General features: G+C 32.3%; 1 long non-coding RNA gene across 1 annotated transcript; it reads right to left on the minus strand.

Annotated features, from left to right (window-relative positions):
* Positions 1 to 46,927: 46,927 nt before the first annotated feature.
* On the minus strand, positions 46,928 to 115,147 carry LOC145270502 (uncharacterized). The gene is made up of 3 exons (XR_013865402.1): positions 115,052 to 115,147; positions 50,225 to 50,311; positions 46,928 to 47,970 (listed from the first exon to the last, which is right to left on the minus strand). It is a non-coding gene; the product is annotated as an uncharacterized LOC145270502 (long non-coding RNA).
* Positions 115,148 to 144,179: the final 29,032 nt, after the last annotated feature.

A 144,179-nucleotide genomic window follows, 5' to 3' on the forward strand; every position in this document is an offset into this window, starting at 1 on the left:
TTTGTAGACTGTTTTAATTCTTATCAGACTTTTTGTTGTGTTTGTTTTTTTTGTTTTGTTTTGTTTGTCTTTATCTTCTGTTTTTATTATTGAGAAAAGGGAAGATGTTGCATGAGGGACTGAACAAGAGTTTTCACCGGCTGGAGTTACGCCCCCTTACCGGTGTACTCATGTTTGAGATATGTAAATAAAGACGCCATTTATATAGAAGCTGATCGGTTGTTATGTCTTATTCAATCTATTCACATCCTCGATAATGACACATAGGGGGCTACTATCAGGGTCAGCAACTACTGGGGCACTATGTAGGGATTTGGGCAGCAAGATGTCGGTTCACGTTGCACTTGAACTTCTGCATGTTAGTACAGTTAGGGAAGCAGGATCCTGGAATGGAATTCCAGAGTCTAGCGGTTCTGGGGAAGAAACTACTGGAGTAGAAAGATATTTTACATCTAGGGATCTCTACTGTGTGGGTGTGGGATTTAGCTGCCTGTCGGGTTTGTCGAGTGTGTCTGCGTCGTGGGGGCACAAGTGTCTGCAGTTCGTCAGAGCATTCACCATTAAAATACTTGTAGAACAAGCAGAGGGATGCGACATTTCGTCGATGGGACAGAGGCTGAAGCTTAGATGCCAGTACAGGGCCTATCAACTTGGCGACTCTCTTTTGAACCTTGTCTAGGAGCGAGAGACTAGTAGTAGACGCACCAGCCCAGATTTGACAACAATACTCCATACATGGGCGAATGGTGGCCTTATAGAGATACATGATACTTTCAGGTGTCAGTAGTTTTCTAGCACGGTAGAGAGAGCCTACCTTTTCTGCAGCGGTCCTGGCAATGTATTCAATATAATTGTTCCAGCTCATGTTTCCTGTGAACGTTAGGCCAAGCAGTTTGAAAGATGTACTCTCAGACAGGGAGTCATGGCCATTGCTATTGGTGGCAGAGAAGGTTTCTTGTAGTTATTGAAGGAAACCAGTTTGGTCTTGGCAGCATTGAATGTGACCATCCATTTATGTCCCCATTCCACTACAGATTGGAGGTCATCCTCTAGTGTTTTTGCCATTTCTTTAGATATGTGTTCATTTGTTTTCCTGTCATGCCTGTTATAGAGTGTAGTGTCATCAGCATATATACCCATCTCAGAGACAGTTTTGTCGGGGAGGTCATTAATAAATATCAGGAACAATAGAGGTCCAAGAATAGACCTCTGAGGCACTCCCACATTTATATCACACTGTTTAGATGTTCGATCATCAAGGACAACCTGGATTTTTCTCTTATCTAAGAAGGATTTTATTATGCTAAGTATTCTACCAGTGATACCGTATGATTTAATTTTCCTGAGGAGACCCTTGTGCCATACCCTGTCAAAAGCCTCTTTGTCCAGTGAATGGTATATACGTTCAGAGATTACAGTGAGGATGTCAGCTGTGGAACGGGCTTGTCTAAATTCATATTGTTTGTCAGTCAGAAGTTTAGCATCTGTAAGGTGCCGGACTAGAGCATGGTTAATTATGGTCTCAAATATTTTGGCGAAAAGTAGGAGGAGGCTAATGTGGCGATAATTTGATGGGTCAGTTCTTTCGCCTGAATTCTTGAATATTGGTACCACAGAAGCGGTTTTCCAACAGCCTGGAAAGGATGATTCATTAAGGAATTTGTTGTAGAGTTTGGAGAGAACTGGAGCAACTTCGGCTGAGCACTTTTTTAATAGCACAGCTGAGATGAGATCAGGTCCACATGCTTTTGAAGTGTCAAGATTTTTTATAACATGTACCTGAGCAGGGGTGATTTTTAGATCGTCTAGCGTGGCGTCTGTCCGCAAAAGAAAGTCAGGCAGGGGGTGATTGGAAGGGTCCAGTGTGGAGTTTGAGGCAAACCGACTGGCAAGCATATTAGCCTTGTCGGTTGCTGAGCAAACAACCTCGTGATTGTTGGTTAGTGGGGGAATTGTTGATTGCCCATTATTTACTACACTGTTGTGGATTTTCCAAAAGTCCCGATTTCCTAATTTTTGTGCTTCGATGCGTTTTTTAGTGGTTTCAGTAAATTCTCTCCTGGCTGTCGCTATTTCTTTCTTAAGGTTATTTCTAGCTTCTATGTACTTCTGTTTGTTTGAATTGGACTTATGTCGGTTAAATCTGCGGTATGCATGCTGCCTTTGAGCAATGGCAGTTGCGCAAGTAGAAATAAACCATTTGTTGTTGTTTGACCTTCCAACTTCACATGGTATCAAAAAAGACGACCGGCGACTGGCGACATTGTGGGGATATTTTGTAAAATGTATCTTATACACAGTTATACCAGTTGATCCCGAGGATATTCCCAAAACTGCGATCACTACTCCATTCAGACTTTTCGAGTTTTTGCGAATGCCCTTTGGATTGAGAAATGCTGGCCAACCTTCCAGCGGTTTATAGACGCAGTTGCTTGCGGTCTGCCATACGTCTATGTGAACATCGACGATTTACTAGTAGCCAGCTCATAAAAAACAAACACATCCAAAAAATGTTCCATAGACTATCGGAATACAGCGTCATAATCAACCCCAGCAAATGTGAGTTTAGAGTCTCCCCACTACCTTTCCTTGAGCATGTGATCGATTCGGATGGTATTCGTCCCCTACCGGATAAGGTTCAATCCATTGTCGGTTATCCCCCTCCCACTTCATTGCGTAAGCGCCAGGATTTCCTCAGGTTGATCTATTTCTACAGAAGTTTCATGCCTCACTGCGCTGAAATCGCACAACCCTTAACTGACTTACTCTGGAATAAGCCCTGTCAGCAGATGCATCTGATATAGGCATTGGAGGAGTCCTGCAGCAGTTCGTCGATAACTCGTGGCAACTGCTATCCTTTTTCTCTAGACTCCCTCCAGAACACGGAGACTAAATACAGCATCTTTGGCAGTGAACTTCTAGCTACTTATTGCACAGTCAAACATTTCCATTACATGTTGAAAGGCTCAAATTTCACTCTATATACGGACCATAAGCCACTGTCTCACGCTTTACTCACTAAGCCTGGCAAACATTCGCCTAGAGAAGCTCGCCATTTGGATTATATTTCACAATTCACTTCAGATATAAAGTTCATCAAAGACACCAAGAACGTGGTCGCCAACACATTATCGCACATGCACATTAATGCCATCCAAACTACCAAGAATATCGATCTACATCAAATCGCAGTCGACCAAAGGAATGACGAAGAATTAAATCGCTTGCTACATTCCAAGAGCCTAATGTTCAGAAAATTTCCACTACCTTTCTCCAACGAGATGATATGGTGCGACACTTCAACTGGTTACGAGCGCCCCTATGTGCCTTTCAAACATAGGCGAGGTGTGTTTTCAAAACTGGCATCCGTTCGACTCAAAAGCTGGTGATGTCACGTTTTATATGGACTGCCATCAACAGGGATATACTAGAATGGGCACGGGGTTGTATCATTTGCCAGAAGTCAATGATTCATATGAAGAGCCCTCTTGCGACGTTTTCAACCCCATAGCCTCATTTTTAACATGTCCACATAGACATAGTGGGCCCACTCCCACCCTTGAAGGACTATACTCATCTGCTAACCTGCATCGACAGATATTCGAGATGGCCTGAAGCCATCCCCATTAGAGATACTTCCACTGAAACTGTCGCCAAAACACTCGTTATGCATTGGATATTGCGTTTTGGCATGTCTAATACCGTTACAACCGAGAGAGGTAGACAGTTCGACTCATCTTTTTTCTGAAATCTACTGCCTGCTTGGTTGCAGACACATACGCACTACGTCTTACCACCCAGCAGCAAACGACATGATTGAGTGCCTGCACCGGCAGTTTTTTGTTTTTTTACATTTTCACCCCAAACAAGGCACATTGCCACTTTGATTTAGGGGGCTACTATCATGGACATAAGCTACAGGGGTACTATGTAGGGAGTTGGGCAGCAAGATGTCAGTTCACGTTACACTTGAACTTTTGCATGTCACTACAGTTAGGGAAGCAGGAACCCAGAAGGAAATTCTAAAGTCTTGCAGCTCTGGGGAAGAAACTACTGGAGTAGAAGGCTCTCTTACATCTAGGGATCTCAACTGTGAAGGGGTGGGATTTTGCTGCTTGTCGGGAGTATTTATATCAAGGGGACACAAGTGCTTGCAGTTCCTCGGATCATTCACCGTTAAAGTACTTGTAGAACAGCAGAGGGATGCTACATTTCGTTGATGGGACAGAGGCTGAAGCTTAGATGACAGTTCAGGACCTATCAGGTTGGCGACTCTCTTTTGAACCTTGTCTAGGAGCGAGAGACTAGTAGCAGATGCACCAGCCCAAATATGACAGCAATACTTCATACATAGGCGAATGGTGGCCTTGTAGAGGTACAGGATACTTTCGGGCATTAGTACCTTTTAGAATGGCAGAGAGAACCTACCTTTTTCGCAGTGGTCCTGCCAATGTCCTCAATGTAATTTTTCCAACTTATGTTTCCTGTGAACGTTAGGCCGAGGAGTTTAAAAGATGTACTTTAAGATAAAGAGTCTTTGACCATTGCTATTAGTGGTAGAGAAGGTTTCTTGTAGTAATTGAAGGAAACAAGTTTAGTCTTGGCAGCATTGAATGTGACCATCCTTTTTTGTCCCCATTCCAATACAAATTGAAGGTCATCGTTTAGTGTTTCTGCCATTTCTCTAGATATATGTTCATTTGTTTTCCTGTCGTGTCTGTTATAGAGCTTGGTGTCATCAGCATATATACCCATCTCACAGACAATTTTGTCAGGGAGGTAATTTATGAATATCACGAATAATAGAGGTCCAAGGATAGACCCCTGGGGCACTCCCGTATTTATATCATATTGTTTAGATGTACGACCATCGAGGACAACCTGGAGTTTTCTCTTATCTAAGAAGGATTTAATTGTGTTAATTATTTTTCCAGTGATGCCGTATGATCTGATTTTCATGAGAAGACCTTCATGCCATACCTTGTCAAAAGCCTTAGATATATCTAGAGCTACCGCTCTACCCTCCCCTGCTTTGTCAAGTGAATGGTATATACGTTCAGAGATTACAGTTAGGATGTCTGCCGTGGAACAGGCTTGCCTAAATCCATATTGTTGGTCGGTCAGAAGTTTAGCATCTGTAAGGTGATGGACTAGAGCTTGGTTAATTATGAACTCAAATATTTTGTCAAAAAGTTGGAGAAGGCTAATGGGGCAGTAATTTACTGTGTTAGTGCTTTCGCCAAAATTCTTGAAAACTCGTACCACAGAAGCAGTTTTCCAGCAGGCAGGAAAGCAAGATTCATTAAGGCATTTGTTTAAAGTTTGGAGAGAACCGGAGCTACTTCAACGGATCATGATTTTAATAGCACAGCCAGGATGAGATCAGATCTACATGCTTTTTAGGTGTCAAGGTTTTTTATGATAGCGTACACCTGAGGTTGGGTGATTTTCAGATCGTCTGGTGTGGTGTCTGTCCGCAATGGAACGTCAGGGAGGAGGTTGTTAGTAGGGTCCAGTATGGAGTTTGAGGCAAACAGACTGGCAAGCATGTTAGCCTTCTCAATTGCAGAGCAAACAACCTCATGATTGTTGGATAGTGGGGAATTGTTGATTGTCCATTATTTACTACACTGTTGTATTTTTCCAGAAGTCACGGGTTCCTAATTTTTGTGCTTTGATGTGTGTTTTGGTGGTTTCAATAAATTCTTTCTTAGCTGTCGCTATTTCTTTCTTACGGTTATTTCTGGCTTCTATATACTTCTGTCTGTTTGAACTGGACTTATGTCGGTTAAATCTGCAGTATGCCTGCTGCCTTTATGCGATGGCCGCTGCACAAGTAAACAATTGGGGAGCGTGGGGCTTGCTATAAAACTACTGTATGGCAACATGTGCTCCAATTGTTGTTTTGAACCATTCAGTGGTCTCATTTGCGCATTGCTGAGCAGGAAGTGAAAAGATATTTCGCCATGGGGTGTCTCTGATGAGATCTCTGAGCCTTTTTATAACATGTTGTTTTGAGCAATGGCTCTTCCGTTTTGGCTCTAGAGTGTAGGGCGATTTCACACAATCATCGGCATCTCTTAAAGCATAATCTGACTCCATTAGATGGACAGAATTCCTACCTTTGGTGCTCCTTGGTATTCGATCCACCGTTAAAACAGACATCGGTTCATCCCCCACTGAAATGGTTTTCAGTACCTCACTAACCCTACCAGGACAAATGATTGCACCAACCTGACTGCATCACATGCTGGACCCAATGAGCTACACCTCTCGTGTGAAAGAATATATGTGAAAACCTCTGAATGTTAAACCGAGACCACAAAAGGTAACCACTCATATTCCATATTAACACTTGAACTCACGTATTCATGTGGAATTATGGTTGCACCGCAATCTTCAGCCACCTTATTCTGGCCTTACAAGGTACTGAAGAAATTCTCAAAATTCTTTGTGGTCGAAATCAATGGCAGAGCGGATTCAGTTAGTATTGATCGTCTCAAGATTTTTGACGACAAAGTTCACAGCGATTCCCCAAAACAGGAACCATAGTATCCTACGCCTACAGTTCATTTTAGTAATGCTGAGTCACCCAGACCAACACTGTCCACCAGGTCGGGTAGGCACATCAGGCGGCCTCACCGATTCACTAACTATATACAGTAAACAGCTTCTATTTTCCTATCGACATTCTTTCTAGTAGGGGGGGCACTGTAGCGACCCGCTGCATTAAAGTGTTTGTACAAGCAAGATTTCTGTTTTACGTACATCCGTTGTCAACACACACGCAATTTCCACAAAAACAAAACTAAAACTTGTCTTGTATTGCCGACGTAGTTGAAGGCACTTTACGTCACAGAGATGTTGTGTTTTTCATCCAATCGGGTTGCAAGGAAAGCAATTCCAGAAGATTTTATCAACAACCTTTGCTGGGCTCCGGTCTGTTCACAATAAAATGGGCAAACGCGCCAAAAGCAGTCAGTCGAGTCAGATTTTTCATGTCCGGTAACCCAGCTCTTCGAACACCCACTCTGTCTCCTGACGTAAACCAAAAAATGATTGTTGCGCGCCTTACGCTTGAAGTTGTAAATTTCCTTGGACTGATTACCAAAAAGGTACATTTATATAAGTTTGCATTGTCTGAATTATATGCCTGAAACCATTGAAAACAAACAATTTTGTGGCCTCTTTCATAAAAACAGAAAACATTTTTCTAAAGAAAAGACATCTGCCTCAGTCAGAGCAAGACTTCGCTCTTTATTTGTCCTCACTTATTCAATCCAAAACTACATCAGACTGAATACAAACATATATATATCGTAACACCGGCGATTCGACGTGCCGACTTAAATGCTTATTGGAATAACCGTAATGATACTCTTCATTGATCTGGTCCCTAACAGCAACAGTGTGATGTGGTAGCAGTATCAGAATTTTCAGCCGAGTCGCCATAAGAAACAGTTGTTTGAATAGACACCTATCTGTCTATCAGATTATAACAATATGAAAACGTAATTTAAACCCGTAAATTTTATTTCAATAAAACGAGCAAAGACCAAATTTTAATATCATAAAAGCTTTAATAGAGAAATAAACAATTTTATTTATTTTTCCTTGGATTTCTTCACTTAACATTTCACGGAATGTCGAACAATAACATTAGTTGAATCTTACGATATATATTTTAAATGGCAAAATATATAACTTACCTGGTTAATGAGTAAGATATGCTTTCTTTTAATCTTCCTGTATGAGAATTTATTCCTATTTATGTATTATAATACATGTATTTTTTAAATGGAAGGATTTTTCCAATACATATCGCGACAACGCGTGTCTTTCAAGAAAGTTTAAAGAAACCGGATGTTAAGATTGTCATTTTATTATCTACGGAAGCCTATAAGTGTAAAAAAACACTAATTCAGAAACGTTAGTAATCTCGATATGGGATTATATTCCTTCAAATTTTCCACTTTTAAAGGTTTTCGGGGGCGCTGAAAACGGAAATAACCATTTATATATACGGCAAACGAAACTAGTAGTTTCGAAAATAAAAAATCTTTACAAATGGTAAAGTGGGGGGGGTCACTTTTCTATAATGATGTGACGTCAAATGGGCACCCACTTTATGGCCACATTGCAATGAACAGATTTGGCCGTAATTTTAAAGGAATTTTCGATACCAAAGGGAGATAACTTATCGTCCTTTTTTTAATGTTGGCGCGTTTGCGCTATCGTAAATGAAAACTGGGATCTTTTATTTTTGGATTTACACGGATTACGGAATGACGAGGATATGAAATGTAATTTTTTTTTAATATCTTAAAGAAATACCTGAATTTTTTATTTATTATACTATAAATCTGCATTATATGGTATCGTCTTTTTTTTATATCGAAAAAAAGGAAACCAGGAATTAAACATAAAAATATACACTGACAGAAAAATATTGACTGGAAAATTCTAAACAAAAATTAAGCTTCCACGTAAAAAAAACAAAACAAAAAAAAAACACGTGGTTATCGAAAAAAGAAGGATTTACATTTTGGACTTTACCGATAAATTTACAGATAAGTGATATTTTTTTGTTGTTTTAAATTTGAGTATTTTATTTATTGATGTTTTATCTTCAATTTGTGATATATAAAACGTGTCAACCAAAATTAATTATTAAAATTCTCATAGACATTTCAAAATGGGGGGGTTGAATTTATAAAACAACGTTTGTCTAAAATATTATATTCAGTTTATCGGAAAGAGCATAAACTTTTACATTTACCCTGAAAAAAAAACGTAACAATTGAACGAATAGGAAAATTTTGATAGATTTTTAAAGTTTAAAAATTGAAAAATATTCATCTCATAAAAATCAATTGATTTCACTACGTTACAAAATAGCTGCCTGAGCGCACGCACGCACTTTGTAAACACTGTTTTTTAAAAAATGAAAAATAATATTTCTATTATTTTTTAAACAACCTAAATAGTTTATTTTGGAAGTATATTCTATAAAGAAAATAAATAACCCACTTTAGAAAGAGAAATTACGAGTTTTCTATATTTTATTCGCAGTTTTCTGTTAGGGGTGTCAAAAATTCCCCCAAAATTCTGATACACCTAGTCATGGTTGCTGTTAAAGATGGACGGTGGAATGACACATAACTGTCAAGTTTTTTTCCCATTCAAGGATGAAATTTCAATGCACAATGGTCTTGTCCTTCAAGGAAACCGGCTTGTAATTCCCTCAAAATTAAGGAAGAGATCAGTCGATATTATCCATCAATCTCACCAGCGCATGGTCAAAACCAAGCAACTAATAAGGGAAAAGGTGTGGTTCCAGGAATCGATAGACTGGTGGAGGAAGCAATACATGGATGCATTCCCTGCCAAGCTTCAGACCCAAGGCACATGAGCTGCGAAACCATACACTCATCACCACTACCAGTTGCAGCAGTCGATTTTTCAGGTCCGTTCCCATCGGTTGATTATGTTAGTCATAATCAACGATTACAACCGATTCCCTGAAGTGGAGGTAATATCCTTAATATCTGCGTGTTGAAAACCCTGACTCCGATTCTGACTCTGAAGGTGAGTACAATATCCCCATCTAAGCATGATCTTTACTAGACAAGGATATTCGACCGTTATCTAGGTAGATAGAAGGGTAACGTATCTTGCTTTGTCACTTTTTTGGTTTATTGGTTTCTGTGATAATTAAATTGATTGACTTACCGAGGGTGGCTCCGTGGGAAGGGAAAGCCACTCATGGCTGTGAACAACGGGCCGGCCTGGTGTTTGTTAATGAAGAAAATAGGATGTCTATTCCTTATAGCTTAAATAGACATTCCAGTCTCGTTTCAATCTCGCTGAACGAGAGATTGAGACTATAAAAACAGTCACCTTTGTAGGCTTGTTGTTGTTGTAGTTTTTTTGTTCTTATCGTTGTTAGAGATCTATCAGACCGGTACGACAACTGTTAACAGCGCGTTATATTTACAAGAATACGTTTGCTTGTAAGCAACGAGGTAATTTTTCGTTGCAAGTTAAACGTCTTTTCTTCCCCCCCCCACTCGTCGGTAGGAAATATCGACATTTCTCTTAACAAAACTCCCCAAAACGGTGAATTATTATTTTTAATTATCTTGAATGCAACTAATTTTTTTTTTATTACAAAATATTTTTCTACTTTATTTTTTGTTGCGGTGAAAAGTGAAGATACAGTAGAAAATAATTAAAACTAATTATTGAAGTATTTAAAAAAAAAAAATTGATATTAAAAAGAAAAAAACGGAAGAAGTTTCGTTTCGTTTCTGTTCTTACATTAAGTTCCGCTTCTTGCTTGGCCTTCGGGACAAGATCAAAGTGTAGTATCTGTTCTTCAGATGCTGCACTTCTATTTCTTGTTCTCTTTCGTTGGAGGAGAAATCCTTCACGACTGAGACAATTTTTATTTTCTCCACGTTAAAAAACGACCGTGGGGAGGCATAGTAAATAGGTACAACTTTAAAACGAACTATTTTTCGTGGCGGAAACCGGTAAGAAACCTGTCAATTTACCTTTTATTTTATTAATTATCTTTGAAATAGGCTCAGAAAACTAGCATTTATTCTTAATGGGAATTTTTGGGTTTTGCAAGGAATTTATTTAACTTATAAACTTTGATGAATTTGTCAGTTTCTTCCAACGTGATAACAGTTTTCATTATAACTTTTTTTTCACCTGTAATGTTAAAACAAACATCGGTTCATCCCCCACTGAAATGGTTTTCAGTACCTCACTAACCCTACCAGAACAAATGATTGCACCAACCTGACTGCATCACATGCTGGACCCAATGAGCTACACCTCTCGTGTGAAAGAATATATGTGAAAACCTCTGAATGTTAAACCGAGACCACAAAAGGTAACCACTCATATTCCATATTAACACTTGGACTCACGTATTCATGTGGAATTATGGTTGCACCGCAATCTTCAGCCACCTTATTCTGGCCTTACAAGGTACTGAAGAAATTCTCAAAATTCTTTGTGGTCGAAATCAATGGCAGAGCGGATTCAGTTAGTATTGATCGTCTCAAGATTTTTGACGACAAAGTTCACAGCGATTCCCCAAAACAGGAACCATAGTATCCTACGCCTACAGTTCATTTTAGCAATGCTGAGTCACCCAGACCAACACTGTCCACTAGGTCGGGTAGGCACATCAGGCGGCCTCACCGATTCACTAACTATATACAGTAAACAGCTTCTATTTTCCTATCAACATTCTTTCTAGTAGGGGGGCACTGTAGCGACTCGCTGCATTAAAGTGTTTGTACAAGCAAGATTTCTGTTTTACGTACATCCGTTGTCAACACACACGCAATTTCCACAAAAACAAAACTAAAACTTGTCTTGTATTGCCGACATAGTTGAAGGCACTTTACGTCACAGAGATGTTGTGTTTTTCATCCAATCGGGTTGCAAGGAAAGCAATTCCAGAAGATTTTATCAACAACCTTTGCTGTGCTCTGGTCTGTTCACAATAAAATGGGCAAACGCGCCAAAAGCAGTCAGTCGAGTCAGATTTTTCATGTCCGGTAACCCAGCTCTTTGAACATCCATTCTGTCTCCTGACGTAAACCAAAAAATGATTGTTGCGCGCCTTACGCTTGAAGTTGTAAATTTCCTTGGACTGATTACCAAAAAGGTACATTTATATAAGTTTGCATTGCCTGAATTATATGCCTGAAACCATTGAAAACAAACAATTTTGTGGCCTCTTTCATAAAAACAGAAAACATTTTTCTAAAGAAAAGACATCTGCCTCAGTCAGAGCAAGACTTCGCTCTTTATTTGTCCTCACTTATTCAATCCAAAACTACATCAGACTGAATACAAACATATATATATCGTAACACCGGCGATTCGACGTGCCGACTTAAATGCTTATTGGAATAACCGTAATGATACTCTTCATTGATCTGGTCCCTAACAGCAACAGTGTGATGTGGTAGCAGTATCAGAATTTTCAGCCGAGTCGCCATAAGAAACAGTTGTTTGAATAGACACCTATCTGTCTATCAGATTATAACAATATGAAAACGTAATTTAAACCCGTAAATTTTATTTCAATAAAACGAGCAAAGACCAAATTTTAATATCATAAAAGCTTTAATAGAGAAATAAACAATTTTATTTATTTTTCCTTGGATTTCTTCACTTAACATTTCACGGAATGTCGAACAATAACATTAGTTGAATCTTACGATATATATTTTAAATGGCAAAATATATAACTTACCTGGTTAATGAGTAAGATATGCTTTCTTTTAATCTTCCTGTATGAGAATTTATTCCTATTTATGTATTATAATACATGTATTTTTTAAATGGAAGGATTTTTCCAATACATATCGCGACAACGCGTGTCTTTCAAGAAAGTTTAAAGAAACCGGATGTTAAGATTGTCATTTTATTATCTACGGAAGCCTATAAGTGTAAAAAAACACTAATTCAGAAACGTTAGTAATCTCGATATGGGATTATATTCCTTCAAATTTTCCACTTTTAAAGGTTTTCGGGGGCGCTGAAAACGGAAATAACCATTTATATATACGGCAAACGAAACTAGTAGTTTCCAAAATAAAAAATTTTACAAATGGTAAAGTGGGGGGTCGCTTTTCTATAATGATGTGACGTCAAATGGGCACCCACTTTATGGCCACATTGCAATGAACAGATTTGGCCGTAATTTTAAAGGAATTTTCGATACCAAAGGGAGATAACTTATCGTCCTTTTTTTTAATGTTGGCGCGTTTGCGCTATCGTACATGAAAACTGGGATCTTTTATTTTTGGATTTACACGGATTACGGAATGACGAGGATATGAAATGTAATTTTTTTTTAATATCTTAAAGAAATACCTGAATTTTTTATTTATTATACTATAAATCTGCATTATATGGTATCGTCTTTTTTTATATCGAAAAAAAGGAAACCAGGAATTAAATATAAAAATATACACTGACAGAAAAATATTGACTGGAAAATTCTAAACAAAAATTAAGCTTCCACGTAAAAAAAACAAAAAAAAACATGTGGTTATCGAAAAAAGAAGGATTTACATTTTGGACTTTACCGGTAAATTTACAGATAAGTGATATTTTTTTGTTGTTTTAAATTTGACTATTTTATTTATTGATGTTTTATCTTCAATTTGTGATATATAAAACGTGTCAACCAAAATTAATTATTAAAATTCTCATAGACATTTCAAAATGATGGGGTGAATTTATAAAACAACGTTTGTCTAAAATATTATATTCAGTTTATCGGAAAGAGCATAAAATTTTACATTTACCCTGAAAAAAAACGTAACAATTGAACGAATAGGAAAATTTTGATAGATTTTTAAAGTTTAAAAATTGAAAAATATTCATCTCATAAAAATCAATTGATTTCACTACGTTACAAAATGGCTGCCTGAGCGCACGCACGCACTTTGTAAACACTGTTTTTTAAAAAATGACAAATAATATTTCTATTATTTTTTAAACAACCTAAATAGTTTATTTTGGAAGTATATTCTATAAAGAAAAAAAATAACCCACTTTAGAAAGAGAAATTACGAGTTTTCTATATTTTATTCGCAGTTTTCTGTTAGGGGTGTCAAAAATTCCCCCAAAATTCTGATACACCTAGTCATGGTTGCTGTTAAAGATGGACGGTGGAATGACACATAACTGTCAAGTTTTTTTCCCATTCAAGGATGAAATTTCAATGCACAATGGTCTTGTCCTTCAAGGAAACCGGCTTGTAATTCCCTCAAAATTAAGGAAGAGATCAGTCGATATTATCCATCAATCTCACCAGCGCATGGTCAAAACCAAGCAACTAATAAGGGAAAAGGTGTGGTTCCAGGAATCGATAGACTGGTGGAGGAAGCAATACATGGATGCATTCCCTGCCAAGCCTCAGACCCAAGGCACATGAGCTGCGAAACCATACACTCATCACCACTACCAGTTGTGATAATTAAATTGATTGACTTACCGAGGGTGGCTCGGTGGGAAGGGAAAGCCACTCATGGCTGTGAACAACGGGCCGGCCTGGTGTTTGTTAATGAAGAAAATAGGATGTCTATTCCTTATAGCTTAAATAGACATTCCAGTCTCGTTTCAATCTCGCTGAACGAGAGATTGAGACTATAAAAACAGTCACCTTTGTAGGCTTGTTGTTGTTGTAGTTTTTTTTGTTCTTATCGTTGTTAGAGATCTATCAGACCGGTACGACAACTGTTAACAGCGCGTTATATTTACAAGAATACGTTTGCTTGTAAGCAACGAGGTAATTTTTCGTTACAAGTTAAACGTCTTTTCTTCCCCCCCCCCCCACTCGTCGGTAGGAAATATCGACATTTCTCTTAACAAAACTCCCCAAAACGGTGAATTATTATTTTTAATTATCTTGAATGCAACTAATTTTTTTTTTATTACAAAATATTTTTCTACTTTATTTTTTGTTGCTGTGAAAAGTGAAGATACAGTAGAAAATAATTAAAACTAATTATTGCAGTATTTAAAAAAAAAAATTGAATTTAAAAAGAAAAATACGTAAGAAGTTTCGTTTCGTTTCTGTTCTTACATTAAGTTGCGCTTCTTGCTTGGCCTTCGGGACAAGATCAAAGTGTAGTATCTGTTCTCTTTCGTTGAAGGAGAAATCCTTCACGACTGAGACAATTTTTATTTTCTCCACGTTAAAAAACGACCGTGGGGAAGCATAGTAAATAGGTACAACTTTAAAACGAACTATTTTTCGTGGCGGAAACCGGTAAGAAACCTGTCAATTTACCTTTTATTTTATTAATTATCTTTGAAATAGGCTCAGAAAACTAGCATTTATTCTTAATGGGAATTTTTGGGTTTTGCAAGGAATTTATTTAACTTATAAACTTTGATGAATTTGTCAGTTTCTTCCAACGTGATAACAGTTTTCATTATAACTTTTTTTTCACCTGTAATTTTTTACATTAAATCTCTTCAATTAATTTTTTCTCGTATAGATTAACTTTAGATTAATCGGGTTTGTATTACTGCATAATAGATAAATCTTTTAAACACAATCGGAAATCTATATAAAAATAAATAAATAAAAGTACGAAACGGCGGCTTAAAAATCTACCAGTTTCCGCCATTAAATTGCACGTGCAACGAATTAAACAATTAATAAAGATGAAACTTGTAATCTGTTCTCTCTCATGTAAATATTAAAATGTTAAATAAAATAATACTAATTTTATCCGTGATAGTCACCAAATAGATCGGCTCTATTTCGAAATGATTTATTTTTTTATTTTTCCTCTTCAATTTTGTTTTCTGCGAACTTGCTATTCCGTTCGTCATCTTGAATGTTAACTTGAGTTTGTAAAGTCAATCACATTTGAAAAATCGTTTCCTTTATAAAAGCAGATAAAGTTAATCGAAAGCAGATTATAAAACAAAAACGTAAGTATTACTACATGGCACACGTATGTGTATTTTTTTTTTCATCTTTTTTTCATCGGATTATTATCGAATGTTCACTAATCTATCAGATTTTGTTTTCAATACTGACTTAAACAGAAAAAAAAGGCCAATACGTAATTCTTTATGTTATCAGTGGTGGCCAATTCTGTATGTGTTTTCACGTACAGAATTGATAACCTTTTTCTTGATTTTTGTTTTTTAATGTCCTTATTGAAACAATGAAACATGGAATAAAAAAAAGCGAATAATCCTAACGAAAATGTTGATTTATTGTTGAAAACTTTTCGCTGTCGATTGTTTTTATTTTCAATATTGACTTTAAAAAAATAACTTCTTTATCGTTTACCAAAAATAAATAAATAAATAATTTTATAAATTTAATTTTATATGTTTTTAACTGTTTAACAAGTTTTTAAAAAGTCAAATATAAAAAAAGGTCAATGTCTAAAATATTTAAAAATTACAAATATTCTTTACAATGACGACTTGTATAGGTTTTCAAGGATGCTGAAAATGAATAAATACTTCAAAAGTGGTGCATAGAATTAGTTTTTATCACATGAGGAAATTATTTTTTCAAAAAGTCAGGATCACTTTTCTATATAAATTTAATGTGAAATGAGCACCCACTTTCTGGACACACGGTAATATCTGGGGGAGGGGCTGCCTTAAAACCGTTTTGATAACTTGTTACTTTCTTTCAACCTTAACATTCATCTTTACCATGACGAATTCTATAGGTTTTCGGGTATGCTAAAAACGAATATCACATTTAAAATTGTCGCAAACAAGGAGTTGTATGGATATTAAACTAAGTAATTCTTTATGTTATCAGTGGTGGCCACCAATCATAACATAAGGAATTACATTGCTTAATATTCGGAAAACTCGTTATTGTCTTGTTAACTCAATTTTTTCTTTCCAAGAATAAGTTTCTTTTTTTTTGTTGTTAAATGTCTTAATACGGGGAACACCCGATGCATGGTGAATATCATCTGATAATTTAAAATTAACATCGGTAGATGACACTTGATGCTTGAGTTTATAAACAAGAAAAACTTCATTTCTTTTGTCTTTCTCATAATCTTTTCTTTCATAACTCATTCCTAACGCTTCCCATTCTCTGTCTAAATGGTTAACCAAAATCATCTTCCAAAGTGGCACATATGTAACAAACCCCGAGAAAATAATATTTTTTTCAAAATAGAATATAGATCTTACCCAACCTAAACAATTCCCTCTCACTGGTTCCTCTTCCCCACTTCCAAACTCCAAGCCAACTCTAGATCTTTCCGAATGGATCGTATTATTTTGGTTGACAACACAATTGATGAAAATGGGAGATAACTTGTGTCCAAAATATTTGCAAGTTTCGCTGTCATGCTATGTGTCATGACTCTCTGTTCCATCAACAACCTTTCCCGTTGATGTTGACTTCTCCATATTGAGATATCAGTTTGTTCTGTGGCTCAATCATTATCCAACTCATTGAACTTTCCTTCATCAACGTTGCCAACAGATGTTCCACATGCGCCTTCTGGTGGTTCTTATAATAAACCAGATCTCCAATCTTAAAATCTACTGACTTTATTTTCTTATCCTTGTTATCTATCAGTTTTTTCCTAACTTCCTGAATGTTATTCCTTACCAAAGTAAAAGATCGATGAATCTATTTTAGAGCGATCTCGTGTTACTCATCACCATAGTATAATCTACAAGGCATTAATATATTATCTAATGGTAGGATCACGTCTCTATTGTAGAGTAAATAGTATGGTGATAATTTTGTCATTTGTTGTTTAGCTCACATGAGATCTGACAGCTGCCAACATTTCGTTTATATATATATATATATATATATATATATATATATATATATACATATTGCTTAACTGTCATGCATCATCCTATGAAATCTTTCTATTTATTTCTTTATATGATAATAAAATGTTGTCACATGATGTTGTTGAGGTCCTTCAATGCCTTCTTCATCACTTTGTTACCATTTTCCAGCCCATTATCTGTTAACAGCTGGGTTGGTGCCCAAATCTGGGGAGAATTTCATCCAACAACAGATGCACCACCATTTCTGGCTTCTTATTAGGAACCACAAAAGTCTCAAGCCAACCAATATACAATATCAATGAAAGTCACTATATACTGGTTACACGAAAATGTCTTTGGGCCTGAAAATATCCAATGCCAGTTTTATGAAAGGAAAATGAGGCTGATTGCACTTCTGCATTTGAGGTTGTTGCTTCCTCAGATCTCTGGTTTTGCACATTTGATATATTTCCTACGTATTCATTCACCTCCTTAAATAAACACAACCAGAAATATTTTTTGCTTAATTGTGTGAAAAGTCTATAACCTCATCAATAGTTTGTTGTCGAGTTGGGACAAGTAATACACTATCTTGTCCTTCGCTATGAACTTGTTTGTTCTGCATCTTTGAATCTAAACATTTAATTATCTTCCTTTTGTTCCCTAATTTAATAAAAACCCAACAACGTAGGATGGTCAGGCGATACTGATGAACCCTCAAGCTTCTTATATGTTGAAAACTATTTTGGCTCAAACAAAATGATACAATAATTTCTATCATCTATTTCCACCAGAATTCTCATTGTCTCAACTAGAGGTCCACACAAACAGCATCCTGCCTTTTCAAGTACCATCTCGTCTGTGTATCACTAAGTTTAGGTTTTTTGTTTTTAACATCTTTACCCTCACTCACCGACATGCTCAATCGCATCATTGAGGCATCTGTGTACAATCTTTCTCATGATCAGGGTAAGCCAGTATAACCATATCTGTGAGCTTCGGTTTTAGGCTATCAAAGGCAAAATGACATATGACGTCACATTAAAACCCCACATATTTCATCATTAGATGAACTAACGGCTCTGCAATCTCAGAAGACTATTTTATAAATAGTCAATAATATGATGTCATACCAATGAAATAATATGACGTTATACTAATGAAATAATTTGACGTCATACCAATCCAAGCTCTGACTTTTCTCACACGAGTTGGAGATGGGATTTTATCGATTTAACTTTGTCCAGTTCTGGCTATATACCCCATTCAAGTATTTGGCTGACCCAAGTGGGGCTTATATGTCATCATTGACTGGTAACACTCAGGCATACTTCTTCGTGAGTTTATTTAAAGCCCTAAAATCCATGCAAAATCTTTTATTACTGTTAAGTGTTGAGACATTATGTTGAACAAAGATGGCAGTAGTAAATCAAATCGCAAAGAATCAATGCAGTCATGATCTCAAGTGTTGCGTATTTCTTAATAACAAAGCTTGTTCCTTTTAGATAACGAAGGACTTGTTTTGCATGAGTTAAGTCATTAATTGTCAGTTTTGATAAGTTTTTGGATAGCTTTGTTACAGTGTAAAATATATCAGGCCTAGTGATGGTCATCAAATGAATTAGATTTCCAATAAGTTCTCGTATAATCGATTGCCTGTTAATTTAGTTTCGATCTCTATATTCTTGTTTATACCAATATCAATGGTGGTAGTTGGCAATCTCACATTCCAAACTTCATCAGGATTTTTTCAATGTACCATGATTGTTATAGTTTCATTTTCACAGGTAAACTTTATACCGAGGAACTATGACAATTGTTGAAGATTGGTCATTTTAAATTTTTTGTTTAACTTATTTTTTAACATCTTTTTAACTGTTGTCTCAAAATTGTTGTGAGTAATATATCGTCAATCTAAAAAAAACAAAATCAAATATTTATTACCTATATTTGTGGTATCTATGTGCAAGTTTATGGGACACTGCTTGAATTCTTGTTCTATTAAATAATTATGGAATGTAAAATTTTAATTGCGAGCGCTTTCTTTTAACCTGTACAGTGATTTATTCAGTTTCCATACAAAAATTTTATTTTTCATTTTAAATTCCTCTGGAGGGAATATATATCTCAAAGTCAATCAGAGCATTTAAATAAGCATTTTTTTACATCCATTTGATGGATTTTTAAATTGTATTGAGCGGCAAGTTTCAATAAAATTCTAATTCTCGTTAAAGCTTGTTTCTTTCAATAACTACAAGAAACCCTTTGTATCACCAATAGCAATGGCCAAGAACACATTGCCTAAAAGTACTTCTTTTAAACTCCTCGGCCTAACGTTTATGTGAACAAACATCTTTCTACTCATCTCGCTTCATAATGCCCCCGCAAATTATGTCCCTGATAGTAGCCCCCTACTTCAAAGTGGCACTGTGCCTTGTTCGGGGTGAAAATTGAATAAAAAAAATTGTCATTGGTGAGAATTTGGCAAAATATTTGATTTAAGAGGTTTAGTGCATTTGATGAGGTTTCCCATCATCCAAGGCATCTCTTATAACCAGAGACAGACTTCTGTCGCCTAAGCATAGAATCAGTTCTGCAAAAATAGTCACATATTTTTGATAAATTCAGTGTCATCAAAATTCTCTTCTGGAGATTTAATAAGTTTGTGTAGTTTTGGTATCTTAAATACACCAGGAATTTCACCTGCCACCGTCAAAGCAAAGTCGATGTTGCATTAAAAACACTGCTATTTATTACTGACAACTCTGATTCCCTATCCATCAGACTTCCATAATTCTTTCCCTCAATTCTAATCAAAACAGAATATGATGCGCCCATGTTATCAACTATCCCATCGGTGTACCCTTGCCCACCTCAACAAAATAGTAATTATCTGCCTCTTTCCTTCTCTCTAGTTTTAAATCCTAGTCCCCTACTCTGTACTTGGTTTCCTGTTTTACGTCTGTCTCCATATCTTCAGGAACTGGCTAGACCCATAGCCTCAACTAGTATCTGCTACAACCCTCCAGGGGATAGTTTTTATACTCGTTGTATGCATGAGGCCAGATCCTCCATTTAACTTCTTCTAAGGCTTTCTGATAAGCCACTTGAAGATCATGTGGCTTGTATCTCATCACAAGCATCTCCACCTTCCTATACTTGAGACCTTCTATACAGAATCACAGTACCTGTTATTTAACTAGTCTGCTTCTCTGGACTATCCCACTAAAAGCGGCTTATTCTCATCTAACTATCCTGTGCATATAGTCAGGTACCCCTTCTAACCTACCCTCTCACGTTTGCTAATTCGACTTTGTTTGTTAGGGTTTGCGACAATTCCATAGTAGTTCTCTAAAGACCTCTTCAAATCAACCCATGTTAAACTTTCATTGTCAAAGATGAGTCTGGTCATGAATTGTTCGACCAGGCCCCATGTGGTTAAGAGAGCTATCCGATATTCTTCCTCATCCAGTGCTCTGGTCACCCTAAAATACTGCTCTACATGGTCCACCCACCTCCTGTAGCCACCGTCGTATCTATCTGAAAATAGCTGCTACTCCATGATAACAATAGCAAATGCTACTGATGAAAGGATGAGATAACAATACAACTTACAATCAATTTTTGTTAAGATGGAGTGTAGACTGCGATGTTGATTTGTTTTTGTATAAAAATATAAATAATTTTATTTTCTCTTTCTCATACTGCATCGTATGTGTGTGCCTAGCTAGAAATGGAGAGTGTGAACCGGGAGGTTGGTAGAGTTAATAATGCTTATGCGATGCTCATTCCTGGCTGATTGTAGGCCTCTCATCCTATAGTGAGCCATGTTATTCAATAACAGTAAGTTAAAAAAAACATTGAAAAGCTGTTATATGTGGAGAAATTGAAAAATCAGTTATGGTGGAATATATATGGATGGAAAAGTGCAACCCTCTACCATCTATAATACAAGGGATAAAAATCTGTTTAAATGTGTGTATGTATATATGTATGTCTCACAAAAAAGTTCAAGAGCAACTGATTTTCTTTTCGATTGTCTAGCTTTAATTTATACCTATATCACTTTCGATGGGCACAACATCTAACACGTTACATTTTTTTCACTTTCTTTTCCTCCTTCGCGGTACAGGTTTGCCTGCCTGCCTACTACCACTTTTTTGTGTTCGCAATTTTCCTTTGTTTTTTTTTTGCTCAACCAACACTTTTACACACACCTCAACTTTCTTTTCCACCTTTGCATCACCAGTCTGAGCCTGCCTGCCTACTACAACTTCATTTGTTTTGCTCGACGCACACCTACAAACACCCGGGCAATGCTGGGTACCCAGGCTAGTTATGTAATAAAGAAGAAATTATAGATGGAGGTAAACAATGAAGCATTATCTGCTTAAGGGAACAGTGCATATTCCAATGATCAACTACTAAGCATATCTAGTATAATATTTAACACGATATAGAAACCATTTATTATAAATAATGTTAATATATATATATATATATATATATATATATATATATATATATATAATAAGTAATAAAAAGTGTCTAGAAAAAATAGTTCTGCAAATTCATACTAGGATTGTCTGCCAGGGCCATAGTGCAATTGTAAGAGTTCTAAGTAAATTCACTTGTAAGTTACATACTCGTGAATGTTGAAGTTTCAATCCTCAGTGAGATTTAAAATAGAATTTAAAATTACTTAGGAATTTTTACACAGTCATCACTAACAATCCAAGGGCATGCTAATCTCATATACTAAATAAAGGGTTCGATTCAGAATTATGTAAAGATTTCTGAGTTCAAGGGAAAAATTCGACAAAAAATAGAAACATTATGAAAAAGATGAGAACATTATTCTGAAGAATCCAAATAATAGGAATAATCTAACTTCACCCACAAAATGAAAAAAACGTGATTATTTTTAGTTTAATTAAAAAAAAATAATTTTGTTAAATAACCAGTATTTAAAAAAACTATACTCATTTTTAAAAAATTCATTACCAATAAATGTTTTGGATATTTTTATAAAAATCAACATAATACAATTTTACCACATGAAATGTATTTTTAAAAATTCATTTTATATTTCCAGAATTTACAACAATGAAAAGAAATCCAAAATGGATAAGAAGAACTTTTCTGCATTGATGATTTAAAAAGGATTAAAATAATTATAAATTTCTTCATTAAATGTTTCTATGTTGAAATTTATTAGCGTTCCTACCATCATAAACTTCATTGGATTTTTACTTTTTGTGTAATCAGATGCAAGCAAACATGAGAGACAAACCACATTCTTGTGAAGTATGTGGTTCTTCTTTTGCATGGAAGTCAAAGTTGTTGTGTCATATGAAAACACATACGGGAGCGAAACCACATTCTTGTGAAGTATGTGGTTCTTCTTTTGCAAGGAAGTCACATTTGTTGAGTCATATGAAAACACATACAGGAGAGAAACCACATTCGTGTGAAGTATGTGGTTCTTCTTTTGCATGGAAGTCAAATTTGTTGAATCATATGAAAACACATACGGGAGAGAAACCACATTCATGTGAAGTATGTGGTTCTTCTTTTGCATGGAAGTCAAATTTGTTGAGTCATATGAAAACACATACGGGAGAGAAACCACATTCTTGTGAAGTATGTGGCTTTTCTTTTGCACGGAAGTCAAGTTTGTTGAATCATATGAAAACACATACGGGAGAGAAACCACATTCTTGTGAAGTATGTGGTTTTTCTTTTGTACAGAGATCACATTTATTAAATCATATGAAAACACACACTGGAGAGAACGTACATTCTTGTGAAGTATGTAGTTCTTCTTTTGCAAGGAAGTCACATTTGTTGCGTCATATGAAAACACATACGGGATTCAAACCACATTCTTGTGAAGTATGTGGTTCTTCATTTGCAGAGAAGTCGGATTTGTTGCATCATATGAAAATACATACAGGTGACAAACCATATTCATGTGAAGTATGTGGTTCTTTTTTTGCACGGAAGTCATATTTGGTGAGTCATATGAAAACGCATACGGGAGAGAAACCACATTCTTGTGAAGTATGTGGTTATACTTTTGCACAGAAGTCAAATTTGTTGCGTCATATGAAAATACATACAGGAGATAAACCACATTGTTGTGAAGTATGTGATTATTCTTTTGCATGGAAGTCAAATTTGCTGAGTCATATGAAAACACATACGGGGGATAAACCATATTCTTGTGAAGAATGTGGTTCTTCTTTTGCACTGAAGGCAACTTTGTTGAGTCATATGAACACACATACGGGAGAGAAACCACATTCATGTGAAGTATGTGATTCTTCTTTTGCACAGAAGTCAAGTTTGTTGAGTCATATGAAAACACATACGGGAGAGAAACCACATTCTTGTGAAGTATGTGGTTCTTCTTTTGCACAGAAGTCAAGTTTGTTGAGTCATATGAAAACACATACGGGAGAGAAACCACATTCATGTGAAGTATGTGGTTTTGCTTTTTCATGGAAATCAAATTTGTTAAATCATATGAAAACACATACGGGAGAGAAACCACATTCTTGTGAAGTATGTGGTTCTTCTTTTGCACGTAAGTCAGATTTGTTGCATCATATGAAAACACATACAGGCGAGAAACCACATTTTTGTGAAATATGTGGTTCTACTTTTACATGGAAGTCAAGTTTGTTGCGTCATATGAAAACACATACTGGGGAGAAACCACATTCATGTGAAATATGTGGTTCTTCTTTTGCAAGGAAGTCACATTTGTTAAGTCATATGAAAACACATACGGGAGAGAAACCACATTCTTGTGAAGTATGTGGTTCTTCTTTTGCATGGAAGTCAAATTTGTTGCATCATATGAAAATACATACAGGGGATAAACCACATTCTTGTGAAGTATGTGGTTCTTATTTTGCACAGAAGGCACATATGTTGCGTCATATGAAAACACATACGGGAGAGAAACCACATTCATGTGAAGTATGTGGTTCTTCTTTTGCAATGAAGTCACATTTATTGAGTCATATAACCATGCATTCGGGGAGAGAAACCACATTCATGTGAAGTATGTTGTTCTTCTTTTGCATTGAAGTCCAATTTGTTGCATCATATGAAAATACATACAGGAGATAAACCACATTCTTGTGAAATATGTTGTTCTTTTGCACAGAAGGCACATTTGTTTAGTCATATGAAAACGCATATGGGACAGAAACCACATTCTTGTGAAGTATTTGGTTCTTTTGTATGAAAGTCCAGTTTGTCACATCATATGCTAATACATACAGGAGAAAAACCTATCAATCATTCCAGTCATTATAGGAGACACTGTGCTAATAAAAAAGAATTTCATAAACTATCTAGTGATTAGGCGTTGTGAACCAAGTACAAGAGAAATTCAATAAATTGTTTTTAAAGATCTATTCGTTGGGGTAACTCAATTAATGGGAGAATGTTTGACATATAGCAGAATCCCATCAAAAACATAAATGAAATTAAAACAGACAAACCCCATTATTCTGATATATATCGTTATTTTGCATGGAATTCTCCTTTATTTCGCCATAGGAAAACACATACAGGAGAGAAAAAATATTCTGATTTAATATTTGGTTCTTTTGTATAAAAGTCAGATTGGTTGCATTATCAGATTGCTTGCAACAAACATATACAGGAAACAGTCATACCAGTTATTATATGTGCCACAGGACTTATGAAGAAAAACTTGAAGTCCTACCTAACTAATATTCCTGGTGAGCCTAGTGCAAAAGAGATCCAGACAATTGCACTTAAGGGGAAAAGGAGGATACTAAAAAGAACTTTCGGTTGTTTTCAATAAGAAGCAACGAAATGTTGGCAGCTGGTTTAGCTGCCCCCTACTCAGCCTTACAATCTTCAAAGGAAAAAAATTAAAAAAAGAGAGAGAATGCAGATTCTGCCACAGGGAATTGGAAAGTGTGGGTCATCTGATATCGAGTTGGAAGTTTCTTTTAAAAGATGGCTACTACACAGCAAGACATGATGGAGTATGTAAGTACCTCCACTGGACCATCTGTAAAAAATAAACATGCAATGTAGTAGCAAGTTCTGGGAATATTAACATTAAAGAACAGTGGGAAATGATATATATACCATACATTACAACTATGTAATCCCTACAGCCACCTACCTTGAAAATGCTGCTGTCAAACCTTACATAGTTATATGGAATAAGTCAGAGTGACAACTTTGGTTGTAGTGAGTGTCATTAATGATGGACGTCTGAACAGCTCTGAAAGAGAGAAACAGACCAAATATCAATGTCTCATGTATGATATATAAAGAAACTGGAATCTTAGGGAGATATCAATCATACCGGTTATAGGTGCCACAAGGCTTATGAAGAAGAAGCTGAAGTCGTATCTAACTAATCTTCCTAGTGAACAAAGTGTAAAATAGACTCATTAAATTTCACTTAAGGGAAGAGCAAGGATACTAAAAAGAGCTCTTGGTTGGTTTTAATAGAAAGCGAGGCAATGTTGGTGGCTGGTTTGGCTGCCCCATACCCAGTGTTACGATCTTCAAAGGAAGAAAATTTTAAAAAATGAGACAAATCATATGCTTGCGAAGTGTGCGGTTCTTTTGCATGGAAGTCAAATTTGTTCAGTCATATTAAAACACATGCGAGAGACAAAGCACATTCACATGTTGTATGTGGTTGTGCTTTTGCACTGAAGTCAACTTTGATAAATCATATGAAAACGTACAGGAGAAAATTTCTTTACTAACTCAGTGTTTGAGAGATAAAGAATTTAAATGGAACATTCGAATATCTATGTATCTCATATAAAGTTCAAGTGTTAGCCGCAGGTTGTGGGCCCCATGATTTCTGAGAACTTTTATTTAAAAAAAAGAAACAAATCATGTTCTTGTAAAGTATGTGGCTGTTCTTTTGCAGATAAGTCATATTGGAGACTGACCAACCATTTTGCACATGGCTTTCTTAAAAACATTACAGAATCAGAAAACAAATTTGCTACAAAATCACACAAAATAGTAGTTTAAAATACTCCAACTTGCATTAAAGAAAATTGGAAAAAGTGCTCAAACAAAAGTGGGACAAGTCTTTTTTTGATGTATTATTATATGAAAAAAGGGATACTTTATAGATTGACTTCAAAGAGAATGTCTTCACTATGATAAGGACAGAGTTATAATGACTGCTCACAATTAAAGTTTGATTACCAATGCTTCTAAGTAGATAGAAAGGAAACTGGAATCGTTGGAAAATTTCTATTTCAGTAATTATAGGAGATAATAAAATTAGACAAACGAATTTTAAAAACTGGTGAACCAAGTGCAAAAGAGATTCAAACCAGACAGAAACCACATTCTTGTGAAGTATGTGGTTCTTCTTTTGAACAAATGTCAACCTCCTTGAGTCATATGAAATACATGTGAGAAAATTGGAAAAAGTCTTTTCTTGATTTTTTATAGATTTATTAATAAATAATTATAAGAATTATTATTATTATTATTATTATTATTATTATTATCATAAGTCTTTTCTGTATTGATAATAATAATAAAAATCATAATAATAATTATTATTATTATTATTATAAGGAATGTTTTGTAGACTGGATTAAAAGAGGATGTCTTCACTATGATCAGGATAGAATTCTAATGACTGCTCACTATCAAAATTTGATTATCAATGCTTCTAAGTAGATAGAAAAGAAGCTGGAATTTTAGGGAAATCTCTATTCCCGTAATCATAGGAGCAAGTAAAATTACTTAAAAGAATTTAACAAAGTACCTGATAAATATATCTGGTGAACCAAGTGCAAGATAGACGGTTTGAATCTTAGACCTTCTAACTCCCAAACTTGACACTTGTTGTCAAAATTCTCAACTCCCAAACTCACACTCTGTTGTCAAAACGTCCAAATCCAAAACACATTTCAAGTTTATTTGCACGTCTTCTTCTTACTCGTCTTCTTCTTACTCGTCTTCTTTTTACGTCTGTTTTTATTCACCTTTTTATCATTTGCATAGAAATGCAACAGTCTGCATCGCTCTAGTGATCGCCTATGATAAAACTAACTTGGTAACTTAGTGTTTTTTTCTGTTTTTGTTACAAGACCAAACTTTTCATACAAAGTAAAATAAGAAAAACTAATTTTTGTAATGTATGTGGCTGATCCTTTGATTATGTTGCTAATTTTCATTAAGAAAATAAGTTTTTATTCTCAGGTAAATATTTAAAAGGAAAGAACACAACTTTTATGCCAAAGTAACTATTTTAGTCTTTTTCTTTTTTGATACAAGACCTTTTGAAGCATTCACACATGCTAGCCAAGTAAGTTTCGATATTTCCTACAAAATAAAATAAGAAAAACTAAAAAGCCATATTTTTGTAATGTATGTGGCTCTTCTCTAAAAATAGAAAAGAATAGAATCCTTTGATTATGTTGATAATTTTCTTTAAATAAAAAAGTTTTTATTCTCAAGTAAATGTTTACAATGAAAGAACACAACTTTTATGCCAAGGACTTCAGGTTCTTCTTCATAAGCCTTGTGGAACCTATAAATGGTATGATTGATATCTCCCTAAGATTCCAGTTTCTTTTAATATCATACATCAGACATCTTAACAGGTTTTTACTTCTAAAATTTACTACATCTCAATAAAACATCTATTTTATATCGAGTATTCATGTTTAAATATCTACTTAAGCGTTGTAAGATTTTTTTAAGTACGTTCAATAGTGAACAGGAATGGAGATGAGAGATTTCCTGGCAATGTTTAACTCAATTACAGGAGATTATTGCACTTAATTTTATAGGAAATTAAATAAAGTTATCAGCATTAGGAGGCTTATTGTACTTCATTTAATAGAAAATTAAATAAATAAAAATCAACATTAAGAGGTGTGATCAGATCAGCAAATATGTCCCTGCAAAATATCACACTGATAATCTGATGATGCAGCTTGATTTTTGAATTTCTGCATCTTCTACAAAAACTTTCTCCAGAGATGCATTAAACGATGTGAGGAATGTGTAACTCTGTGATGTTCTTATCTAGAAAAAGAAACTAAAAACTGTGGCAATTTTTGTTCTAATTATATTTGAAATTAGACTGTGGCATTATTATTTACTTTTGCAGCATCATGATATCGAGAAAGTATAATTTTGTTTCCAAGAACACTAGGTATAAATTGCTTGGTTTACTTAATGTAATATTTTAATGTTCAACAGAATTCCGTACAGTCTTTTCACAAACACAGTTTTTCTCACTTGCGTTTTCGTTTTCAAGTGATCAAGGATTTTTGTTTAATGCTCGATTAAATTAGGGTAATTGACTTCTGATCTCGTGGTGGTTGAGGCCTGGCCCTCACTTTAGATAAATTTAACAGACAAAAAATACACGTGTAGTAAAACAATGAAGATTTTCTGGTTTTCAAAGGTTTTATTTAAAGAGAAATTTTTCAGAGAGGAGTGACCATTATCTTATTAACTAATTACTTCTTGATCAGTTTTTCTAAGTTAGTTTTAAGGATGAAAATTTAGAGATGCAGACAGCTAGACATGAAGGTTTTAATGGTTTAGATTTTCCTTCCATATTCAGACTGATTTTGCTTGTATAGAATCCAGATTCAGACTCCCTCAAAACTCTATTCCATCCTCAAATACGTGATATACCTTTTTGCTATATCATGTTACACTTGCATTTCTTACGTGTTAAATTATTGAACGAAACTTTCAATCACACCACCTGCAGCATGGCATATTTCTATTTGCTAAACAGATTATCCTGATATGTACGGCTCTAAAATTCAGACGTATAATCCCAATATTAAGAGTGTTATTTTTCTAGTTTAAAGGTTAGGAGGAGAGAACGAGGTTGGCGGGGAGAACGAGGAAAGGAAAAGTGGGGGAAGTGAATTAAAAAATAAAAAAGAATATAAAACGAAAAATACATATAAAAAGTAGTGTTAATGAAGAAATGTAGTATTGGGAATCCCAGCTTAATTGCTATCTAGGTAGTTTAGAAATAGAAAGTTATGTAAGCATATTTTGATTCCCCATCAGCGAGTTAGCAGGGTCAGAAGGTTAGGTTTGACAGGCATCAAACTCGCTTCCAGTTGACGACCACATGGGCTGGGAGTTGGTCCAGGCAGCAGATGAAGCAGACGGAAAATTGGGTCCCTCCCGATAATCAGGGTCCGAGATGATAGGCTTGCCTTGAATAAAAATTTGAAGCTTCAAATCCCATCTTGTTCATTAATGAATCTGTCTGCAGAAGTAAGTACCACTCCCCAGCAAGATGGCAGACCAGCGACCAGAAGATATCCGCTGGCCAAAGCAACCAGGTATGTTCACACTACATTGCGCATACACGTCTCAGAAACCTTCCAAGGCAAAAGAAACTGTAAGAATGAGAACACACACACATATAGCAGTGGACTTCATGTAAGATACGTAAGATCATACACGCACACACACGTATATGTAAGAACAGTGATAAACGTTAAAGTACTCATAACAAGAAAACGTAAAAGTAAACAGTAAAACCAAAAGTTTAATAATAATAAGAAATAAGAATAATAAGCACATAAACAGAAAGAAGAGAACAAATATCTATATATATATATATATATATATATATATATATATATATATATATATATATATATATATATATATTTGTTGCCTACATAACCCCAAAGTGAAACAATGATGAGGCTAGCCAATACCAGATGCATAACTATTCGGGAATGCTAGGCGTCGTATGTGTTGAAAACAATTCTTGCATCTAGTATCACGGTTAGGCCACTATAGGTGAATAAAGAAGATATTTCCAAAAGAAATCATCGTATTTTTAGCAAAATGCGCAGTTATTTATTAATTTCTTTTCTTTTATGGTATCGATTCTTAAAAGGATTTAAAAGTACTTAAAAGCATGGTATATTGAAAATGAAAGTTTCGGCTTATCGTTTTAAGCATATTTGGGCCCACAAATACAGAAGGGGTTGTAGACTATATATATATATATATATATATATATATATATATATATATATATATATATATATATTATAAAAATGTACATCATTATAAAATTCATTCTTCACTTCATAATCGGCGAAAATTACGTATTGATTGGATAATTACTTGATTTTGATAGATTTTAAAAGAAAGCCTCCGTCAAAAAATATACTTACTTTCTCTTTTAGTGTTGGCCGTACCGATTTTTTTGTGTCTGTTTTTTAGTTTGTTTGTTATTTTTACATATTAAAATATAAAAGTAACTGAAACAATCATGATTTAAGAGTTAATTCAATTTTCTTGTGCACGGCAGCTTTTACAATCTGTTAATATTGAATAAAAATGGCTTTCAATATTTATTTTAACAGTAGAAATTCATTTCTTTCAACATTTGTACAATTTAGATATCATGCTTATCCCCTTCACAATAAACTAAAAACGAAAATATCTTATTTTCTGATTAAGGGGGAAAAATAGATAATGTGCTTAGTCTGGCAATTTCCTTCGAATTATATTTTTACAATTCCAAAATCGACCTACAATATAAAGTTTTAAAAACTAAAGAAAAAAAATTACGCATGAATTTCTGGTTGCTTTTTTTATTGATGATAACACCTCCACAACTTTTTTTTTAAATTACGACTTTTAAATGTTTTCGACTATGCTGAATGAGAAAATATCATTTAAATTTTGCAGAGTATTTTTGCAGATATAAAGACTTTTATTATGCACTATAATTCACTGGCTTCCATTTATGCGTGTGATAAATGAGTCTACTTCTCTGCGACTGCCAACTCCCACTTTTTTTTTAAATATAGTATTTGCGGGTTGGTACGCTGACAACGAATATCACAGTTACATTTGGAGCAAATATCCCCCCTCCCCATCAAATGGAATGTTTATTGCAAAATCCATTTCTTTAAGAATTTCGAGGATTAACATGGGGAGGTTAAGGTTGTCTATTCTGAAAGCCGTTCTTTACATGGGGAGGTTGAGGATGTCTATTCTGAAAGCCGTTCTTAACATGAAATTACTCAAGGAAGTATAGTCGTAATTGTTTTGGCTTATACACATGCATATTACTAATTTCTCGGTTGTGAAAAAAAAGTGGATTTGTTTCCGCTAGGTGGCACTGTCGGTCACAGAGAAGTAGATTTGTTTATCGCGTGTGCATACAACATTAAGTGAATTTTAAAGTGAATTGTTGAGGTGAACCTAATGTTTAAAAAATACCTTAAACATATTTTTAATATTTCACAAACATTACGATAAGCATTAAGCAATGTTCATTCAATATTTTCATGAAAAAATAATATAATTATAAAAATATTTTTTAATATTTCACGAACATTACGATAAGCAATGTTCATTCAATATTTTCATGAAAAAATAATATAATTATGAAAATATTTTTAATATTTCACAAACAATACTATACGCAATGTTCATTCAATATTTTCACAAAAAATAATATAATTATAAAAATATGGTACTTGCACAGTTTAACCAAGACATTAAAAAAAGGAAAATATCGAAAAAAAAAGTTTAAATTGTATGTATCCGTTATGGAACGAAGTTCTCCGGAAAAAAAAAAGTTCTCTTAATTTCATTAAGTAGTTTGTTTTTTTTTATTCAGCGGAAAAACACGTTTTTATGAGAACGCGTTGAAGGCAGACATCTTGGATTTTTTAAAAAATGTTTGAATTTTAGAAACACCACGTGAGATAACTTCAGTTAAAGCGCCGACACTCCCTCCCATCTTTAATACTAGCTTTTCTTCCTAAAAGTCGAATCTTTTGCTCAGTATCATAACAAATAGATTTTTCGCTGTAAAGCAGAAACGGTAAAAGTAATAAAAAAGATAAAATCCATTGAGAGCGTATGGTGTTTATATGAGAAAATAAAGCTGTTTACGCATTATAAATGTTCCTTTCTGTGTATTATGTTATGTACACTTTAGTACATTATGGGTCATTTCGAGTTAAAAGTTTATTTACTGCACCCATCTGAACTAGAGAAAATCATGATTTAAAGGTTGTGTTTTTTTTTTTGCTTGAACTTTGCGCTTTTCGGATTATTTTGTTATGTTTTGTTTTCTTGGTGGATATTTCGGGGGTGGGGGCTTGTTAGAGATGATATAGGTATATGTTATAGGTAAAAACATTAGAAACAATTCAAACAGTCGGGAAGGCACTTAAACCATAAAAATAACGGTAACATAAGTGCATAAGCACCAAAATTGTTTTTGTTTTGTTTTGTCTGTTTGTTAAATCCGGTTAAAAAATAATAAGAAGAATCAAAAATAATCCGAAAACTGCAAATGAAATTTTTATTTGTTACGTTTGAATAAAAAAATATTATTAAATCAAAAACAGTCGTGTTCTCGTCGAGTATTTTTTTTAAATATTATTATTTATGAAAATAAAAGGTACTCGTTTTTGTTTACAAGTGCTAATCTGGACTTGCACCAATTTTGTTGTTAATAATTACCTATAACTATAATCTCTGCCCCCCCCAAAAAAAAACTGACAAAAAAACATCCACCAAGAAAATGAAACATAACAAAGTAATCCGAAAAGCTCAAAGTTCAAGCAAAAAAAGAAAGTTAAAAAAAAAAAGCCAATGGACAATTTGGTCATTTCGGTTTCCGGTACGCTCGATCTGATTTGGTGCGTGACTTTGTGGCCACCCTGTACAGGAAATCTGAACAAATAAAAACGTTATATTTAATCGTATGTTCTGAACGAGAAAAGCCTCCCCCCCCCCCGCTAGTAATAAAATAAAATGAACTTTTTGCCATTTTTTGGCTTCTGTAGAATTTATTCGCGACTTGTTGTCACTTGTTTTGATCTTTTGCTCAACTCTCGCTTTGGAGGTTGGGGGGGGGGGTAATTAAGCTTTTTTTTTGTATCAATATTTTAACACTTTACTTTATTAATTATCTTTGAAATTTATTTAACTTCTAAATTTAGCTGAATTTGTCAGTTTCTGAAGCCGCCGTAAAAACATTTTTCATTATAACTTTTTTTTCACGTGTATTTTTCATATTTTAATCTTTCAAACACAATTTAAAAAATCAGAAATCTATTTAAAAAATCACTAATAAATAAATCTGTTTCTATAAAACAAACAACAAAAAAAATACGATCAGGCAGCTTTCAAAACTATGTTCACCTATCAGTTTCCGCTATTAATTTGCACATGCAACGAATTAGAGAATTTGGGTTTGTATTACTGTACACATAGATTCGAAAAAGTTATCAAAAAACAAATATATAACAAATAAATGTTATCAAAAGCAAGATAAGTTACTTTTCTACCAGACTGGATATATTTTTCGTGTTTTTATTCAATGTAACATGTTTATTCAGCTCGAAAAACATACAGTGTTTACCGATATATTGGAAAATTAAAATGGCGTCTGATTCTCTCTTTAACACAGTAAGTTTGGAAAAAGGTGTTATAAATAAAAACCCAGATAAAATACTGTTAAAAACTCGCTCAATATATGTTACCGTGACATAGTTTGACATATATTCGGCGGGTTTTTAATAGTATTTTTTATAGTTTTTTAATAAATACATAAATATTCAATTATCAATTTTTCTAAATCAATATAATCTAAATGTAAATTTGAAAATCCGATAGTAAAATAACGTTACTGACAATAAATTTTATAGTGCTAATGCTGATAATGTTTTTCCATAGAAATTACAGTAAACACACAAAATGACGACGACGTGTTTTTGGTTTAGAATGATGACGTAGTACAGAATAGTTTGGGGGTCCTTAGTTGTCAGCGACCTCGAATACCCCTATAAAACCAAATTAGAGTGATCAGTATTCTGTTGTAGCGTAAGGTAACATTTGGGTGGTTAGTAAATTCAGCTAGGCGTAGCTGTAGGTGTAGTGTAGATGTATCAGAATTTTTGTAGGAATTTTTGACACCCCTAACACGAAACTGGCAAATAAAATATAAAAATCTCGTAATTTCTCTGTTAAAAGTGGGTTATTTATTTTCTTTATGGATTATACTTCCAAAATAAACTATTAAAGTTGTTTTAAAAGTAATAGAAATATTTAAAAAAACAAAAAAAACAGTAATGAATTTTACGAACTCAATATTTTTCAATTTTTAAACTTTAAAAATCTATCAAAATTTTTCTATTGATTCTATTTTTACGATATTTTCAGTGTCAGTGTGAATTTTTATGTTCTTTCCAATAAACCGAATATAATATTTTAGACAAACGTTTTTTTAAATTCATGCCCCCCCATTTTCAAGTTTCTATTAAAAAGTAAATAATTAATTTACTCACTGAAAAGTAAATAATTAATTTACTCACAAATTGAAGAGAAAAGGTCAATAAATAATATATTCAAATTTTAAAAAAAAGTAATGTTTTCTAGGATTTTACCTGTAAAGTGTGAAGTTTAAAACCTTTTTTTTTTAACCACGTTATTTGTTTTTTCTTCTTCTTTTTATGGAACCTTGGTCCTTGCTCCTTTAATTGAAAAAGTAATTAGGGCTTGAATTACATTTTTCGAGGATTTATAAGCTTGGACAGACAGGGGGTCGAATAATTCACGCCTCCCATTTTTAAATGTCTATTAAAAAGTAAATAATTTATTTATGTACCAAAGTCTTATGTATCACAAATTGAAGAGAAAAGGTCAATAAATAATATATTCAAATTTAAAGCAAAAAAGTACTGTTTTCTTATAAATTTACCTGTAAAGTCCGAAGTTTAAAACTTAAAAAAAAAAATAACCACGTTGTTTTTTTGTTTGTTTTTTTTATGACACCTTGGTCCTTGCTCCTTTAATTTAAACAAAAATTAGGGCTTGAATTACATTTTTCGAGGAGTTATAAGCTTGGAAAGATGGGGTGGAATTATTCACTATTTTCACGAAACTTCTGACACACCTACCTCACCCAAAAAATAATTCAGGTATTTACCTTTCAATGCACTACCCTCATATATTATATTTCACGTCTCTTCTTCTTCTTCTTCTTCTTCTTCTTCTTCTTCTTCTTCTTCTTCTTCTTCTCTACCACTTTCTCTCTCCGACTCTGAGACCAGAAATATATTTTCTATTTCAGTTTTTTATTTTTTTTTTTATTATTTGATTATTTTTTTACTTTCTACATTTTATATTCCATATCTTGATAAACGGCCTAATGATGTGAAACCCCCGCTCATCTATTTAACCGTCTGCCTCATTCTTTCTTTCTTTCTTTCTTTCTCCTTCAATAACTTACCACTCTCTCATTTCCTTTTGCCCTCCTCTTTCTCTCTCCCCCTCTTTTTATTCTTCTGCCCATTTGTTTGTAATTTAACCCTATCCCTTTCTACCTTTGTTATCTCTTTTTTATGAATTTACAGTTGTTTTACTGATGTTTTGATTTGAATTTGTATTTTGTACTTTTCGTACTCTGTTATAATAAATACTTAATCTGCCAAGTAAACTGATTAAACTATCAGATCGTTATTTCGAGACTGGTAGTGAAAACATGGGTAACTAAACAGACAAAAAACGGTAATAAAAACATGTTTTGCTCTACATTAGTATTGAGCTCTTTTTCAGGTTTATTCACCATTTACTCATTATATATATACATTCTTTCCTCCCTTTTTCTTTTTTCACTACCCTGCCTTTTCCATTAACCTTCCTATGTATATACAGTCCTGGTCAAAATCATAAGACTACTTAAGAAAATAATTATTAGATCAGGGTTAAGGTTTCGAATGAAGCAGATTTCATTTTTTTCATCATATTTTCCCTTTTGGCAAGGGTTTCAACCATTTGTTTGATTAAAACTTCGATAATATGCGTAAACGCTTACTTTCTTAAGTGGTCTTATGATTTTGACCAGGACTGTATATATATATATATATATATATATATATATATATATATATATATATATATATATATATATATATATATATATATATATACACAGTGGCGGCTCGTGCCTAAGATTAGTGGGGGTGCTGTTTAAAAAAATGCGTATTATTTTAATATTGTGTAAAAATAAAACAAACATAAAAAATATACATAATTTATACGTATGCACACGTATAAAAATACAATAACTTAAAGGCATTCTAAATAGATGTAAATATTTGGAATAGCTTACTTATTATATTTATTTGAAAGTAAATTCCATTCTTCTTGTTTTAATTTGTGAGAAAAGATTGATAATTTTCTCCTTAACTTTTGAATGACTGCTGAAGAACTTTTTTTCAATTGAAAGCACTGCAAGTGCATTTAGTCTTTCGCAAGCCATGGTGCTCCTTAGAAAAGTTTTTATTCTTTTCAGAGTTGAAAAACAACGTTCTGCCTCTGATGTAGTCATGGGAATTGTCAAGATAATTTTTATGAGTTTTGTGATTTCACTAAGAACATCTTTTAAATTGTTTTCCAAAATAAATTTCAGGAGATCAATTACTTTGCAATACTCATGGATATCTGACCTACTATAAAATATTTCTAACTCAGTTTCAAGCTTTTGTTTGTCAATCATGGGATATGCTTCAGTTGTCAAGGATATCTCGTCTGTAGGTTGTTCTTTCTTAAAACTAGCAAAGCTTTTCTTGTTAAACAATTTATTAAATGTTTAGTTGAAGAATATCCGTCCGTTATATCAACAGATATATAGTCACACAGTTCTTTAGCTTCGGCCTTGAGTGTTTGTGAAGGATTTTCACAGTATTTGGAGTTTCTTATCTCTAAAATAGCAGTTTTGAAATTTGCTATGTATTCATTGACTTTATATATGCTAATTTCCCGAGATTGCATTTGATTATAAATAATTTCAACATGAGACATAATTTGATGAAATAACTCTAACCAAAATATGAAATTTTCATCGTTCAAATATTTCAGAATTCCTGTCGCTTCTGCAACGGTTTCATCTACATATGATGTTGACTGAATTTCAGTGAGACATTTTTTTAATGCTTGAACATTTTCATGAACTCTATTTATGGTCCGTATGTTAAAGTTCCACCTCGTGGCGGATGGACGTGGAATGCTTACATCCAGATGCTTCTTGAGAATGGACAGATGCTGTGGTGATCTAGAAAAGAAGGTCGGAATAGCCAAAATGTTAGAGATAAATATTCTAGCATTTCGTATAATGCTTGCTGCATTCCTCATTATTAAATTATGTTGATGCGCATAACAGTGAGTGAAATGTGCATTACTATAAACTGCTTTTATTTTCGCCTGAACACCAGCTTTTTTGTCTTTCATGACATTTGCACCATCAAATGTCTGAGCTATCAGTTTTTGGCGATTCCCTTGACGGATTATATCCAATTGTTGTAGAATATATTTTGATATTCCATCAGCGGTTTGGTTTTCTGGAATAAAGAATCCCCAAAAGCGTTCAAGTATTTTTTTCATCCAAGACGTACCGTAAAACAATGATCATTTGTGTATGTTCAGACACATCTGTTGTATCGTCAGCCATGACAGCTACAAAGGAAGCTTTGCTAATTTCTGCCCTTATTTCATCACGGTATATTTGTAAAAGACAGTCAAGTATGTCATTCTCAATGGTCTTGGAAACACCTTTGAAGGCACTACTGGTTTCTAAGTGATTCTTTAAATCTGGATCTAATTTAGATGCAAAATTTACTAATCCTCTAAATACACCTGCATTTACTAAATCATCTTTTACATCATGTCCTCGTAAGGGAGTTTGAAAGTTCCCACAAAAGAAAATACAATCTATTATTTTAGATAAAATTTCACGGTTCTTCTTAACATTCATGTTATGATGATTGGTTGAAAGTCTGTAGGCCTCACTAAGTTTTTCTTTAATATTTACGGTCCCCAAAATTGATAGGGAAACTACATTGTCAACGTGCTCCTTTGACTTCTCATGCTTTTCAGTTCTATCTTTCATTTTGCTAATAGTTCTGAAACCATCTTTTGTCCACGTTACATCACCCCCAAACAACAAACAAGGAAAGCAGAACAATGCCTTTTTTAGTTCACAGCCGCAAAGCCAACTATTCCGTTGGTACCAGTCAGAATTAAAGCTACGAATATGCACTTTGTTGTTGCTAATGCCTGGCTGAGATATTTGAATATCAGGCGTTGAACGGCCTCTTTTCTTAATTTCAACTTTATCATGGAGAGGCAGCTGTGAAAACTCAATCTGTTGAAGTTCACTTACCGTCACAGAAGTTATTTCTTGGGGATGCAAGGAGGCCATGGTTAAATTCTTTTATATCAATTGTGTTGGGAAAGGTAAGTACTAGGCAGTCTATTAGTAGAATATTAATTAGGGTAGGAGAATACAATGTTTACGTGATCCTGTTTTTGCGATTCAACTGAACCGGGTTCTAACTGAGTTGAATCGTACTTTTATAACTTTTAGATAACAGATTTTTATTAACGAAAATAGTTTTACTATTTAAAAACATTTTTATTTATAAAACGCTTGTTGTTAATTAAAAATAGGCGTATAACAAAATAAGCTTGCCATTAAAATTGTCTTTTTTTAATACAAATATTTTTTAACTTTGCCATTATAAGCCGTCAAAAAAGGGATAATACGCAAAAACATTTTAATAAAAAAATACTATTTTAAATTGTGTACACTTTACAGAGTAATAAAAAAAATATACAAACATATTTCTTTTAAACTTTACAGATTAAATAAATTGTATGGGCTTTTCCGCAGGCAAACAAACGAAAAACATTTTTTTAAATACATTTTATTTACAATTTTTTAATAATTTTTTTTTTCATAAAAACAAAATCTTTGAAATTTACTTGCTTGCACACGATGGTAAAATTAGGAGTTTACCATTTAAAAATGATTTTATTGGATAACAGTTTTATTTAAAATTTAAAAATGCGTTTATAACTAAACTTACTTTGTAAATAAAATATAGAATAAAAAAGTTTACATGTTTGTACTATGAGCAACATCAAAAAACATTTTTTAATTAAAATGTATTTTAAAAAATAAACTTTTCTTCGCTTTTCTATAGAAAAAAATGTAAATATTTTTTATTCTGTAAAGTTCAACTACCACAAAATGAATAGATTTCAAACTACATAAAAACACAAAGAAAATAAGCCGTACGTGAAAAATAACATTAGTTACGTTGGTAGCTTTACGGGTAAAAAGCCCGAACACTTTTAATAAAAAAAAAAGTTTCGCATATTGTATATTTTTGTCTGCTTAAATCGCATTTAAAAGTGTGAGAATTTTTTTAAGGTGGATATTTATTTACAAGAACACTTTACACTTTTTAATAATAATATAAAAAAAACATTTGTAAACAAGCCTTTTAAAAAATAATAATAATATAAGCGAAAACACGCAAACACTTGTTTTCACGAGCGTTTGGAACTGCTAAAATGACAGTTCCAATTTAGCTTTCATTCGCCGTCTGAAGCGGGCATGCGTATAAGCGAACTTCGCTAAGAATGTGTAACTGTGAATTTGGCAGCTCCAAGCAAAGTTTTACTTTTATACTTATATGAATATGGGGACAGTTATCGACATTAAGCTTCAGGATTATATATATATATATATATATATATATATATATATATATATATATATATATTATTAATATGATATATTATCACATAGAAAGGAAAAAATAAACGTATTATTTTTACCGTGTATCGATAATATTGAGTAGAAATGATTGGGGGTGCTGCACTGCTGCAGTTCCACAGCTCCAGGCACGAGCCGCCACTGTATATATATATATATATATATATATATATATATATATATATATATAGAGAGAGAGAGAGAGAGAGAGAGAGAGAGAGAGAAAGAGAGAGAGACACACACACACACACACAATAAATAAGTAAAAATTATATTCCAACATGCATGATATTGACCATCTTATAAGCTATTTCTTTAATTCAGTTGACTTATACAATTCATGACAGTATCTGTTTCGTAGCGCAAAATCAATCACTAAATTATTATATCAATGAATGTAAGTAACCAATTATTTTACAATTCACCATTAGCAGAAATGAAGTACAACTTATGACTATCAATTGAAATAATTTTTAATACTTAAATTTTATATTGGACAGATTAGTGAATTAATTTATAATATAAACCGAGTAAATCTTTTTTAATAATATTAAGTGAAAGACATTAAAACTATATTAAATTAATTATTAGTTTAATATGGATGACTATGGGTTACAAAATGTTTATAATATGAACGTTAAAGGAGAAGAAAAAAATGAAATTAAAGAGAAAAAATAAATATAAGTAAACTTAATATCTCGTAAGTTTTGTTCCAAGGGAAGTAACTCTGCCTCACTTTAATTCAAATAAATTTTATTATTTACAATTACGATAAAAAGGAGGTTTCAGATAATTTTAAACTTAAACTTAACGTAAGCATAGGCTTGGAATTGTATGATTTTTGAAAGCTTGATTATAATAGTCAAGAAAATTGAATGATGTCTGGTTTTCAATTCAAATCAATTGATTAATTTATAATAATCGTAATGATAAATCGTTTTTAAGCTTAGTTTAGTTTCGTACATACAAACATGTAACTTAGTTTATAATTTATTAATGTTATTTTTATAAGTATGAATACACAAGTTAGAATGTATTAAATTTACTAATTTTTAAATAGAACTTCTGATGAGTTAAGGGCATAATAGATTCACTGATTGATATAATATAAAGTGATTGATTTTGCGCTACGAAACAGATACTGTCAAGAATTGATAAGTCAACTGAATTGAAAGGAATAATATTATAAGTTGGCCACCATCATGAATTTTGGAGTATAATTTTTTTGTTTTTTATTCTCTATATTGCTCTATAATTACATTGAGCTTCTTAAATAAGGATTGGTATAGATTATAAGAAATATATTTCTACAGAAATATATATTCTCTTCTTTCTTCTCCCTATTTTTCTATTTATTTTTTTCTTTTTCTCTCTCTCTCTCTCATCCTTTCCGCCAACCTCCCCTCTCCTCTCTTATTCACCATATTACTCTCTCCCACTCTCCCTTCTTCTTTCTATTATTTTTACTCTTCCCCAACCCTGACCCTAACCCCCTCTCCCACTCCCCTTCTTTCTATATTATTCCTTCCCTACTCTATCACGGTTACATCATTTCATCATTCTCGCTTTCACATCACTCCCTCTCTCCCTCACATCTATTCACTATCCTGTTCTATTCAATTCATCTATTTTTTATTTTTAAAAAGTTTATTATTTATTAGAAAGTTTTATTTTCAGAAAGTTTTTTAATAAAAAATGGGCACATAAGAAAGGAAGAATTCCTGTAAAATGAGACCAAACATGGCGTATTGCTACTTGGACGTAAGGTGCTACTAATTGGAATCATATCTTACATGGGATTGTGGAGAGCTTACCAGTGAGATGCCTATTCACATTACATTTAAACTTCTGCATATCATTACACCCAGGGAATTAGGAATCATGGGAAGCGGGTTCAAAAGTCAAGGGGAATTCTACTACAATATAAGGATTGTCGGCACCTAGAGGCTTCAACATTGAAGGGTTGGTATTTTTCTGCTTTCGCATCATTCGGGAGTTTGTACATCGAGGGTTCACAAGTGCTATTTAATCAGAGCACATTCAATTAAAGAAGTTACAAAATTGGCAAACAGATGCAACATTCCGGCGATGTGACAGGGGTTGGAGCATGGCGGATAGTGCAGATTCTATTAGATTTGAAACTCTTTTTGGATCATGTCTAATAGGTAAAGACTAGCGGTAGATTTATCAGCTTAGATGTGACAACAATACTCTGCATGATAGAGATAAAGGATATGTGGGAAATGTTAGGCCGACAAGTTTGAAAAATGGGTTGTCAGGTAATGTTTTTAGTTATGGTAATAGTTTAGAGTTTTTTTATGATTGTTAAAGGAACGAAGCTTAGTCTTAGTAGCATTACCTGTTTTTTATTCATTTGCGGTTCCATTCCTCTACAAACTGAACGTAGTTTTCTAATACCTCTGCTATTACTTTTGATATGTGTACATTCGTTTTCCTATTATAGTGAAATTACAAAACTGATGAAAATATTCTTTAAATTTCACATTACTAAATCAGATAAAGACTATTTTTCAACCTTGAAAAGAATTGTAAAAATTCGAAGGAACACAATTAGTTCTTAAAGAAACTAGCATTGCTTTCAATTGAAAAATATACTTCACTAATACACAATATGTCAAATTTAAAAAATATGTCAAATTAAAACAATAATTAAATTAAAACAATAAGAATGAAGTAAAATAAAATATTTATTTCTATATAAGATTCTATTAAGCTTATATATTTTTATATGTATGCATATATATGTATTTTTATGTTTTAATTTTACAAAATATCGAAACAATAAGTAAAACTTTTTCTGGAGCAGTGTAACAGAGTACTCATGAGAAAATCAGCAACAGCTATAAGATAGCTGGCTTGCTATTTTATATTGCCTTTAACCTTAATCACTACCGGTTTTGAAGAACTGTTAAGGTTATGTGCGTAATTGGAACAGATTATCTCTTTTCGGGGAATCAGGTGAGGGGGGCAATGTTTTGTGAAGCTGGATTTTTTTTTAGATAAATTGAAGTTGTGTCTAATATTGCTGGTGTGGTAGACCTTTGTAAAAAAATCCGATCTTCGTTCTGTCGACAGAACCGTTTTTATTTTTTTATCGCCACCGAGTTATTAATTTGTTTTACATGGACATGCTTGTGTTTTGAACATATATAAATATATGGAGGCGTTATCAAACGTTCAAACAATCATTTTGCCTTCCGAAAACTTTCATTTTTATCTTTTATTCTATTAACAAGTTTTTGAATCGGATTAATTAATTTTGTAAAATGACCGTTTTCATCTTGTACTAGATAATGTTGTATGGTCTTTACTTCCGGATATTGCATCCTTATTTTGGAGAGTGGATGTGTTTGCATTTTATAATCTTAATTACTGTTAAGTTGAAGGGAGTGCAGAGAGTACAACCCAGGACATGAGTACCACCCAGGCTATGATAACGTAATTGTGTGAAATTGGCAATACCTATATGTGCAGATCGAAATATAAATTGGATAAGATTATAAAAATAATAATTAGAAAATCGAAAGAAGAGAAGAAACATTAGAAAACCGAAATAAGTAATTGTATTAAGAGAAGAAACATTGCTAACTAAAAAATTAACTAGGATTAAAAATATGAATTCATCTGTAACATTATTAAATTTTAATGGAATTTGTCTTTCTATTTCGATTGTCTTTATTCTTTTAGATAATCATGGATACGTGTTTCGTCATCTCTAACTCTTATGTGTGATTAAAGACCGAAACTGTAGTTGCTCTCTACCGGTTGCACAAAAAAACCGCTTCTGAAACTTGAATGAAGTTCTTCATCTTATCCTCGTTCACGCTGTTTATGAAACACGTGATTCGGAAAGAGGGATTTGAAGAGACAGCAAAAAAACATATGGAAGAGCACACTAACCTGAAAAACATTCATGTGACTCCCCCCCCCCGCATTTAACGGTGGAAGTTATTTCAAGGTATTAGCAATAATTATAATAAGCAATTGGTGATGGTAAAAGTCAAGTATATGTTTTGTTTCATGAATGTATTATCCCAGGCATTATCTACTTATTTTGAATCACAAATTTTATATTATTATTGCGTGAAGTATGGCGAGGGTAGAAAGATTATTTTCAGCAATTGATTAATTTGACATTTCTAAGAGGTTAATTCTAAATATGAATTGACCTTGTGTCTAACTTAAGCCATAGAAAGCATATGAACAAATCAGACTTTCGTGGTATTATTTCAATGTAGCGTTTGTTCTGTCCTAGAAGGATGTGCTCGCAGGTAAAACCTTTGAATGTGTGATTTTTCTATTGCAGTCTTTATTCAATTTTCGGAAAGATAGATTCCAATTATAAAATATGCAACTCTGTGAGGCATGCGAATAAATGTAGATTATAAAATAGAATTAAATTGTTGAATGTTGTTTGTGCAAAAGGTTTTAACGACATATAAGCTATATATGATGAATCACATTCCACCACAAAATTATGACCTTGACGTTTTTAAGGTGATTAAATTTCTTTTTGTGTCTACGGATGGGAGTGCTATATTTGAGGATTTCAAAACAACTTAGCATAGTACTTTTGTATACTTTGTAGTGGTGATTAATTTCTTTCGTCATTTTCAAATGCAAGTTAGTTCTTACAAGGATTCATTAACTCAAAATATTCATAATCGAAAATTGTTTAAAACTAGAAAAACCACACCCTTAATCTTATATATTGAGAACATACGCCTATAACAATTTTGTTAATTCTTATGAATTTTGGTGAGGGTTACAGTCGTACAACTCATAATAACCTGTTGTTTACCAGAAATATGCTGCAGGTGACGTGATTAAAAGTTTCCCTAGATAAATATATGAGAAATGTGTCACATGATATGGCAAAGAAGTATCTCATGTATTTGAGGATAGAAAAGTTTCCAATCTGAATCTGGAAAGAATATTCAAAGAAGAAATACATTTTTTAATGCCAAATTACGTGAATACATGGAAAAAATAAAAAAATGCAGAATAAAATACTTAATCAAAAGTTAAATTAATAAAAGAATCAATTCGAACATTTTGTTAACTTTATTTCACGTTTGCAGGGAGGTGGCCTTGCATTTTTTGGATGTTGTCGATCTAAGAGCTTCCAATACATAAACTGGGCTTTGGTCTCCGAATCATTCTTTAGAAAAATTTGACTCACATTCTTAGCACATCTCCAAATTAATTCTAGAGCAATCGACACGTCATAATCACGTCGCACACCAGTTCTCATTATATAAGTTAAGCAACGTTGAGTCTGGTCACTAAGAGAGCAGTTACTATTTAGGAATAGCAGATGCTATGTGTAAAATGACGCCACCATCTCCCTGCAAGATTTGTGAAAACCTAATGTCATCATTTCCTTTGGCAGGGATATACATACAACAGGATACTGCTTGTAAAGTTCATATCATGAAACTGAAAATAAAAACTTTGTTTATTTAAAGAAAATTATTAACATAATCAAAGGATCATATTATTTTGTCTCGTTAAAGAAAAGCCACATACATTACAAAAATATAGCATTTCGATTTTTCTTATTTTACTTTGTCATAAAAATCAAAATATACTTGGCTAGCATGTGTGCATGCTTCAAAAAGGTCAGTCTTGTAACAAAAAAAGAAAAAAGAATAAAACAGTTCTTCAATGGGTTTTATATTAGATGGTCACTTAAGCGAAGTAGACTGTCACATTCTTATGCAAATGATTAAGGTGAATAAAGTTTTCACAAAAGAATGTCGAATTGAGCTGATAAATTGTTAGTTAAACCATATACTTTATTTAGTTTGAAGAGATACTCTTGGAACTTACACATGATTTTATTACGATATGAATTCATATCCAAGAGCAAATTTATAGACAGTTATTATCCCTGCTATTGCTTCGTTGCAAAAGTTTAGTGTTCTAAGCATTGTGGTTAAAATATTTATAACTATTTGTCATGAAGCTAGCTTGTAGATTTCATATAGTTTTTTCTTTTGTTTCAATTTTCTTAAAAATTCTCAGAAATGAAGGGGTTCCTACCTATAATAAATCTTTCTTTTTATTAAAAGAACCAGAATGTTGTTTGTCTCTTTTTTAATTTAATATATTTCAATCGAGAAATTAATTCTCATGCATTTCAACCGAGAAATCATTTAACCAATTATATTTGTCAGTTTTAAAATTCTTTTGTCTAATTCAGTTGCTCTTATAATATCTGAAATAAAAATTTTCCAAAGATTCCAGCTTTTTTCTATCTTATTAAAAGCAGTGGTAAGCTTTCTTTGTGAGCAGTCATTATAATTTTATCCTGAATCATAGTGAAGAAATCCTCTTACCAGTGAGATTCCTATTTACATTACAGTCTATAAAACATTCCTTACTTATATAGTAATAATAATTCCAGAAAAGACTTAGACACTATTGTTTGGCACATTTTTTCCAATTTTTGAAATACAATGTGTGGAGTATTTTTAACTACTATTTTGATTTCTGTAGCTGCTCTGTTAAGTAAAGCATCATTAGGAACGCTCTGTATGTGTTTTCATATGCCTCAACAAATTTCAATCGGATGCAAAAGAACCACATAATTAACAAGAATGTGGTTTCTCTTCTGTATGTGTTTTCATATGGCTCAACAAATGTGACCTCCATGCAAAAGAAGAACCACATACTTCACAAGAATATGGTTTCTCTCCCATATGTGTTTTCATATGACGCAACAAATTTGACTGATGTGCAAAAGAAGAACCACATACTTTACAAGAATGTGGTTTCTCTCCCGTATGTGTTTTCATATGATTCAACAAACTTGACTTCCATGCAAAAGAAGAACCACATACTTCACAAGAATGTGGTTTCTCTCCCGTATGTGTTTTTATATGATTCAACAAACTTGACCTCCATGCAAAAGAAGAACCACATACTTCACAAGAATGTGGTTTCTCTCCCGTATGTTATTATATGACGCAACAAATCTGACTTATGTGCAAAAGAATAACCACATACCTCACAATAATGTGGTTTCTCTCCCGTATGTGTTTTCATATGACGCAACAAACGTGACTTACATGCAAAAGAAGAACCACATACCTCACAAGAATGTGGTTTCTCTCCCGTATGTGTTTTCATATGACTCAATAAATGGGACCTCTGTGTAAAAGAAGAACCACATACTTCACAAGAATGTGGTTTCTCTCCCGTATGTGTTTTCATATGACTCAATAAATGGGACCTCTGTGTAAAAGAAGAACCACATACTTCACAAGAATGTGGTTTCTCTCCTGTATGTGTTTTCATATGACTCAATAAATGGGACCTCTGTGTAAAAGAAGAACCACATACTTCACAAGAATGTGGTTTCTCGCCCGTATGTGTTTTCATATGATGCAACAAACTTGACTTATGTGCAAAAGAAGAACCACATACTTCACAAGAATGTGGTTTCTCTCCCGTATGTGTTAGCATATGACGCAATAAACTTGACTTCCGTGCAAAAGAGGAACCACATAATTCACAAGAATGTGGTTTCTCTCCCGTATGTGTTTTCATATGACTCAATAAATGTGACCTCTGTGCAAAAGAAGAACCACATACTTCACAAAAATGTGGTTTCTCTCCCGTATGTGTTTTCATATGACTCAATAAATGTGACCTCCGGTCAAAAGAAGAACCACATACTTCACAAGAATGTGGTTTCTGTCCCGTATGTGTTAGCATATGATGCAATAAACTTGACTTCCGTGCAAAAGAAGAACCACCTACTTCACAAGAATGTTGTTTGTATCTCATGTTTACTTGCATCTGATTCCACAAAATGAAGGAATGTAATGAAGTGTATAATGATAGGCACGCTAATAAATTTCAACTTACGTAAGTTTGTATAAAGAAATTCATAATTATTTTAAACGATTTTTATCTCAACAATGCCGAAAGGTGCTTCTTATCCATTAATGAATTTCTTTTCATTGTTGCAAATTCTGAAAGTATAAAATAAATTTGAAAAAGTACATTTCATGTTGTAAAATTCAAGTTGTTCTGTTGGTAGTTATTAAAAATATCCAAACACTTATTAATAATGAAATTAAAAAATAAAATGAGTATAGTTTTATTCAATACAGGCTTGTTTACAAAATTAATGTGTTTTTATTTTTCCAACTGAAAGTAATAACGTTTTTTTTATTTTAGAGATGAGGATTGAGTCTTCATATTATTTGATTCTTCAGAATACTGTTCTCCACTTGGGTTTTATTTTCACAACGTTTCTATGTTACCTCTGATCTTATTTGGGTGTATTTTGTCGAACTTGAGAACCTTTCTCTTGAACTCAAAAATCTTTACAAAATTCTGAATGGAATGTTTTAATTAGTACATGGGATTAGCACGCTCTCGTATTGGTAGCGATGACTGGGCAAACATTTCTAAGTAATTTTTAATTCTATTTTCAATCTCACTGAGGATAAAAACTTCTTGCGTTCAGTAGTATGTAACCTACAACTAAATTTTACCTAGTACTCTAATCATAGCAACATATATTAGCATTACAGGTCCTAGCAGACAATCCTAGTATGAATTTGAAGAACTATTTTGTTTCTAGATGTTATCAGTATTCATTACTTCATATCATATAAATATATATATACATGTATATAGACAGTTTTTATTACATATTACTATATGTATATATATTATTATTAATGGTTCTTTTATCATATTAAATAATATATAACCTAGCTTACTCTTCATTGTTTTTCTCTATTTATAATTTTTACTATATCCCATAATGGTAGATGATTTAACTTTTCCATCCATATATATTCTGCCATAACAAATTTTTCAATCTCTCCACATATTACAGCTTTTCAATGTTTTTCTAACCTTACTGTTAGTGAATGACATGACTCAAATTTGTACAATTTTCGACATTTACATGGAATCTATTAGTCATGATTGTTTTCATAAGTGGCTTTCCATGAACAACATGTTTCTGTAGAGTCGAATCACTCTTGAATACTATATTATGTTTAGCTCTCTGTTGTATTGTTAAACTTTCCTTATTTTGAGATTTTTATTAGGTCTAGCTCTCTGTTGTATTGTTTTCTTAAACTTTCCACCTTATTTTGATATTTTTATCAGTAGAAATACACATGAACAATAAAATGCTTTGGATAATCACACATTCCAAGGGGATTCTGATAAAATAGTCATATTTTACAAACCAAAGCATTTTAAGTCGTCAATATACCAGTTTTGTTTTTTTCAAATGAATTTATAAATGATAACGTGAAGTATATATTGCTCCCCACTAAACAAAATTTTTTTGTAAGTTACATATAAATGTAAAAAAAGATCTTTCCTTAAAGAAAAGTGCAAATGATTTTTTCCCATAAAAATTATATTGGTCAACTGTCCTAAGACGCTAGAATGGTCTTAAATGCTAAATCATTTTACATTAAATTCATGTGAAACCAACCCCCACTCAAAATTCTAAATTTTTTTTTGTTTCTATCAAATATCCAGGATGTTAACACATAATTTCCCTTAGCTCTAATTGTAGAAATTGTAGAAACCAACCCCCTCTAAATAATTGTAGAAGGGTTGGCTCGATTAAGAGTAGGAATAGAATGTTAGTTTTTCCGTCATGACTGCTTTGTTGCAAAGAATCTGAACACACGTGTGATAAAAGCCATGGGTTGCTTAAGAAAAAAGGAGATGAGGATGTACTCTGATTTAGGTGTTAGTAATAATTAGCAGTATTTTTAAAGCACTTACAGGAACCTGGACTATGTGATAAAAAAGTTTAAGAACAGCTAATGGTTCCCCATGAATTGTAGAAGGGCTTGCTCGATTAAGAGTAGGGATAGAAAGTCAGGCTTTCTACCATAATTTCTTTGTTGCAGAGAATCTCAACACAAATGTGATAAAAGCTTCAAGTGGCTTAAGAAAAATGGGGTGAGGATGTACATCAATTTAGGTGAAATGATGCAAGCAGATGTAATTGAACGATCGAATAGTCCATGGAGTTGTCTGATTGTGTAAGTAGAAAAGAAGGATGGTAGTAAAATAGATGTAAAGGTTTTAAATAAGTCATGAAAAAGTTTGCCTGAGTGTTACCGGTCATTGATGACATATTAGCCTTACTTGGGTCGGCAAAATACTTTGTAAACTTAGATCTGAAATCAGGTTACTCTCAGGTTAAATTAAATAAGAATGATAAATAAAAACTTCATTTACCTGCAACTGAGGTTTATTTCACTTTAACATTATACCATTTGGTCTCGCAAACGCCCCAGGATCTTTCAGCAATTAATGTCCATAGTTCTACAGGGACAGAACGATTATGCATTACCATATTTGGATGATATTTTTATATTCTAAGATACGATGGAAAGTCACTTAGATCACATAGATAGGATACTACTAGCTATTTTACATAAGCACAACCTCAGGTTGAAAGTGATGTAGTGTGAGATTTTAGGAGAAGAACAGGATCTGGGGTGCAAAGTTAGTGAACAGAGTATACAAGTATATAGCCAGACCTGGAAAAAGTCAAAATCGATAAAATCTCGACTCCAACTACTGTGAGACAAGTCAGATCTTTCATTCGTATGACGTCATATTATTGTTGATTTAAAAAAAAATAATTTTTGCCTCAAATGATCTGATATGATCTTTGTTAAAAACAAATTTACTTTTTTATCTCATAATCTTAGTGATATGCAAGAGAGATGGTAGGTGAAATCGTTTTGTTTGAGCCAAAATAGTTTTCATTGTATAAGAAAGTTGAGGGCTCATTGGTGTCATATGTTATGTTTTTATTAAATTAGGGAACAAAAGGCAGATAATGAATTTTTTAGATTTAAAGATGCGGATGCAGAACAAAAAGTTCAGAGTGATGGGTGAAATAGTGTATTACTTGTCCCAACCTGACAATGAACTATTGATAAGGTAACATGTACCGTTGCATCCTAAAAAAAGAGTGTTAGTACAGTACCATGACAATAATAGTTATGGAAAAGACTTTTCATGCTATAAAGCAAAAATATTTCTGGTCGTGTTTATTAAAGGAGGTGAATGAATATGTAGGAAATATATCAAATGTGCAAAACAAGAGATCTGAGGAAGCAGCAACCTAGGATGCAGAAGTGTGATCAGCCTCCTTTTCCTTTCATAAAACTGGTGTTGGCTATTTTGGGCCCTACCAAAGACACTTTTGGGTAACTAGGAGATAGTGATTTTCATCGATATGTATAGAGGTTGGCTGGAGACTTTTGCGGTTCCTGATAAGAAGGCAGAAACGGTAGTGCATCTGTTGTTGGATGAAATTCTCCCCAGATTTTGAGTACCACCCCAGCTGTTAAAAGATAATGGCCGGAAAATATTAACAAAGTCATGAAGAAGGTGTTGAAGGACATCAACATAAATCATGTGACCATGTCAGTTTATTACCAAACAAAGAAAGAAGTAGAAAGATTTCATAGGATGATGCATGACAGTTAAGCAAAAAAGATCAGGAACAATGAGTTGTCATGGGATTTATACATAAACCAAATGTTGGCAGCTGTCAGATTTCATGTGAGTGAAACAAGAAAATTCTAACCATACTACTTGTTCTACAAAAGAGACGTGATCTTGTAGTTAGATAATATATAATGCCTTGTAAAGTATACTATGATGATGAGTAACACGAGATTGCTCTAAAAAAGATGCATCGATCTTTTACTTTGGTAAGGAATAACATTCAGGAAGTTAGAAAAAAACTGATAGAGAACAAGAATAAGAAAATAAAGTCAGTAGATTTTAAGATTGGAAATCTGGTTTTTTATAAGAACCACCAGAAGGCGCATGTGGAACATCTGTGGGTAACGTTGATTGAGGAAAGTCCAATGAGTTGGATAGTGATTGAGCCACAGAACAAACTGATATCTCAATATGGAGAAGTCAACATCAACAGGAAAAGCCGTTAATGGATCGTAGAGTCATGACATATAGCATTACATCGAAAATTGCAAATAATTTGGACACAAATTATCTGCTATATCATCGTTTGTGGATGTCCAAGACAGTAAAATATAATATTAAGGAGTCTACATCAACGAGAAAGGTCGTTGATTGATTGAAGAGTCCTGACACATAACATGGCATAAAAAATTGCCAATAATTTGGACACAAGTTATCTCCTATTTGTACCTATTGTGGGTGTCAAAGACAATAATCGGATCGATTTAGAAAGGCCTAGGGTTGGTTCAGAGTTTGGAAGTGGGGAAGAGGAACCAGAGAGAGGGATTCATTAGGTTGGGTGAGATCTATATTCTGTGTTTAAAAAATATTCCTTTCTTAGGATTCGTTTTATATGTGACACTTTGGAAGATGATTTCGGCTAACCATTTTGACAGAGTATGTGAAGCGTTTGGAATGAATTATGAAAGAAAAGATTATGAGAAAGACAAAAGAAATGAATTTTTTCTTGTTTATAAACTCCAACATGGAAGTCATCAAGTGTCATATACTGATGTTAATTTTAAATTATCAGATGATATTTACCATGCATAGGGCGTTCCTCATATTCAGACATTTAAAAAAAAAAAGAAACTTATTCTTGGAAAGAAAAAATTTAGTTAATAAGACAATAACGAGTTTTCAAATATTAAACAATGTAATTCCTTATGTTATGATTGGTGGCCGCCACTGATAACATAAAGAATTACTTAGCTTAATATCCATAATACTACTTGTTTGCAGCAATTTTTAATGTGGTATTCGTTTTCAGCATACCCTAAAACCTTCAGAATTCGTCATGGTAAAGATGACTATTAAGGTGGAAAGTAAGTTACAATTTACCAAAACGGCATTCAGGCAACCCCTCCCCCGAAATATCACCATGTGGCCAGAAAGTGGATGCTCATTTTACATTAAATTTATATAGAAACGTGAACCTCAATTTTCGAAAAAATACTTTCCTCGTGTCATAAAAACTAATTCTCTGCACCACTTTTGAAGTATTTATTCATTTTCAGCATCCTTGAAAACTTATAAAAGTCGTCATTCTAAAGAATATTTGTAATTTTTAAAGATTTTAGAAATTGACCTTTTTTATGTTTAAGTCATTAGTGAAAACAAAATCTGATTTTTTTTTTACTTGTAAAACATTTAAAAATTATTATTTTATTTTTATTTATTTATTTATTTTGTAAACGATAGAGAAGTTTTTTTTATGTTTAAGTCATTATTAAAAACAAAAACAATCGACAGCGAAAAATTTTCAATGATAAATCAATATTTTCATTAGGATTTTTTTTTTTCTGATTTCATGTTTCAATAAAGACACAGGGAAATTAAAGAACAAAAATCAAGAAAAATGTTATCAATTCTGTACGTGAATACGCATACAGAATTGACCAATATTGATAACATAAAGAATTACGTATTGACCTTTTTTTTATGTTTAAGTTATCAATATTGAAAACAAAATCTGATCGATAATAATCCGACGAAAAAAGATGAAAATAAAAAATACACATACGTGCGCCATGTAGTAATACTTACGTTTTTGTTTTATAATCTTCTTTCGAAAACGATTTTTCAAATGTGATTGACTTTACAAGCTCAACTTAACATTCAAGATGACGAACGGAAGAGCAAGTTCGCAGAAAACAAAATTGAAGAGGAAAAATTAAAAAGGAAATCATTTCGAAATAGAGCCGATCTATTTGGTTAATATCACGGATAAAATTAATATTATTTTATTTAACATTTTAATATTTACATGAGATAGAACAGATTACAAGTTTAATTTTTTAATTTTTATTTTTTGTTAATTCTCTAATTCGTTGCATTCGTTTAATGGCGGAAACTGATAGTTTTTAAAGCCGCATTTTCGTATTTTTATTTATTTATTTATAGATTTCCGATTATTTCTTGATTGTGTTTTTAATCTAAAGTTAATCTCTATGAGAAAAAAATAATTAAAGAGATTAAATGTAAAAATTACAGGTGAAAAAAGTAATAATGAAAACTTATCACGGTGGAAGAAACTGACAAATTCATCTAAATTAAGAAGTTAAATACATTCTTTGTAAAACCCAAAAATCACTTGAAAAATAAATACTAGTTTTCTGTGACTATTTCAAAGATAGTAAAATATAGTTCGTCTCAAAGTTGTATCAAGAAGCAGAACTGGAAGTAACAATAAAAACATGAAATCATATCCTTCGGAAACGAAACGAAACGAAACTTCTTCCGTTTTATTTATTTATTTATTTATTTTTAATACTTCAAAAATTAGTTTAAATTATTTTCTTCTGTATCTTCACTTTTCACCGCAACAAAAAAAAAAAAGTAGAAAAATATTTTGTAATAAAAAAAATATTAGTTGCATTCAAAATAATTTAAAATAACAATTCACCGTTTTGGAGAGTTTTGTTAAGAGAAGCCAACAAACAAAAAAAGTGACAAAGCAAGATAAGTTACTCTTCTACCTACCTGGATAAGTTATGTATTTTAATGTTTTTATTCAGTTCGATAAGTTACTCTTCTACCTACCTGGATAAGTTATTCATTTTAATGCGATAAGTTACTCTTCTACCTAGATAAGTAGGCCGATACAATTTTCAGATAATAACTTTATTCATCCAAAATGATGGAGGTCTGAAACATAATTTAATATTAACCGTTTTGGAGAGTTTTGTTAAGAGAAGCCAACAAACAAAAAAAAAAGTGACATGTTATGGAGGTCTGAAACATACAATGATATTATGATAACAAAAGAAGTGACATGTTATGGTAACATGGGTATAAAATGATTGAGGTGTAGCAGAATTAGTTGTAAGCCGTGCAGCATCTGCTTACATCGATGACATTTTTGTCAACGAGGACGTGCTGCCCGCGGCCCATGTAAAAGAACACCTAGCTACACATAAAGACAGATTCTGTCTGCGTATACTATTGGGTCTCGGACACACTAACGCAGCAAGCGAGATGCTTATTAGGAGGCAACTAAGCACTCTAAAGGAGCTTGTGAAAGAGTACGGGCTGGCAGTGCACGTGACGCTGGTTCCATCAGCACGAAACATTGCTGACCGATTGACACGAGTACCACAGACATGGTTTGAGGCAATGAAAAAGAAAAACAGGCCTGACCCGGTGATAGGCGTGGTTCACACAGACGAGCTGGATGAGAGTCAAATCATGGCTATTCACAAAGGTAGTGGACATCTGGGGGTGTGACGCACTACCTACTTTGTCAGGAGAAGTTGCCCAACCACGACAAAAGCAACCGTTAAAACGGTCATACGGAAATGTGAGGAATGTCAGTCCATTGACCCAGCGCCAGTCAGGTGGGAAAAGGGAACGCTGGAAGTTAACGAGAATTGGCAAAGAATTGGAATAGATATCACGCATTATAGCACCTTCCATTTTTTAACTCTGACAGACTGTGGTCCATCGTGTTTCTCCATTTGGAGGAAATTGGCAAGGCAGGACTCAGCAAGCATGATCCATCAGTTGGAAACAGTGTTCCTCGAGCGTGGCTCACCGCACGAAATCCTTTTAGACAATGACACGGCTTTCTGCAGCAACGCATTTCAAGCATTTGCACATAAATGGGGAGTTCACTTGCGATTTCGTTGTGCGTACGCTCCAGCCGGGAATGGCATAGCGGAGCGATGTCACCATACAGTGAAACGAATAGCGGCTAGAATGCGCTGTTCTATACAGGAAGCTGTCTACTGGTATAACATCACACCAAGAGATGACCCATCTCCCTTCACTGCACCTGCCAACAGGATTTATCGATACGATGTTCGAGTAAAGGAGACCAATCTCGCAACTGTGTCTGCAGATCCCAAGGACAGCTTTTACCAGGTTGGAGATCGCGTGTGGGTCAAAAGACCGCAAAATCGATGTACCACGAGGTTCGGCAAGGGTGAGGTGACCAAGGTAATCAGCCCTCAATCGATTTTGGTGGATAGTGTGCCTTGCCACGTGAAAGATCTGCGCCCTCGCCATTATGTTGTTACATCAAAGGAAGAGGAAGACAGTACAATGTCTTCTGAACGAGCAGAGAGTATAATGCAGGACGATGAAGAGCCATATAATGCACATACGGAAGAAGCGGAAGAGGGACCATCCGTCTTGCCTTTACGAAGGAGTACCTGACAAAGACGGATACTGCCTCCCTGTCCCTGCCCTGATTGTAAAACACCGCCTATGGAACAAGCTGGCAACAATAACGGTGGTAATGAGGAAGATGACAGGGAGGAAGTGCTGCTTCCAGTTCTTTGAAGAAGCACCTGGCAAAGAAGACTGTCCCCATGCCCCGTTTGTGATCATGAGATCAGGGGGGAGTGTAGCAAAATTAGCAGTAACCAAAATGATAAATAGAGCTTACCTCGGATACGTCTGTTTTGGGTTGAGCGAAAGAGAGAGTTCCAAGATGGCTTCCATGGGCTTTTATTAGCGTTTACCCAATGTGATTATCGTCGAATCACGTCTGCTCTTGCGCGATTATGCAAATATGTCGTTCCCGGCCGCTATAAAGGCAGGACACTGGAAAGGAGAGGGGGCGTTCTGCAGATTGTGTGTAGGTGATTCTGGCGAGTAGATTGTGCTTGTTACGACCCACGTGTCTGCGAGAAGCGAGTTTTTGTTCCGTCTGTTTTTAGTTGTTTTTTTTTTGTTTTGCCTACTACATATGTGTTTCATGGGATCTGAAACATACAATGATATTATGGTAACATGAGTATAAACATAACAATTCAATTATCTGTTGGATAAATCTAAGATGCACTAATGGATGGATTATGATTATGTAATACACTATCGTTTATATGCTAAGTTTTTTATTCTGCAATCCTCAAATATAGCAAGTTCATCCATTCACAAAAAATAAATATAATTACCTTAAGAAATTCATTGGTAATAATTTTGTGGTGGAATGTGATTTATCAAATATAGCTATTATATAGTTAAAACCTTCTGCACACCAGAAAGTTTTACTTGTGAGCAGGTCCTTCTAGGACAGAAAACTTGCTAATTTCCATACACGCTTTAACGGTTGACGCTAACATTTTCACAAGCCAGAAAGAAAGACCAATATCAAATTAACTAATTATTTCTTAATCAGTTTTTCATCGTTAGTCTTAAGGACAAGAATTGTGAGACACAGACGGACAGATATCTTCTCTGTCTCCGTTCTTGATTCAGACTTCCTGGAAATTCTCTTCTATTTTCAAATATGTGAGATACTTATTTGTCATATCATGTGACACTTGCATTTCTTATGCGTTTTTCTAGGGAACAAAACTTTCAATTATGCCACCTGCAGCATGGCGCATTCCCGTTTGCCAACAGGTTATACTGAGATGTATGACTAATCCACGCCAAAATTCATACAAGTTTACAGATCCTAATATATATATGCATGCTTATTTTCCAGTTCATAACAATTTTCGTTGGTTAGGAATATTTTGAGTTATCACGTTCTTGTGAGAACTAACTTGTTTTTGGAAATAAGGGTAGGAATTAATTATCACTACAAAGTATAAGTAGGTACTATGCTAAGTTGTTTTTTCTGCAATTTTAAAATATAGCATGCTTATCCACACACACAAAATGAAATTTAGTCACTGTAAGAAACTTCTTGATAATAATTTTGTAGTGGAATGTGATTCTTTGCTATGGAAAGCACAGAAAATAAAAATGTCAAAAAAAAGTTAAAAGTGTTTATTTATTTGTTTTGCACTTCGATGGGGTCGACAGACGAGAGGAAGAACGAAATGACAACGCCTTCTATAACATTACAATTCATTGTATATAGTTTATATATAGTTTAAACCTTCTACACAACATACAACAATTGAATTCCATTTCAATATCTGCATTTGTTCATATGCCTCACAGAGAGGCACATTCATTTTATAATCGGAATCTAGTTTTGAAAAATGAAACAAATGCTGTTATATAAAAGAACCACATTCGCCTTCTGACAGCAGAAAGTCTGCGAGCAGCAGATGCTTCTAGGACAGAACAAACACTACGGTGAAATACTACCACAAAAGTCTGATTTGTTTATATTAGGCACCGCCAAAAATGGCCGCAAAATCAAGTTGTTGTTGTTTTTTAAAATTACATTTATTAAAATCCATTATTTCTGAGTAACTTTTTTTCCAGAAAGATAAAACCCTGAATTTTATCATATAGAAAACAGAATAATGTAAAACTTTTTCTACTATTTTTAATTAAATTTTAAATGTTAAATTTTCCCAAAAAGTTAACAATTGACATTTTTTGTCTTGCACAAAAAACGTACATAAATATTAAAAAAAAAAAGGTTTTTAAAATAATTTATTTATTTATTTATTGTCTAACTAAGATTTATGATGATTTTCTAAGAGAATATGCAAAAATATTCTAATATAAGTACCTGAATTTCAAATAATTCCGCTTATTCATATAGGTAACCAGATATTTCGCGTCGATGTAGAGTCTAGATCGACTCTGTTTACGTTTTGCGTTTGATAAGAAGAAAACTATGGAAGACCAAACAGGCCAAAAAAACTTATTTTTCAGTGACGAAAATTTCAATGTATTATTAAGCTGAGGCTGGCCAGTACCAGAAGGGTGACCATTTGTATGAGTTTGGTTTTTAATGTGTATGTGTGTGGGGGCCAGGCTCCCCAAAATGGGGGGGGCAATTTAAAGCAGAATAAAAAAAATTATTTCAGCGCGTTTGGTCCACCGTAGTCGAAAGGCGGCAAACGTTTTCAAACGGGATCGAAAAAAATGATGCTATTTTTAACACAAAGGGCACAATATTTATCGAATTTTTTTTTATCGATTATTCAAAGCATGCCCTGTTTAATAATGGTCATGCATTATTCGGCTCGCTAAAAAAAAAATTGTTAATTTATTTATCAAAAAATTTTAAAATGGCTTTTTTTCGTATAAATATTAAAAAAAAATTTTTTGTTTTGCTTAACTTAAATTAATTATTTTACTTAACATATTCACCGAATTTCACACTTCAAAACTCAAAAGCGGGATAATTAAACACAATCGAAGTTCTGATATTCAGACGTCAAAATAAGGTATGCAAACAATTTTTTTTTATCTATAATTCTGTCCCTTACAACAACATAATATGTTTTGTTCAGTTTCAGATGATTATTTTAAGCATATTTGTTCCCACTTCAAAACAAGGGGGGTTTTGTAAGCAATATATATATATATATATATATATATATATATATATATATATATATATATATATCGTTTATGAAAAATAAGTACACTGTTATAAAGTTCATTCTTCTCCTAATAATCGCTGAAAATTTCGTATTGATCGGATAATTACCTCATTTTTGGTAGATTTTTAAAAAGACGGTCCGTCAAAAAGTACTGACCTGGTCCCCCCCCCCAGTTTTTGCGGTGTCTAGTTTATATGCTTTTTACGGAATAAGTAAGACACAAGATCAATTCATATTCAGAATTAAGCTCTCAACAATGTCAAATTAATCCAGCTGCAAACAGTCTTCTTAGTAACCTTGCTATACTTCACGCAATAAATAATATAAATTTGTGATCCGAAATAAGTAGATAATGCCTGGGATAATGGATTGATGAAGCAAAACATATACTTGAGTTTGGCTTTCACCAATCCCTTATAGTTATTGCTAATCTTTTGAGAAACCTCTCCCGTGGAATGCGGACGAGGCTTCCAATGTTTTGCTAGCGTGCTCTTTTACTTGCGTGCTGACTCTTCAAATACTTCTTTCTGACTTACGTCGTGTGAAAGAGAATAAGATGAAGAGCTTCATTCAAATTTCTTTCATTGTCACAAACAGTTACATTTGCTCAACTGCTAGGTGTATCAAAAGCGGCCATTAAAAATGACGTCATAAGGACTAATAATTCAACTTACTATATTTTCGAAGCTTATAACTAATTGAAAAATGTAAACCAAACCCTTTTTTTTTCAATTAAAAGAGCAAAGACCAAATTTTAAAAAATAACAGGCAAATTATGCAATATTTGTTTTTTTAAGATTTGAAGAAAATAAACGAGATTTAACTTATATCGATTTTAAAAATCGATATAAATTCCACAAAACTACTTACCTATAAAACATGCTATTGAATGTTTAGTTCCATCCTTCATTGTTCAGAATTTATCCATATTTATATTTTAAAATCCATTTAATTTTTAAATAAAATAATTTTTTAAACGCCTATTTAAAAATAAACGCCATGGTGCAAACATTTTACATTTTTATCAAAACCGGGAGTAGTTCCTTTTTTATTGTTTTGAATTACGGGTGGACAGAAGGAAGTAAAAACTACACGTTTGCCTTAGCCGTCTAGCCTTGCACGTAAAGAAATTTGTGCCCCCATACATGAAAACTAGTCACATTTTAGTTTTAATTGTTTCCTTAAGAAAAAAAAAACAGTTCATGATTTTTTTTATTTTCTCAAAGAAATACACGAGTTTTTCATTTAATATATTTAAATACCACTTTATGGAGTGGTTTTTTTTTAATATCTAAAAAAAAACATTGACTGAAATAGAAATAATTTTCGTAATAAAGCGAAACTTTCTGTGCAATATAAGAAGATTATATCTAAATACATTCGGGAAACATTTCATTTCATTTAAAAATAATAACAAAAAAACAACGTGTTTTAAAAAAGGTTTTAAACTTTTGACTTTACAGGTAAATTTGCAAAAAACTATTCTTTTTTGTTTTAAATGTGAATATATTATTTATTCATGTTTATCTTCGATTTGTGATATATAAAACTTTGGTACATAAGTTAATAATTAAAATTTTTATAAGCATTTCAAAATGGCGGATGTGAATTTAAAAAAAACGTATTTCTAAAATATTATATTTGATTGATTGGAAAGAGCATAAAATTTCAAATTGATCCTGAAAATATTGTAAAAATTTACCCAATAGAACAGTTTTGATAGATTTTTAAAGTTTAAAAATAAAAAAAAATTAACTCGTAAAATTCAATTGATTTCATTACGTAAAATAATGTCTGCATGAAATGGCGCCGGCACTTTTTAAACACTGTTGTATTTTAAATAAAAAAAATAATATTTCTATTATTTTTTAAACAACTATAATAGTTTATTTTGGAAGTATATTCCATAAAGAAAATGAACAACACACTTTAAAAGAGAAAGTACGAGTTTTTTTATATTTTATCCGCAGTTTCGTGCTAGGGGGGGTCAAAAATTCCCGCCAAATTCTGATACACATAGTAGAGTGCTATGTGCTAACAATTGAAGTTTCAGTCTTTAATCTATGTACGCTTAGCCACACATAAGACTTAGAGATGACGAAACATGTGTCAGGGGAGATTTAACAGAATAAATACATGTAATCGAAACGGAAAGACACATTCCATTAAACTATAATAATGTTACAGATGAACTCCTATTTTTAATCTGAGTTAATTTTTAGTTAGTAATGTTTCTTCTCTTAATAAAATTACTCTATTTGATTTCTAATTATTATTTTTATAATTTTATTCAATTTATATTTCGATCCATGCATATGCGAATTGCCTATTTCACACAATTATGTTATCATAGCCTGGGTTGTACTCACGACACTCCCTTCAACCTGACAGCAGCTAAGACGATAAGATACAAAAACATCCACTCTCCAAAAGAATGATGCAACACCCGGTAGTAAAGACCATACGACATTATCTAAAGCAAGGTGAAAACGGCCATTTTACAAAATTAATTAATTCTATTTAAAAACTTGTTAAGACAATAACGGAACAAAATGAAAGTTTTCGGATGGCACAATAATTGTTTAAACGCTTGACAACGCCTCCATATATTTATATACGTTCAAAACACAAGCATGCCCATGTAAAACAAAGTAATAACTCGGTGGGAATATAAAATAATAGAGCAATTGTTAACTGTTGAGACATTATGTTGAACAAAGATGTCGGCGTAGTTCAGATCAGATCCTGAGTGTAATTGGTAGCAACCAAGATGACGGCCAAGAATCAACTGCGGTCCGTGACATAGTCAACGGCGAACTGATTGAATCCCAAATTCGTCAATTTTTATAGTAACTTTGGAAGGTTTTCATTGGTTGGTTAGCATAGCCGGTGATTATAAAAACGATTGGCGAATTCATTGGTTTCATACCCCCCCAATTGTATTATAAAATGTTTATACCCCCCTTTTCTTATGGTTTTTAATTAGTTTCTCATGGTATGATGTTCTTATGGTAAATGACGAAGGATGTATACGCTGATGGATGTATAGTATGAATGTGGTATTGTGGTGAAAGTAGAGTAAATGTAGGAACTAGTTAGGTTAGATTAGTTAGCTTTAGACAAAGAAGACCGCTCTTCCCCCTCCCCGATGTTCGGCCTTGTGCCAAATTTTTCTTAAAATATTTTTTGTATTTTATAAAAATAAATATTTACCCGCCCCTCACTAGGAGTCAAAAACAGTTTACAGCAGTTCGTTCAAAGTTCCGATTTTTTACACATGTCTACCGCACAAGCAATATTAGACACAACTGCTGCTGATTTTCTATTAAGTGTTCTGTTACACTGCTCTAGAAAAATTTTTACGTTTTTTTTTTTTTTTTTTTGTTACAAGGTGGTCACCACTTATCAAGGCCCGGAAGCCACTCAGGGATAAGAGTTATTGTAAGTACAGTACGTTAGTGTGGAGATTTAATAAAGTGTCTACTTAAGGGGCGGTTCATCATGAATTTGTTTATGTTGGACTTAAAGACATCCAGGTTGTAGTCAGGTGGGAAGCAGGCAGACAGAAAAGAGTTCCACAGGCGTGCAGTTCTAAGAAAGAAGCTTTGTTCATGGAATCTACGTTTGGATTTAGGCCTAGATAAAGAGTGGGGAAAGTTTTTGATAGTGGATTCAGCTAGACGGGTGTTTCTTGTAAAAGATTGGCGAGGGGGTACCAGAGATTGGAGTTCAGACGAGCACCTGCCATGGAAATAACGATAAAACAAAGACAGGCTTGCTACGTCTCTTCTGTAGGAGAGAGATTGCAGGGAAGAGAAAAGTGCATCCCCCACTAAGCCACAAAGTCTATTTTGTACTCTGTCAAGGCAGGGTATGCTGTTTTTAGCAGCTCCTGCCCAGATATGGCGGCAGTATTCCATCCTTGGATGTACTTGGCTTTTATATAGATAGAGAATTGCATCAGTAGTGAGATATCTTCTGGAGCGGTAGAAGGATCCCACCATCTTTCCAGCGACCTTGGCAACAGACTTGATGTACGTGTTCCATTTCAGACCAGGAGTGAAGGTCAAACCCAGAAGCTTGTCAAAACATGGGGCTTCTCCTAGACGAGAGCTATCCATTTCAGTTCATGCCAGATGGGGATCAGAGCGTTGATGATGTAAAGATAGGAGTTTGGTTTTAGATGCATTAAAGGTAACCAGCCACGTCTTCCCCCACTGAACCGCTCATTTGAGATCAGAGGAGAGAGAATCAGAGAGAGCTTTGTCATTTGCAGCCTTTGATGTGTTGCCGTAGTTGGTCGTGTCATCAGCATAGATGTTAAAGAATGATTTAAGTATGTGTTTAGGGAGATCATTGATGTAGATTAGGAAGAGAGTTGGGCCCAGAATGGACGCTTGAGGGACTCCAGCATTAATACTGCAGGCCTCTGATTTTTGTCCATATTATGAGCCTATCAGAGAGAAATGATTCAATGATAGAGAGAATATTTCCAGTTATACCGTAGCTGGAAATCGTGTGAAGTAGGCCTTTATTCCATACCTTGTCGAAGGCCTTTGATATATCAAGAGCAATTGCCCTAGAAAAATGAAAACAAACATGAAAATATATACATATGCATGAATATAAAAATATAGAAACTTAATAGAATCTTATATAGAAATAAATATTTAATTTTTCTTCATCTTTATTGTTTTAATTTGTAAGAAAAGATCATTTTCAACGTGTATTAGTGAAGAATATTTTTAATATTAAAAGCAATGCTAGTTTCTTTCAGAACTGATTGTGTTCCTTAGAATTAAAAAAAAATCTTTTCAATGTTGAAAAATAGTTTTTTTATCTGATGTAGTAATATGAAATTTCAAGAAGATTTTCATTAGTTTTGTAATTTCTCTATAATAGGCATATTCAAAGTAGTCTATATATATATATATATATATATATATATATATATATATATATATATATAATTATAACGCTCAAATTACCTTGTAACGGATGTAATAACCTAACATCCGGTTTACAAAGACTAAATTTTAAAATAATAAAAGATTTTATAGAAAAATATGCAATATTATTTAACATCGGTTTTCTTTTAAAAAAAATTCAAGAAATTCAATGAATTTTAACTTACTCCAATTATAATAAATATATATAAATTCCAAAAAAATCACTTACCTATAAACAAATACTAATGAACGGGTGCTTTCATTCTTCATTAAAAAAAATTTGTCCATATTTATATTTTATATACCATGTACTTTTTAAATAAAATAATTTTTAAGCAACCATTCAAAAAGACCGCCAGTTTCAAATCTAATAACATGTGGTCACAGAGCGTAGTTGTCTTCCTTTCTTCCAGTTGACAAATGCGGAGGCTGAAAAACGGCATAATTAATTATTTCAAAAAATTAAAAACCACACATTAGACCAAATATATTTCCCGGTATTAACTATATAAGCAAACAAACATTTGAAGTCCTATTATGTGTCTTATCTCCCCTTTGAATTTCTGACATGTGGTCACTGTTAACAATCAAATTAGTCAAGCATGAGTCACCGTATTTGAAAAAATGATCACATATTACTCATCAAATTTTACTTTCAAAAACGCCGAAAAATTTCCCATTTTTTTATTCTCTTAAAGAATTATGAGTTTTTGCTTTAAAATATTTTATTTCTTTTTTATGCAATGGTTCTTTTTTTTTTTAATATTTTATTTCTTTTTTATGCAATGGTTCTTTTTTTTAAATATTTTATTTCTTTTTTATGCAATAATTCTTTTTTTCTTTTTAAATATTTTATTTCCTTTTTATGCAATGGTTCTTTTTTTTTAAATATTTTATTTCTTTTTATGCAATGGTTCTTTTTTTAAATATTTTATTTCATTTTTATGCAATGGTTCTTTTTTTTAAATATTTTATTTCTTTTTTATGCAATGGTTCTTTTTTTTAAATATTTTATTTCTTTTTATGCAATGGTCCTTTTTTTAAATATTTTATTTCTTTTTTATGCAATGGTTTTTTTTTTAAATATGTTATTTCTTTTTTATGCAATGATTCTTTTTTAAAAATATTTTATTTCTTTTTTATGCAATGGTTCTTTTTTAAATATTTTATTTCTTTTTTATGCAATGGTTCTTTTTTTAAAAATATTTTATTTCTTTTTTATGCAATGGTTGTTTTTTTTAAATATTTTATTTCTTTTTTATGCAATGGTTCTTTTTTTAAAATATTTTATTTCTTTTTTATGCAATGGTTTTTTTTTAATATTTTATTTCTTTTTTATGCAATAGTTATTTTTTAAAAAATATTTTATTTCTTTTTTATGCAATGGTCCTTTTTTAAAATATTTTATTTCTTTTTTATGCAATGGTTGTTTTTTTTTTAATATTTTATTTCTTTTTTATGCAATGGTTATTTTTTTAAAATATTTTATTTCTTTTTTATGCAATGATTCTTTTTTAAAAATATTTTATTTCTTTTTTATGCAATGGTTCTTTTTTAAATATTTTATTTCTTTTTTATGCAATGGTTCTTTTTTTAAAAATATTTTATTTCTTTTTTATGCAATGGTTGTTTTTTTTTAAATATTTTAGTTCTTTTTTATGCAATGGTTATTTTTTTAAAATATTTTATTTCTTTTTTATGCAATGGTTCTTTTTTTAAAATATTTTATTTCTTTTTTATGCAATGGTTCTTTTTTTAAAATATTTTATTTCTTTTTTATGCAATGGTTCTTTTTTTAAAAATATTTTATTTCTTTTTTATGCAATGGTTCTTTTTTTAAAATATTTTATTTCTTTTTTATGCAATGGTTCTTTTTTTAAAAATATTTTATTTCTTTTTTATGCAATGGTTCTTTTTTTAAAAATATTTTATTTCTTTTTTATGCAATGGTTCTTTTTTAAATATTTTATTTCTTTTTTATTCAATGGTTTTTTTTTTTAATATTTTATTTCTTTTTTATGCAAGTGTTCTTTTTTTTAAATATTTTATTTCTTTTTTATACAATGGTTGTTTTTTTTTAAATATTTTATTTCTTTTTTATGCAATGGTTCTTTTTTTTAAATATTTTATTTCTTTTTTATGCAATGGTTCTTTTTTTAAAATATTTTATTTCTTTTTATGCAATGGTTCTTTTTTTAAAATATTTTATTTCTTTTTATGCAATGGTTCTTTTTTTTTAAATATTTTATTTATTTTTTATGCAAGTGTTCTTTTTTTAAAATATTTTATTTCTTTTTATGCAATGGTTCTTTTTTTAAAAATATTTTATTTCTTTTTATGCAATGGTTCTTTTTTTTTAAATATTTTATTTATTTTTTATGCAAGTGTTCTTTTTTTAAAATATTTTATTTCTTTTTTATGCAATGGTTCTTTTTTTAAAATATTTTATTTCTTTTTTATGCAATGGTTCTTTTTTTAAAATATTTTATTACTTTTTTATGCAATGTTTTTTTAAAAATATTTTATTTCTTTTTTATGCAATGGTTCTTTTTTTAAAATATTTTATTTCTTTTTTATGCAATGGTTCTTTTTTTAAAAATATTTTATTTCTTTTTTATGCAATTATTCTTTTTTTTTAAATATTTTATTTCTTTTTTATGCAATGGTTGTTTTTTTATAATATTTTATTTCTTTTTTATGCAATGGTTCTTTTTTTTAATATTTTATTTCTTTTTTATGCAATGGTTCTTTTTTTAAAATATTTTATTTCTTTTTTATGCAATGATTCTTTTTTAAAAATATTTTATTTCTTTTTTATGCAATGGTTCTTTTTTTAAAAATATTTTATTTCTTTTTTATGCAATGGTTCTTTTTTTAAAAATATTTTATTTCTTTTTTATGCAATGGATCTTTTTTTTTAAATATTTTATTTCTTTTTTATGCAATGGTTCTTTTTTTTTAATATTTTATTTCTTTTTTATGCAATGGTTCTTTTTTTTTAAATATTTTATCTTTTTTATGCAATGGTTCTTTTTTTTAAATATTTTATTTCTTTTTTATGCAATGGATCTTTTTTTTTAATATTTTATTTCTTTTTTATGCAATGGTTCTTTTTTTAAAATATTTTATTTCTTTTTTATGCAATGGTTCTTTTTTTTAATATTTTATTTCTTTTTTATGGAACGGTTCTTTTTTTAAAAATATTTTATTTCTTTTTTATGCAATGGTTCTTTTTTTTTAAAATATTTTATTTCTTTTTTATGCAATGGTTCTTTTTTTTAATATTTTATTTCTTTTTTATGCAATGGTTCTTTTTTTTAAATATTTTATTTCTTTTTTATGCAATGGTTCTTTTTTTTAAATATTTTATTTCTTTTTTATGCAATGGATCTTTTTTTTTAAATATTTTATTTCTTTTTTATGCAATGGTTCTTTTTTTTAATATTTTATTTCTTTTTATGCAATTGTTCTTTTTTTTTAATATTTTATTTCTTTTTTATGCAATGGATCTTTTTTTTTAAATATTTTATTTCTTTTTTATGCAATGGTTATTTTTTTAAAATATTTTATTTCTTTTTTATGCAATGGTTCTTTTTTTAAAAATATTTTATTTCTTTTTTATGCAATAGTTATTTTTTTAAAAATATTTTATTTCTTTTTATGCAATGGTTCTTTTTTGCTTTATAATATTTTATTTCTTTTTTATGCAATGGTTATTTTTTTTCAATGTTTTATTTCTTTTTTATGCAATGGTTCTTTTTTTAAAATAATTTATTACTTTTTAAGCAATGGTTCTTTTTTTTAATATTTTATTCCTTTTTTATGCAATGGTTTTTTTTAAATATTTTATTTCTTTTTTATGCAATGGTTCTTTTTTTTTAATATTTTATTCCTTTTTTATGCAATGGTTCTTTTTTTTTTAATATTTTATTTCTTTTTTATGCAATGGTTCTTTTTTTAAAATATTTTATTTCTTTTTTATGCAATGGTTCTTTTTTTCAAAATATTTTATTTCTTTTTTATGCAATGGTTCTTTTTTTTAAGTATTTTATTTCTTTTTTATGCAATGGTTCTTTTTTTTTTAAATATTTTATTTCTTTTTTATGCAATAGTTCTTTTTTTTTAATATTTTATTTTTTTTTATGCAATGGTTCTTTTTTCAAAAATCTAAAAAGAAACAGCGTGTTTTTTTTATAAAAAGGTTTTAACCTTTTGACTTTACAGGTAAATTTTCACACAACTATTCTTTTGTTTTGTTTTAAATTAGATTATTTTGGTTATTGATCTTTTATATTCAATTTGTAATATATAAATCTTAGGTGAACAAATTAGTTATTTACTTATAAATAGACATTTCAAAATCGGAGGGTGAATTAAAAAAAAAACGTTTGTCTAGAATATTATATTCGGTTTATTGGAAAGAGCATAAAATTTCACATTAAACCTGAAAATATCTTAAAAATTGAACAAATAGAACAATTTTGATAGATTTTTAAATTGAAAAAAATAAACTCGTAAAATTCAATTCATTTCATTACGTAGAAAAAATGGTTGCATGAGCGCGCGTATGCACTTTGTATACACTTTTTTGAAAAGATAAAAAATAATGCCTTTATTATTTAAGAAAAACTTTAATAGTTTATTTTGGAAGTATATTCTATAAATACATTAAACAACCCACTTAAAAAAAAAACGAGTTTAGTATATTTTATTTGCAGTTTTGTGTTAAGGCTGTCAAAAATCCCCCCCCCCAAATTCTTACACACCTAATAAATAACCCCGAATATATATATATATATATATATATATATATATATATATATATATATATATATATATATATAATTTTATATATATGTATTTCTGTTTGGAGAATATATATATATATATTAATTTGCCTTATGAATAAATAATCCACGCGACATTAAAACTTATTGTTTTACTGTGTACGTTTTCGACGTCCGAATTGTTTTTTTTTCCGCATTTAAATCAAAAGATATATAAAAAATTGAATTTAACTTTAACTATTATGGTATCTGCTCAGTGCAAATTTACCTACAAGTACGACAAACCACTTATAATTCAATGGCTGTAAGTTTTGTTTTTTGGGTTTTTTTTTCAAATATAAACAATTATCAACAGAACGACTCATAGAAATCTATATTCTTTTTTCATTTTAATATACTTTCATAGAAATGTTTGTTATGTCACAAAAACTATTTTCTTTATGTCACACAAACAAACACACACACACACACACACACACACACACACATACATAATTATTTTTTACTATAATAATTAAATACCTACAGACACTAGTGTTTCATCCTTACGGGATTCTTCAGTGCAGGGTGTCACGATTAACACCGGCCGAATGATTCAAACCCCGCAACACGAGACATCTCTGACTCGATTAGTGGAGTCCGTATCCATTCGGCTACCATTAACCACGTGAAATAGCGTTGAATTTTAAACATTTTAATTTTAAATGTCCATACGTCAGTCAGAGAGTGATCTAATCGTTATACGATGATCTATGCATATATATATATATATATATATATATATATATATATATATATATATATATATATATATATATATATATATATATACAAGGAGTGGAGTATATGGGGTGTTCGGTAAAAAGAGACAAACAAAATATGAGGGGGGAGCCTAAAAATGCTTAATAGTGTGCAATAATATTTTCAAATTGGTTTTAATCTGGTGATAAAATAGCTGACAAGAGTCATGTTTATATGAAAACTTAATATTTAAAAAAAAATGTAAACACAGTTAATTAAAAATCTATATTATAACAGAACATTTTGAAATAATGGAATTTTAATCGCTTTAATCTTTTAAAAAATAATGTTTACGAAGTTTCTTTTTTTTGGCAATTCAGCTGATTATAGTATATATTAATTCGAAAAAAAACGCTATTACAAAAACATAATGATATTAAGTTTATACCAATTTTTTTTATTGCAACTTCACGGTAGATTTTTGTTCAGTATGTGTATTTAAATTTTAATAAAATAAATGCTTTTTACTTATTTGAATTCTTACGTTTCATAATAAATAGAAATTTCGATAGATTTAAATATATTTTGTTCGAATTTCGAAAAAGTAAATAGGGGGGGGATCACGCACTAAAAAATATATTTCCCCTCGTATATTTTACGAAAACTGCATTTTATATGTAATTTCATTTTGAAATGGATAACTATCGAAAATTTCACGAAACTCTGACCATTAGTTGATTTTTGCTAGATTTATTAAATACGGGTATATTTTCACGTTCGAAATGTCTACTACATGGGAACGTTATTTTAAAGCGCCAATTATGTAAACACGATGTTCGTCTCGCAATTTCATTATTTTCGTTCAATGAAAAATTTTTTTTTAAATTGTTACTGATTTATTTTGCCCTTCTTCTTTTAAATAGTATAAAAGTTCTACTGATAATATTAATTTATAATAAAGTTACATCGTGTTACATATAGGGCGGGGTAATTCTGTGGCGACTTTTGGCAGTCCCTAGTGAAGAGAAGGTGGAGGATTGAATTGTATTCCGAGTATAAATTAAGATTATAATCGGAGAGGTAAATTTGACTAAATGGAACAACAGACATATGACAGTGAATAATTTTATGGTGGATAAATAGGGTTAAATGGGATTAAAATTAAATTTGAGATATAAGTTATTCTGTGAGGAGGAGGGAGAGGATAAAGCAGTAAAAGATGGGATGGGATAGGGTAGGGGAAGATTGAGGTGGAGGGTGTTATTTTTGTAGATGTTAATTGTAATTGTAATTTATATATATATATATATATATATATATATATATATATATATATATATATATATATATATATAAATTTAATTGTAAATTATATATAATATATATATATAGTCATAAATACACAATATTTTTAAGTGAAAATAAATTTCGAAATCGAATAAATAAAAGTAGTTTTACTAAACAAAACAGTAGAGTTAAGTTGCAAGAGAAACTCTTTTGAATTAAAAAAAACACATTTTTTTTTTAAATATAAATAAATTACAATAATTATAAAAGTTCTCTTTTTAAAATTGTTGTCTATTTTCCATGCATTATGTCCCTTTAACAGTTATCTCCCTTGGCCGGACATTTTTTTTTTTAGAGTTTCCTCTGACTCGACACCTAGTCAGCGGCCTTTCTAACCCCACGTGTCGCTGTCTTTTATCTTCTGTTGTCCTTCGTTGTTTTAAACCATCTCCGGTAAGAAACATTATATATCTCCTTCTTAAACACACTTTTTAATACTTTTAACTAGGCACCGCCAAAAATGGCCGCAAAATCAAGTTGTTGTTGTTTTTTAAAACTAAATTACATTTATTAAAATCCATTATTTCTGAGTAACTTTTTTTTTTCCAGAAAGATAAAACCCTGAATTTTATCATATAGAAAACAGAATAATGTAAAACTTTTTCTACTATTTTTAATTCAATTTTAAATGTTAAATTTTCCCAAAAAGTTAACAATTGACATTTTTTGTCTTGCACAAAAAACGTATTTAAATATTTAAAAAAAAGGGTTTTTGAAATAATTAATTTATTTATTTATTGTCTAACTAAGATTTAGGATGATTTTCTAAGAGAATATGCAAAAATATTATAATATAAGTACCGGAATTTCAAATAATTCCACTTATTCATATAGGTAACCAGATATTTCGCATCTACGTAGAGTTCAGATCGACTCTGTTTACGTTTTCGTTTTGATAATAAGAAAACTATGGAAGACAAACAGGCCAAAAAAACTTATTTTTCAGTGACGAAATTTTCAATGTATTATTAAGCTGAGGCTGGCCAGTACCAGATGGGTGACCATTTGTATGAGTTTGGTTTTTAATGTGTATGTGTGTGGGGGCTAGGCTCCCCAAAATGGGGGGGGGGGGCAATTTAAAGCAGAATAAAAAAAAAATTATTTCAGCGCGTTTGGTCCACCGTAGTCGAAAGGCGGCAAACGTTTTCAAACGGGATCGAAAAAAATGATGCTATTTTTAACACAAAGGGCACAATATTTATCGAATGTTTTTTTTCTGTATCGATTATTCAAAGCATGCCCTGTTTAATAATGGTCATGCATTATTCGGCTCGCTAAAAAAAAATTGTTAATTTATTTATCAAAAATTTTAAAATGGCTTTTTTCGTATAAATATTAAAAAAAAAATTTTTTTGTTTTGCTTAACTTAAATTAATTATTTTACTTAACATATTCACCGAATTTCACACTTCAAAACTCAAAAGCGGGATAATTAAACACAATCGAAGTTCTGATATTCAGACGTCAAAATAAGGTATGCAAACAATTTTTTTTTTTTTTTTTTTTAATCTATAATTCTGTCCGTTACAACAACACAATATGTTTTGTTCAGTTTCAGATGATTATTTTAAGCATATTTGTTCCCACTTCAAAACAAGGGGGGGTTTTGTAAGCAAAAAAAAATATATATATAAATATCGTTTATGAAAAATAAGTACACTGTTATAAAGTTCATTCTTCTCCTAACAATCGCTGAAAATTTCGTATTGATCGGATAATTACCTGATTTTTGGTAGATTTTTAAAAAGACGGTCCGTCAAAAAGTACTGACCTGCCCCCCCAGTTTTGGCGGTGCCTACTTTTAACGTTATTTTTTTTATTATTTCATCTTAACTACGAACTTTGTTTATTTTCTTTACCCACATGTCCGACCCCCTTACTTTTAGCTGTGTTGTTCATTTCATTACGCATACGACTATCCATTTATTTAACTTCTCGATTCTTATCGTTTCTCTTTTTGTTCTTTTTTTGTTTGTTTCGTTTTGTTTCTTTCAGTTTTTTTTTTCTTTTTATCGTATCTTCTTTCTACGTGTGTTAATTAAAAGATTTAAAAATATAAACACATAAAAATGAACACATCGGACTTATTAGGGAAGATAATGATTTCCGGTGAATGCCGGAAAAATATCCAGTAAATAAAACCTCGCTAAGTCGTTATTTGTATTTTTAAACTATTTTATCGTGGTTTGTTTATTTATTTATTTATTTTTGTAATTTGATTTAACTTAATGTGAAAATGGATAATAAATTAAAATTATCAATTATTGAATTGATTTCTTTAAAAACGCAGTTTAATTTTTATGGATACATGTGTCCAGTGACACCGATATGATGACTAAATCGCAAATTATTGTCTTTTTAAATTAAAAATAACGCATGAATTTCTGTTTGCTTTTTTATATAAAAATAAAACATTGTAGATGTAAACAATTAAAAATACTGTTAATATTTCATGAACATTACGATAAGCAGTATTCATTCAATATTTTCACAACCAAATAATATGAAAAAATATTTAATGCGGTTTTAATGATAAACATTTCGCTTACATGATTTAATGACTATTTTCCTCTCAGAAAATAATCAGATTCATTTCAAGTGACACTCTGTTCATAAAAATCAGTAATCTTAAACTTCATGCTATTCTCACGAGATCCTCATTTAGCTAAGCCTGCATAATGAACACTCTTTACAAGAAAACATTTACGTTGGAACGATTTGAATTAATATTTCTAACACGTAAATAAATGTTATTTCATCTTAATACAGTGATTTCGACTTCATTGTCAAGTGTCGTTATTTGCCGGAGTTTTTTCTATATTTTTTATTTTATGTGTGTGATGATGTGCCTTGGTGGAAATCTATTAATCATCGATCTTGTTAAATTTACCTTTAATGGTCCTGCAATTACTCTATTACTTTTTCCTACTTCAAGAGATTCCTGCACCTGCAACATCGGTCTTAAAAATTAATCCGATTATGAATGGATGAACACAGATTCACACACGTAGAAATTAGTGACTCCATTCTGCATTCAGTTTAGTTTTTTTATTCTTGCTGATGACACCCAAGTACTTTTTTTTCATGATTTTGTAATGATATACACAAAATCTGTTATTAAAATGTTATATTTAAGCGTATTTAACGACCGGTCAAAGTTGGCCCTCCCTCTCTTCCCTGTTCAGTATAAAATAAATGAATTTTCTTACATTTGTAGAACTTATATGCTATGCGTTGTGTCTTTGTGGAGGGGGGCTAATAATACTATTTTTTTTATTTTAAAAACAAGGTATCTTCTTTTTTAATCCAATATCTTAAGACTTTACTAATTATCTCTAAAATAGTCCCAGAAAACTAATATTTCTCTTTCAAGGATTTTCATCAGGAATTTAACTTCTAAATTTAACTGAAGTTGTCAGTTTCTGAAGCCGTAAAAACATTTTTTGTTATAAATTTCCTTCCACATGTAATTTTTTTCCATTAACAGATTAACTTTAGGTTTTAATTTTTCCAAAAAGTAATCAGAAATCTATTAAAAATATGATAAACTGGTTTTCAAAACTATGTTCCCTATCAGTTTCACATGCATATTAAATAAATAAATAAATAAAAATATGATACGATCCATTTCTGTCATTAAATTGCACGTGCAACAAATTATAGAATTAATAAAAATGAAACTTGTAATCTGTTCTCTCTCATGTACATATTAAACTGTTAATTAAATAAAACTAATTTTATCCGTGATATTCATCGAATAGATCGGCTCTATTTCGAAATGATTTCTTTTTTTATTTGTCCTCTTCAATTTTGTTTTCTGCGAACTTGCTCTTCCGTTCGTCATCTTGAATGTTAAGTTGTAAAGTCAATCACATTTGAAAAATCGTTTCCTTTACAAAAGCAGATTATAAAACAAAAATGTAAGTATTACTACATGGCGCACGTATGTGTATTTTTTTATTTTCATCTTTATTACATTTTTTCATCGGATTATTATCGAATGGTCACTAATCTATCAGATTTTGTTTTCAATATTGATAACTTAAACATAAAAAAGGTCAATCTTTATGTTATCAGTGGTGGCCAATTCTGTATGCGTTTTCACGTACAGAATTGATAACATTTTTATTCATTGTTGTTCTTTAATTTCCCTGTGTCTTTATTGAAACATGAAATCAGAAAAAAAAATCATAATGAAAATATTGATTTATTATTGATTTATTATTGAAAATTTTTCTCTGTCGATTGTTTTTGTTTTTAATAATGACTTAAACATAAAAAAACTTCTTTATCGTTTACAAAAAAAATAAATACATAAATAAAAATAAAATAATAATTTTTAAATGTTTTACAAGTAAAAAAAAATCAGATTTTGTTTTCACTAATGAACTATTGATAAGGTAACATGTACCGTTGCATCCTAAAAAAAGAGTGTTAATACAGTACCATGACAATAATAGTTATGGAAAAGACTTTTCATGCTATTAAGCAAAAATATTTCTGGTCGGGTTTATTAAAGGAGGTGAATGAATATGTAGGAAATATATCAAATGTGCAAAATCAGATTTTGTTTTCACTAATAACTTAAACATAAAAAAAGGCCAATTTCTAAAATCTTTCAAAATGACAAATATTCTTTACAATGACGACTTTTATAGGTTTTCAAGGATGCTGAAAATGAATAAATACTTCAAAAGTTGTGCAGGAAATTTGTTTTTATGACACGGGGAAAGTATTTTTTTCGAAAATTGAGGTTCACGTTTCTATATAAATTTAATGTAAAATGAGCACCCACTTTCTGGCCACATGGTGATATTTGGCTGCCTGAATGCCGTTTTGGTAAATTGTAACTTACTTTCCACCTTAATAGTCATCTTTACCATGACGAATTCTAAAGGTTTTAGGGTATGCTGAAAACGAATACCACATTAAAAATTGCTGCAAACAAGTAGTTGTATGGATATTAAGCTAAGTAATTCTTTATGTTATCAGTGGCGGCCACCAATCATAACATAAGGAATTACATTGTTTAATATTTGAAAACTCGTTATTGTCTTATTAACTAAATTTTTTCTTTCCAAGAATAAGTTTCTTTTTTCTTTTTTAAATGTCTTAATATGAGGAACGCCCTATGCATGGTAAATATCATCTGATAATTTAAAATTAACATCAGTAGATGACACTTGATGACTTCCATGTTTGAGTTTATAAACAAGAAAAAATTCATTTCTTTTGTCTTTCTCATAATCTTTTCTTTCATAATTCATTCCAAACGCTTCACATACTCTGTCCAAATGGTTAACCGAAATCATCTTCCAAAGTGTCACATATAAAACAAATCCCGAGAAAGAAATGTTTTTTAAAAACAGAATATAGATCTTACTCAACCTAACGAATTCCCTCTAACTGGTTCCGCTTCCCCACTTCCAAACTCTGAACCAACTCTAGGCCTTTCTAAATGGATCCGATTATTGTTTTTGACATCCACAATAGTTGCAAATAGGAGATAACTTGTGTCCAAATTATTCGCAATTTTTCATGCCATGTTATGTGTCAGGACTCTCCAATCCATCAACTTTTCTCGTTGATGTAGACTCCTCAATATTATATTTTACTGTCTTGGACATCCACAAACGATGATACAGCAGATAATTTGTGTCCAAATTATTTGCAATTTTCGATGTAATGCTATATGTCATGACTCTACAATCCATTAACGGCTTCTCCATATTGAGATATCAGCTTGTTCTGTGGCTCAATCACTCTCCAACTCATTGGACTTTCATCAATAAACGTTGCCCACAAATTTTCCACATGCACCTTCTGGTGGTTCTTAAAAAAACAGATCTCCAATCTTAAAATCTAATGACTTTATTTTCTTATTCTTGTTCTCTATCAGTTTTTTCCTAACTTCCTGAATGTTATTCCTTACCAAAGTAAAAGATCGATGCATCTCTTTTAGAGTGATCTCGTGTTGCTCATCACCATAGTATACTCTACAAGGCATTAATATATTATCTAATGACAGGATCACGTCTCTGTTGTAGAACAAGTAGTATGGTTAGAATTTTGTTGTTTCACTCACATGAAATCTGACAGCTGCCAACATTTGGTTTATGTATAAATCCCATGACAACTCATTGTTCATGATGTTTTTTGCTTAACTGTCATGCATCATCCTATGAAATCTTTCCACTTCTTTCTTTGTTTGCTGATAAAATAAACTGATCACATGATTTATGTTGATGTCCTTCAACACCTTCTTAATGACTTTGTTAATATTTTCCGGCCATTATCTGTTAACAGTTGGGGTGGTCCTCCAGATCTGGGGAGAATTTCATCCAACAACAGATGCACTACCGTTTCTGCCTTCTTATTAGGAACCGCAAAAGCCTCCACCTAACCACTATACATACTGATGAAAGTCACTATCTTCTAGTTACCCAAAAGTGTCTTTGGTAGGGCCCAAAATAGCCAACACTAGTTTTATGAAAGGAAAAGGAGGCTGATCACACTTCTGCATCCTAGGTTGCTGCTTCCTCAGATCTCTTGTTTTGCACATTTGATATATTTCCTACATATTCATTCACCTCCTTTAATAAACCCGACCAGAAATATTTTTGCTTAATAGCATGAAAAGTCTTTTCCATAACTATTATTGTCATGGTACTGTATTAACACTCTTTTTTTAGGATGCAACGGTACATGTTACCTTATCAATAGTTCATTGTCAGGTTGGGACAAGTAATACACTATCTCGCCCATCACTCTGAACTTTTTGTTCTGCATCCGCATCTTTAAATCTAAAAAATTCATTATCTGCCTTTTGTTCCCTAATTAAATAAAAACATAACATATGACACCAATGTGCCCTCAACTTTCTTATCCAATGAAAACTATTTTTGCTCAAACAAAACGATTCACCTACCATCTCTCTTGCATATCACTAAGATTATGAGATAAAAAAAGTAAATTTGTTTTTAACAAAGATCATATCAGATCATTTGAGGCAAAAATTTTTTTTTTTAAATCAACAATAATATGACGTCATACGAATGAAAGATCTGACTTGTCTCACCGTAGTTGGAGTCGAGATTTTATCGATTTTGACTTTTTCCAGGTCTGGCTATATACTCTGTTCACTAACTTTGCACCCCAGATCCTGTTCTTCTCCTAAAATCTCACACTACATCACTTTCAACCTGAGGTTGTGCTTATGTAAAATGACTAGTAGTACCCTATCTATGTGATCCAAGTGACTTTCCATCGTATCTTAGAATATTAAAATATCATCCAAATATGGTAATGCATAATATTTCTGTCCCTGTAGAACTATGGACATTAATTGCTGAAACATCCTCGGGTCGTTTGCAAGACCAAATGGTATAATGTTAAAGTGAAATAAACCTCAGTTGCAGGTAAATGAAGTTTTTTCTTTATTGTTCTTATTTAATTAAACCTGAGAATAACCTGACTTCAGATCTAAGTTTACAAAGTATTTTGCCGACCCACATAAGACTAATGTGTCATCAATGACCGGTAACACTCAGGCAAACTTTTTCATGACTTATTTAAAACCTTTACATCTATTTTACTACCATCCTTCTTTTCTACTTACACAATCAGACAACTCCATGGACTATTCGATCGTTCAATTACATCTGCTTGCATCATTTCACCTAAATTGACGTACATCCTCACCCCATTTTTCTTAAGCCACTTGCGGCTTTTATCACATTTGTGTTGAGATTCTCTGCAACAAAGAAATTATGGTAGAAAGACTGACTTTCTATCCCTACTCTTAATCGAGCAAGCCCTTCTACAATTAATGGGGAACCATTAGCTGTTCTTAAGCTTTTTTATCACATAGTCCAGGTTCCTGTAAGTGCTTTAAAAATACTGCTAATTATTACTAACGCCTAAATCGAAGTACATCCTCATCTCCTTTTTTCTTAAGCAACCCATGGCTTTTATCGTGTGTTCAGATTCTTTGTAACAAAGCAGTCATGACGGAAAAACTAACATTCTATTCCTACTCTTAATCGAGAAATCCCTTCTACAATTAGAGCTAAGGGAAATTATGTGTTAACATCCTGGATATTTGATAGAAACAAAAAAAAATTTAGAATTTTGAGTGGGGGTTGGTTTCACATGAATTTAATGTAAAATGATTTAGCATTTAAGACCATTCTAGCGTCTTAGGACAGTTGACCAATATAATTTTTATGGGAAAAAATCATTTGCACTTTTCTTTAAGGAAAGATCTTTTTTTACATTTATATGTAACTTACAAAAAAATTTTGTTTAGTGAGGAGCAATATATACTGAACATTATCATTTATAAATTCGTTTGAAAAAAAACAAAACAGTGGTATATTGACGACTTAAAATGCTTTGGTTTGTAAAATATGACTATTTTATCAGAATCCCCCTGGAATGTGTGATTATCCAAAGCATTTTATTGTTCATGTGTATTGCTACTGATAAAAATATCAAAATAAGGTGGAAAGTTTAAGAAAACAATACAACAGAGAGCTAGACCTAATAAAAATCTCAAAATAAGGAAAGTTTAACAATACAACAGAGAGCTAAACATAATATAGTATTCAAGAGTGATTCGACTCTACAGAAACATGTTGTTCATGGAAAGCCACTTATGAAAAGATCATGACAAATAGATTCCATGTAAATGTGGAAAATTATACAAATGTGAGTCATGTCATTCACTAACAGTAAGGTTATAAAATCATTGAAAAGCTGTAATATGTGGAGAGATTGAAAAATCAGTTATGGCAGAATATATATGGATGGAAAAGTTAAATCATCTACCATTATGGGATAAAGTAAAAATTATAAATGGAGAAGAACAATGAAGAGTAAGCTAGGTTATATATTATTATTTATAAATTTATTTGTTTAAAACTCTTAAAATATATAAGGTACATTATTATTCATAAATTTATTTGCTTAAAACTCTTAAAATATACAATGTACATTATTATTTATAAATTTATTTGCTTAAAACTTTTAAAAGATACAAGGTACATTATTATTTATAAATTTATTTGCTTAAAACTCTTAAAATATACAATGTACATTATTATTTATATATTTATTTGCTTAAAACTCTTAAAATATACAATGTACATTATTATTTATAAATTTATTTGCTTAAAACTCTTAAAATATATAAGGTACATTATTATTCATAAATTTATTTACTTAAAACTCTTAAAATATACAATGTACATTATTATTTATAAATTTATTTGCTAAAAACTCTTAAAATATATAATGTACATTATTATTCATAAATTTATTTGCTTAAAACTCTTAAAATATATAATGTACATTATTATTTATAAATTTATTTGTTTAAAACTCTTAAAATATACAATGCACATTTATCAATTTATTTGTTTAAAACTCTTAAAATATATAATGCACGTTATTATTTATGAATTGATTTGTTTAAAACTCTTAAAATATATAATGCACGTTATTATTTATGAATTGATTTGTTTAAAACTCTTAAAATATATAATGAACATTATTATTTATAAATTTATTTGTTTAAAACTCTTAAAAGATATACTGCACATAATTATGTATTTGTTTGAAAAAAAAACAGTGGTATATTGACGACTTTAAATGCTTTGGTTTCTAAAATATGACTATTTTATCAGAATCCCCTTAGAATCTGTGATTATCCAAAGCATTTTATCGTTCATGTGTATTGCTACTGATAAAAATACATGTCAAAATAAGGAACGTTTAAGAAAACAATACATCAGAGAGCTAGACACAATAGAATATGCAAAAGTGATTCGACTCTCCAGAAACATGTTCATGTCAATCCGCTTATGTAAAAATCATGACTAAGAGATTCCATGTAAATGTGGAAAATTATACAAATGTGAGCCATGTCAATCACTAACAGTAAAATTAGAAATATGTTGAAAAGCTGTAATATGTGGAGTGATTGAAAAATCAGTTATGGCAGAATATATATGGATGGAAAAGTTAAATCATCTACCATTATGAGATAAAGTAAAAATTATAAATGGAGAAGAACAATTAAGAGTAAGCTAGGTTATATATTATTTAACACGATAAAGGAACCATTAATAATAATATATATACATATAGTAATATGTAATAAAAACTGTCTATATATATGTATATATATATATATATATATTTATATGATATGAAGTAATGAATACTGATAACATCTAGAAACAAAATAGTTCATCAAATTCATACTAGGATTGTCTGCTAGGACCTGTAATGCTAATATATGTTGCTATGATTAGAGTACTAGGTAAAATTTAGTTGTAGGTTACATACTACTGAACGCAAGAAGTTTTTATCCTCAGTGAGATTGAAAATAGAATTAAAAATTACTTAGGAATTTTTACCCAGTCATCGCTAACAATACTAGAGTGTGCTAATCCCATGTACTAATTAAAACATTCCATTCAGAATTATGTAAAGATTTTTGAGTTCAAGAGAAAGGTTCTCAAGTTCGACAAAATACACCCAAATAAGATCAGAGGTAACATAGAAACGTTGTGAAAATAAAACCCAAGTAGAGAACAGTATTCTGAAGAATCAAATAATATGAAGACTCAATCCTCATCTCTAAAATAAAAAAAAACGTTATTACTTTCAGTTGGAAAAATAAAAACACATTAATTTTGTAAACAAGCCTGTATTGAATAAAACTATACTCATTTTATTTTTTAATTTCATTATTAATAAGTGTTTGGATATTTTTAATAACTACCAACAGAACAACTTGAATTTTACAACATGAAATGTACTTTTTCAAATTTATTTTATACTTTCAGAATTTGCAACAATGAAAAGAAATTCATTAATGGATAAGAAGCACCTTTCGGCATTATTGAGATAAAAATCGTTTAAAATAATTATGAATTTCTTCATACAAACTCACGTAAGTTGAAATTTATTAGCGTGCCTATCATTACACACTTCATTACATTCCTACCTTTTGTGGAATTATATGCAAGCAAACATGAGATACAAACAACATTCTTGTGAAGTATGTGGTTCTTCTTTTGCACGGAAGTCAAGTTTATTGCATCATATGCTAACACATACGGGAGAGAAACCACATTCTTGTGAAGTATGTGGTTCTTCTTTTGACCGGAGGTCACATTTATTGAGTCATATGAAAACACATACGGGAGAGAAACCACATTTTTGTGAAGTATGTGGTTCTTCTTTTGCACAGAGGTCACATTTATTGAGTCATATGAAAACACATACGGGAGAGAAACCACATTCTTGTGAATTATGTGGTTCCTCTTTTGCACGGAAGTCAAGTTTATTGCGTCATATGCTAACACATACGGGAGAGAAACCACATTCTTGTGAAGTATGTGGTTCTTCTTTTGCACATAAGTCAAGTTTGTTGCATCATATGAAAACACATACGGGAGAGAAACCACATTCTTGTGAAGTATGTGGTTCTTCTTTTAAACAGAGGTCCCATTTATTGAGGCATATGAAAACACATACGGGAGAGAAACCATATTCTTGTGAAGTATGTTGTTCTTCTTTTACACAGAGGTCCCATTTATTGAGTCATATGAAAAAACATACGGGAGAGAAACCACATTCTTGTGAAGTATGTGGTTCTTCTTTTGCATATAAGTCAAGTTTATTGCATCATATGCTAACACATACGGGAGAGAAACCACATTCTTGTGAAGTATGTGGTTCTTCTTTTGCACAGAGGTCATATTTATTGAGTCATATGAAAACACATACGGGAGAGAAACCACATTCTTGTGAGGTATGTGGTTCTACTTTTGCATGGAAGTCACATTTGTTGCGTCATATGAAAACACATACGGGAGAGAAACCACATTATTGTGAGGTATGTGGTTCTTCTTTTGCACATAAGTCAGATTTGTTGCGTCATATGAAAACACATACGGGAGAGAAACCACATTCTTGTGAAGTATGTGGTTCTTCTTTTGCATGGAGGTCAAGTTTGTTGAATCATATGAAAACACATACGGGAGAGAAACCACATTCTTGTGAAGTATGTGGTTCTTCTTTTGCACATCGGTCAAATTTCTTGCGTCATATGAAAACACATACGGGAGAGAAACCATATTCTTGTGAAGTATGTGGTTCTTCTTTTGCATGGAGGTCACATTTTTTGAGCCATATGAAAACACATACAGGAGAGAAACCACATTCTCGTTAATTATGTGTTTTTTTTGCATCCGATTGAAATTTGTTGAGGCATATGAAAACACATACAGAGCGTTCCTAATGATGCTTTACTTAAGAGAGCAGCTACAGAAATCAAAATAGTAGTTAAAAATACTCCACCCATTGTATTTCAAAAATTGGAAAAAATGTGCCAAACAATAGTGTGCTAAGTCTTTTCTGGAATTATTATTATTATATAAGTAAGGAATGTTTTATAGACTGTAATGTAAATAGGAATCTCACTGGTAAGAGGATTTCTTCACTATGATTCAGGATAAAATTATAATGACTGCTCCCAAAGAAAGCTTACCACTGCTTTTAATAAGATAGAAAAAAGCTGGAATCTTTGGAAAATTTTTATTTCAGATATTATAAGAGCAACTGAATTAGACAAAAGAATTTTAAAACTGACAAATATATTTGGTTAAATGATTTCTCGGTTGAAATGCATGAGAATTAATTTCTCGATTGAAATATATTAAACTAAAAAAGAGACAAACAACATTCTGGTTCTTTTAATAAAAAGAAAGATTTATTATAGGTAGGAACCCCTTCATTTCTGAGAATTTTTAAGAAAATTGAAACAAAAGAAAAAACTATATGAAATCTACAAGCTAGCTTCATGACAAATAGTTATAAATATTTTTAACACAATGCTTAGAACACTAAACTTTTGCAACGAAGCAATAGCAGGGATAATAACTGTCTATAAATTTTCTCTTGGATATGAATTCATATCGTAATAAAATCATGTGTAAGTTCACCTTAATCATTTGCATAAGAATGTGACAGTCTACTTCGCTTAAGTGACCATCTAATATAAAACCCATTGAAGAACTGTTTTATTCTTTTTTTCTGTTTTTGTTACAAGACTGACCTTTTGAAGCATGCACACATGCTAGCCAAGTATATTTTGATTTTTATGACAAAGTAAAATAAGAAAAATCGAAATGCTATATTTTTGTAATGTATGTGGCTTTTCTTTAACGAGACAAAATAATATGATCCTTTGATTATGTTAATAATTTTCTTTAAATACACAAAGTTTTTATTCTCCAAGTTTCATGATATGAACTTTACAAGCAGTCTCCTGTTGTATGTATATCCCTGCCAAAGGAAATGATGACATTAGGTTTTCACAAATCTTGCAGGGAGATGGTGGCGTCATTTTACACATAGTATCTGCTATTCCTAAATAGTCACTGCTCTCTTAGTGACCAGACTCAACGTTGCTTAACTTATATAATGAGAACTGGTGTGCGACGTGATTATGACATGTGTCGATTGCTCTAGAATGAATTTGGAGATGTGCTAAGAATGTGAGTCCAAAGTTTTCTAAAGAATGATTCGGAGACCAAAGCCCAGTTTATGCATTGGAAGCTCTTAGATCGACAACATCCAAAAAATGCAAGGCCACCTCCCTGCAAACGTGAAATAAAGTTAACAAAATGTTCGAATTGATTCTTTTATTAATTTAACTTTTGATTAAGTATTTTATTCTGCATTTTTTTATTTTTCCATGTATTCACGTAATTTGGCATTAAAAATGTATTTCTTCTTTCAAGATTCTTTCCAGATTCAGATTGGAAACTCTTTTCTATCCTCAAATACATGAGATACTTCTTTGCCATATCATGTGACACATTTCTCATATGTTTTTCTAGGGAAACTTTTAATCACGTCACCTGCAGCATATTTCTGGTAAACAACAGGTTATTATGAGTTGTACGACTGTAACCCTCACCAAAATTCATAAGAATTAACAAAATTGTTATAGGCGTATGTTCTCAATATATAAGATTAAGAGTGTGGTTTGTCTAGTTTCAAACAATTTTCGATTATGAATATTTTGAGTTAATGAATTCTTGTAAGAACTAACTTGCATTTGAAAATGACGAAAGGAATTAATCACCACTACAAAGTATACAAAAGTACTATGCTAAGTTGTTTGTTTTTAAATCCTCAAATATAGCACTCCCATCCGTACACACAAAAAGAAATTTAATCACCTTAAAAACGTCATGGTCATAATTTTGTGGTGGAATGTGATTCATCATATATAGCTTATATGTCGTTAAAACCTTTTGCACAAACAACATACAACAATTTAATTCTATTTTATAATCTACATTTATTCACATGCCTCACACAGTTGCATATTTTATCATTGGAATCTATCTTTCCGAAAATTGAATAAATGCTGCAATAGAAAAATCACACATTCAAAGGTTTTACCTGCGAGCAGATCCTTCTAGGACAGAACAAACACTACATTGAAATAATACCACGAAAGTCTGATTTGTTCATATGCTTTCTATGACTTAAGTTAGACATAAGGTCAATTCATATATAGAATTAACCTCTTAGAAATATCAAATTAATCAATTGCTGAAAATAACCTTTCTACCCTCGCCATACTTCACGCAATAATAATATAAAATTTGTGATTCAAAATAAGTAGATAATGCCTGGGATAATACATACATGAAACAAAACATATACTTGACTTTTATTATCACCAATTGCTTATTATAATTATTGCTAATACCTTGAAATAACTTCCACCGTTAAATGCGGGGGGGATTCACATAAATGTTTTTTGGGTTAGTGTGCTCTTCCATATGTTTTTTGCTATCTCTTCAAATCCCTCTTTCCGAATCACGTGTTTCATAAACAGCGTGAACGAGGATAAGATGAAGAACTTCATTCAAGTTTCAGAAGCAGTTTTTTTTGTGCAACCGGTAGAGAGCAACTACAGTTTCGGTCTTTAATCACACATAAGAGTTAGAGATTACGAAACATGTATCCATGATTATCTAAAAGAATAAAGACAATCGAAATAGAAAGACAAATTCCATTAAAATCTAATAATGTTACAGATGAATTCATATTTTTAATCCTAGTTAATTTTTTAGTTAGCAATGTTTCTTCTCTTAATACAATTACTTATTTCGGTTTTCTAATGTTTCTTCTCTTCTTTCGATTTTCTAATTATTATTTTTATAATCTTATCCAATTTATATTTCGATCTGCACATATGGGTATTGCCAATTTCACACAATTACGTTATCATAGCCTGGGTTGTACTCATGTCCTGGGTTGTACTCTCTGCACTCCCTTCAACTTAACAGTAATTAAGATGATAAAATGCAAACACATCCACTCTCCAAAATAAGGATGCAATACCCGGAAGTAAAGACCATACAACATTATCTAGTACAAGATAAAAACGGCCATTTTACAAAATTAATTAATCCGATTCAAAAACTTGTTAATAGAATAAAAGATAAAAATGAAAGTTTTCGGATGGCACAATAATTGTTTGAACGTTTGATAACGCCTCCATATATTTATATATGTTCAAAACACAAACATGTTCATGTAAAACAAATTAATACCTCGGTGGCGATAAAAAAATTAAAACGGTTCTGTCGACAGAACGAAGATCGGATTTTTTTACAAAGGTCTACCACACCAGCAATATTAGACACAACTTCAATTTATCTAAAAAAAATCCAGCTCCACAAAACATTGCCCCCCTCACCTGATTCCCCGAAAAGAGATAATCTGTTCCAATTACGCACAACCTTAACAGTTCTTCAAAACCGGTAGTGATTAAGGTTAAAGGCAATATAAAATAGCAAGCCAGCTATCTTATAGCTGCTGCTGATGTTCTCATGAGTACTCTGTTACACTGCTCCAGAAAAAGTTTTACTTATTGTTTCGATATTTTGTAAAATTAAAACATAAAAATACATATATATGCATACATATAAAATATATAAGCTTAATAGAATCTTATATAGAAATAACTATTTTATTTTGCATAATTCTTATTGTTTTAATTTGTAAGAAAAGATCATTTTCAACTTGACATCTTGTGTATTAGTGAAATATATTTTTTCAATTGAAAGCAATGCTAGTTTCTTTAGGAACTCCTTGTGTTCCTTCGAATTTTTAAAATCCTTTTCAAGGTTGAAAAATAATCTTTTTATCTGATTTAGTCATGTGAAATTGCAAGAATATTTTCATCAGTTTTGTAATTTCACTATAATAGACATGAGGGGAAAACGAATGTACACATATCAAAAGTAATAGCAGAGGTATTAGAAAACTACGTTCAGTTTGTAGAGGAATGGAACCGCAAATGAATAAAAACAGGTAATGCTACTAAGACTAAGCTTCGTTCCTTTAACAATCATAAAAAACTCTAAACTATTACCATAACTAAAAACATATTACCTGACAACCCATTTTTCAAACTTGTCAGCCTAACATTTCCCACATATCCTATATCTTTACCATGCAGAGTATTGTTGTCACATCTAAGCTGATAAATCTACCGCTAGTCTTTACCTATTAGACATGATCCAAAAAGAGTTTCAAATCTAATAGAATCTGCACTATCTGCCATGCTCCAGCCCCTGTCACATCGCCGGAATGTTGCATCTGTTTGCCAATTTTGTAACTTCTTTAATTGAATGTGCTCTGATTAAATAGCACTTGTGAACCCTCGATGTACAAATCCTGAATGATGCGAAAGCAGAAAAATACCAACCCTTCAATATTGAAGCCTCTAGGTGCCGACAATCCTTATATTGTAGTAGAATTCCCCTTGACTTTTGAACCCGCTTCCCATGATTCCTAATTCCCTGGGTGTAATGATATGCAGAAGTTTAATGTAATGTGAATAGGCATCTCACTGGTAAGCTCTCCACAATCCCATGTTAGATATGATTCCAATTAGTAGCACCTTACGTCCAAGTAGCAATACGCCATGTTTGGTCTCATGTTACAGGAATTCTTCCTTTCTTATGTGCCCATTTTTAATTAAAAAAACTTTCTGAAAATAAAACTTTGTAATAAATAATAAACTTTTTAAAAATAAAAAATAGATGAATTGAATAGAACAGGATAGTGAATAGATGTGAGGGAGAGAGGGAGTGATGTGAAAGCGAGAATGATGAAATGATGTAACCGTGATAGAGTAGGGAAGGAATAATAAAATCTCCTCACTAACGTGATGTACTTACAATAACCCTTATCCCTGAGTGGCTTCCGGGCCTTGATAAGTGGTGATCACTGTGTAAAAAAAAAAAAAAAAAAAAAAAAAAAGAAGGGGAGTGGGGGAGGGGGTTAGGGTCAGGGTTGGGGAAGAGTAAAAATAATAGAAAGAAGGGGAGAGTGGGAGAGAGTAATATGGTGAATAAGAGAGGAGAGGGGAGGTTGGCGGAAAGGATGAGAGAGAGAGAGAGAGAAAAAGAAAAAAATAAATAGAAAAATAGGGAGAAGAAAGAAGAGAATATATATTTCTGTAGAAATATATTTCTTATAATCTATACCAATCCTTATTTAAGAAGCTCAATGTAATTATAAAGCAATATAGAGAATAAAAAACAAAAAAATTATACTCCAAAATTCATGATGTTGGCCAACTTATAATTTATTCCTTCAATTCAGTTGACTTATCAATTCTTGACAGTATCTGTTTCGTAGCGCAAAATCAATCACTTTATTATATCAATCAGTGAATCTATTATGCCCTTAACTCATCAGAAGTTCTATTTAAAAATTAGTAAATTTATACATTCTAACTTGTGTATTCATACTTATAAAAATAACATTAATAAATTATAAACTATGTTACATGTTTGTATGTACGAAACTAAACTAAGCTTAAAACGATTGATCTTAACGATTATTATAATTAATCAATTGATTTGAATTGAAAACCAGACATCATTCAATTTTCTTGACTATTATAATCAAGCTTTCAAAAATCATACAATTCCAAGCCTATGCTTACGTTAAGTTAAGTTTAAAAATTATCTGAAACCTCCTTTTTATCGTAATTGTAAATAATAAAATTTATTTGAATTAAAGTGAGGCAGAGTTACTTCCCTTGGAACAAAACTTACGAGATATTAAGTTTACTTATATTTATTTTTTCCTCTTTAATTTCATTTTTTCTTCTCCTTTAACGTTCATATTATAAACATTTTGTAACCCATAGTCATCCATATTAAACTAATAATTAATTTAATATATTTTAATGTCTTTCACTTAATATTATTAAAAAAGATTTACTCGGTTTATATTATAAATTAATTCACTAATCTGTCCAATATAAAATTTAAGTATTAAAAATTATTTCAATCGATAGTCATAAGTTGTACTTCATTTCTGCTAATGGTGAATTGTAAAATAATTGGTTACTTACATTCATTGATATAATAATTTAGTGATTGATTTTGCGCTACGAAACAGATACTGTCATGAATTGTATAAGTCAACTGAATTAAAGGAATAGCTTATAAGATGGTCAATATCATGCATGTTGGAATATAATTTTTACTTATTTATTGTGTGTGTGTGTCTCTCTCTCTCTCTCTCTCTCTCTCTCTCTCTATATATATATATATATATATATATATATATATATATATATATATATATATATATATATACAGTGGCGGCTCGTGCCTGGAGCTGTGGAACTGCAGCACCCCCAATCATTTCTACTCAATATTATCGATACACGGTAAAAATAATACGTTTATTTTTTCCTTTCTATGTGATAATATATCATATTAATAATAATAATAATATATATATATATATATATATATATATATATATATATATATATATATATATATATATATATATAATCCTGAAGCTTAATGTCGATAACTGTCCCCATATTCATATAAGTTAAAAAGTAAAACTTTGCTTGGAGCTGCCAAATTCACAGTTACACATTCTTTGCGAAGTTCGCTTATACGCATGCCCGCTTCAGACGGCGAATGAAAGCTAAATTGGAACTGTCATTTTAGCAGTTCCAAACGCTCGTGAAAACCAGTGTTTGCGTGTTTTCGCTTATATTATTATTTTTTTAAAAGGCTTGTTTACAAATGTTTTTTTTATATTATTATTAAAAAGTGTAAAGTGTTCTTGTAAATAAATATCCACCTTAAAAAAATTCTCACACTTTTAAATGCGATTTAAGCAGACAAAAATATACAATATGCGAAACTTTTTTTTTTATTAAAAGTGTTCGGGCTTTTTACCCGTAAAGCTACCAACGTAACTAATGTTATTTTTCACGTACGGCTTATTTTCTTTGTGTTTTTATGTAGTTTGAAATCTATTCATTTTGTGGTAGTTGAACTTTACAGAATAAAAAATATTTACATTTTTTTCTATAGAAAAGCGAAGAAAAGTTTATTTTTTTAAATACATTTTAATTAAAAAATGTTTTTTGATGTTGCTCATAGTACAAACATGTAAACTTTTTTATTCTATATTTTATTTACAAAGTAAGTTTAGTTATAAACACATTTTTAAATTTTAAATAAAACTGTTATCCAATAAAATCATTTTTAAATGGTAAACTCCTAACTTTACCATCGTGTGCAAGCAAGTAAATTTCAAAGATTTTGTTTTTATGAAAAAAAAAATTATTAAAAAATTGTAAATAAAATGTATTTAAAAAAATGTTTTTCGTTTGTTTGCCTGCGGAAAAGCCCATACAATTTATTTAATCTGTAAAGTTTAAAAGAAATATGTTTGTATATTTTTTTTATTACTCTGTAAAGTGTACACAATTTAAAATAGTATTTTTTTATTAAAATGTTTTTGCGTATTATCCCTTTTTTGACGGCTTATAATGGCAAAGTTAAAAAATATTTGTATTAAAAAAAGACAATTTTAATGGCAAGCTTATTTTGTTATACGCCTATTTTTAATTAACAACAAGCGTTTTATAAATAAAAATGTTTTTAAATAGTAAAACTATTTTCGTTAATAAAAATCTGTTATCTAAAAGTTATAAAAAGTACGATTCAACTCAGTTAGAACCCGGTTCAGTTGAATCGCAAAACCAGGATCACGTAAACATTGTATTCTCCTACCCTAATTAATATTCTACTAATAGACTGCCTAGTACTTACCTTTCCCAACACAATTGATATAAAAGAATTTAACCATGGCCTCCTTGCATCCCCAAGAAATAACTTCTGTGACGGTAAGTGAACTTCAACAGATTGAGTTTTCACAGCTGCCTCTCCATGATAAAGTTGAAATTAAGAAAAGAGGCCGTTCAACGCCTGATATTCAAATATCTCAGCCAGGCATTAGCAACAACAAAGTGCATATTCGTAGCTATAATTCTGACTGGTACCAACGGAATAGTTGGCTTTGCGGCTGTGAACTAAAAAAGGCATTGTTCTGCTTTCCTTGTTTGTTGTTTGGGGGTGATGTAACGTGGACAAAAGATGGTTTCAGAACTATTAGCAAAATGAAAGATAGAACTGAAAAGCATGAGAAGTCAAAGGAGCACGTTGACAATGTAGTTTCCCTATCAATTTTGGGGACCGTAAATATTAAAGAAAAACTTAGTGAGGCCTACAGACTTTCAACCAATCATCATAACATGAATGTTAAGAAGAACCGTGAAATTTTATCTAAAATAATAGATTGTATTTTCTTTTGTGGGAACTTTCAAACTCCCTTACGAGGACATGATGTAAAAGATGATTCAGTAAATGCAGGTGTATTTAGAGGATTAGTAAATTTTGCATCTAAATTAGATCCAGATTTAAAGAATCACTTAGAAACCAGTAGTGCCTTCAAAGGTGTTTCCAAGACCATTCAGAATGACATACTTGACTGTCTTTTACAAATATACCGTGATGAAATAAGGGCAGAAATTAGCAAAGCTTCCTTTGTAGCTGTCATGGCTGACGATACAACAGATGTGTCTGAACATACACAAATGATCATTGTTTTACGGTACGTCTTGGATGAAAAAATACTTGAACGCTTTTGGGGATTCTTTATTCCAGAAAACCAAACCGCTGATGGAATATCAAAATATATTCTACAACAATTGGATATAATCCGTCAAGGGAATCGCCAAAAACTGATAGCTCAGACATTTGATGGTGCAAATGTCATGAAAGACAAAAAAGCTGGTGTTCAGGCGAAAATAAAAGCAGTTTATAGTAATGCACATTTCACTCACTGTTATGCGCATCAACATAATTTAATAATGAGGAATGCAGCAAGCATTACACGAAATGCTAGAATATTTTTCTCTAACATTTTGGCTATTCCGACCTTCTTTTCTAGATCACCACAGCATCTGTCCATTCTCAAGAAGCATCTGGATGTAAGCATTCCACGTCCATCCGCCACGAGGTGGAACTTTAACATACGGACCATAAATAGAGTTCATGAAAATGTTCAAGCATTAAAAAAATGTCTCACTGAAATTCAGTCAACATCATATGTAGATGAAACCGTTGCAGAAGCGACAGGAATTCTGAAATATTTGAACGATGAAAATTTCATATTTTGGTTAGAGCTATTTCATCAAATTATGTCTCATGTTGAAATTATTTATAATCAAATGCAATCTCGGGAAATTAGCATATATAAAGTCAATGAATACATAGCAAATTTCAAAACTGCTATTTTAGAGATAAGAAACTCCAAATACTGTGAAAATCCTTCACAAACACTCAAGGCCGAAGCTAAAGAACTGTGTGACTATATATCTGTTGATATAACGGACGGATATTCTTCAACTAAACATTTAATAAATTGTTTAACAAGAAAAGCTTTGCTAGTTTTAAGAAAGAACAACCTACAGACGAGATATCCTTGACAACTGAAGCATATCCCATGATTGACAAACAAAAGCTTGAAACTGAGTTAGAAATATTTTATAGTAGGTCAGATATCCATGAGTATTGCAAAGTAATTGATCTCCTGAAATTTATTTTGGAAAACAATTTAAAAGATGTTCTTAGTGAAATCACAAAACTCATAAAAATTATCTTGACAATTCCCATGACTACATCAGAGGCAGAACGTTGTTTTTCAACTCTGAAAAGAATAAAAACTTTTCTAAGGAGCACCATGGCTTGCGAAAGACTAAATGCACTTGCAGTGCTTTCAATTGAAAAAAAGTTCTTCAGCAGTCATTCAAAAGTTAAGGAGAAAATTATCAATCTTTTCTCACAAATTAAAACAAGAAGAATGGAATTTACTTTCAAATAAATATAATAAGTAAGCTATTCCAAATATTTACATCTATTTAGAATGCCTTTAAGTTATTGTATTTTTATACGTGTGCATACGTATAAATTATGTATATTTTTTATGTTTGTTTTATTTTTACACAATATTAAAATAATACGCATTTTTTTAAACAGCACCCCCACTAATCTTAGGCACGAGCCGCCACTGTGTGTGTATATATATATATATATATATATATATATATATATATATATATATATATATATATATATATATATATACAGTCCTGGTCAAAATCATAAGACCACTTAAGAAAGTAAGCGTTTACGCATATTATCGAAGTTTTAATCAAACAAATGGTTGAAACCCTTGCCAAAAGGGAAAATATGATGAAAAAAATGAAATCTGCTTCATTCGAAACCTTAACCCTGATCTAATAATTACTTTCTTAAGTAGTCTTATGATTTTGACCAGGACTGTATATACATAGGAAGGTTAATGGAAAAGGCAGGGTAGTGAAAAAAGAAAAAGGGAGGAAAGAATGTATATATATAATGAGTAAATGGTGAATAAACCTGAAAAAGAGCTCAATACTAATGTAGAGCAAAACATGTTTTTATTACCGTTTTTTTGTCTGTTAGTTACCCATGTTTCCACTACCAGTCTCGAAATAACGATCTGATATTTTAATCAGTTTACTTGGCAGATTAAATATTTATTATAACAGAGTACGAAAAGTACAAAATACAGATTCAAATCAAAACATCAGTAAAACAACTGTAAATTCATAAAAAAGCGATAACAAAGGTAGAAAGGGATAGGGTTAAATTACAAACAAATGGGCAGAATAATAAAAAGAGGGGGAGAGAGAAAGAGGAGGGCAAAAGGAAATGAGAGAGTGGTAAGTTATTGAAGGAGAAAGAAAGAAAGAAAGAAAGAATGAGGCAGACGGTTAAGTAGATGAGCGGGGGTTTCACATCATTAGGCCGTTTATCAAGATATGGAATATAAAATGTAGAAAGTAAAAAATAATCAAATAAAAAAACTGAAATAGAAAATATATTTCTGGTCTCAGAGTCGGAGAGAGAAAGTGGTAGAGAAGAAGAAGAAGAAGAAGAAGAAGAAGAAGAAGAAGAAGAAGAGACGTGAAATATAATATATGAGGGTAGTGCATTGAAAGGTAAATACCTGAATTATTTTTTGGGGTGAGGTAGGTGTGTCAGAAGTTTCGTGAAAATAGTGAATAATTCCACCCCATCTTTCCAAGCTTATAACTCCTCGAAAAATGTAATTCAAGCCCTAATTTTTGTTTCAATTAAAGGAGCAAGGACCAAGGTGTCATAAAAAAAAAACAAAAAAAACAACGTGGTTATTTTTTTTTTTAAGTTTTAAACTTCGGACTTTACAGGTAAATTTCTAAGAAAACAGTACTTTTTTGCTTTAAATTTGAATATATTATTTATTGACCTTTTCTCTTCAATTTGTGATACATAAGACTTTGGTACATAAATAAATTATTTACTTTTTAATAGACATTTAAAAATGGGAGGCGTGAATTATTCGACCCCCTGTCTTTCCAAGCTTATAAATCCTCGAAAAATGTAATTCAAGCCCTAATTACTTTTTCAATTAAAGGAGCAAGGACCAAGGTTCCATAAAAAGAAGAAGAAAAAACAAATAACGTGGTTAAAAAAAAAAGGTTTTAAACTTCACACTTTACAGGTAAAATCCTAGAAAACATTACTTTTTTTTTTAAATTTGAATATATTATTTATTGACCTTTTCTCTTCAATTTGTGAGTAAATTAATTATTTACTTTTCGGTGAGTAAATTAATTATTTACTTTTTAATAGAAACTTGAAAATGGGGGGGCATGAATTTAAAAAAACGTTTGTCTAAAATATTATATTCGGTTTATTGGAAAGAACATAAAATTTCACACTGACACTGAAAATATCGTAAAAATAGAATCAATAGAAAAATTTTGATAGATTTTTAAAGTTTAAAAATTGAAAAATATTGAGTTCGTAAAATTCATTACTGTTTTTTTTGTTTTTTTAAATATTTCTATTACTTTTAAAACAACTTTAATAGTTTATTTTGGAAGTATCATCCATAAAGAAAATAAATAACCCACTTTTAACAGAGAAATTACGAGATTTTTATATTTTATTTGTCAGTTTCGTGTTAGGGGTGTCAAAAATTCCTACAAAAATTCTGATACATCTACACTACACCTACAGCTACGCCTAGCTGGATTTACTAACCACCCAAATGTTACCTTACGCTACAACAGAATACTGATCACTCTAATTTGGTTGTCGCTGACAACTAAGGACCCCCAAACTATTCTGTACTACGTCATCATTCTAAACCAAAAACACGTCGTCGTCATTTTGTGTGTTTACTGTAATTTCTATGGAAAAACATTATCAGCATTAGCACTGTAAAATTTATTGTCAGTAACGTTATTTTACTATCGGATTTTCAAATTTACATTTAGATTATATTGATTTAGAAAAATTGATAATTGAATATTTATGTATTTATTAAAAAACTATAAAAAATACTATTAAAAACCCGCCGAATATATGTCAAACTATGTCACGGTAACATATATTGAGCGAGTTTTTAACAGTATTTTATCTGGGTTTTTATTTATAACACCTTTTTCCAAACTTACCGTGTTAAAGAGAGAATCAGACGCCATTTTAATTTTCCAATATATCGGTAAACAATGTATGTTTTTCGAGCTGAATAAACATGTTACATTGAATAAAAACACGAAAAATATATCCAGTTTGGTAGAAAAGTAACTTATCTTGCTTTTGATAACATTTATTTGTTATATATTTGTTTTTTGATAACTTTTTCGAATCTATGTGTACAGTAATACAAACCCAAATTCTCTAATTCGTTGCACGTGCAAATTAATAGCGGAAACTGATAGGTGAACATAGTTTTGAAAGCTGCCTGGTCGTATTTTTTTTGGTTTGTTTTATAGAAACAGATTTATTTATTAGTGATTTTTTAAATAGATTTCTGATTTTTTAAATTGTGTTTGAAAGATTAAAATATGAAAAATACACGTGAAAAAAAAAATTATAATGAAAAATGTTTTTACGGCAGCTTCAGAAACTGACAAATTCAGCTAAATTTAGAAGTTAAATAAATTTCAAAGATAATTAATAAAGTAAAGTGTTAAAATATTGATACAAAAAAAGCTTAATTACCCCCCCCCACCTCCAAAGCGAGAGTTGAGTAAAAGATCAAAACAAGTGACAACAAGTCGCGAATAAATTCTACAGAAGCCAAAAAATGGCAAAAAGTTCATTTTATTTAATTACTAGCGGGGGGGGGGAGGCTTTTCCCGTTCAGAACATACGATTAAATATAACGTTTTTATTTGTTCAGATTTCCTGTACAGGGTGGCCACAAAGTAACGCACCTAATCACTATCGAGCGTACCGGAAACCGAAATGACCAAATTGTCCATTGGCTTTTTTTTTTTTTAACTTTCTTTTTTTGCTTGAACTTTGAGCTTTTCGGATTACTTTGTTATGTTTCATTTTCTTGGTGGATGTTTTTTTGTCAGTTTTTTTTTGGGGGGGGGCAGAGATTATAGTTATAGGTAATTATTAACAAGTAATATGGTGCAAGTCCAGATTAGCACTTGTAAACAAAAACGAGTACCTTTTATTTTCATAAATAATAATATTTAAAAAAAAATACTCGACGAGAACACGACTGTTTTTGATTTAATAATATTTTTTTATTCAAACGTAACAAATAAAAATTTCAATTTTGCTTGAACTTTGCAGTTTTCGGATTATTTTTTATTCTTCTTATTATTTTTTAGCCGGATTTAACAAACAGACAAAACAAAACAAAAACAATTTTGGTGCTTATGCACTTATGTTACCGTTATTTTTATGGTTTAAGTGCGTTCTCCACTGTTTGAAGTGTTTCTAATGTTTTTACCTATAACATATACCTATATCATCTCTAACAAGCCCCCACCCCCGAAATATCCACCAAGAAAATAAAACATAACAAAATAATCCGAAAAGCGCAAAGTTCAAGCAAAAAAAAAACACAACCTTTAAATCATGATTTTCTCTAGTTCAGATGGGTGCAGTAAATAAACTTTTAATTCGAAATGACCCATAATGTACTAAAGTGTACATAACATAAGACACAGAAAGGAACATTTATAATGCGTAAACAGCTTTATTTTCTCATATAAACACCATACGCTCTCAATGGATTTTACCTTTTTTATTACTTTTACCGTTTCTGCTTTACAGCGAAAAATCTATTTGTTATGATACTGAGCAAAAGATTCGACTTTTAGGAAGAAAAGCTAGTATTAAAGATGGGAGGGAGTGTCGGCGCTTTAACTGAAGTTATCTCACGTGGTGTTTCTAACATTCAAACATTTTTTAAAAAATCCAAGATGTCTGCCTTCAACTCGTTCTCATAAAAACGTGTTTTTCCGCTGAATAAAAAAAAAAAAAAAAAAAAAAAAAAAAAAACTACTTAATGAAATTAAGAGAACTTTTTTTTTTCCGGAGAACTTCGTTCCATAACGGATACATACAATTTAAACTTTTTTTTTCGATATTTTCCTTTTTTTAATGTCTTGGTTAAACTGTGCAAGTACCATATTTTTATAATTATATTATTTTTTGTGAAAATATTGAATGAACATTGCTTATAGTATTGTTTGTGAAATATTAAAAATATTTTCATAATTATATTATTTTTTTCATGAAAATATTGAAGGGATACTGCTTATCGTAATGTTTGTGAAATATTAAAAATATTTTCATAATTATATTATTTTTTCATGAAAATATTGAATGAACATTGCTTATCGTAATGTTCGTGAAATATTAAAAAATATTTTTATAATTATATTATTTTTTCATGAAAATATTGAATGAACATTGCTTAATGCTTATCGTAATGTTTGTGAAATATTAAAAATATGTTTAAGGTATTTTTTAAACATTAGGTTCACCTCAACAATTCACTTTAAAATTCACTTAATGTTGTATGCACACGCGATAAACAAATCTACTTCTCTGTGACCGACAGTGCCACCTAGCGGAAACAAATCCACTTTTTTTTCACAACCGAGAAATTAGTAATATGCATGTGTATAAGCCAAAACAATTACGACTATACTTCCTTGAGTAATTTCATGTTAAGAACGGCTTTCAGAATAGATATCCTCAACCTCCCCATGTAAAGAACGGCTTTCAGAATAGACAACCTTAACCTCCCCATGTTAATCCTCGAAATTCTTAAAGAAATGGATTTTGCAATAAACATTCCATTTGATGGGGAGGGGGGATATTTGCTCCAAATGTAACTGTGATATTCGTTGTCAGCGTACCAACCCGCAAATACTATATTTTAAAAAAAAGTGGGAGTTGGCAGTCGCAGAGAAGTAGACTCATTTATCACACGCATAAATGGAAACGAGTGAATTATAGTGCATAATAAAAGTCTTTATATCCGCAAAAATACTCTGCAAAATTTAAAGGATATTTTCTCATTCAGCATAGTCGAAAACATTTAAAAGTCGTAATTTAAAAAAAAAGTTGTGGAGGTGTTATCATCTATAAAAAAGCAACCAGAAATTCATGCGTTATTTTTTTTCTTTAGTTTTTAAAACTTTATATTGTAGGTCGATTTTGGAATTGTAAAAATATAATTCGAAGGAAATTGCCAGACTAAGCACATTATCTACATTTGTCCTCTGAATCAGAAAATAAGATATTTTCGTTTTTAATTTATTGTGAAGGGGATAAGCATGATATCTAAATTGTACAAATGTTGAAAGAAATGAATTTCTACTGTTAAAATAAATATTGAAAGCCATTTTTATTCAATATTAACAGATTGTAAAAGCTGCCGTGCACAAGAAAATTGAATTAACTCTTAAATCATGATTGTTTCAGTTACTTTTATATTTTAATACGTAAAAATAACAAACAAACTAAAAACCAGACACAAAAAAATCGGTACGGGCAACACTAAAAGAGAAAGTAAGTATATTTTTTGACGGAGGCTTTCTTTTAAAATCTATCAAAATCAAGTAATTATCACATCAATACGTAATTTTCGCCGATTATGAAGTGAAGAATGAATTTTATAATGATGTACATTTTTATAATATATATATATATATATATATATATATATATATATATATATATATATATATATATATATATATAGTCTACAACCCCTTCTGTATTTGTGGGCCCAAATATGCTTAAAACGATAAGCCGAAACTTTCATTTTCAATATACCATGCTTTTAAGTACTTTTAAATCCTTTTAAGAATCGATACCATAAAAGAAAAGAAATTAATAAATAACTGCGCATTTTGCTAAAAATACGATGATTTCTTTTGGAAATATCTTCTTTATTCACCTATAGTGGCCTAACCGTGATACTAGATGCAAGAATTGTTTTCAACACATACGACGCCTAGCATTCCCGAATAGTTATGCATCTGGTATTGGCTAGCCTCATCATTGTTTCACTTTGGGGTTATGTAGGCAACAAATATATATATATATATATATATATATATATATATATATATATATATATATATATATATAGAGAGAGAGAGAGAGAGAGAGAGAGAGAGAGAGAGAGAGAGATATTTGTTCTCTTCTTTCTGTTTATGTGCTTATTATTCTTATTTCTTCTTCTTATTAAACTTTTGGTTTTACTGTTTACTTTTACGTTTTCTTGTTATGAGTACTTTAACGTTTATCACTGTTCTTACATATACGTGTGTGTGCGTGTATGATCTTACGTATCTTACATGAAGTCCACTGCTATATGTGTGTGTGTTCTCATTCTTACAGTTTCTTTTGCCTTGGAAGGTTTCTGAGACGTGTATGCGCAATGTAGTGTGAACATACCTGGTTGCTTTGGCCAGCGGATATCTTCTGGTCGCTGGTCTGCCATCTTGCTGGGGAGTGGTACTTACTTCTGCAGACAGATTCATTAATGAACAAGATGGGATTTGAAGCTTCAAATTTTTATTCAAGGCAAGCCTATCATCTCGGACCCTGATTGTCGGGAGGGACCCAATTTTCCGTCTGCTTCATCTTCTGCCTGGACCAACTCCCAGCCCATGTGGTCGTCAACTGGAAGCGAGTTTGATGCCTGTCAAACCTAACCTTCTGACCCTGCTAACTCGCTGATGGGAAATCAAAATATGCTTACATAACTTTCTATTTCTAAACTACCTAGATAGCAATTAAGCTGGGATTCCCAATACTACATTTCTTCATTAACACTACTTTTTATATGTATTTTTCGTTTTATATTCTTTTTTATTTTTTAATTCACTTCCCCCACTTTTCCTTTCCTCGTTCTCCCCGCCAACCTCGTTCTCTCCTCCTAACCTTTAAACTAGAAAAATAACACTCTTAATATTGGGATTATACGTCTGAATTTTAGAGCCGTACATATCAGGATAATCTGTTTAGCAAATAGAAATATGCCATGCTGCAGGTGGTGTGATTGAAAGTTTCGTTCAATAATTAAACACGTAAGAAATGCAAGTGTAACATGATATAACAAAAAGGTATATCACGTATTTGAGGATGGAATAGAGTTTTGAGGGAGTCTGAATCTGGATTCTATACAAGAAAAATCAGTCTGAATATGGAAGGAAAATCTAAACCATTAAAACCTTTATGTCTAGCTGTCTGCATCTCTAACTTTTCATCCTTAAAACTAACTTAGAAAAACTGATCAAGAAGTAATTAGTTAATAAGATAATGGTCTCTCCTCTCTGAAAAATTTCTCTTTAAATAAAACCTTTGAAAACCAGAAAATCTTCATTGTTTTACTACACGTGTAATTTTTGTCTGTTAAATTTATCTAAAGTGAGGGCCAGGCCTCAACCACCACGAGATCAGAAGTCAATTACCCTAATTTAATCGAGCATTAAACAAAAATCCTTGATCACTTGAAAACGAAAACGCAAGTGAGAAAAACTGTGTTTGTGAAAAGACTGTACGGAATTCTGTTGAACATTAAAATATTACATTAAGTAAACCAAGCAATTTATACCTAGTGTTCTTGGAAACAAAATTATACTTTCTCGATATCATGATGCTGCAAAAGTAAATAATAATGCCACAGTCTAATTTCAAATATAATTAGAACAAAAATTGCCACAGTTTTTAGTTTCTTTTTCTAGATAAGAACATCACAGAGTTACACATTCCTCACATCGTTTAATGCATCTCTGGAGAAAGTTTTTGTAGAAGATGCAGAAATTCAAAAATCAAGCTGCATCATCAGATTATCAGTGTGATATTTTGCAGGGACATATTTGCTGATCTGATCCCACCTCTTAATGTTGATTTTTATTTATTTAATTTTCTATTAAATGAAGTACAATTAGCCTCCTAATGCTGATAACTTTATTTAATTTCCTATAAAATTAAGTGCAATAATCTCCTGTAATTGAGTTAAACATTGCCAGGAAATCTCTCATCTCCATTCCTGTTCACTATTGAACGTACTTAAAAAAATCTTACAACGCTTAAGTAGATATTTAAACATGAATACTCGATATAAAATAGATGTTTTATTGAGATGTAGTAAATTTTAGAAGTAAAAACCTGTTAAGATGTCTGATGTATGATATTAAAAGAAACTGGAATCTTAGGGAGATATCAATCATACCATTTATAGGTTCCACAAGGCTTATGAAGAAGAACCTGAAGTCCTTGGCATAAAAGTTGTGTTGTTTCATTGTAAACATTTACTTGAGAATAAAAACTTTTTTATTTAAAGAAAATTATCAACATAATCAAAGGATTCTATTCTTTTCTATTTTTAGAGAAGAGCCACATACATTACAAAAATATGGCTTTTTAGTTTTTCTTATTTTATTTTGTAGGAAATATCGAAACTTCCTTGGCTAGCATGTGTGAATGCTTCAAAAGGTCTTGTATCAAAAAAGAAAAAGACTAAAATAGTTACTTTGGCATAAAAGTTGTGTTCTTTCCTTTTAAATATTTACCTGAGAATAAAAACTTATTTTCTTAATGAAAATTAGCAACATAATCAAAGGATCAGCCACATACATTACAAAAATTAGTTTTTCTTATTTTACTTTGTATGAAAAGTTTGGTCTTGTAACAAAAACAGAAAAAAAACACTAAGTTACCAAGTTAGTTTTATCATAGGCGATCACTAGAGCGATGCAGACTGTTGCATTTCTATGCAAATGATAAAAAGGTGAATAAAAACAGATGTAAAAAGAAGACGAGTAAGAAGAAGACGTGCAAATAAACTTGAAATGTTTTGGATTTGGACGTTTTGACCACAGAGTGTGAGTTTGGGAGTTGAGAATTTTGACAACAAGTGTCAAGTTTGGGAGTTGGAAGGTCTAAGATTCAAACCGTCTATCTTGCACTTGGTTCACCAGATATATTTATCAGGTACTTTGTTAAATTCTTTTAAGTAATTTTACTTGCTCCTATGATTACTGGAATAGAGATTTCCCTAAAATTACAGCTTCTTTTCTATCTACTTAGAAGCATTGATAATCAAATTTTGATAGTGAGCAGTCATTAGAATTCTATCCTGATCATAGTGAAGACATCCTCTTTTAAGCCAGTCTACAAAACATTCCTTATAATAATAATAATAATAATAATTATTATTATTATTATGATTTTTATTATTATTATCAATACAGAAAAGACTTATGATAATAATAATAGTAATAATAATAATAATAATAATTCTTATAATTATTTATTAATAAATCTATAAAAAATCAAGAAAAGACTTTTTCCAATTTTCTCACATGTATTTCATATGACTCAAGGAGGTTGACATTTGTTCAAAAGAAGAACCACATACTTCACAAGAATGTGGTTTCTGTCTGGTTTGAATCTCTTTTGCACTTGGTTCACCAGTTTTTAAAATTCGTTTGTCTAATTTTATTATCTCCTATAATTACTGAAATAGAAATTTTCCAACGATTCCAGTTTCCTTTCTATCTACTTAGAAGCATTGGTAATCAAACTTTAATTGTGAGCAGTCATTATAACTCTGTCCTTATCATAGTGAAGACATTCTCTTTGAAGTCAATCTATAAAGTATCCCTTTTTTCATATAATAATAATAATAATAATACATCAAAAAAAGACTTGTCCCACTTTTGTTTGAGCACTTTTTCCAATTTTCTTTAATGCAAGTTGGAGTATTTTAAACTACTATTTTGTGTGATTTTGTAGCAAATTTGTTTTCTGATTCTGTAATGTTTTTAAGAAAGCCATGTGCAAAATGGTTGGTCAGTCTCCAATATGACTTATCTGCAAAAGAACAGCCACATACTTTACAAGAACATGATTTGTTTCTTTTTTTTAAATAAAAGTTCTCAGAAATCATGGGGCCCACAACCTGCGGCTAACACTTGAACTTTATATGAGATACATAGATATTCGAATGTTCCATTTAAATTCTTTATCTCTCAAACACTGAGTTAGTAAAGAAATTTTCTCCTGTACGTTTTCATATGATTTATCAAAGTTGACTTCAGTGCAAAAGCACAACCACATACAACATGTGAATGTGCTTTGTCTCTCGCATGTGTTTTCATATGACTGAACAAATTTGACTTCCATGCAAAAGAACCGCACACTTCGCAAGCATATGATTTGTCTCGTTTTTTATAATTTTCTTCCTTTGAAGATCGTAACACTGGGTATGGGGCAGCCAAACCAGCCACCAACATTGCCTCGCTTTCTATTAAAACCAACCAAGAGCTCTTTTTAGTATCCTTGCTCTTCCCTTAAGTTAAATTTAATGAGTCTATTTTACACTTTGTTCACTAAAAAGATTAGCTAGGTAGGACTTCAGGTTCTTCTTCATAAGCCTTGTGGCACCTATAACCGGTATGATTGATATCTCCCTAAGATTCCAGTTTCTTTTAATATCATACATGAGACATTGATATTTGGTCTGTTTCTCTCTTTCAGAGCTGTTCAGACGTCCATCATTAATGACACTCACTACAACCAAAGTTGTCACTCTGACTTATTCCATATAACTATGTAAGGTTTGACAGCAGCATTTTCAAGGTAGGTGGCTGTAGGGATTACATAGTTGTAATGTATGGTATATATATCATTTCCCACTGTTCTTTAATGTTAATATTCCCAGAACTTGCTACTACATTGCATGTTTATTTTTTACAGATGGTCCAGTGGAGGTACTTACATACTCCATCATGTCTTGCTGTGTAGTAGCCATCTTTTAAAAGAAACTTCCAACTCGATATCAGATGACCCACACTTTCCAATTCCATGTGGCAGAATCTGCATTCTCTCTCTTTTTTTAATTTTTTTCCTTTGAAGATTGTAAGGCTGGGTAGGGGGCAGCTAAACCAGCTGCCAACATTTCGTTGCTTCTTATTGAAAACAACCGAAAGTTCTTTTTAGTATCCTCCTTTTCCCCTTAAGTGCAATTGTCTGGATCTCTTTTGCACTAGGCTCACCAGGAATATTAGTTAGGTAGGACTTCAAGTTTTTCTTCATAAGTCCTGTGGCACATATAATAACTGGTATGACTGTTTCCTGTATATGTTTGTTGCAAGCAATCTGATAATGCAACCAATCTGACTTTTATACAAAAGAACCAAATATTAAATCAGAATATTTTTTCTCTCCTGTATGTGTTTTCCTATGGCGAAATAAAGGAGAATTCCATGCAAAATAACGATATATATCAGAATAATGGGGTTTGTCTGTTTTAATTTCATTTATGTTTTTGATGGGATTCTGCTATATGTCAAACATTCTCCCATTAATTGAGTTACCCCAACGAGTAGATCTTTAAAAACAATTTATTGAATTTCTCTTGTACTTGGTTCACAACGCCTAATCACTAGATAGTTTATGAAATTCTTTTTTATTAGCACAGTGTCTCCTATAATGACTGGAATGATTGATAGGTTTTTCTCCTGTATGTATTAGCATATGATGTGACAAACTGGACTTTCATACAAAAGAACCAAATACTTCACAAGAATGTGGTTTCTGTCCCATATGCGTTTTCATATGACTAAACAAATGTGCCTTCTGTGCAAAAGAACAACATATTTCACAAGAATGTGGTTTATCTCCTGTATGTATTTTCATATGATGCAACAAATTGGACTTCAATGCAAAAGAAGAACAACATACTTCACATGAATGTGGTTTCTCTCCCCGAATGCATGGTTATATGACTCAACAAATGTGACTTCATTGCAAAAGAAGAACCACATACTTCACATGAATGTGGTTTCTCTCCCGTATGTGTTTTCATATGACGCAACATATGTGCCTTCTGTGCAAAATAAGAACGACATACTTCACAAGAATGTGGTTTATCCCCTGTATGTGTTTTCATATGACTTAACAAATTTGACTTCCATGCAAAAGAAGAACCACATACTTCACAAGAATGTGGTTTCTCTCCCGTATGTGTTTTCATATGACCTAACAAATGTGACTTCCTTGCAAAAGAAGAACCACATATTTCACATGAATGTGGTTTCTCCCCAGTATGTGTTTTCATATGACGCAACAAACTTGACTTCCATGTAAAAGTAGAACCACATATTTCACAAAAATGTGGTTTCTCGCCTGTATGTGTTTTCATATGATGCAACAAATCTGACTTCCTTGCAAAAGAAGAACCACATACTTCACAAGAATGTGGTTTCTCTCCCGTATGTGTTTTCATATGATTTAACAAATTTGATTTCCATGAAAAAGCAAAACCACATACTTCACATGAATGTGGTTTCTCTCCCGTATGTGTTTTCATATGACTCAACAAACTTGACTTCTGTGCAAAAGAAGAACCACATACTTCACAAGAATGTGGTTTCTCTCCCGTATGTGTTTTCATATGACTCAACAAACTTGACTTCTGTGCAAAAGAAGAATCACATACTTCACATGAATGTGGTTTCTCTCCCGTATGTGTGTTCATATGACTCAACAAAGTTGCCTTCAGTGCAAAAGAAGAACCACATTCTTCACAAGAATATGGTTTATCCCCCGTATGTGTTTTCATATGACTCAGCAAATTTGACTTCCATGCAAAAGAATAATCACATACTTCACAACAATGTGGTTTATCTCCTGTATGTATTTTAATATGACGCAACAAATTTGACTTCTGTGCAAAAGTATAACCACATACTTCACAAGAATGTGGTTTCTCTCCCGTATGCGTTTTCATATGACTCACCAAATATGACTTCCGTGCAAAAAAAGAACCACATACTTCACATGAATATGGTTTGTCACCTGTATGTATTTTCATATGATGCAACAAATCCGACTTCTCTGCAAATGAAGAACCACATACTTCACAAGAATGTGGTTTGAATCCCGTATGTGTTTTCATATGACGCAACAAATGTGACTTCCTTGCAAAAGAAGAACTACATACTTCACAAGAATGTACGTTCTCTCCAGTGTGTGTTTTCATATGATTTAATAAATGTGATCTCTGTACAAAAGAAAAACCACATACTTCACAAGAATGTGGTTTCTCTCCCGTATGTGTTTTCATATGATTCAACAAACTTGACTTCCGTGCAAAAGAAGAGCCACATACTTCACAAGAATGTGGTTTCTCTCCCGTATGTGTTTTCATATGACTCAACAAATTTGACTTCCATGCAAAAGAAGAACCACATACTTCACATGAATATGGTTTCTCTCCCGTATGTGTTTTCATATAATTCAACAAATTTGACTTCCATGCAAAAGAAGAACCACATACTTCACACGAATGTGGTTTCTCTCCCGTATGTGTTTTCATATGACTCAACAAATGTGACTTCCTTGCAAAAGAAGAACCACATACTTCACAAGAATGTGGTTTCTCTCCCGTATGTCTTTTCATATGACACAACAACTTTGACTTCCATGCAAAAGAAGAACCACATACTTCACAAGAATGTGGTTTGTCTCTCATGTTAGCTTGCATCTGATTACACAAAAAGTAAAAATCCAATGAAGTTTATGATGGTAGGAACGCTAATAAATTTCAACATAGAAACATTTAATGAAGAAATTTATAATTATTTTAAACCTTTTTAAATCATCAATGCAGAAAAGTACTTCTTATCCATTAATGAATTTCTTTTCATTGTTGTAAATTCTGGAAATATAAAATGAATTTTTAAAAATACATTTCATGTGGTAAAATTGTATTATGTTGATTTTTATAAAAATATCCAAAACATTTATTGGTAATGAATTTTTGAAAAATGAGTATAGTTTTATTAAATACTGGTTATTTAACAAAATTATTTTTTTTAATTTAACTAAAAAAAATCACGTTTTTTTCATTTTGTGGGTGAAGTTAGATTATTCCTATTATTTGGATTCTTCAGAATAATGTTCTCATCTTTTTCATAATGTTTCTATTTTTTGTCGAATTTTTCCCTTGAACTCAGAAATCTTTACATAATTCTGAATCGAACCCTTTATTTAGTATATGAGATTAGCATGCCCTTGGATTGTTAGTGATGACTGTGTAAAAATTCCTAAGTCATTTTAAATTCTATTTTAAATCTCACTGAGGATTGAAACTTCAACATTCACGAGTATGTAACTTACAAGTGAATTTACTTAGAACTCTTACAATTGCACTATGGCCCTGGCAGACAATCCTAGTATGAATTTGCAGAACTATTTTTTCTAGACACTTTTTATTACTTATTACTAAATATATACATAAACATGTTTATATATATATATATTAACATTATTTATAATAATAAATGGTTTCTATATCGTGTTAAATATTATACTAGATATGCTTAGTAGTTGATCATTGGAATATGCACTGTTCCCTTAAGCAGATAATGCTTCATTGTTTACCTCCATCTATAATTTCTTCTTTATTACATAACTAGCCTGGGTACCCAGCATTGACCGGGTGTTTGTAGGTGTGCGTCGAGCAAAACAAATGAAGTTGTAGTAGGCAGGCAGGCTCAGACTGGTGAGACAAAGGTGGAAAAGAAAGTTGAGGTGTGTGTAAAAGTATTGGTTGAGCAAAAAAAAAACAAAGGAAAATTGCGAACACAAAAAAGTGGTAGTAGGCAGGCAGGCAAACCTGTACCGCGAAGGAGGAAAAGAAAGTAAAAAAAATGTAACATGTTAGATGTTGTGCCCATCGAAAGTGACATAGGTATAAATTAAAGCTAGACGATCGAAAAGAAAATCCGTTGCCTCTTGAACGTTTTTGCGAGACATACATATATACATACACACATTTAAACAGATTCTTATCCCTTGTATTATAGATGGTAGAGGGTTGCACTTTTCCATCCATATATATTCCACCATAACTGATTTTTCAATTTCTCCACATATTACAGCTTTTCAATGTTTTTTTAACTTACTGTTATTGAATAACATGGCTCACTATTTGACGCATGCAAGTGTCGAAGGTGAGAGCATCTGGAAAAAGCATGTCACATATATAAAACATAGAAAAAGGAAAAGGATGAGAGGCCTACAATCAGCCAGGAATGAGCATCGCACAAGCATTATTTACTCTACCAACCTCCTGGTTCACACTCTCCATTTCTAGCTAGGCACACACATATCATGCAGTATGAGAAAGAGAAAATAAAATTTATATTTTTATACAAAAACAAATCAACATCGCAGTCTACACTCCATCTTAACAAAAATTGATTGTAAGTTGTATTGTTATCTCGTCCTTTCATCAGTAGCATTTGCTATTGTTATCATGGAGTAGCAGCTATTTTCAAATAGATAAGATGGTGGCTACAGCAGGTGGATGGATGATGAAGAGAATTGAAAAAGGCAGTGGGGTCAGTAAGAAGACTGATAAGAGAGAAATCTTTTCTAAGGAAAACAATGCTGTTGGAAAATAGAAAAGACGGTGGCTACAGGAAGTGGGTGGACCATGTAGAGCAGTATTTTAGGGTGACCAGAGCACTGGATGAGGAAGAATATCGGATAGCTCTCTTAACCACATGGGGCCTGGTCGAACAATTCATGACCAGACTCATCTTTGACAATGAAAGTTTAACATGGGTTGATTTGAAGAGGTCTTTAGAGAACTACTATGGAATTGTCGCAAACCCTAACAAACAAAGTCGAATTAGCAAACGTGAGAGGGTAGGTTAGAAGGGGTACCTGACTATATGCACAGGATAGTTAGATGAGAATAAGCCGCTTTTAGTGGGATAGTCCAGAGAAGCAGACTAGTTAAATAACAGGTACTGTGATTCTGTATAGAAGGTCTCAAGTATAGGAAGGTGGAGATGCTTGTGATGAGATACAAGCCACATGATCTTCAAGTGGCTTATCAGAAAGCCTTAGAAGAAGTTAAATGGAGGATCTGGCCTCATGCATACAAAGAGTATAAAAACTATCCCCTGGAGGTTTGTAGCAGATACTAGTTGAGGCTATGGGTCTAGCCAGTTCCTGAAGATATGGAGACAGACGTAAAACAGGAAACCAAGTACAGAGTAGGGGACTAGGATTTAAAACTAGAGAGAAGGAAAGAGGCAGATAATTACTATTTTGTTGAGGTGGGCAAGGGTACACCAATGGGATAGTTGATAACATGGGCGCATCATATTCTGTTTTGATTAGAATTGAGGGAAAGAATTATGGAAGTCTGATGGATAGGGAATCAGAGTTGTCAGTAATAAATAGCAGTGTTTTTAATGCAACATCGACTTTGCTTTGACGGTGGCAGGTGAAATTCCTGGTGTATTTAAGATACCAAAACTACACAAACTTATTAAATCTCCAGAAGAGAATTTTGATGACACTGAATTTATCAAAAATATGTGACTATTTTTGCAGAACTGATTCTATGCTTAGGCGACAGAAGTCTGTCTCTGGTTATAAGAGATGCCTTGGATGATGGGAAACCTCATCAAATGCACTAAACCTCTTAAATCAAATATTTTGCCAAATTCTCACCAATGACAATTTTTTTTATTCAATTTTCACCCCGAACAAGGCACAGTGCCACTTTGAAGTAGGGGGCTACTATCAGGGACATAATTTGCGGGGGCATTATGAAGCGAGATGAGTAGAAAGATGTTTGTTCACATAAACGTTAGGCCGAGGAGTTTAAAAGAAGTACTTTTAGGCAATGTGTTCTTGGCCATTGCTATTGGTGATACAAAGGGTTTCTTGTAGTTATTGAAAGAAACAAGCTTTAACGAGAATTAGAATTTTATTGAAACTTGCCGCTCAATACAATTTAAAAATCCATCAAATGGATGTAAAAAAATGCTTATTTAAATGCTCTGATTGACTTTGAGATATATATTCCCTCCAGAGGAATTTAAAATGAAAAATAAAATTTTTGTATGGAAACTGAATAAATCACTGTACAGGTTAAAAGAAAGCGCTCGCAATTAAAATTTTACATTCCATAATTATTTAATAGAACAAGAATTCAAGCAGTGTCCCATAAACTTGCACATAGATACCACAAATATAGGTAATAAATATTTGATTTTGTTTTTTTTAGATTGACGATATATTACTCACAACAATTTTGAGACAACACTTAAAAAGATGTTAAAAAATAAGTTAAACAAAAAATTTAAAATGACCAATCTTCAACAATTGTCATAGTTCCTCGGTATAAAGTTTACCTGTGAAAATGAAACTATAACAATCATGGTACATTGAAAAAATCCTGATGAAGTTTGGAATGTGAGATTGCCAACTACCACCATTGATATTGGTATAAACAAGAATATAGAGATCGAAACTAAATTAACAGGCAATCGATTATACGAGAACTTATTGGAAATCTAATTCATTTGATGACCATCACTAGGCCTGATATATTTTACACTGTAACAAAGCTATCCAAAAACTTATCAAAACTGACAATTAATGACTTAACTCATGCAAAACAAGTCCTTCGTTATCTAAAAGGAACAAGCTTTGTTCATAAGAAATACTCAACACTTGAGATCATGACTGCATTAATTCTTTGCGATTTGATTTACTACCGCCATCTTTGTTCAACATAATGTCTCAACACTTAACAGTAATAAAAGATTTTGCATGGATTTTAGGGCTTTAAATAAACTCACGAAGAAGTATGCCTGAGTGTTACCAGTCAATGATGACATATAAGCCCCACTTGGGTCAGCCAAATAATTCCTACAATTAGATCTGAAGTCAGGGTACAGACAGGTAAAATTAAGTAAGAATGATAAAGAGGACACTTTGTTCACTTGCCACTGGGGTTGATTTCACTTTAATGTGATACCATTTGAACTTGCAAACACTCCCGGGATTTCCTGAAATTACTGCCCATAGTCTACAGGGAAAGAAAGATTATGCATTACAATATTTGGATGGTATTTTAATATCTTAAGATACTATGGAAAGTCACTTAGATCACATAGATAGGGTACTACTAGCCAGTTCACATGAGTACAAGCTCAGGGTGAAACCTATCAGTGTGGGGTTTATATAGCCAGAACTGGACAAAGTCAAATCGATAAAATCCCATCTCCAACTCGTGTGAGAAAAGTCAGAGCTTGGATTGGTATGACGTCAAATTATTTCATTAGTATAACGTCATATTATTTCATTGGTATGACATCATATTATTGACTATTTATAAAATAGTCTTCTGAGATTGCAGAGCCGTTAGTTCATCTAATGATGAAATATGTGGGGTTTTAATGTGACGTCATATGTCATTTTGCCTTTGATAGCCTAAAACCGAAGCTCACAGATATGGTTATACTGGCTTACCCTGATCATGAGAAAGATTGTACACAGATGCCTCAATGATGCGATTGAGCATGTCTGTCAAAAATGATCTAGGTGAGTGAGGATAAAGATGTTAAAAACAAAAAACCTAAACTTAGTGATACACAGACGAGATGGTACTTGAAAAGGCAGGATGCTGTTTGTGTGAACCTCTAGTTGAGACAATGAGAATTCTGGTGGAAATAGATGATAGAAATTATTGTATCATTTTGTTTGAGCCAAAATAGTTTTCAACATATAAGAAGCTTGAGGGTTCATCAGTATCGCCTGACCATCCTACGTTGTTGGGTTTTTATTAAATTAGGGAACAAGAGGAAGATAATTAAATGTTTAGATTCAAAGATGCAGAACAAAAAAGTTCATAGCGAAGGACAAGATAGTGTATTACTTGTCCCAACTCGACAACAAACTATTGATGAGGTTATAGACTTTTCACACAATTAAGCAAAAAATATTTCTGGTTGTGTTTATTTAAGGAGGTGAATGAATACGTAGGAAATATATCAAATGTGCAAAACCAGAGATCTGAGGAAGCAACAACCTCAAATGCAGAAGTGCAATCAGCCTCATTTTCCTTTCATAAATCTGGCATTGGATATTTTCAGGCCCAAAGACATTTTCGTGTAACCAGTACATAGTGACTTTCATTGATATTGTATATTGGTTGGCTGGAGGCTTTTGCGGTTCCTAATAAGAAGCCAGAAATGGTGGTGTCTCTGTTGTTGGATGAAATTCTCCCCAGATTTGGGCACCAACCCAGCTGTTAACAGATAATTGGCTAGAAAACGGTAACAAAGTGATGAAGAAGGCATTGAAGGACCTCAACATACATCATGTGACAACATTTTATTATCATATAAAGAAATAAATAGAAAGATTTCATAGGATGATGCATGACAGTTAAGCAATATATATATATATATATATATATATATATATATATATATATATATATATATAAACCAAATGTTGGCAACTGTCAGATCTCATGTGAGCTAAACAACAAATGATGAAATTATCACCATACTATTTACTCTACAACAGAGACGTGATCCTGCCATTAGATAATATATTAATGTCTTGTAGAGTATACTATGGTGATGAGCAACATGAGATCGCTCTAAAAGAGATGCATCAATCTTTTACTTTGGTAAGGAATAACATTCAGGAAGTTAGGAAAAAACTGATAGAGAACAAGAATAAGAAAATAAAGTCAGTAGATTTTAAGATTGGAAATCTTGTTTTTTATAAGAACCACCAGAAGGCGCATGTGAAACATCTGTGGGCAACATCGATCGAGGAAAGCCCAATGAGTCGGATAGTGATTGAGCCACAGAACAAACTGATATCCCAATATGGAGAAGTCAACATCAACGGGAAAGGTCGTTGATGGAACGGAGAGTCATGACATATCATGACAGCGAAACTTGCAAATATTTAGGACACAAGTTATCTCCCATTTGCATTAATTGTGTTGTCAACCAAAATAATACGATCCATTCGGAAAGGTCTAGAGTTGGCTTGGAGTTTGGAAGTGGGGAAGAGGAACCAGTGAGAGGGAATTGTTTTGGTTGGGTAAGATCTATATTCTATTTAAAAAAAATATTCCGTTCTCGGGTTTCATTTTATATGTGACACTATGGAACATGATTCCGGCTAACCATTTTGACAGAGTATGCGAAGCGTTATGAATGAGTTATGAAACAAAAAATTATGAGAAAGACAAAATAAATTAATTTTTTCTTGTTTATAAACTCAAGCATGGAACTCATCAAGTGTCATCTACCGACGTTAAGTTTAAATTATCAGATGATATTCACCATGCATCGGGCGTTTCCCATATTAAAACATTTAACAAAAAAAAAAAAAGAAACTTATTCTTGGAAAGAAAAATTGAGTTAACAAGACAATAACGAGTTTTCCGAATACTAAGCAATGTAATTCCTTATGTTATGAATGGTGGCCACCACTGATAACATAAAGAATTACTTACCTTAATATCCATAAAACTACTTGTTTGCGGCAATTTTAAATGTGATATTCGTTTTCAGCATACCCGGAAACCTATAGAATTCGTCATGGTAAAGATGACTATTAAGATTGAAAGTAAGTAACAAGTTATTAAAACGGCTTAAGGCAGCCCCTCCCAAGATATTATCGTGTGTCCAGAAAGTGGGTGCTCATTTTACATTAAATTTATATAGAAAAGTGATCCTGACTTTTTGAAAAAATAATTTCCTCATGTGATGAAAACTAATTCTCTGCACCACTTTTGAAGTATTTATTCATTTTCAGCATCCTTGAAAACCTATACAAGTCGTCATTGTAAAGAATATTTGTAATTTTGAAAGATTTTAGACATTGACCTTTTTTTTTTATATTTGACTTTTTTAAAACTTGTTAAACCGTTAAACACATATAAAATTAAATTTATAAAATTATTTATTTATTTATTTTTGGTAAATATTGAAAACAAAAACAATCGACGGCGAAAAATTTTCAACGATAAATCAACATTTTCATTAGAACTATTCGCCTTTTTTTTCTCTGATTTCATGTTTCAATAAAGACATAGGGACATTAAAAAACAAAAATCAAAAAAATGTTATCAATTCTGTACGTGAAAACACATTCATAATTGGTCACCACTGATAACATAAAGAATTACGTATTGAACGTTTTTTTATGCTTAAGTCAGTATTGAAAACAAAATCTGATAAATTAATGACCATTCGATAATAATCCGATGAAAAAAAGATGAAAATAAAAAATACACATACGTGCACCACTGCACCAGTGCACCACTGCACCATGTAGTAATACTTACGTTTTTGTTTTATAATCTGCTTTCGATTAACTTTATCTGCTTTTATAAAGGAAACGATTTTTAAAATGTGATTGACTTTACAAGCTCAAGTTAACATTCAAGATGACGAACGGAAGAGCAAGTTCGCAGAAAACAAAATTGAAGAGGAAAAATGAAAAAAGAAATTTCGAAATCGAACCGATCTATTTGGTTAATATCACGGATAAAATTAATATTATTTTATTTAACATTTTAATATTTACATGAGAGAGAAGAGATTACAAGTTTCATCTTTATTAATTCTCTAATTCGTTGCACGTGCAATTGATGGCGGAAACTGATAGTTTTTAAAGCCGCCTTTTCGTACTTTTATTTATTTATTTTTATATAGATTTCCGATAGTGTTTAAAAGATTAATCTATGTATACAGTAATACAAACCCGATTAATCTGAAGTTAATCTATACGAGAAAAGATTAATTAAAGAGATTAAATGTAATAAACTACAGTTGAAGAAAAAAGTTATAATGAAAACTGTTATCACGTTGGAAGAAACTGATAAATACATCACAGTTTAAAAGTTAAATAAATTCCTTGTAAAACCCAAAAATTTCCATTAAGAATAAATACTATTTTTCTGTGTCTATTTCAAAGATAATTAGTAAAATAAAAGGTAAAAAGATAGGTTTCTTACCGGCTTCCGCCACGAAAAAAGGTTCATCTAAAAGTTGTATCAAGAAGCTGAACTTGATGTAAGAACGGAAACGAAACAAAACTTCTTCCGTTTTTTTTTTAATAAAAAAAAAAAAAAAAATACTGCAATAATTAGTTTTAATTATTTTCTCCTGTATCTTCACTTTTCACCGCAACAAAAAATAAAGTAGAAAAATATTTTGTAAGAAAAAAAGTTGCATTCAAGATAATTAAAATAATAATTCACCGTTTTGGGGAGTTTTGTTCCTATTTACAATGTCTCCCCACAAGATAAAGTTAGACACCATGGTCGGTTTTTAATGTGGAGAAAAGGAACAAAAATAAAACATTGTCCCAGTCGTGAAGGATTTCTCCTCCACTGACAGAGAACAAGAAATTGAAGTGCAGCATCTGAAGAAAAGAAACTACACTTTGATCTTGACCCGTTTTGAGGAGTTTTGTTAAGAGAAACCAATCAACCAAGAAAGTGGCAAAGCAAGATAAGTTACTCTTCTACCTTACTGGATAAGTTATCTATTTTAATGCTTTTATTCAGTTTGATAAGTTACTCTTCTACGTACTTGGATAAGTTATGTATTTGAATGCTTTTATTCGGTTTAATTAATTATTCTTCTACCTACCTGGATAAGTTATGTATTTTAATGCTTTTATTCGGTTCGATAAGTTACTCTTCTACCTACCTGGATAAGTTATGTATTTTAATGCTTTTATTCGGTTCGATAAGTTACTCTTCTACCTACCTGGATAAGTTATGTATTTTAATGCTTTTATTCGGTTCGATAAGTTACTCTTCTACCTACCTGGATAAGTTATGTATTTTAATGCTTTTATTCGGTTCGATAAGTTACTCTTCTACCTACCTGGATAAGTTATGTATTTTAATGCTTTTATTTGGTTCGATAAGTTACTCTTCTACCTACCTGGATAAGTTATGTATTTTAATGCTTTTATTCGGTTCGATAAGTTACACTTCTACCTACCTGGATAAGTTATGTATTTTAATGCTTTTATTTGGTTCGATAAGTTACTCTTCTACCTACCTGGATAAGTTATGTATTTTAATGCTTTTATTCGGTTCGATAAGTTACTCTTCTACCTACCTGGATAAGTTATGTATTTTAATGCTTTTATTTGGTTCGATAAGTTACTCTTCTACCTACCTGGATAAGTTATGTATTTTAATGCTTTTATTCGGTTCGATAAGTTACTCTTCTACCTACCTGGATAAGTTATGTATTTTACTGCTTTTATTCGGTTCGATGAGTTTCTCTTCTACCTACCTGATTCAGTTATGTATTTTAATGCTTTTATTTGGTTTGATAAGTTGAATCCAAGGGATTTTCTTGCATCACCAGGACGTCAACTTCAGCTGTGATACCTTTCTCAGTGCAGATTGTGACAGTCCCAGTGAACATGCAGCGAAAACATTATAGTGTTCTGTGTGTTTGTGGATAAACATTCATCATACAACTTTGACTCTGGCACTTTTAGCAAAATGGTTAGGGCCCCCACATTTATAGCAGACAGGGCTAGCGGTAGCTGAGAAGAAATCTATATTGTCTCCATAGGTTTAGATGTTGCATGATTAGTGCCGGCTGCTGTTGTAATTGGTTCTGGTTCCTTAAGGATGTTTCGCGTTTTGACCAATAACTCGTCCGTTGTTAATCTGTCAATACGTGACAACGCTTGATAAAAGCCAACTGACATCCTTAGATCAGCCCAGCGAAAATGGCAAAGCTTAACATTTTGTCGTTGACATCCGTAAATCAGCTAAGTAAACGCTCACCGTTTCAGTGGAATATAGTCGCCGGATAGTCAACTGTTACCATGCAACAAAAGGATCTGTACCAAATGCTGTATATAAGCTCTAGAAGTGTCAGAAGTCGCAGTTAAAAAGGAGGTGTTAATTAGACTCACTATCTTTCGAATAATGTAATTTAAACCCTATTTTTTCAATAAAAGGAGCAAAGAGCAAATTTTAGAATCATAAAACGTTTAATCGAAAAATATACAATATTTTTTAAATCGGTTTTCTTTAAAAAGAATTTCACGAAATTCAACAAATTTTATCTAAATCGAAATATAATAAATATATATAAATTCAAAAAATTACTTACCTATATAAAATACTAATCAATGGGTGGTTCTATTTTTAATTTCTAAGAATTTGTCAATATTTATATTTTATATTCCGTGTACTTCTTAAATAAAAGAATTTTAAAGCAACCATTGGAAAAGATCGCAATTCTGTAAGCTATTATCCGGTGTTAGCGAAAGCGGTGTTTCCTTGCTTTCTTGCAGTTGTCAAATACGGATTGCTAACAGGGCGGTAATTAATTATTTCAAAAACGTAAAAACAACACATATGCGTGAGGCATCGTGCCTTGCGCGTGAGATATGGGTCACAGTACTTGCAAAATTATCACATTTATCTTATAAGTTTTTGCCGTTTAAACAAAATCCACTCGACCAATTTTCCATTCTTTTTATTCAATTAAAGAAATACATGAGTTTTTGATTTAATATATTTTATTACTTCCTTATGCAGTGATTTTTTAATCTGAAAAAAATTGTTGTAAGTGTTCAATTTTTTCAGGACAATATTTTTAAAATGTGAGGTTTCACTTTTAAACAAATCAACGTGGTTTTAAAAAAAAGGTTTTAAACTTTTTACTTTACAGGTAAATTTGCACAAAACTATTCATTTTTGTTTTAAATTAGATCATTTTATTTATTGATCTTTTATCTTCAATTTGGGATATATAAATCCGAGGGGAGAAAATTTATTATTTTCATTTTTATAGACATTTAAAAAGGGGGGATAAAAAACTTTTCTAGAATATTATATTCGTTTATTGGAAAGAACATAAAATTTCACAGTGACCCTGAAAATATCGTAAAAATTGAACCAATAGAAAAATGTTGATGGATTTTTAAATTTTAACAATTGAAAAATATTTAACTCGTAAAATTCAATTGATTTCATTATGTGAAAAAATAACTGGCTGAACGCACGCAGGCACTTTGTAAATACTGTTTTTTAAAAAAATAAAAAATAATATTACTATTATTTTTAAACAACTTTATTAGTTTATTTTGGAAGTATATTCCATAAAGAAAATAAACAAACCACTTTAAACAGAAAAATTACGAGTTTTTTTTAATATTTTATTCGCAGTTTTGTGTTAGGGGTGTCAAAAATTCTCCCTAAACTCTGATACATCTACTAGTGGTCATTGTTGTAAGTGTAATACTCATCAGAGTAGCAAGCGACCACGTATTTGTGCATTGTGTAGATGTGCGTGCAAACGGTGCCGTGATGGAGGAGGGGTGATCTTGCCGCAGGGAAGTGTTGGGTGGGAAAAGAGGAAAAAAACATGAAACCTGGTGTTTTATAAACTGTGGTCTCGCGAGATCGCGAGATCACAGAGGGCACACATGCAAATGAGATAGTGTGAAAACTACATAAAAATCAAGCTTGAGTGAGAGGGAGGAAGTGTCGTTTACAGTCACAAGGTTCTTGATTTACTATTGCGAGCGTTGTTGACGATTGAAGTTGAATTTGATACAAGCTATTCCGGCTATTGCTGTGAAAAATGAACCACTCAGTTTGATCTAAAACTGATTCTAGAAGTTGATGGGTCCACATCTGTCGTTACTTGGTTGAGAGGGTCGAGTTGACCTGCAATCTCTGTGAGGTAAAGAGAGTGCACACCGTGATTCCCCTGAGATTGACTGGGGGCGCTCTGAGTGTGTATCAGCAACTTAGTGCCACCGTGAAGGCTTATGTGACGACTATAAAAATGCGCTGTACAAGACATTTGCAATGGATCCTTGCATGGCTTATGAAAGATTCGCCTCCAGGAAGCTCATGCCGGGAGAAACTGTGGATGGATTCTTTGTGGAAATGAAGAAACTTGCCACAATGGAGTGTAGGAGAGGACATTGGCATGTGCATTTGTTGCTGGCCTTCCTACCCGTGTTAAGCAATTATTAAGAGACTCTACCAGAGTGTCCGCAATGCCTATAAAGCACTTGATGGAATGCGCCCGAGCTATCAGCAGAAATGAGGAGGACCTGGGGGAACCAGTTGTGATGGTAACAAAGGCAGCCCAGAAGGAGGCCTGGGAGATTCCCAGTCTGAGCCCCACAACTAATGGAAGATGTTACCACTGTGGTCAGCGAGGTCATTTTGTGAGAAGCTGCACTGACAAAGGGTGGGGGCGACTGCGTTGTTTCCAATGTGGCGGCATAGGACACCCAGCCCAAAACTGTGCAGAAAATGCGTCAGGGGGCAGGATGTCAGCGCCGCCGTGCTTCCCAGACAAGATCTAAATGATGTGCAACCTACGATAACTGTGTACGTGAACCAAGTGCTCAGTTCTTCTCGACTCTGGCTGCTCATACAATCATAAGTTCCAGATTGTGTCAGACCTGGACTAAAAGGAACATTAAAATCACAACAATAGGTGGTGAGACACAAGCTGTGGAGCCGGAACCATGAAGGTCCACATGATTCTGGTGTGGCCGCGGAAATTAATGCGTTGATTATGCGAGGGGATTTGCTAGGTATTGCTGGGCTACGATGCTATCAAGGCACTGGGCGGAGTGATCAGCAAAAGAGATGGGAGCGTGCACTTTTTAAAAAAACCCGGTGTCTGTGCAATCCACAGCGATCTCCCTGACCTTAAGGTAGGCTATGACTATAGCCAGCAAGCCTGAACTGCATCATGGAAGTGGACCAAGGAAGGGCACCAACTGAATTAAAGAATGGTGTCGCAGCATAACCTATACCTGACGAGGCTCGTGATGAGTACGAGGAAGAGCTTGAAGCATGGAGCAGAGATGGATGGTTGATCCTCTACCCCAAGAAGCTTGGCCCGCCCAAGGGTCTGATACATTTAATGGTGGTTATCCAGCATAACAAGTCAAAAGTAAGACCAGTGCTGGATTATTGTGAGCTCAACCAGTACATTGAGGCTTACACTGCCGATGCTGACGTGTGCGCCAGCAAACTGAGGGAATGGTGCCAGAAGGGCTCTAATGTGTCGATATTAGACCTGCAGGAGGCATATTTGCAGGTGCGAGTAGATGAGACGCTGTAGCCGTTCTAGACGGCGTGGTTTCGGGGTCAGAGGTACTGCCTAACATGACTTGGCTTTGCTCTGAATGTGGCACTGCAGATCATGAAGACCATTGTAAATGCGGTGTTGTCTCAAGAAAGACCGTTAAGACACCAATGAGGACATAAAATCTGTATCGTGTGTCAAGAAAAATTGGCTCAGTTTGGTCTGCAGTGCAAGAATCCTGAACGTCTGAGGAATGGAGCGTGCGTATTTGGATTAGACATCTGTGAGGAAGACTGCACCCTACAATGGAGGCGTGGCAGTGAGATTCTAGGCATCCCTGACGTTGTTATGACGTGGACTGCTTTATCATGGTGTGGGAAACTTGTTGGACATTTACTAGCCTGTCGCTGGCTCCGTGTATCTGTGGGTGTCATCAAACACAGAGAGAATTGGATAACCACAGGTTGGAACGATGTGCTTGACGATGCTCTTCTGACTCTGATGGTAACTGAGACCCTGGAGAAACTCAGCAAGGAGGACCCTGTCCGTGGAAAATTGTGCGTTGATGCAGGCCACATAAATGTGTGGGTCGACACTAGTTCATTGGCATTGGGAGTCGCATTAGAGCAAGAAGGGAATGTGTTTAAAGACGCATGTTGGCTGCGACTCGTGAGTGATGCTCAGCACATCAACTTAGCAGAGCTGGACGCTGTTGTAAAGGGAATAAATCTCGCACTGCAATGGCAATCGAAGAAACTGCACCTGTACACGGATTCTCTCTGCATCTACCACTGGGTGTCTGACACGCTTTCAGGATGGGAAAGAATCCGCATTAAGGCAGCCAGTGAGATGTTGATCCGGCAAAGGCTAGACATGCTGAAGAGTCTGGTTAACAGTGGGTGTAATGCTGGTAACATCACATTGTAATCGTGTCGACCAACTAACCTGTGTGCCCAACAGATGGTATGGAACTGTGAAGATGGGTGTGGAGCACACTGCTTGATCTCGTGCAGTTGCAATTGGTGTGATTAGCCCATGTCAAATACAGAAGATTCATGCATAGAGCAGACATCCAGGTGTCAAGAGGACATTGTATTTTGCAAGGCATGTGGACCCAGCAGTGACAAAGGCAGATGTCAGATAGATTGTTAGGCACTTTGAGGCGTGTCAGTTTATTGGTCCTGTACCAGAACAATGGCAAAAAGGACGATTGGACGTCAAGAAGGTGTGGCAGCGGGTGGTGATGGACATTGGCCATTAGTGGTAAACCCTTTCTAACTCTTATCAATTGTGGATCCACACGTTTTGCAGTATAGCGATACATGATTAGACAGGACTCGGCAAGTGTTGTTTGCATTTTGTCATTCATCTTTTTTTTCGCCAGAAGAGATCTTGACAGATAACAATGATGCTTTTTCAAACCAACAAGTTCGGTAGCTGTTAAATGAATGGGGCGTCCGACTATAGCTACGATGCGCTCATGTACCATCATGGAATGGTATTGCTGAGAGGAGCCATTGTAGCATTAAGAGAATTGCTGTCAGAAAGTTGTGTACCATTATGGAGGCCACGTATTGGTATAACGTCACGCCAAAAAATGGGAAATTACCTATAACAGCGCCGGCCAATGCCATATACACATAGCGTGTTAGACTAAAGGGGGTCCAGTTTGGGTGAGGTCACCTGGAAACCGGTGCACCACCAAATTCAATCAAGGATGAATCTATGGGGTTATCAGCCAGCAGTTGGTCCTAGTTGACGGAACCCCTCGCTATGTGCATGACCTTTGCCCAGCTTTTGAAGTGCATCATACGACTGCAGAGGAGAGCAATGAATCCTCAAGTGATGAACAATGAATCCTAAAACAGAATCAGAACCAAACCCAAAACCAGAATCTGAATCAGAATCAGAATCTGAATCAGAACCTGAACCTGAATCTGAACCAGAGCAGAACCAGAATCTGAATCTGAACCTGAATCAGAACCTGAATCAGAACCAGAGCCTATGAATGTTTCCCTTCGCAAAAGTAAGCGGACTATGAGGCCAACCCTGCAGTTCATTCTGTGTGATCATCAGATCAGGTGGAAGTGTAATACTCACCAGAGTAGCAAGCATCCACGTATTTGTGCATTGTGTAGATGTGTGTGTGAACAGTGCCATGATGGAGGAGGGGTGGACTTGCTGCTGGGAAGTGTTGGGTGGGAAAGTGAAAAAAAGATGGCGCCTGGTGTTTTATAAACTGTGGTCTCGCGAGATCGCGAGATCACGAGAAAACAGAGGGTACACCTGAAATTAGACAGGGTGAAAAACTGCATAAAAAGCTTGAGTGAGAGGAAGGCAGTGTCGTTCACAGTCACGAGGATATTTTGTTACTATTGTGAGCGTTGGTGACGAGTGAAGTCAAATTCGATACAGTAAGCGAAAGCGCACACATTTTTGCTGGTCACAATTACCAAATAAATATCCCCTTAAAAAATTAACCACCCCCAAAAGGTGGCCGTAAAGTGGGTACTCATTTTACGTAAATGTAATATATTGGACAGGATTATCTCCCTTGCACTTCAATGAACTACGGATTATCTCCCTTGCACTTCAATGAACTACCACTAGAGGGCGCGACAGTCTTAAAATCTGTTCTTTTGTAAATAAAAGGACCGGGAGACTATCTTTCCCTACGAGACGTACCGTCTGCCGATCTATCTATAATATTATTTTGTCTTGTGCATTTTTATTCATTATGCATTGTTAATGTTGATATACATCAATTGGCGACGAAGAACGAATAATGCGGAGGAGTAACAAGACAATTTAAAATTAAAAGCGAACACCCACAACAAATCGAACGAGGAAATGTTGCCGAGTAGCGGATAAAAATGGCTTTATTAGGCACCATTGGAGAATGGAATAGTGCGGAAGAAGAATGGTCGCACTATATTGAGAGAGTAAAGTTTTTTTTACTGCCAATAATGTGTTGAATGAAGGTAAGAAACGTGCTATATTTTTGTCGGTAATTGGGGCAAAAAATTATGCTATTCTCAGGGGTTTAGCCGAAAACAGGCCAGAGCAGAAAACATTTGAAGAACTATGTATCCTGATGGAGAGGCACATCAGGCCGGCCCCCAACGAGATACATGAACGTTTCTTATTCAACACGAGAGACAAACAAGAAGGTGAGTCCATTAGTGAATATGTGGCCACACTGAGAAAAATGTCGGAACATTGCAACTTTGAAGAAAAAGTAAATGAACACATACGTGATCGTTTGGTTGCGGGAGTGAAAGATGAGAAGATACAGGAGCGCTTGCTGGGCGAAAGAATGCTAACTTTGCACAAGGCCATTGAAATAGCAGTGTCTATGGAATCGGCAAGGAAATATTCCAAGTTGATGTTGGGAGCACAGACGAGTGGAAGTGAACCGTCCCTACACAGGTTACCATTAAAACGAGAGTGTTATCGTTGTGGAAGCACTGGCCACCAAGCGGACAAGTGCCAGTTTAAAAACAAGGAATGTTTTAAATGCAGGCGAATAGGGCATACTCGTCGGAAGTGTAGGCAAGAAGAGAGCAGGCCTCCTAGCTCCGCAACACGAGGTAAGGAAAGCAGGATGGTGAACAATGTGGAGGAAAATTGTTGTGAAGAAATGGAAATAAGTATGGAAAGGCTAGACTTGCACACAGTTGCTAACCTTCGGACACCACCAGTATTAGTGGAACTGCTAATTAATCAAGAGAAAGTGGTCATGGAAGTGGACACTGGAGCTGCATGCACAGCAATGAGCCTAGAAAAATTCAATAAAATTGGCCAAGTTCGTGATCTAAAGGAAAGCCATGTCAAGTTGAGAATGTACACTGGTGAATTAGTGAAACCACATGGGACCACAGACGTGGAAGTAATCCAGGAAGGGTTAAAGCATCGACTACCTTTGCTGGTGGTGAAAGGTAATGTACCGACACTTCTTGGCCGCAACTGGTTGAATAAGGTAAAGCTGGATTGGAGAAGCATGTTTCCTTTATACCAGGAAGATTCCCCTTCGAGGTTGGAAAGGCTTTTAAAAGAATTTGATTCGCTGTTCAGTGAAGAAATGGGGTGTTTAAAGGATTTTAAGGTCAAAATACCCATTGATAAAACGGTGAGTCCCAAATTTTGTCGGGCAAGACCAGTACCTTATGCCATAAAAGCGGATGTGGAAAAGGAGCTAGATCGCCTGGAAAACCAGGGAATTTACAAAAGAGTGGAATACTCTAGGTGGGTTGCCCCCATTGTACCGGTTGCCAAAAATAATAATGAAGGCATCCGGATCTGTGGAGATTACAAACAAACAGTAAACCTGGCATCACCATGTGACTATTACCCTCTTCCTCGGACAGAAGATATATTTGCTACTTTGAAAGGGGGTCAAAAATTTAGCAATCTCGACGAGCCATGCCTATCAGCAGCTGGAATTGGATGCAGAAACCCAGGAACTGCTAACAGTAAACACTCACCAAGGATTATACCAGCCCACCAGACTACAATTTGGGGTACACAGTGCTACAGGGATTTTTCAAAGGGAGATGGACAAAAGATTGAAGAACATTCCTTTTTGCAAGGTGCGTGTGGATGACATCCTGGTTTCAGGTAGTGATGACAGTAGTCATCTGAAGAATTTATACAGTGTATTTGCTGCTCTAGATAAGGCCGGATTAAAGTTAAAGGGAAGTAAGTGCAAGTTTCTCCTTCCTGAAGTGACATATCTGGGTTTCAGAATTAGTAAGGAAGGCATAGCGCCTCTTCCAGACAAAGTAGCCGCCATGACAGAGGCACCTCGACCGCAAAACATCACAGAATTAAGAGCCTACCTAGGGGCACTTAATTATTATCATAGTCATTTGCCAAACTTATCAACTATACTTGAACCGCTTCACAACTTAATGAGAAAAGGTGCTCCCTGGGTATGGGGTGCTGGACAAACCAGGGCTTTTGAAGAAACAAAGAAAATGCTGTGTTCTGCATTCTTTTAACTCATTTTGATCCATCTAGACCGATTCTGGTGCAAGTAGATGCTTCTCCCTATGGACTGGGAGCTGTAATGGCTCACAAAATGGAAGATGGAAGGGAGAAACCAGTATGCTACGTATCACAAACGCTGTCTGAGGCAGAACGGAATTATGCGCACATTGAGCAGGAGGGGCTGGTCCTAGTCTTTGCGGTGAAAAAGTTGCACCAATATCTGTATGGGAATAATTTTACGTTGTTCACTGACCACAAACCGTTATTGGGGTTGTTTGCTGAAAACAAGCCGATCCCTTCTCTTGCTGCTGCCAGAGTTCAACGCTGGGCCATATTTCTGGCTGCCTATAATTACAGGTTGGAGTATCATGCCGGGTCCCTTAATGGAAATGCAGATTGCCTCAGTCGTCTTCCAATCAGTGTGCAGGAGCAAGATGTCACACCTAATTCTAACAGGATACACATGATGAACTTGGTTGATGCTCCAGTGACTGTGGCGGCAGTGAGATTGGAGACAAGAAGAGACCCTACTTTGAGTCGGGTGTACGAATACATCCTGAATGGCTGGAGTAGGTGTATTCCAGACACGGCAATGAAGCCCTACTTCAACAAACGGACAGAGTTGACATGTGAAGATGGTACCGTATTATGGGGGAGTAGAGTAGTAATTCCGGCTATACTCAGAACAAAAGTGTTGCAGCAATTACATCAGACACACATAGGGATTGTGCGAATGAAGGCCCTTGCTCGCAGCTATGTGTGGTGGCCAAATCTTGATGCAGATATTGAGAGAGCCGGTAAAGCTTGTGGAACCTGCATACATTATCAAAGCAACCCCGGCAAGGCCCCCATTCACTGCTGGGAATATCCAAGTTCACCATGGGAGAGAGTCCACTTAGATTATGCGGGTCCATTTTTGGGGCACATGTTTTTGATAGTAGTGGATGCTCATTCAAAGTGGACTGAAGTTTGCATTACAAAATCATCTTCTGCTATGACCACAATTGAAAAATTGAGAGGGATCTTCGCAACTCATGGACTACCGGTATTAATTGTGAGTGACAACGGTCCCTGTTTTACAAGTGAAGAATTCAAAGCATTCATGAATGCTAATGGAATTCGGCACATTTTCACAGCTCCTTACCATCCTTCCTCGAATGGACTAGCAGAACGCAGTGTACGCACCTTCAAGGAAGCGCTTAAAAGGATGAATACAGACGGCAAGGCAACACTCGAAACCAAGGTGAACCGATTTTTATTCACTTATAGGATAACTCCAAACTCATCAACTGGGGTTTCTCCTGCCGAGCTGATGTTCAAACGGCAGTTATGAACAGCGTTCCATTTGGCAAAGCCAGACACGTACAAGGCTATGGATGTAAAAAATAAAATGGAAAGGGGGAGCAAGGTAATGGTGCCGCTCCGTGAATTTAAAGTAGCCGATCCTGTGCTTGTGCGTAACTATGGATCTACTCAGCGATGGATTGAAGGTACCATTATCAGACAGTTGGGAGCAGTGAATTTTGAAGTGGAAACCGGTAGAGGGCTAGTAAGGAGGCATGTGGACCAGCTTGTGAAACTCTCATCACCAGTAGCAGTGGAACTTACGCCTGAGATACAAGCTGATAATGCTGCAAAGAATCTTGAGAGTTTCGGCACACCTGTAGTTTCCAGCACACCCGACAGTCCTGAGGAAAGTTTAATACCTGAGAGCAGGCACATGGAAGAGGTTGCAGAGACTCCAGCAGTGGTAGAAAAATCGGCATCACCACCCTCTCGCAAGTCAGGGCGTATTCGGAGACCACCAAAAAAATTTGAAGACTATGTTTGTGATCCAGAGTAAGATTGAAGGGATGTAATATATTGGACAGGATTATCTTCCTTTGCACTTCAATGAACTACGGATTATCTCCCTTGCACTTCAATGAACTACCACTAGAGGGCGCGACAGTCTTAAAATCTGTTCTTTTGTAAATAAAAGGACCGGGAGACTATCTTTCCCTACGAGACGTACCGTCTGCCGATCTATCTATAATGTTATTTTGTCTTGTGCATTTTTATTCATTAGGCATTGTTAATGTTGATATACATCAGTAAAATTAATATAGAAAAGTGATCCCCCTCATTTTTACACGATAATTTTTTAATGTCTGAAAAACTATTTGGTTCCTGAAATTTTAGGCCCTGTCGGTGGGGCATTAGAATACACCGACTGCTCCCCTGCAGAGGGTAAAACTCCCTCAATGGGGGTCCTGGATATGACCTTAAACTATATCCAGTGGTGAGGCCCCAGCTTGCGGGCTTTGGGGAGTGTGGAGCCACCCTTAAATTACCATTACTCCCAGGTCCACTCTGACACTGAGTGGTAGTACCTGTTAGGGTTCCAACTAGAGGTTAAATAGAAAGCGACTTGAAAACAGCAAATATATTCTATTGAAAATTGTTTCTTCAAAATCTTTGGATTCGGCATTAAATAACCCGAAAAGGGTTGATATGCCGTGAAACAAAAACAACCAACTAACCTGAAATTTTAAATGTTGTTTTTGTTTTTAGCGGTCAGATAAACCTTAGTATTAGTAATTTTAAATTTGAGGCTGGAACGTTTACTTAAATAACTAATAAAAAGAAAACAAAAATAAAAAATAAAAGAAAAACAAAATAAATTTCATTTCGCTAAAAAAAAAGAGACAAAAAAAATGAAGTAAAATGAATCTGTTTCGTTTCATTTCATTAATAAAAAACTGAGAAAAATTGGAGAAAAAAACGAAACGTTTCGTTTCATATTTACATTTCCGGTTCAATGTTTTGCTGTCTTAATTGGAATTCGTGGAAAATTATTCCCTTGAGCCGAATTACACCCATGGTAAGTAATCATTTAAGATTATCGATGGGTTTGTATTACTGTACACATAGATTCGAAAGAGTTGTCAAAAAACAAATATATAACAAATAAATGTTATCAAAGGCAAGATAAGTTACTTTTCTACCTAACTGGATATATTTTTCGTATTTTTATTCACTATAACATGCTTATTCAGCTCGAAAAGCATACAGTGTTTTCCGATGTATTGGAAAATTTAAAATGGCGCCCGACCTTTAACACGGTAAGTTCAGGAAAAGATGTTATAAATAATAAACTAGACAAAATACTGTTAGAAATTCGCTCATTATATGTTACCGTGACATAAGTTGACATATATTCGGTGTTTTTTTTAAATAGTATTTTGTCTAGTTTATTATTTATAACACCTTTTCCCAAACTTACCATGTTGAAGAGAGTGTCGGGCGCCATTTTGAATTTTCCAATACATCGGTAAATACTGCATGTTTTTCGAGCTGAATAAACATGTCACATTGAATAAAAACAAAAAAAAAAAATTGTATCCAGTTTGGTAGAAAAGTAACTTATCTTACCTTTGATAATATTTATTTGTTATATATTTGTTTTTGACAACTTTTTCGAATCTATGTGTACAGTAATACAAACCCGCTTTCACCTATCTTATGTTCACCTATCTGTTTCCGCCATTAAATTGCACGTGCAACGAATTAGAAATTTAACACGATAAAAAAAAAAAAATAGGAAATCTATAAAAAAAATATGATAAACTATTGTTCACCAATATCTTTATTTTTTTATATATTTGCTAAACTGCACAAGAATCAGATTTACTTTAGACTTAAATGTTTCAAACACAATAATTAAAAAAATCAGGAATCAATAATAAAAAAAAATAAATAAAAATACGAAAAGGCGGCTTTTAAAAACTACCCGCAACGAATTAGAGAATTAATAAATATTAAACTTGTAATCTGTTCTCTCTCATGTAAATATTAAAATGTTAAATAAAATAATACAAATTTTATCCGTGATATTCACCAAATAGATCGGCTCTATTTCGAAATGATTTCTTTTTTTATTTTTCCTCTTCAATTTTGTTTTCTGCGAACTTGCTCTTCCGTTCGTCATCTTGAATGTTAACTTGACCTTGTAAAGTCAATCATTTTAAAAATCGTATCTTTTATGAAAGCAGATAAAGTTAATCGAAAGCAGATTATAAAACAAAAACGTAAGTATTATTACATGGCGCACGTATGTGTATTTTTTTTATTTTCATCTTTTTTTCATTTTTTCCATCGGATTATTATCGAAGGTCACTAATCTATCAGATTTTGTTTTCAATACTAACTTAAACATAAAAAAAATGGTCAATACGTAATTCGGGTTTGTATTACTGATCAATTCTGTACGTGAAAACGCATTCATAATTGGCCACCACTGATAACATAAAGAATTACGGGGTTTGTATTACTGTACACATAGATTCGAAAAAGTTGTCAAAAAAACAAATATATAACAAATAAATGTTATCAAAGGCAATATAAGTTACTTTTCTGCCAAACTGGATATATTTTTTATGTTTTTATTCAATGTAACATATTTTAAAGCTCGAAAAACATAGTGTTTACCGATGTATTCGAAAATTCAAAATGGCGCCCGCCTCTCTCTTCAACACGGTAAGTTTGGAAAAAGGTGTTATAAATAAAAAAAAAAACTCTACAAAATATTATTAAAAACCCGCCGAATATATGTCAACCTATGTCACGGTAACATATATTGAGCGAGTTTTTAACAGTATTTTTTTTATTTATAACATCTTTTCCCACACTTACCGTGTTAAAGAGAGAATAAGACGCCATACATCGGTAAACACTGTATGTTTTTCGAGATGAATAAATATGTTACATTGAATAAAAACACAAAAATATATCCAGTTAGGTAGAAAAGTAACTTATCTTGCCTTTGATAGCATTTATTTGTTATATATTTGTTTTTTGACAACTTTTTCGAATCTATGTGTACAGTAATACAAACCCCGTAATTCTTTATGTTATCAGTGGTGGCCAATTATGAATCCGTTTTCACGTACAGAATTGATCACAGTTTTATTGATTTTTGTTTTTTAATGTCCCTGTGTCTTTATTGAAACATTAAATCAGAAAAAAAAAATGCCCGCTTTACTAAATGGACATAAAGTGGGTGCTAATTTTACATTAAATTTATAATGAAAAGTAATCCCCCACTTTTTGAAAAAGTAATTTTTGTTCATATCATGAAAACTATTTATCTGTGCCACTTTTAAAGTATATATTCGTTTTCAGAACTCCTGAAAACCTTAACAAGTCGTCATTGTAAAGATTTTTGGGAGAATTGGAAAGATTCTTGACGTGGACCAAAACAACTTATTTATCGTTTACTGAAGAAAAAGAACAATTTTTATAATTTTTTTCTTTTTTTCAATTTTTTAAATTTAAATGTTTTTCAGATTCATATGTTTAAGTAAAAAAAAAATGCTCGATGCACTAGCAGTATCAGAATTTGGGGGGAATTTTCAGCCGAGTCGCCATTTTGAATAGACACCTATATTTCTATCAGATTTTAATAATATGAAAACGTAATTTAAACCCGTAAATTTTATTTCAATAAAACGAGCAAAGACCAAATTTTAATATCATAAAAGCTTTAATAGAGAAATAAACAATTTTATTTATTTTTCCTTCGATTTCTTCACTTAACATTTCACGGAATGTCGAACAAATAACACAGTTGAATCTTACGATATATATTTTAACGGCAAAATAAAGAACTTACCTGGTTAATGAGTAAGATATGCTTTCTTTTAATCTTCCTGTATGAGAATTTATTCATATTTATGTATTATAATCCATGTATTTTTTAAATGGAAGGATTTTTCCAACACACATCACGACAACGCGTGTCTTTCAATTTTTATGTACGAAAGCCTATAAGTGTAAAAAAAACACTAATTCAGAAACCTTAATAATCTCGATATTGGATTATATTCCTTCAAATTTTCCACTTTTAAAGGTTTTCGGAGGCGCTGAAAACGGAAATAACCATTTATATATACGGCAAACGAAACTAGTAGTTTCCAAGATAAAAAATTTTACAAATGGTCACAAAGTGGGGGGTCACTTTTCTATAATGATGTGACGTCAAATGGGCACCCACTTTATGGCCACATTGCAATGAACAGATTTGGCCGTAATTGTAAAGGAATTTTCGAGGGTGGCTTCATATTGACCCTATATGAATATATTGTCCTTTTTTTTATTTTTGCGCCTTTACGCTATCGTACATGAAAACTGGGATTTTTCATTTTTGCATTTACACGGATTACGAAATGACGAAGATATGCAATGTTATTTTTTTTTTAATATCTTAAAGAAATACCTGAATTTTTTATTTATTATACTATAAATCTGCATTATCGGGTTTCGTCTTTTTTTTTATATCGAAAAAAAGGAAACCAGGAATTAAATATAAAAATATAAACTGATCGACCATTAATGACTGGAAAATTCTAAACAAAAATTAAGCTTCCACGTAAAAAAAAAAACATGTGGTTATCGAAAAAAGAAGGATTTACATTTTGGACTTTACCGGGAAATTTACAGATAAGTGATATTTTTTTGTTGTTTTAAATTTGAGTATTTTATTTATTCGTGTTTTATCTTCAATTTGTGATATATAAAACGTGCCGACCAAAATTAATTATTAAAATTCTCATAGACATTCCAAAATTGGGGGGGGGGTGAATTTATAAAACAACGTTTGTCTAAAATATTATATTTAGTTTATCGGAAAGAGCATAAAATTTTACATTCACCCTGAAAAAAAACGTAACAATTGAACGAATCGGAAAATTTTGATAGATTTTTAAAGTTTAAAAATTGAAAAATATTCATCTCATAAAAATCAATTGATTTCATTACGTAACAAAATGGCTCCCAGAGCGCACGCACGCACTTTGTAAACACTGTTTTTTAAACAATGAAAAATAATATTTCTATTATTTTTTAAACAACTTAAATAGTTTATTTTGGAAGCATATTCTATAAAGAAAATAAATAACCCACTTTAGAAAGAGAAATTACGAGTTTTCTATATTTTATTCGCAGTTTTCTGTTAGGGGTGTCAAAAATTCCCCCAAAATTCTGATACTGCTATCGATGCACGTATGGAAGCAATACTCTCCCACTGTGTATATTTTTTATTGTCATTTTTTAAAAATTTTATCTGTTTTCAACAAAGTCTAATGCAGTATTCTACCAGAATCTATATAAAAAGAATTCAATATTTACCAGTTTTAGGTGTACTCTGTTTTTAATACAACACTCTAGTAAATCGAACCTCCATTTTGAAAACATCGACTTTTTTAGCCAAATTTCACTAATTAAGCCTTCTAGACATTCAGTTATTGTTTTCTCCTTTTTTTTTAAATTAAGTGTTTGTATTCTCGTCGAGTGGTTTCAATATGAAGGATCGATGTATTAGAAACTGTGTACACACTTAAATATACCAAAGAGTTTTCAGATTTTTGTTCGTTTGTTTAAAGAATGCTGATAATTAAAGAAAATTATTATTATGAATTTAAAAGTTTTCTCAAAAATACTTTCAACAAACCTTACAAATAGCTTTGACTAAATTAAAAAATAATCATAATTCTTAAACAAATTACAATATTACGGTTCTGAATTCTTTAGAGGAGGAATGATTCTTTGTATTATTTAGATTATTAAGACTACTGTTCTCATCTTGAGTGTTATTTATTGTGCAAACATTGTAAAAATAACACTTAAGATGAGAACAATAGTCCAAATGATACGAATAAATCACATTTTTTTTTTCTTTACATGTATTTTTTTACATGTTGAAAAATTGTTTTTTGTTTTTCCTCGCAATAATGGAAATTCCATATTTACTTACCAGATTGTGGTAGTACGCTTTAACTTTAATTCTGTTTTGAAGAGTGATGATGACATAAAATTAATGTATTTTTATTTCATGGAACATTAACTGTGATAGATGTAAAGGGTCGTAGGTATTATTAATGGGACTTTCATAAGTGGATATAATGAATTTGTGTAGGGAAAATCATAACTTACTTGACTAACATGTGTGTGTGTGTGCTTCAAAGTGTTAGTTGTGTAACAGAAAAAGAAAGGTTAAAATATCAGTTGGTTTTATTGTTGACATGTTACTATATATGTTGTGTTTGTTGTGTCATCAGATCTTTAATGTCTATTGTAGACGCCCATAATTCTTCTAGGTGTCGGTGTATGTTTACATGTCAGCATATATACATATATAACATAACATGACGTCATACCTGTTTCTGCTACTTCTGATAGGTTTGTCATAAATCCTTGGAGAGCTCAAATCTGTTTAAAGGAACGCTACAAGACAGGAGCAAAGACAGTGTTGGATTTTATATCTTTGGATTGGGGATTTCTTCGATGCTTCCATTTTGAGACTTCTCCTTCACAGGGGTGGCCCATTTAATCCCATCCGTCTTTCTCTGCGTTTCTAATCCAACTTCAGCTATGCTTGCACAAACTGGAACACATAACTTGTCATAGAAAATGACTTCAAATGTCTGTTGTCAGCTCATCGCTAGATGGGTGATTATATAGACAGATAGATATAAAGATAGATACAGAGATAATTAGATAAACAGATAGACAGATCAACAGATAATATTCTGCTTTTGCCTTGCTATTCTCTAACAGACGCCCACTTGTGCAATACAGACTCACTATTTCTATGCAAATGAAATGGGTGAATAGAAACGTTTGCTAATTTATATTTATCTGCTAAAAGGATTGTAGTATAGAAAGGCAAAGTCTCATTCTAACATTAAAAAAAACAACTTTATTAATTTTATTCGTTAGTAAAAATGTAGAAAATAATAATGATGTAGAATGTGTTCATGTTTCCACCAATCAAGCAATTAAATGTGATGAAAAGTTTGGAGTTTTATACTTTTTTTAATCATGTATGGAACGAACCCAAGAAAGGAATATTTTTTTAAAAACAGAAAATAGATCTTACCCAACAATTCCATCTCACTTGTTCCTCTTCCCCACTTCAAAACATCGAACCTATTCAGGCCTTTCCAAACGGATCCTATTAACGTCTTTGACATCTACAAGTGATGAAAATAGGGGATAAGTCGTGTCTAAAATATATGCAATTTTTGAAGTTATACTCTTTGCAATGACTCTCCTCTCCATCAATGGTAGGTCAGACTTCTCATCCGGTGTTTCCTGTTGGTGTCGACTCCTCTGTATTCAGATAGCAGCTTGTTCTGTGACTGAATTTCTATCCAACTCCTGCGTGATTTCTTAATAGTCTTTCCACCCTGGGAATTTCCCATTCCTTGATTGATGTTACCCATAAATGCTTCACATGCACCTTTGTCATGGATCCCATCAACTGGTACTTAATACTATATGAGACTAAGTCTGTTTTTTATGTAACCACATAATACCGTTTCCAACATACATCTTGCTTTCTCCACCTCTGGTGGTTTTTGTAATAAACCAGATCGCCAATCCTAAAATCTACAGACTTTGTTTTCTTATCAGAATCCTCTATCAGGTTTTCGTAGTTTCCGAAGTAAAACATCGATGCATCTCTTGTTCCTTGTCACCAAAGTATACTCTACAAGGCATTAATATATTATCTAATGACAGGATCAAATCTGTGTTGTAGAACAAGTAGTATGGTGAGACCCTCGATAAAGAATCGCATTATTACATCTTTTCTTCCTAGTCTTCAATAGTAGTCCTCTAAGGACCTCTTCAATTCTGCCCATGTTAAACTTTCATTGTTTAACCTTAGTTGATCATGAATTGTCCGACTTTGCTCCTTTGCTTAGTGGAGCAATCTGACATTTTTCCTCATCCACTGCTCCAGTCACCCTAAAATATCGCTAGACATCATCAATCCACCTCCTTTAACCACTGTCTTTTTTATTTTCCAACAGCACTTTTTTGTTAAAACGAGATTCCCCTTTTATTCATGTTACTGACCCCACTTCATTTTTCAATAGTGAAGTCAATCCCTGCACAAAATTTGAAAATAAATGCTCCATTGCTACTGAGAAAAAAACAAGATAACAAAACAACTCAAAATTTTTAAGAAACATGAAAGAGAGAAAAATAATGAACTTAAAAAATTGGGATCATATATATCTTTTTTTAATCATCTTATGTGCATCACATGCGTATTTATATATTTATATACATATATATTTTGGAGCAGAAAAACAAGGATAAAAAAAATCAAATATCACCTTTTTTATTGTTTTGTTTTTTCATTTTGCCGAATTCACAGAAAATTTTTTATCGTGTGTTTATGGTTCGTTCAGGCTCCCTTATTCTTTGGTCAAAGGAAACGGACGTTTGCTGTCAGTGTTTTGTTAAACTTGTATACTTTGTTTGGTATTGATTGCCGACTAACTGCAAGCCTCTCTTGCCTTTTGCTTTTTCATCTAGGTTGTATGTGATCTGATTTTAGCAGGTGCGCTCACTTTTGATAGCTGCACCCATGAAATATAATTGTCTTTTTACTACTGACGATATCAATTCTGACAACCTTCCTCCATCCTTCAGTGGATTTGCTACCAGCTGTCATGTCTGTGTTTGCATGTGTGAACATTCGACACGTGACACCAATTTAACTCTTGTCTCATTTATTTTCCAAGTCATGTCATGTCACATGATGATAACATTATTAAAAGACTCTAATAACACTCTATATATCTTTAAATATGTAGCCAGTATCAAAACTTCAATTCTCACAATCTATATAATGTAAAGAAACTAACAGTCTGTTTCCTAAAACAACGAGCAAAAGCAATATGTACTAATAACAATATAATAACAATACATATTAAAATGAGGTGGAAAGTTTAAGAAAAACCTTCCACCAGAGAGCAGCACACAAGATGTTTCCAGATAGTCAAATCGCTTCTGAATACTTCCCTTATGTTATATGGATAACAGTTTGTATACCATATAAGAAGGACTTGTCAGAAAAATTGAAAAAATCTGTAATCTATAAAACGTCAGGAATGTCTTCAAGAGTGGTTCGACTCTCCAGAAATATGTTGTGTGCGTCAAGCGGTTTATGGAAAAATCAGTACTAAAATATTTATGTAAATGAGGGAAATTATCCAAATGTGAGCCATGTCATTCACTAACAGTAAGGTTAGAAAAACATTGGAGATTGAAAAATCAGTTATGGTGGAATATATATGAATGGAAAAGGGAAACGATCTACCCTTATGAGATGAAGTAAAAATTATAAATAGAGAAGAACAATAAAGAGTAATCTGGCTTAAGGAAACCGTATATATTCTGGGTGATGATCAATTACTAAGCCTAGTATAGTATTTAACACAATTTGGGAGCCATTAATTATAAATAATATAGTAATAAGTAGTAAAAAGTAGTTCTATACATCCGTATATATTACACAGCGAGGTGGAAGGCTGATATTTTTCTTATAACATCTGTATTAAACGTATAAATCGTATGTATTATTGTTTTGCCAGGGATATGATATCGACATGTATACTGAGTCATGTTGGATCAGAGCTATCACACGGGTATATTTTACAGTTCATATATAAAAAGAATTATATATGCTTCATACCTTTTTTTCTTGAAGAGTTCTAGTATCTGCACTTACTGAGCTCGGTGACGAACCATGAAATAACCAGCATCATCCAATTGAGACATCTGTTCTGTCTTTGTGAACCACAAGAACAACACTTCATATTTTTATTATATAAATTTATTAAAGTTGTCTCAAATCGTTTCACATGGTTTGCATTTCGTCTACATAGTTATTTTCCCAGCCTGCTTCATGGCTGTCCAGTACGTCTATTCACCTATGTGACTAGACTCCAACTCTCAAACTGACTCTAAAATTTCTGACCTCTGACCTCATTTTTGTTACATCAACATTCAAAAGCACACGTATCCCTTATGTCTGACCTTTCGACGTCTTACTGCTCAAGGTTATTTTGTTTATATTTAACCTAGCTAATTCATATAAACATCTGCAGTTAAAATTCATTGTTACACTTTATTTTATAAACAATAAATAACACCCAATATAAACTATTTTAAGAATATCATTGAGTAAATAGAAAGACAAATAGATAGACAAATAGATAGATCGATAATAACTAATTAACTTTTAACAATGTTAATTATTCAACATATGTAGTGGCGCCGAAATGAAAGTCTGCACTTGTCACTTTTCCAAAACTATAAATTTAAGGAAAATAGCATGTAACTGTTTAAAGAACCTTATACCTCATTTGATTATTCCGTTATATCTCATTAATTTTACTTGTTCATATTTGATGTTAATTGAAGTATCCTGCTGTTCATATCAGTTTAAAAAATAACAAAATCGAGAAGGCAACATTCTGCAGCAAAATCTGAGCTTTAAACTAGCTCAAAATATCCAGCTTTTAGGTAACAAAGCATCTCTAAAGTATATTGTTGTCGTTCCAAGTTATACAATGTTGCATTTAGTCTATATGCTTCGACTTTTTCTTAGTGATCTCCACCTTTCTGGTTTATCTAATAAATTAATCGGCATTAATCCTAGGTGCACAATTGCAAGGTGGTAGGGGTTCAGTTTTGGTGTAAGTGTTATTAGTGCCAATGGTCCAGGGTCTATATTTCGCTTTCAAGGTCGAATTAATTCGCCAAAGTACATTAATATGTTGACTGAGCATTTTCTACACTACATCAAGCAACAACAACACAATGATGAAATTTTAAATCTGGAAAAACTTTAGACAAGACTTGAAGAGAAGTGACATGCACTTTTACCAGGTATTGCCACTAATTCAACAAAGCCCCCAAATTGCAGACCGCCATTTGCAAGAGGGCTACAATACTAAATATTAACTAGTCCATTGTGTTCCTGTTGTATTTGTGTTGCATTAATTTTCTGCAGTTGCATTTAAATAACAATTTTCAACTGCATGGAGTTTCTTTTTATCTTCCTGGTTAGAAGTTAATTTTTTTAAATTAACGCGAACACTACAATTAAAAGTTAAATATGAAAAAGTAAAATTATAGCAGAATAAAAGTTGAATCATATGATGTATAGGTTAATTATAAGTTATATTTAATTTAGCTAAAATTTGTAGTTTCTGAAAAGAAATTACAAGTGCAGACGTTTTGATATGTGTGTGTAGTAAAAATTAGGGATAACATTCAGAAAGAAAATAGTTCCTAAAATTTATACTAGGATTATCTGCAAGGACCCATGGTGGTAGGATAGAGTACTTGGTAAAAATTATTTGTAAGTTAAATACTCATCAACATTGAAGTTTCAATCCTCAGTGAGATTGAAAATAAAATTTCATATTACATAGGATTTTACGCAGACATCACTAATGCTATGAGATGAGAACAGTATTTTGAAGAATCAAATAGTATGAGTAATCCATCCTCTAATTTGAAAAGTGAAGAAATGTGATAATTTTAGTTTAATATTGGACAAAAGATAATTTTGTTAACTAATCAGTATTGCATACAACTCTACTCATTTTATTTTGAATTTAATTATAAATGTTGTGGATATTTTTAATGTAAATAAAAACAATAAATTACATTTTACCACATGAATAATATTTTTTCAAATTTATTGTATATTTCCAGAATTTGCAACAATGAAAAAAAGTCAAATAATGGACGAGAAGAACCTTTCTTCATTAAAAAGTTTGAAAATAATTCTAAATTCCTTCACAGAATTTATCTAAAGTTGAAACTTATCAGCTTATTATCATACACTCAATTCAATATACTGTTTGTGAAATCAGATGAAATCAAACATGGAGAATAAACGACATTCTTGTGAATTATGTGGTTCTTTTTTTGCACAGAAGTCGCATTTGTTGAATCATATGAAAATACATACGGGAGAGAAACCACATTATTGTGAAATATGTGGTTCTTCTTTCGCACGGAAGTCAACTTTGTTGACTCATGTGAAAACACATACGGGAGAGAAACCACATTATTGTAAAGTATGTGGTTCTTCTTTTGCATCAAAGTAAGGATTGTTGCATCATATGCAAACACATACAGGAGAGAAACCACATTCTTGTAAAATATGTGGTTGTTCTTTTGCACGGAAGTAAAATTTGTTGACTCATGTGAAAACACATACAGGAGAGAAACCACATTCTTGTGAATTATGTGGTTCTTCCTTTGCAAGGAAGTCACATTTGTTGCGTCATATGAAAACACATACAGGAGAGAAACCACATTCATGTGAAATATGTGGTTCTTCTTTTGCACAGAAGTCAAATTTGTTGAATCATATAAAAACACATACGGGAGAGAAACCATATTCTTGTGAAATATGTGGTTCTTCTTTTGTACAGAAGTCACATTTGTTGGATCATATGACAACACATACTGGAGAAAAACCACATTCTTGTGAAGTATGTGATTCTTCTTTTGCACTGAAGTCACATTTGTTGCGTCATGTCAAAACACATACAGGAGAGAAACCACATTCTTGTAAAATATGTGGTTGGTCTTTTGCACGTAAGTCAACGTTGTTCGATCATATGAAAAGACATACAGGAGAGAAACCACATTCTTGTGAAGTATGTCATTCTTCTTTTGCACAGAAGTCAACTTTGTTGAGTCATATGAAAACACATACGGGAGAGAAACCATATTCTTGTGAAATATGTGGTTCTTCTTTTGCACAGAAGTCACATTTGTTGAATCATATTAAAACACATACAGGAGAGAAACCACATTCTTGTGAAGTATGTGGGATTTCGTTTGCACGGAAGTCAGATTTCTTGCGTCATATGAAAACACATGAAGGAGAGAAACCACATTATTGGGTAATATGTAATTCTTCTTTGGCACAGAAGTCAAATTTGTTGAATCATCTGACAACACGTACGGGAGAGAAACCACATTCTTGTGAAGTATGTGGTTCTGCCTTTGCATGAAAGTCAAATTTGTTGCATCATATTAAAACACATGGGAGACAAACGACATTCTTGTAAAGTATATGGTTCTTCTTTTGCACGGAAGTCAAATTTGTTGACTCCTATGAAAACACGGGGAAAAATAAACATCCATTGAATCAGCAATTCCAGGGAACTGTAACTGGAAAGATCAGTTGGAAAAGACTTATATACTATACATTATTATCATGTAATCCCTACAACCACCTATCTTTGAAACGCTGCTGTGAAACTTACATACTTATCTATATTAATAAAACAATACAAGTGTGTGTGTGTAATATCTTACAGGTAAACCCTTAAACTACTGGTCACATAACACTGAAATTCTCAATAAATAATATTCATGCACAAAGGATGGTTTATAGAGAGTTATATCTTTGTTTATATTTAAAAAAAATGAAATAATACGTAAATCTTACAGTTTTGAATTTGTAAATGAAAAGACAAACCTATATATCTCCTTTTTAAGATTTCATATTTACTTGATTTCAAATATATTTTTAAGGCAAAGGGGATGGAAAATAACACACGGAATATGGACTGTGCTGAAATAATATTATTTAGGAAGCCATGCTTAATATGGAGAGGGGAAGGTATTCAACTATTCTGTACTTTCATCTTACAATTTATTAAATAAGAAACAGACATACGGAATATGGCCTGTGCTGATGTAATACTATTATTTAGAAAGACATTCTTTATATGGGGAGGCTAGGGTATGTCTTTTTCTATCCTTTATTTTCTAAAATTTAAAATAATTGTCTCAGTCATTAAGAACTTTATCAACTGAAAAAAAAGTGAAGCGAAGCATCAGATCAGATAATACACTTTGATCTTAGCCACGTAACTAAGTAATTTTGTACCAGGCATGGTTTCCTCTTTGAAAAACAAATGGGGAGGGGTGAGATCTCTGAACTGCTGATAAAAAGCCAGACAATTTCCTTCCATGTATTATCTCTATTTTTGTTTAGTATTAGTCAACATTAAGCATCCGTTTCTCAATCTAATTTCATACAGAATATAGACCATGCTGAAATCATAATGTTATTATTAAGAAAGCTATTCTTAATATAAGAGGTATATGTTTTTAACTATTCTATACGTTCACTGAAGAATGTAATAAATAAAAAACTGACATGTGTAGTACGGGCCTTGCTGAAAGAACACTATTATTTAGATGGCCATTATTAATATAGGGAGTGTATGTTATTAACAATTCTGTACTTTCACCTAACAATTTAATAAATAAAAAAAAAACTGATATATGGAATACGAACCGTGCTGAAGTAATAACATTATTTAGAAAGCCATTTTTAATATTGGGAAAGTATCTTTTAAATATTCTATGCTTCATATGGATTTGAAAGCCATTTTTAATAAAGGGAGAGAGTATGTGCTTTCACTTAAGAATTTAATAAATAAAAAACTGACATTCATAATGCGGATTGTGCTGCAATAATAACTCTATTATTTAGAAAGGCATTCTTAATATGGGAGAGTATGTTATTAACAATTCTATACTTTCACCTAACAATTTAATAAATAAAATCTGATATAATGAATACAAACCGTGCTGAAGTAATAACACTATTTAGAAAGCCATTTTTAATATGGGGAAAGTATCTTTTAAATATTCTATGCTTCATATGGATTTGAAATAATAACGTTAATATTTAGAAAGCCATTTTTAATATGGGAAAGTATCTTTTAAATATTCTATGCTTCATATGGATTTGAAATAATAACGTTAATATTTAGAAAGCCATTTTTAATATGGGGAAAATATCTTTTAAATATTCTATGCTTCATATGGATTTGAAATAATAACGTTAATATTTAGAAAGCCATTTTTAATATGGGAAATATATCTTTTAAATATTCTATGCTTTAATATGGATTTGAAATAATGACGTTAATATTTAGAAAGCCATTTTTAATATGTGAAATATATCTTTTAAATATTCTATACATTAATATGGATTTGAAATAATAACGTTTATATTTAGAAAGCCATTTTTAATATGGGGAAAGTATCTTTTAAATATTCTATGCTTCATATGGATTTGAAATAATAACGTTAATATTTAGAAAGCCATTTTTAATATGGGAAATATATCTTTTAAATATTCTATGCTTTAATATGGATTTGAAATAATGACGTTAATATTTAGAAAGCCATTTTTAATATGTGAAATATATCTTTTAAATATTCTATACATTAATATGGATTTGAAATAATAACGTTTATATTTAGAAAGCCATTTTTAATATGGGGAAAGTATCTTTTAAATATTCTATGCTTCATATGGATTTGAAATAATAACGTTAATATTTAGAAAGCAATTTTTAATATGGGAAATATATCTTTTAAATATTCTATGCTTTAATATGGATTTGAAATAATAACGTTAATATTTAGAAAGCCATTTTTAATATGGGGAAGTATCTTTTAAATATTCTCTGCTTCATATGGATTTGAAATAATAAGGTTAATATTTAGAAAGCCATTTTTAATATGGGGAAGTATCTTTTAAATATTCTCTGCTTCATATGGATTTGAAATAATAACGTTAATATTTAGAAAGCCATTTTTAATATGGGGAAGTATCTTTTAAATATTCTATGCATTAATATGGATTTGAAATAATAACGTTAATATTTAGAAAGCCATTTTTAATATGAGGAAAGTATCTTTTAAATATTCTATGCTTCATATGGATTTGAAATAATAACGTTAATATTTAGAAAGCCATTTTTAATATGGGGAAGTATCTTTTAAATATTCTATGCATTAATATGGATTTGAAATAATAACGTTAATATTTGGAAAGCCATTTTTAATATGGGGAAGTATCTTTTAAATATTCTATGCATTAATATGGATTTGAAATAATAACGTTAATATTTAGAAAGCCATTTTTAATATGAGGAAAGTATCTTTTAAATATTCTATGATTCATATGGATTTGAAATAATAACGTTAATATTTAGAAAGCCATTTTTAATATGGGGAAGTATCTTTTAAATATTCTATGCATTAATATGGACTTGAAATAATAACGTTAATATTTAGAACGCCATTTTTAATATGAGGAAAAGTATCTTTTAAATATTCTATGCATTAATATGGATTTGAAATAATAACGTTAAGATTTAGAAAGCCATTTTTAATATGAGGAATGTAAATATTCTATGCATTAATATGGATTTGAAATAATAACGTTAAGATTTAGAAAGCTATTTTTAATATGGGGAATGTAAATATTCTATGCATTAATACGGATTTGAAATAATAACGTTAAGATTTAGAAAGCCATTTTTAATATGGGGAATGTAAATATTCTATGCATCATATGGATTTGAAATAATAACGTTAATATTTAGAAAGCCATTTTTAATATGAGAAAAGTATCTTTTAAATATTCTAAGCTTTCACCTTATAATTTAATAAATAAAAAACTGACATTCGAAATACGGACCC

The sequence above is a fragment of the Euprymna scolopes genome, chromosome 46 (assembly GCF_053919585.1).
Source record: "Euprymna scolopes isolate OS-2025 chromosome 46, ASM5391958v1, whole genome shotgun sequence".
In the NCBI taxonomy this organism is placed as follows: domain Eukaryota; kingdom Metazoa; phylum Mollusca; class Cephalopoda; order Sepiida; family Sepiolidae; genus Euprymna; species Euprymna scolopes.